The sequence below is a fragment of the Salvelinus sp. IW2-2015 genome, linkage group LG20 (genome assembly GCF_002910315.2).
Source record: "Salvelinus sp. IW2-2015 linkage group LG20, ASM291031v2, whole genome shotgun sequence".
NCBI classification, from domain to species: Eukaryota; Metazoa; Chordata; class Actinopteri; order Salmoniformes; family Salmonidae; genus Salvelinus; species Salvelinus sp. IW2-2015.
In genome coordinates, this window is record NC_036860.1 from 31,587,046 (window position 1) to 31,722,075 (window position 135,030).

At 42.3% G+C, this 135,030-nt stretch overlaps 2 protein-coding genes and 1 long non-coding RNA gene across 5 annotated transcripts; 2 read left to right on the forward strand and 1 right to left on the reverse strand.

Moving 5' to 3' along the window:
- The first annotated feature begins 9,779 nt into the window (after positions 1-9,779).
- On the forward strand, positions 9,780-57,250 carry LOC111980254 (MAP/microtubule affinity-regulating kinase 4-like). 3 transcript variants are annotated; one of them, XM_070449336.1, is made up of 18 exons: positions 9,780-10,398; positions 17,450-17,647; positions 18,394-18,447; positions 31,964-32,012; positions 33,793-33,858; positions 34,441-34,511; positions 36,437-36,493; positions 38,790-39,026; positions 39,559-39,678; positions 40,940-41,039; positions 41,308-41,417; positions 41,735-41,918; positions 42,239-42,465; positions 44,685-44,788; positions 44,988-45,266; positions 46,065-46,151; positions 50,047-50,091; positions 50,751-57,250. In XM_070449336.1, the coding sequence occupies exons 1-18, from the start codon at positions 10,348-10,350 to the stop codon at positions 51,100-51,102; spliced, it is 2,391 nt and encodes a 796-aa protein (XP_070305437.1). In that variant the 5' UTR covers positions 9,780-10,347; the 3' UTR covers positions 51,103-57,250. The 3 variants fall into 3 exon arrangements, with proteins under 3 accessions (XP_070305437.1, XP_023866712.1, XP_023866713.1); XM_024010944.2 differs by having other exon boundaries at positions 46,065-46,147; positions 50,047-50,109; positions 50,751-50,910; XM_024010945.2 differs by having other exon boundaries at positions 46,065-46,147; positions 50,751-50,910.
- A 7,976-nt stretch (positions 57,251-65,226) lies between these two features.
- Positions 65,227-69,860, reverse strand: LOC111980695 (creatine kinase M-type-like). Its single transcript, XM_024011570.2, has 8 exons — positions 69,771-69,860; positions 67,878-68,084; positions 67,321-67,475; positions 67,020-67,152; positions 66,608-66,779; positions 66,356-66,479; positions 66,040-66,229; positions 65,227-65,744 (listed from the first exon to the last, which is right to left on the reverse strand). The coding sequence occupies exons 2-8, from the start codon at positions 68,068-68,070 to the stop codon at positions 65,566-65,568; spliced, it is 1,146 nt and encodes a 381-aa protein (XP_023867338.1). The 5' UTR covers positions 68,071-68,084; positions 69,771-69,860; the 3' UTR covers positions 65,227-65,565.
- A 9,347-nt stretch (positions 69,861-79,207) lies between these two features.
- Positions 79,208-80,414, forward strand: LOC111980277 (uncharacterized). Its single transcript, XR_002879420.2, has 3 exons — positions 79,208-79,748; positions 79,950-80,062; positions 80,267-80,414. It is a non-coding gene; the product is annotated as an uncharacterized lncRNA (long non-coding RNA).
- Positions 80,415-135,030: the final 54,616 nt, after the last annotated feature.

The window sequence follows — 135,030 nt, forward strand, 5'->3', positions numbered from 1 at the left end:
TGATTGCATGCTGCGATAGAGTTGGAGTGTGCTCATCTCCAGTGTTCACCTGCCTCGCATACTTGCCAGAGGTGCTCCCAATTACGTGCTTAGAGCACTAACCTGTTCCAGCGTGGGTGCAGAGCAGGGGACAAACTGCGTAGAACTATGTCCCTCCGTTATTCACCTGTACAATACACTATTCAGTGTGTGCTATCGACCCTCCCACTCGTCTCTCAAACATCCTCTGCAGACCTGAGTGTAGTGAATGAGTTCGCAGCGAGTTTGAAGCTGCTGGATGATGCGTGGATATGGGCCCAGGCCAGCTGCTTCCTGGAAGATGGTGCTCCTCTAGCTCTCTGTTTGGCGCTATGTGTACAGAGTAGGTCAAGGAGTGAGTTGGCACAGCTCCTTCAACATGCAATAAGTCTAGCACGAAAGGCTCTCTGTTACTGGACTAGGCCATCATTGATTACAAGCTGTAGGGTGGCCTTGTGCTACTGCAGGCTGAGCCAGTCTGGAGCTCTACAGGTCTCATTACCTTTCACCATGTTTTGCCCCCACTGTCCCTGAGGACCAGGCCACTACACTTCTGTGTGGATTTTCCCAGTATTCCAAAATGGTTCAAAAAACATGTTCTCTGATGTAGTTCTCCTCGTGTGTTGATCCAGTCATAGTCATTGTACTATTCAGGCACAAATCCTGCCCTTTCACATATGTCCAAACATTGTCACATGAGAGATGTCCAGTAAGGGCTCATCAGGGGCAACATACTGTAGTGACCTAGTTGAGCCATTGTCAAGTCCCTGTCTTGGGAGCAAGACATCCTGGTCCGCACGGGGCTGTTTTCTTTTTTGTAATCCGTGATGACTGTACCCTGCCACCATACCTCTTGTGTCGAGGCTGTTGAAATTGCGACTCGATTTTTGTCTTCTGTTACTGGGACTTAGCCTGTGACTTGCCTTGCGGAGAGAATAGCCTACACTGTTTTATCGGTCCAAATCTTCCGGTTCACCGGCCCTGGTTAAAAGCAGTGGTTCGCGCTTTCAGTTTCACGCGAATGCTTGCCGTCAATCCACGGTTTCTGGTTGGAATGTTTTAATCGTTGCTTGTGGTGGGTACGACATCGTCAATGCACTTCCTAATGAACTCGCTCACCGAATCAGCATATTCGTCAATATTGTTGTTGGACGCAATGCGGAACATATTCCAATCCGCGTGATCGAAGCAGTCTTGAAGCGTGGAATCAGATTGGTCGGACCAGCGTTGAACAGACCTGAGCGCGGGAGCTTGTTGTTTGAGTTTCTGTTTGTAGGCTGGAATCAACAAAATGGAGTCGTGGTCAGCTTTTCCGAAAGGGGGGGGCACAGAGAGCGTAGCAGCAAGGAGGACTTCAGGAGACCAGGGGAGTCTCTCAAGTTGGATTGAATTTGATTTGATTTACCTTGTACAGCATATTACAGCCCATTTGTGTAGGCTATTAGCCAGACAAAACCCACTGAGTTCAACAATAAGTAGTCGCTGAATTTATCTTCAATCCGACTACTTTGTCTTCATTGTTAGGCAACTTGATGTGTAATTTTTCATAAAAGTTTATAAATAGCAGCTAAATAGTAATTAAATACGGTAGGCTGTATAACTATAGATAGTGGGCAACACTGCATAATGAAACAATCCCTAGTAAGCTAGTGTTTTGATGGTGGGGGGAGGGGGGTCCAGAGAAACTGAGTTACGCTAGTGCAAGGGGCAACTGTTGGGAAACTGTTTACATTTGAGTTTACATTTGAGTAATAAACTCAGCAAAAAAAAGAAACGTCCCTTTTTCAAGACCCTGTCTTTCAAAGATAATTCGTAAAAATCCCAAAACTTCACAGATCTTCATTGTAAATGGTTTAAACACTGTTTCCCATGCTTGTTCAACGAACCATAAACAATTAATGAACATGCACCTGTGGAACGGTCGTTAAGACACTAACAGCTTAAACACGGTAGGCAATTAAGGTCACCGTTATGAAAACTTAGGACACTAACGAGGCCTTTCTACTGACTCTGAAAAACACCAAAAGAAAGATGCCTGCTCATCTGCGTGAACATGCCTTAGGCATGCTGCAAGGAGGCATGAGGACTGCAGATGTGGTCAGGGCAATAAATTGCAATGTCCGTACTATGAGACGCCTAAGACAGCGCTACTGGGAGACAGGACGGACAGCTGATCGTCCTCGCAGTGGCAGACCACGTGTAACAACACCTGCACAGGATCAGTACATCCGAACATCACACCTGCGGGACAGGTACAGGATGGCAACAACAACTGCCCGAGTTACACTAGGAATGCACAATCCCTCCATCAGTGCTCAGAGTGTCCACAATAGGCTGAGAGAGGTTGGACAGAGGGCTTGTAGGCTGGACAGAGGGCTTGTAGGCCTGTTGTAAGGCAGGTCCTCACCAGACATCACCGGCAACAACGTCGCCTATGCACACAAACCCACCGTCACTGGACCAGACAGGACTGGCAAAAAGTGCTCTTCACTGACGATTCGTGGTTTTGTCTCACCAGGGGTGATGGTCGGATCCGCGTTTATCGTTGAAGGAATGAGAGTTACACCGAGGCCTATACTCTGGAGCGGGATCAATTTGGAGGTGGACATGACTTTGAGACGTGGCTGTATCTAGGGGAATTTTTATTTAGCTGAGCCTGCTAGCTACATTTCGTTAGCTAACTAGCAATTGCTGTGAAGTCACTGAAATTATTTGAAATAGTGATTGAGGTAGCTATACTTTACTGACTTTATTGTCTCCATGGGGAACTTTTGTTACAGTGTCATGTACACGTTTTAAGTGACATTTTAAATACAAAACAAACTGACAATACAACTTTCATAACAGTTACATAGCAATAAAAAGAGACTAGACTACTGGCCTTACTGGGTTGATAGGAACATTAGCCTGAGCTATTTAGGAGGGATATCAGACCTAGCACAAATGATTGTCTAGTTCTGTTTTTCCTGCCGAGGGGTGCCCTATACCTGCACCCAGAGGGGAGTAGTTTAAAGTCCAGGTACAGGGGGTGGCTTGGGTCTAAAAGGATTTTGTGAGCCTTGAAGAGGGCCCTGACCTTAAAGATCTCATCTAGGCCTGTCTGTTTGACTCCAAGTACTCCAAGTTGAAATACTCTCAATGAAAAAATGGTAAAACAGAGTCAGTGTGCTACAGTCAACATTAAAAGATCCCAGCTTTTTGAGAAAGTACAGTCTCTGTTGATCCTTTTTGTAGATCAGGTCTGTACATTTACTGTACAAATAATTCTGTATTGTGAAAGAAGTCCTCTTTTCACCCCTCCTAAATGTGACCTTTCCTTTAAAGGTGCTTTAGGCGAAGTGTTAGAGTTGTGAACAAATGGAGCTAATAGCTAGACAAAGAGTACAATAAAGACAGTTGTTCTCTAAGGGGCCTCCCCCACTGTGTTTTGTTTTTTATCGTTCACCTCCCTCCAAAAAATGTGTCTGTTTCTGCGGAACAACACATTTATTGGCGCGATCCGATCCCAGGAACGGAAACTACTTTACATGACAAGAAAGAAGTCTGGAACACAAACAATGGTGGCTGTCTTGAAATATGGCAACAGGGTCTCACCTTTGGCTCTGTGTGCTTTTCTCCCCCTGCCTTATTTACGTAAGCAAGGTTGTGCTCCCTGCTCTCTCGAGGCGTTGCAGGAAGCCCAAACCTGAGGTAGAATCAAGGGTAAACACACAGCATTAGACCCCCAGTGTGATCCTTATCGGAGATCCCCGAGCTGAGAGCACCATGCACTCAGCTTGCCACTTCCCCCTCCTGTGGAGACATGCTGACCTATGGAACTCTTTGGCATCCTCACTGAAGTCAGCCAACATGGAACTACTACTTGGTTGTATTCATTAGGGCACACCGCAACAAAATATTTTACAACGGAAAACAAAATTGATTGTTTCTTAGTTTCATGTTTTATTGTCACATGTATACGTCTTTCTTGCAAGCTCTTTCCCAACAATGCAGAAATCAATATCAGTAGTACTGTAAAAAAAAAAGTGAAGTAGAACAAAGACACACGAGAAACAGAAAGAAGAAGAACACAAGAAATGTAAGCTATATGCAGGGTCAGTTCCAGGGTCAGTGCCAATACCATATTTACAATGTGCAGGGATGCTGGAGCGGTAGATATGTACAGTATAGGGGTAAAGTAACTAGGCGTCAGGAGATATATGATAAACAGAGTAGCAGCAATGTATATGACGATTGTATGTGAGTGTGTGTTCTTGTGTGTAGAGTCAGTATGAATGTGTGTGCGTGTTATATGTGTGTGAGCAAATTAAGTGTGTGTGTGTTGAGTGTGTGTGTGTAGGAGTGTCAGTGTGAGAGTGTAGTCCTGTGAGTGTGCATAGAGTCAGTGCAAAAGTAAAAAATAAAATAGAAGGGTCAATGCAGATAGTCTGTGTAGCCATTTTAGTAGCTATTTATCAGTCGTATGGCTTGGGGATAGAAGCTGTTCAGGAGCCTGCTGGTGTAATACTTGTTGCTTGCTGTACGGAAGCAGAGTACAGTCAATGGTGTGGGTGGCTGGAGTCAAACAATTTTCTGGGCCTTTCTTTCACACTGCCTGATATAGAGGTCCTGGATGGCAGGGAGCTGGGCCCAGTGATGTACTGGGCTGTCCACACCACCCTCTGTAGCCATACAAAGCAGTGATGCAGCCAGTGAAGATGCTCTCAATGGTGCAGCTGTAGAACTGTGTGTGTGGACCATTTTAAGTCCTTAGTGATTTGGAAGGAACTTGACAGCTCGACCCACTCCACTGCAGCCCGACGATCAGCTCCTTGGTCTTACTGACGTTGAGGGAGAGGTTGTTTTCCTGACACCATACTGCCAGGTCACTGACTTCCTCCCTGTTCGCTGTCTCATGGTTACTGGCGATCAGGCCTATCACCTCCATGTCGTCAGCAAACTTGATGATGGTGTTGGAGTCATGCGCTGCCACGCAGTCATGGGTGAACAGGGAGTACCGGAGGGGAGGCTTTGAGAATGCGCCCTGGAATAACGTCCGGTCCCGCGGCCTTGAGAGTATTGACCTGATTAAAATCTTTACTCGGGTCGGCCTCGGAGTCCCCTGGGTCGCCAAGGGCCCTCATGCACGGCTCATTGTTATTTTTGTCGAAGCACGCATTGAGTTTGTCTGGTAGAGAGGCATCGTTGGACAGATCATGGCTGGGTATTCCTTTTTAATCTGTAATTGACAGTCAGATATAGTCCCCTCCCCTCCTTGTTTCAGTTTGCTGTCTTCAGTTTGGTGCTTATTGTTACCGCTGGGACTCATTATCAGATTTGATTGTTGTCAAAATATAGGCTACATGTATTGTTGTGGTTTATCGATAAAGCCCACTATTGTGAGTCAACATGATTATTGTTGAACATGCAGTACATCAAGACAGTACCTAATCATAGGATAGGATAGGACACGAATGGATAGGATAAGCAAGGAAAGTATAGGGTGTAGAATAGGATATGAAAGGATAGGATGGGATAAGAAAAGAAAGGAAATGATAGGGTTTAGGATAGTATAGGAAAGGACAGCGTAGAACAGTAAAACATTTTTATTGTCCCTGAGGGGGAAAATTGTCTTGGACTCACAGTAGGCCTACTGCTGTAAACAAACAAATACAGCAGCACAGGTGTCCAGGTTGCTAACAGGCAGAAGAGGTTACATCGTACAACATGAATATTTGGATAATTAACTGTGGAAGGGTGTTTTTACGGAATAACATTCGTTGCTAAATGAGTCCCAAACATGTGAAAGGGACATCATGCAATCCCTGGAGAGATATGGACAATCATGCCTTGGGACAAAAGACAAACATGATTTCTCTGTGATGCCTGTCACCTCTGCGTGAACCCCCTTCCATCTTTCATCATTAGGGAGTTGTGGTTTGACCTTGTTAACATGACATCCGCCCCAGTCCCCACACGGCCCTGCCGCCTCGTCCCTCTGGTACCTCGTCCCAAATGGCACCGGAACAGCCATTTTGGGGGCGCATACTCTGATTCCACACAACCTCAAAGCTCTTCCACAGTTTACAATGAGACCACAAGACCTTGAGACGGGTGCCTACTCTTCTTCTTCCTTTGTCTCCGAAACTGGAAGGTATTCCCCTTTCTGTGTGTTTTCTCCCTCTCTCCCTCGTTCCTTTTTTCCTCTCTGTCTTCCTCCATGTCCCTCTTAACTAAGAATGCTAAGATGTATTGATGAGAATATTTGTTAATCCAGCGAGGGACTGCATGCATTACTGAATGCTTACACCAGTCTGGCTTGTATTGATATTACAAACACAGCTCATTGTCGCTACCCAGAGGCTAGAAGAGGCAGAGTACAGCATTGAAGGCTAGGATGCTAAATAAATTATTAGTTGTTTGCAGTGTGATACACCTAAAATCTATTTTTTAAATCCTTTTTATGACCCTCCAAATGAACAGAATTATGTTTATCTTTTCTTGTCACTTAAAGCCACAAATCCACAGGATTTCCTGCTGATCAATTATGATAGCCTAAATGTAACTGGTGTGAAATGGCTAGCTAGTTACCGGTGCGAGCTAGTAGCGTTTCAATTGGTGACGTCACTCACTCTGACACCTTGAAGTAGTTGTTTCCCTTGCTCTGCAAGTGCCTTTGCTTTTGTGGAGCCATAGGTAATAATGCTTCATGGGAGGCAGATGTCGATGTGTTCAGAGGGTCCCTGGTTCAAGCCCAGGACAGAAGCAACACTGTTACATGTAAATGGATTTTACCCCATTTTTCTCCCCAATTTCATGATACCAATTGGTAGTTACGATCTTGTCTCATCGCTGCAACTCCCCAACGGGCTCGGGAGAGGTGAAGGTCGAGACATGCATCCTCCAAATCATGACCCGCCAATCCGTACTGCTTCTTAACACACTGCTCGCTTAACCCGGAAGCCAGCCGCACCAATGTGACGGAGGAAACATTGTTCGACTTATGCCCGAAGTCAGCTTGAAGGTGCCCGGCCCGCCACAAGGAGTTGCTAGAGGGTGATGAGCCAAGGAAAGCCTCCTGGTCATCCCTCCGCTAATCCCAGATGGTGCTGGGCCAATTGTGCGCCGCCCTATGGGGCTACAAAGCCGGCTGAGTAGTGGCGCCTTAGCACTGCAATGCAGTGCCTCAGACTGCTACACCTCTCGGGAGGCCCACATAGATGGATTTTTTAAAGAATAAACATTGTAAATGTCTCATTAAATCAGTACAAGTTAGGCCTATCTCAGAGTCAGTCAAGAGTAGCCAGGTAGTTCAGTTCTCTCTATCTACAATCAACATTTTCAGACAACATGACACAGATGACAGGTCACACAACAGATAGAGCCATTTACACCACACGCTATAGATCTGACATCACAATATGAAGGTCCACCATGCCCATACAATCTTATTCATTTGGATCTAAAAGGGGAAATGTATCCTAGATCAGCACTCATACTCTAAGAAGCTTTGTGAATACAGGCCCAGATATGATGGGACAGCCAGTCAGAGGGTACTTGGTTCTCTGGCAGTAGAAAGTAAAAGCAACACACTGCTACCATCTGCTGGCAGCTGTGAAGAACTACAGGCTTGGGCACCTGCTGGTTAGAGGAAGGCCCTGTTGGAATATATCCTTCCTTCCATCTTTCGCCCTTCCTTGAAGTAATCACTGATCTGACATAAGTGGCTTATCACCAATCTAACATCAAGATTTCCACTACATTAATTCCACCAATTCACATAAGCTCAAGGGAGAAAGGGAGGAAGGTAGGATGCATGTTATGAGTATTTAAACAAGGCCCATACCTGAATAGGAAAGGATCCCAATCTTCCTATTGGTTGCTCTAGCACCAATATCACCAAACGTATGGGTTAGTATATGCTGACAGACCATGTGCTGATAGACCATGCTGCATTTTGACATGGTTTACTTCCCAAATGGTACCATATTCCCTATAGTTCACTACTTTTGACTAGAGCCTGGCATAGGGTCAGCCGCGGTGCAGCACCGCTGGATGGAGAGCAATTTAGGTTTAAGTGCCTTGCTCAAGGGCACAATGGCATTGGTTTGTACCTGGGATCAGATACCACAACCTGGCCTCAAGGCAATTCGTAGGATTTGGGATGTACATTTGTGTCCCTTCATTTAGTATAATATGTTACCTTACGTTATGAATGGAATAGTGGTGGTAAAATATTATACAAATACTTGTTACCCGATCCATCGTACAATATCATACTTTTGTTTCTGTATTAAGTAAAGATGCAGTCCGGGATTTTAAGCACTTATCAATTCTTGTATGAATTGGAATTAGTAACATATCATAAAAATTGCAAAAAAAATGTGCAGGAGGTAACATACGAAATGGATAACGTGGTACACAATTGTGCACAATTTTCTATGACCCGTTTTGACTCGTGAGCACTACTTTCAAAACTACTGGCTGTAATTATACAAAATCACTGGAGCATCACTTTTTAGTAACCAGACCATTAATGTATTCATAATTTAACATAACATATCATACTAAATGGAGGGATACAAATTTACACAACATATCCTATGTTTGTTTAACGTGGTCAGGCTGGACGTCAGCACCCCTACCGCTATCAGTTCAATTCCCTTTTTTTATTAAATCGCCCGGCCCTTGGCTAGAACCAGCAACCTTCCGGCTGCTGTTGCCACCCTCCTTATTAACATAATACTTGTCCACATACAATATGACATACAGACATATTCCCATCCTGTGTCTTTGGTAGATTTGAGGGAGGGCACTTGAGTGATCACTGCTCATTACAAGACACTAATCAGTAACCTAAGGTATAAACAACTGTAGAGTTACCAAATTACAGTAACTTTCCCAAAACCTTGGTTGGAGGAATTTTGCAACTCTTTGACTGGGAGAGGGTTAACTGTTAGATCCTATCCTACTCTGGGACAGCTGAACATGCCCCACTGCACCCCCACTCAGCCCCCTAAATCACAACAATAAATACTGAATATTTAGCCTACTCAGCCAGTGCATGAGTGCACAAATTAAAATATCAACATTGCTCTTACATAGGCAGCTTGACTCTTATAATCGTGTACTTACACATTGTTCCATAGTCTACTCACAACTGTGTTAGGCTTGATGGTATAACACATAACATATGTTTTCTTTATATGATTTAGATGTGAAAACATTAGAATCTCCTCACTGTTCAATTATACACTGTAAAACTATTGTTTAATATCAGGCTATAGGCTACACATAAGGCTTAGTTCTGATTTGATCTGCAGCTACACAGTTGTAACTAGCCTAGTTCAAGTCTACAATGCTGTCTGTCCAATTAACTGAACCTTTTTGGAATAATTTATTCACATGAATCTTCATATCATAAGAAAATTAACCAGGCTACCGATTTCATTCATTTTGACGTATATTTGTCTTTCTGTAGCCTACAAGAATCGCAATTTGTGTCCCTGCTCTGGAGTGCTGTCTTTGGATGAGAGAAGAGTGTACAAATTGATGGGTGAATTGGAAAGCATGCCGGGGTGCGTTGTTTGTTTATCTATCTAAATACGGATTTAGGCTATAGCTAACCACTACTGTGTATAAGAAATATTGAAAATGCGTCAGTGATTTAAACACAGACTTTCCATCTTCCGTTTTGGGTAGGTTTATTTTACGCTCAACTTTACGCTCGTAGGTGCGTTTGCGGTCGGTGGATGTGTCAGTCAGCGTCTCTGACGCGAGAAGTGGCGCATCGCAGCCATCAGGACTATCGGGTTATGAACAATTCGGTGTTTTTCATGCAAGATACCCTCTGTTTTCCCGCGGATTAATGCAATCGTCGTCGGTTGCATGCTGGAAAGCGATGGGGAATTGATAGATAAAACAGTAGCCTATTGATAAACGGAGAAGCTCCTCCCAAAACCGTATATTTGTTTTATACGCCGAAATGAGGCAGGGGGCGGAAAGTCGCCGCAGAAACATTGGGTTTTGGCCAAACATCACACAGTTTCAGGTCATAATTGACGTTAAGTCGTGGGTTTGCGTTGCTTTTGGTGCAAAATTACCGAATTGAGCGAATTTTGCCAGAGAAATGCCGCTTGCTTGAAGACACCCCAGATATCGGTTGGCTGCTGCTGCCATGACAGGTAGAGGTCTCCTCTCGACCACGGCTTCGCCGGTTGGAGAATAAACAGGTTGATTGGGACGTGGTCGCAGCTGCGGAACTGCCAATGTCGGATGTTATTATTAGTGGAGCCTGATCCTGTAAATATAAGCGCAAACATACAGTAATTCGGGAAAAACTCAGGGAAAATGTCTTCTCGTTCTGCATTACCGTCTGGAAACGACAGGGGCACGGACCATGTAAGTGCAATAATTATCCCCATAATTTGAGTGTCTATGCAGTAATTATACATCCTATGTAGAGTATAGAAATATGGTTCATAACATGGGGCTTTGCAATCACCATATTTTATTGTAATGCATAGGCCTAATTATTATATGGTGTGCAATTTGATTGTTAAAAAGAGGAGCCTGGGTATGAGAGTGGGTGGAAATTTAGCATAGCAGATTATCTCAAAATGGGCCGTATCCTTGAACGTCTAAACAGCAAAAGAGCTGATGGCTGTAGGCAAACAGCCCGGGATGAATCCATCCACATACGGTAACACTCCGTGGATATGCGCAGAAGCTCATACTAAGAACCGTCACCTCTTATTATAGCTGTATAGATAGTGATGTCACTTATTGCCCATGTATTCCCCTTGTGTGGTGAAACCTCGTTATGACTGGCATACTGTCGCACCTACAACCATTCGGAATAATAAAAACGAGAAAAAGTCTTTAAGATAACTGTTTTCGATTATTGCATTCAATGTTGTGCAAAATGCTATCCATTGCTGGGTATAGCGGCGTACTATCCAGAGCTATGGGTGTAACAGCGGAGCGCCATCTGCTAGGCTACAGCTTCCACTGTAGGCCAGTAGCAGTAGGGCCTGCACAAGCAACAATGGATATGTACAGGGTGTGTGTGTGTGTGTGTGTGTGTGTGTGTGTGTGTGTGTGTGTGTGTGTGTGTTCGTGTGTGTGTGTGTACTGTGTGTTGGATGTGTGATGTTGCGTGTTGTTATAAACAAGTACATGTTTTGTATCTCCATCTATCTATGAAGGCCTATCTAATATGCATAGCCTAATATGCACTTTGGGGGTTCGTCTTTAGATATGATTCCATAAATAGTGATTTCTCTGCTGAAATGATGTGTGTTTATTCCCAGGCCCAAATCTTTGTGTGGAGACCATGACCGCATTACAAATGGCACCCTATTCACCATATAGTGCACTACTTTTGACCAGAGCCCAATGGGCTTCTTCACTATATATACTGAACAAAAATATAAATGCAATATGCAACAATTTCAATGATTTTACTAAGTTACAGTTCACATAAGGAAATAAGTCAATTGAAATACATAAATTAGGCCCTAATCTATGGATTTCACATGACTGAGCAGGGGCACAGCCATGGGTGGACCTGGCTCCAAGTGGGTGGGCCTATGCCCTTCCAGGCCCACCCATGGCTGCGCCCCTGCTGAGAATGAGTTTTTCCTCACAAAAGGGCTTTATTACAGACAGAAATACTCCTCATTTTCATCAGTTGTATGGTTGGCTGGTCTCAGACAATCCCTCAGCTGAAGAAGCCGGATGTGGAGGTCCTGGGCTGGCGTGGTTACACGTGATCTGTGTAGTGAGGCCGGTTGGACGTACTGCCAAATTCTCTAAAATGATGCTGGAGGTGGCTTATGGTAGAGAAATTAACATTACATTCTCTGGCAACAGCTCTGGTGGACATTCCTGCAGTCAGCATGCCAATTGCACGCTCACTCAAAATTTGAGACATCTGTGGCATTGTGCTTTGTTACAAAACTGCACATTTTAGAGTGGCCTTTTATTGTCCCCCAGCACAAGGTGCACCTGTGTAATGATCATGCTGTTTAACCAGCTACTTGATATGCCACACCTGCCAGGTGGATGGATTATCTTGGCAAAGGAGAAATGCTCATTTACAGGGATGTAAAAAAAAAATGTGTGTACAACATTTGAGAGAGAGAAGCTTTTTATGCAAATGGGAAACTTATGAGATCTTTTATTTCAGCTCATGAAACATTGGACCAACACTTTACATGTTGCGTTTATATTTTTGTTCAGTATAGTTAACTACTTTTGACCAGATTTTCCCTATTCAAAAGTAGTGCACTTTAAAGGGAATAGTGTGCCAGTTGGGGCACACTCCATATCCCCTCTTCCTCTACTCTCACCAATCACCACCCCTCTGATGTTCCTTCATCTCAGTCCAGTTGGGAATGGTGAGGCAGGGGAATTATACAACCCCCCCACCCCCAAAACATTGTAGAATAATAGTAAAGACATCAAAACTATGAAATAACACATATGGAATCAAGTAATAACCAAAAAAGTGTTAAAACAAATCAAAATAGATTTTATATGTTATATTCTTCAAAGTAGCCACCCTTTGCCTTGATGACAACCAGCAACACCTGGAATGCTTTTCCAACAGTCTGGAAGGAGTTCCCACATATGCTGAGCACTTGTTGGCTGCTTTTCCTTCACTCTGCGGTCCAACTCATCCCAAACCATCGGGTTGAGAGAATGCCAAGAGTGTGCAAAGCTGTCATCAAGGCAAAGTGTGGCTACTTTGAAGAATCTGAAATCTAAAATATAACACTTTTCTTGGTTACTACATGATTTCACATGTGTTATTTCATAGATTTGATCTCTTCACTATTATTCTACAATGTAGAAAATAGTAAAAATAAAGAAAAACCCTTGAATGAGTAGGTGTGTCCAAACTTTTGACTGGTACCGTACATCATAGACATTTTAAATATAACAAAACTGTTTAAAAAAAGTATCTTTATTAACCTCTACAGGATCTGTGGGGTATGGTTGAGCTAACATAGGCTAATGCAATAAGTATGAGGTTCTAAGTAACAACAACATTTCCCAGGACATAGACATATCTGATATTGGCAGAAAGCTTACATTCTTGTTAATCTAACCACATTGTCCAATTTACAGTAGCTATTACTGTGAAAGAATACCATGCTATTGTTTGAGGAGAGTGCACAGTTATGAACTTGAATATGTATTAATAAACCAATTAGGCACATTTTGGCAGTTTTGAACAGAAACGCAATGGTTCATTGGATCAAGTAAAACATTGCACATACATTGCTGCCATCTAGTGGCCAAAATCTAAATTGCTCCTGGGCTAGAATAATACATTATGGCCTTTCTCTTGCATTTCAAATTTGATGGTACAAAAAAAAATACATCTTTGTATTGTCTATTTCCCGATCTAATGTGTTATTCTCCTACATTTATTTCACATTACAACACACTTCAAAGGGTTTCCTTTCAAATGGTATCAAGAATATGAATATCCTTGCTTCAGGTCTTGAGCTACAGGCAGTTAGATTTGTTTATGTCATTTTAGGCGATTTTTTTTTTTATAAGGGGTGGATCCTTAAGGTTTAATTATGAAATTATGAAATATATTAATAGCTTTCCACCCATGAGGCCACTAGAGAGCGATTTGGTGATTTGACTGCAGGGAAGGACGACGGTGGGCCAGGCTAGGGTTGGACTGTGAACTGTGTACCAATAGTAAACCTCATGGTAACACTTACTGTACTTAAAGTATCCCATTATACTTAAAGTATCCCATTATAATGCTTGTCATGAGCATGTATGACCCCTTTATAATGTCTTAGAATCATCTCGTAATGATCCTGACTCAACAACAGCCAGTTTGAGTCAAGTTCACATTCATAGTCATCTCAACATAGCTTAGACTAAAGAGTTTTTAGGCATTAAAGGTGGGAATGTACAAATGTATAAATATACAGTGCATTCTGAGAGTATTCAGACCCCTTGACTTTTTCCACATTTTGTTACGTTACAGCTGTATTCCAAAATTGATTAAATAAAACACATCCTCAGCAATTTACACACAATACCCCATAATGACAAAGTGAAAACAGGTATTTTGACATTTTAGCAAATTTATTAAAAAAACAATAACAGAAATACTTTTACTTAAGTATTCAGACCCTTTGCTATGAGACTTGAAATTAAACTCATGTGCATCCTGTTTCCATTGATCATCCTTGAGATGTTTCTACAACTTGATTGGAATTCTCCTGTGGTAAATTCAATTAATTGGACATGATTTGGAAAGGCACACATCTGTCTGCATAAGGTCCCACAGCTGACAGTGCATGTCAGAGCAAAAACCAAGCCATGTGGTCGAAGGAATTGTCCGTAGAGCACGGAGACAGGATTGTGTCGAGGCAACGATCTGGGGAAGGCTACCAAAACATTTCTGCAGCATTGAAGGTCCCCAAGAACACAGTGGCCTCCATCACTCTTAAATGGAAGAAGTTTGGAAACACCAAGACTCTTTCTAGAGCTGGTCATCGGGCCAAGCTGAGCAATTGGGGGAGAAGAGCCCGATGGTCACTCAGATAGAGCTCTAGAGTTCCTCTGTGGAGATGGGAGAACCTTCCAGAAGGACAACCATCTCTGCAGCACTCCATCAATCAGGCCTTTATGGTAGAGTGGCCAGACGGAAGCCACTCCTCAGTAAAAGGCACATGACAGCCCACTTGGAGTTTGCCAAAAGGCACCTAAAGACTCTCAGATCATGAGAAACAAGATTCTCTGGTCTGATGAAACCAATATTGAACTCTTTGGCCTGTATGCCAAGCGTCACGCCTGGAGGAAACCTGGCACCATCCCTACGTTGAAGCATGGTGATGGCAGAATCATGCTGTGGGGATGTTTTTCAGCGGCAGGGACTGGGAGACTAGTCAGGACCGAGGAAAAGATGAAAGGAACGAAGTACAGAGAGATCCTTGATGAAAACCTGCTCCAGAGCTCTCAGGACCTCAACAACCCCAAGCACACAGCCAAGACAATGCAGGAGTGGCTTCGGGACAAGTCTCTGAATGTTCTTGATTGGCCCAGCCAGAGCCTGATCGAACATCTCTGGAGAGACCTGAAATTAGCTGTGCAGCAACACTCCCCATCCAACCTGACAGAGCTTGAGAGGATCCGCAGAGAAGAATGGGAGAAACTCCCCAAATACAGGTATGGCAAGCTTGTTGCATCATCCCCAAGAAGACTCAAGGCTGTAATCGCTGCCACAGGTGCTTCAACAAAGTACTGAGTAAAGGGTCTGAATACTTATGTAGATGTCATATTTCAGATTTTTTGGATTATAAATTTGCTAAAATGTCCAAAAACCTGTTTTTGCTTTGTCATTATAAGGCTCTAACCTAACAAAATGTGGAAAAGGTCAAGGAGTCTGAATACTTTCCGAAGGCACTGTACATCAGTCCGAAATCACCAAGAAGATTAACTCTAACGTTCCTCATCCTGTGTGCATCCAGTACATAGTCTCCTCCTTATTTGATCTTTCCTTGATTCCTTACTTTCTCTCTCCTCACTTCCTCAAACCGCATTGGAGGAGAAGATCCAAGGTCCCTCCCCTCTGATCTTCTCTTCCAATGTGTTTTGAGAAGGAGGCGAGGAGAGAGGGCATAAGAAATAAAGGAAACGTTGGGAAAGATACTCTGTATGGCCTTTATTTTATTAGTTAGGTAGCAGAGTTGAATTGGCTAGGCAGGGCTGGGCTGGGGAGTGGACCGGGGTAGTGGGATGGGTGGTTTAAAGGTTGGGCGGTGGGTGGGAGGGGAAGCCTAAGAGTGGTGCACTCCCTGTTTTACATTCCGGGGGTTGGTGAGTAAGGGGTTGGGAAAGGATGGCGGGGAAGGCAGACTGAAGGAGGACATGCTGAGGGGATGGAAGTTACGCCTCAGGCCTCGAGACCGGCCAGGGACCACTGTGCCTGCATGTGCTTTCTCCCTCTCTCTCGTTCTCTGTCTCTCTCTCTCTCTTTCTGTGTCGCTCTCTCTCTCTCCCTTCCTGTCTCTCTTTGTTTCTCTCGCTCTCTTTGTTTTTCTCTCAGTCGTTTCTCTGGTATCTCATTCCCTCTGTTTCGGGACCTGCTTCTGTTTGGTCACATGACAAGGAGCTGCATCCTACTAAAACACATTTATCTATGTTCCTGTAAAAAAAACACATCGTTTTTTTATTTTATTTTTTATCTTACGCTTTGCTGCCTACCTAACTGAAAATTAGCCATAACTCAAACTTTGGACTGAATCTTCACAGCACCTAGGTCGAAAGCTATTGGGTTCTGGGATGGAGCACCTACCAGCATGCGATGCATACCAGACCTGGGTTCAAATTCTATTTGAAATTATTTAAAATACTTTAGCTGTGCTTGATTGAGCTTACCTCTTGGAATGGAACCAATAGAAAACTGCAAACCCTACCGAAATGGCACTCCAAGGAGTCTAAAGCAAACGCTCAAACCCTGGTTTTATGAAAACTAGCTCAGTAGTTGTAGGGCTCATGTGACTAGTCACCTCATACAGTTGTACCTTTGTCCCAGTTATCAGAGAGATCAGACAAGATATTCTATGAATCGTAATATTTGTCATGACATATTCATATGTTCATCTGGAAATGAATAATCTCATGAATTTCTATACACTAAGCTATACTAGGGCCATGATCAGTAGGCAAACAGTGTGGAACATTCCACAACATTATGCCCCGTTGAACGCAACCCAGGCATGATGATGTCCAAATCAACTATAATATTCTAAATTTGAATATAATTTCAGTGAAGAACTAGGGTGTACCAGCAGTCCTGGGTGTTGCTTTCAGGGCCTTAACCCCGTGCCTATGAGCAAATAGATCTAGGGAAAACACTGATGTGACATTATCTTAGTTATCTCAGTTCACTCTCAGTAATATCTTGCCATATTAGAGAGCCAGAGCCACCATGCTATAATGGCAGACCAGTCCAGTAGTGTACAGTGGTACCTTAAACACCACCATGCCGAGCTGAGCCAAGCCAAACTGTACTGGCCTGGTTACACATCCACCATAGTTAGTTGCTGGAAGGGGCCATATGAAAATAAAATTCCTTTAATCCGAGCCAGCTCAGTAGTGTGTTTCAGGTCAGCAGTTGGTACAGTAGTGTAAAAGAGCAATTGGTCTCTGAGTTGGTCTTGTATCATTTCACCCCACTAGGCTGAGCCGAGCTGTACTGGGCTGGCCTTGTTATGCATCTACCATAGTTGGTGGAACCGTACTGGAGAAGGCAATGTGAAAAGAAAATATCAGAGCCTGCTAAGTATGGTTCGGGTCGGAACGCTATTTTGAAAAGGGTTTTGAAGTTCCCAGGCTTTGCATGGTAGTGGTAATGGGGGCGCTGGTGGTGACCCCCTCTCCCCTCTCTCCTCTCTCCTCTCCCCCCCAGCATGTGTCACTAGCCGCCAGTCGCTCAGACAAGGGCACCAGCCTGTCCAGCCGCTCACTGGGCGCCCGCTGCAGGAACTCCATCGCCTCCTGCTCTGACGAGACTCCGCACATCGGCAACTACCGCCTGCTTAAGACCATCGGCAAGGGCAACTTCGCCAAGGTCAAGCTGGCCCGCCATATCCTGACGGGCAAGGAGGTGAGGCTGGGGCATGGGGAGGGTGGTGGGTGGGGGGTTGTTGGGTAAGGGATATGATGCAGAGGAAGGGTAGTGGTCTTAGAAAGCAGAAATATGATGCAATAGTGTCCATTTCCATGGTAGTGGGTTATAGTTAGAGCATGGATGGATGCATGGGGCCCAATCCCAAATTGACCACTATATCCAGCATAGCTGGAAGCTTCACCATATTGTTTATACCAAGCAAATTCTCTCAGATCTCCACAGGGGCATAGGGTGTAAAGTCTAGGGGTTGATTTGGGATTGGGCTGTTTTAGTGATTGGGTGGGGGGGGGCTTGGGATATAGGGTAGAGAGGTGAGACTTGGGCAGGGATAGGGGTAGAGTGAGTGGTGGGGGTAGGAAGTGGATGAAGGGGGATCTGTAGTTGTGGTTCTTCTTTATTCAGATGGATCCCCATTATCTTTGGCCTAAGCGACCCCTTGTCTTCCTGGGGTCAATGATTGGAGTATAGATGGGTGCAATGCTAAAATAGAGGGTTGGGAGGAATAGGGATAGGCTTGACTGGAATGGGGAACTAAAGAAGTGGGGCATTGGTTCTGGGGCGTCTGGCCATGGATAGGAAAATAATGAATGTGAATAGGGATATTCATTGTCATACTTGAAGCTTGTTAGAGAAAGCTATGTTTTACTACTGGGTTGTTTTCATCTTCTCATTGTGCTTTTTTTGTAAAATGTTGTAAAAAGTTCTCCTCACGTCTCCTCCAGGTTGCAATAAAAATAATTGACAAAACTCAGTTGAATCCAACCAGCCTACAAAAGGTGAGTCTTGGCAATTTACTCTTTTTTTTTAACAATCTGTGTTTTATCAGTCACAGTGGACATGACCTTAATAAATGCATAATAAACTCCCTCCTTACCCCAACACACTATCACAGATTAATGTGAAATAGACACGAATGACTTATTTGAAATTTGTGACAGGCACACAAAAAAGTCCACCTTTTTAGTGTGTATTACATGATTTTCATCACAACGCATTTTGTATGTATTACATGATTTTCTTTCTTCAAAACACATTCATGTACATTACACAAATTCTATTTTTCTATGTTAGCTAGGCTAGCTAGGTGGCTAACATTAGCTTGGCTAGGGGTTAAGGTTAGGGTTAGAGGTTAAGTTTAGGTTTAGGAGTTAGGGGTTAAGGTTAGATAACATGCTAGCTAAGTAGTTAAAGGGTTAGGTTTAGGAGTTAGGTTAAAGGGTTAAGGTTATGGTTAGGGTTAGGGTTAGGGTAGGGTTAGATAACATGCTAGCTAAGTAGTTAAAGGTTTAGGAGTTAGTTTAAAGGGTTAAGATTATGGTTAGGGTTAGGGGAAGGGTTAGCTAATATACTAAGTGGTTGCAAATTAGCTCAAAAGTAATAATGAGTCGCAAAGTAGCTAATTTGTTCAAATTCTAAAGTTATCCAGATTCAAACACACAACCTTTGCGTTGCTAAATGTTCACGTTATATGCCCACCCATCCTTCCCGACCAACCTCTCTCCTACCAGGACCCCTACAAATCAGCCGGGCTAGACAATCTGGACCCTCTCTTTCTAAAATTATCTGCTGAAATTGTTGCAACCCCTATCACTAGACTGTTCAACCTCTCTTTCGTGTCGTCTGAGATTCCCAAAGATTGGAAAGCTGCTGCGGTCATCCCCCTCTTCAAAGGGGGAGACACTCTAGACCCAAACTGCAACAGACCTATATCTATCCTACCCTGCCTTTCTAAGGTCTTCGAAAGCCAAGTTAACAAACAGATTACCGACCATTTCGAATCCCACCGTACCTTCTCCGCTATGCAATCTGGTGTCAGAGCTGGTCATGGGTGCACCTCAGCCTCGCTCAAGGTCCTAAACGATATCATAACCGCCATCGATAAGAGACATTACTGTGCAGCCGTATTCATTGACCTGGTGTAACAGCATAACTTTAGTCCGTCCCCTCGCCCATACCCGGGCTCGACCAGGGACCCTCTGCACACATCAACAACAGTCACCCACGAAGCGTCGTTACCCATCGCTCCACAAAGGCCGCGGCCCTTGCAGAGCAAGGTGCAACACTACTTCTAGGTTTCAGAGCAAGTGACGTAACTGATTGAAACGCTAGTAGCGCGTACCCGCTAACTAGCTAGCCATTTCACATCCGTTACACCCTTTCAACCTCCTCCTTTTCCGCAGCAACCAGTGATCCGGGTCAACAGCATCAATGTAACAGTATAACTTTAAACCGTCCCCTCGCCCCGACACGGGCGCGAACCAGGGACCCTCTGCACACATCAACAACMGTCWCCCACGAAGCYTCGTTACCCATCGCTCCACAAAGGCCYCGGCCCTTGCAGAGCAAGGTGCAACACTACTTCTAGGTTTCAGAGCAAGTGACGTAACTGATTGAAACGCTAGTAGCGCGTACCCGCTAACTAGCTAGCCATTTCACATCCGTTACACTGGCCAAGGCTTTCGACTCTGTCAATCACCACATTCTTATCGGCAGACTCAACAGCCTTGGTTTCTCAAATGATTGCCTCGCCTGGTTCACCAACTACTTCTCTGATAGAATTCAATGTGTAAAAATCAGAGGGCCTGTTGTCCGGACCTCTGGCAGTCTCTATGGGGGTGCCACAGGGTTCAATTCTCGGGCCGATTCTCTTATCTGTATACATCAATGATGTCGCTCTTGCTGCTGGTGATTCTCTGATTCAACTCTACGCAGACGACACCATTCTGTATACCTCTGGCCCTTCTTTGGACACTGTTAACTAACCTCCAAACGAGCTTCAATGCCATACAACTCTCCTTCCGTGGCCTCCAGCTGCTCTTAAATGCAAGTAAAATTAAATGCATGCTCTTCAACCGATCGCTGCCCGCACCTGCCCGGCCGTCCAGCATCACTATTCTGGACGGTTCTGACTTAGAATATGTGGATAACTACAAATACCTAGGTGTCTGGTTAGACTGTAAAAACTCCTTCCAGACTCACATTAAGCATCTCCAATCCAAAATTAAATCTTGAATCGGCTTCCTACTTCGCAAAAAAAGCATCCATCACTCATGCTGCCAAACATACCCTCGTAAAACTGACCATCCTACCGATCCTCGACTTCGGCGATGTCATTTACAAAATGGCCTCCAACACTCTACTCAACAAATTGGATGCAGTCTATTACAGTGCCATCCGTTTTGTCACCAAAGCCCCATATACTACCCACCACTGCGACCTGTACGCTCTCGTTGGCTGGCCCTCGCTTCATACTCATCGCCAAACCCACTGGCTCCAGGTCATCTACAAGTCTCTGCTAGGTAAAGCCCCGCCTTATCTCAGCTCACTGGTCACCATAGCAGCACCCACRCGTAGCACGCGCTCCAGCAGGTATATCTCACTGGTCACCCCCAAAGCCAATTATTCCTTTGGCCACCTTTCCTTCCAGTTCTATGCTGCCAATGACTGGAACGAGCTGCAAAAATCACTGAAGCTGGAGACTCATATCTCCCTCACTAGCTTTAAGCACCAGCTGTCAGAGCAGCTCACAGATCCCTGCACCTGTACATAACCTATCTGTAAATAGCCCATCCAACTACCTCATCCCCATACTGTATTTATTTATTTATTTATCTTGCTCCTTTGCACCCCAGTATCTCTACTTGCACATTCATATATATATATATATATATATATATATATATATATATATATATATATATATACAGTGGGGAGAAGAAGTATTTGACGCTCACCACCAAGTGGATTGCCCAGGAGAATTGTTGTAAGGGCACAGGCATGGGGACGGTCATGGGGGCATGGCGCCACTGGCAGGAGAGAATGGGTTTCTGGAAAGGGGTTACAAGGGGAGGTACAAGGGTGAATATTGATAAAACATGATAAAGAATATTCAGAACACTAAGACCCTCAAATTCAAATCTGGATCTTGAAGGCAATTCCACTGCTTTTTTTCCCTAATCAGGGACTGGTAGCCCTGCTAACAATTCTGTGGCAAAGTGTGTCAAATATGCAGGGCCAGACTAAGAAATTATATATACAGTGTATATATATATATATATATATATATATATATTCTGCACATCTACCATTCCAGTGTTTAATTGCTATATTGTAATTACTTTGCCACCATGGCCTATTTATTGCCTTACCTCCCTTATCCTACCTCATTTGCACATACTGTATATAGACCTTTTGTACTGTATTATTGCCTGTATGTTTGTTTATTCCATGTGTAACTCTGTGTTGTTGTATGTGTCGAACTGCTTTGCTTTATCTTGGCCAGGTCGCAGTTGCAAATGAGAACTTGTTCTCAACTAGCCTACCTGGTGAAATAAAAAAAATAAAAAAATGCCTGTCATAAATTTCCAATAAGCAATTTGTGTCTATTTCACAATAATCTGTTATACTGAGTTGCCTTACCCAGTGACATTACACAGTGGGAACACCATAAGCCTCACACAAGCAGGCAGGGGGCCCTTTGAGTGAGTTGATTGTGAGTTGATTCAATGACTGAATTACTAAAGTGAAGTACCTGGAAACCTGCAACAGGATCATAGCTTTTGTGGAGCGTGGCTACTATGGTCTCCCGTTTCGAGAAAGAAAGAGAGTGAGAGAGCAGATGCAGGCACAGCGGTCCCTGGCCGGTCTCGAAAGACGTGATACTGTTTGGCAGATGCTGTGGACTGGATGACTGGATAACTGACTGAAAGGAAGGATGACGAGTTGACTGGTTGTAACTGGGTGGCTGGATGACTAGATGGAAGGATGACTGGCTGACTGAATGGGCCGATGACTGGCTGACCAGATGACTGGATGACTAGATGGAAGGATGACTGGCTGACTGGATGGGCCGATGACTGGCTGACCAGATGACTGGATGACTAGATGGAAGGACGAAGGTGGATGAGTTGACTGCATAATTACAGTGAGATCCAAAAGCATTGTGACAGTGTTGTTTTGGCTCTGTAATCCAGCACTTTGGATTTGAAATGATACATACAAATATCATACCCCCCAAAAATGCTAACCTCCCCTGTTATTGTAATGGTGAGAGGTTAGCATGTCTTGGGGGTATGATATTTGTACGTCTCTAACTTTCTTACTCATCATTATTCACGATTCATTCAGGATTATATGTAATCATGGTTGCATCCACACTATTTGTAGAAGTGTTTAGAAACATATTATATTCTTATTTACAATAAAAGGGACTCCAAAATGACTCAATACATTATTTACAATTAGTTTCTATTGGGCACCAAATAAACTGAAACACAACCAAAACAAACAGCAAATGCATCCAACAAATTTGTAAAGTCACAAGCTTAATGTAGTCATTGCGTTGTATGAACATGTGACCAAATACTTAACTTTTTACTATTTGAATACATATATAAGTGAATTTGTCCCAATACTTTTGGTCCCCTAAAATGGGAGGACTATGTACAAAAAGTGCAGTTCATGAAAACACCCTCAAATTAAATCTGACAGTCTGCACTTTAACCTCATGTTCATTGAATAATATGAAATCCAAAGTGCTGGAGTACAGAGCCAAAACAACAAAAAATGTGTCAGTCCCAATACTTTTGGAGTTCACTGTACATGACTGCCCACTTGACAAAATACTATAGTATACTGTTTTTGTGTACTTTGCTGTAGTATTCACTGTAGTATTTACTGTAGTATACTGTAGTACACTCCAGTATTTACAGTTAACTATAGTATAAATGTGGTAAAATAAATATGTAGTGTATACTATAGGAATTACTGTAGTGTTTTTGCAGACTGTAATATACTGTAGTAATTACTCTATTGTTTTTGTGGATTTACTGTAGTATTTATATGGAAGCCCTGAAGCCCAAGGCAAAAAAGAAAAGTAGACTCTTGGAATTAGCTTGTCTGAAATAAATTAGTGTCTCGTTCGACTTAGTATCTCGTTCATTCACTGATTCCATCCATTGATATGATTATTCATCGACAGTTCTTTAATAGGGCTGCTTTTGAATGCCAAAGTATGTAGATCTCACGTTTTAACCAATTTGACTTCAGATTCTGATGTTTATCCATGTTTCACCATGTTTCTTCACATTTCAAAGTTGCTCCAAAAGTCAATATTTGTCGTTTGGATAAACCTGGATAAACATCAGAATCTGAAGTCAAATTGGTAAAACCATGAAATCTTGTTGGCTCACTTACATGCTCTGACATTCAAAAGCACGCCTGCTTTAAATGGCTGCAGCAATGGTCTGACAAGCACAACTGGTTCTGCATAACAGATGAGTGGGTATTGTGTGTAGATCGATGAGGATTTTTATCTATTTAATCAATTTCAGAATAAGGCTGTAATGTAACAACATTTGGAAAAGTAAAGGGGTCTGAATACTTTTTCTGCACATGGTAACATTGACTCATAACCCCCCTCATGCATTAGTCAGAGGTCCGGGCTGCTCTGTAGATGGGCTCAGAGCATGTATATGCTCTCTATCTCTCTCTCTTCCTCCCCCTCTCTCTACCCTCCTGGCTCTGTGGCGGCACACATGAACTCTGCCGCCTGCATGAAGTGAACAGACCGGAAAGAGCCAATCAAGGATGAAATAATTGTTCATAATGGTGCTGTGTGTATGTACAGTATGTGGGGAAGATAGTGTTGGACTGGGAGAACGTCTGTTACGTTCAGCTTCACATCATGATTTTGGTTGACTATGGGAACATCTCATATGTGGGATAATGACATAGACATGAATCAGGATCAGGATCTGAGTTTCTATGAGCTCCTAGTGTCATCATAGTGGGTTTGATTCCTGCTGGGGCAACCCATACTGAAATGTCTGCACGCATGACTGTAAGTCACTTTGGATAAAAATATTTTTCTAAATGGCATACAGTCCTCACCATACTGTATGTATTTAGGCAGTGAAGCAATTTTTTATTATTTTGTCTCTATACTCCAGCATTTTAGATTTGAGATGAAAATACAATTTTGTAGCTCTGAGTCTCTACGTTTTCCAATGTACAAAATTCAAAATTCATGAGACCGAATTAAAGCCAGTCGGTCACAATTTACAGTATGTTACAGTAAAAAGTTTCAGAGTATGTTAATGTTGATAATGCCTACAATTACTGTATTACAAACAGTTTTCCATTATAGTGTATTATAGTTGAATATTTGGCCCCATGTTTGGTCCCATATCCATTGCACACAATGACTGCGTCAAGCCTGTCACTCTGCAAACTCATTGGACGTATTTGAAGTTTGTTTTGGCTGTGTTTTTGGTCATGTCTAAATTGTGAATGGTATCTGGAGTAATTGTATTTCTAAGTGAGGAGAGAAGATGTTACTGAATACTTCTCAATTGATCCTGATGATATCATCATGATAAAGAAACAACATGAATGGATCATGAATAATGATGAGTAAGTTTCAGAGGCTACAACAAAATATGATTTTACATTTACATTTACATTTAAGTCATTTAGCAGACGTCTCACCATTACCAATAACAAGGGAGGTTAGCATTTTTTGGGGGGGGGTATGGTCTTTGTGCCTTTGTAACTTTCTCACCCATCCTTATTCATGATCCATTCACAACTATTCCTAATCATGGCAGCATCCACATGAATGTAGAAGTGTTCCGAAACCTCTTCTATTCTCACTTACAAAAAACTTTACTCCAAAATGACTTGACATTATTCACTATTCAGTTACTATTGGACAAGACATGATCGAAAACCCTGCCAAAACAAACTGCAAATACATCTAAACAGTTTGTAGAGTGGCAAGCAGGACACTAAAGTGTATAGGCTTCGCTGTACCGTTGTTTCCAATTACCTTAGAGAAAAAGCCAGCATAGATTCGTTAGCATTATGGTTGCACCATTACTAGGCTACATCGAAAATGTATGGTTTCTAGCCCAAACAGTTCAAAGCATTAATTATAATGCCCAAGTATATCGGGGGAGGCAGGTAGCCTAGGGGTTAGAGTGTTGGGCCAGTAAGTGAAAGGTTGCTGGATTGAATCCCCGAGCTGACAAAATAAGAATATGTTGTTTTGCCCCTAAAGAAGGCAGTTTACCCACTTTTCCCTGGTATTCCGTCATTGTAAATAAGAATTGGTTCTTAACTGACTTGCCTAGTTAAAAAATATAAGACATGAACAGAATACATCAGTGATTTGTATTTCCTGCAACTTTCTGAAGAGGCAATGTACGGGATTGCCCCTGTCTGTGTGTGTGCGGTATGCACTTATGATATGTCTACCACTTTGCGCAGCCATTAGTGATGCTAATGATAACCGCCTTCTGGTAGATGTAAAGAGGGAAAATTCCAAAACCTGGAAAAAACAAACCAAGAAAATGTATTTTATAGGGCCTTAACTATGTAGAAACCTAATATTCCACAAATTACTCTGTAATTTCAATGTGTCGTGTCTTGGCTATCATTAATGTGATGATGATTGTTTTAACAAATCGATAACTATGTTTAATTATTATGATGATTAAATTACTCATGTAACAATTAACTCATCAACAATCTTGGGGCACCACGGAAAAAGTTTGTTTAATGAGTTACCGATTTCCAAATTAACTCTAAAGATATAAATATCTCTTACAGTTCAGTCATCAATCAATCAGTCATTCATTAATTGTTATCTTCTATCAGTCTAATTCTGAATGTCGCAAAATCGTTGGATATTTGCATGAACCCTAGCATAAATGATGAATCAGCAATATACAAATTGGCTTAATTATTTATTTACTAATTAACTAAATAATTACACAGAATTACATAAACACAAACAGAATAGGTTACACATTGATTACTACATACTGCAATGAAAAGTCCCTAGTGGACTAAACCGATATGACGGCTTGTTACACAAATTGAAAAGGCAGGGGCATGTAATAAAGAGCGGGGGAAAAGACAAAGGACTTCACTATCGTACACACAGCTGAAAACTATGATCATAGAAATGCTAATACTTTGCACATGGACGGCCGCTAATTTGAAAATAATTGCAATGTACAGTGGTTCCTCCTTTAAAAGTTGTGTCATACTGCGGCACACCCTGCGTGCTGCTGCAGCATTCTGTAGCACGTCATTTCATTCTCAGCCATTTCTTCTGTTACTACAAGTTATTGCTAGTTTGACCACCAGAGGGCATATTTGAGAAGCATTTGATAGTACTCCATATTGGCATTACCAGAGAATTTAAAACCTTTTTTGTAATAACATAGTATATGGGATTGATTTTAAGTAATTTGGCTTAATTAATTTGATTAATATTATGGTGTTTCCATTCAGAGAAAAACGAATCCCTAAGGCTGTTGTCGATGTGTACAGAGGGTCCCTGGTTCGAGCCGAGGTAGGGGCGAGGAGAGGGACCCTGTGCACACATCGACAACAGCCACCCTTGAAGTATCATTACCCATCGCTCCACAAAAGCCGCGGCTTTTGCGGAGCAAGGTGAACAACTACTTCAAGGTCTCAGAGCGAGTGACGTCAACGATTGAAACGTTATTAGCGCGCACCCCGATAACTAGCTAGCTATTTCACAGCGGTTACACATAGGCTTCATTAATGCCATTCAGGCTGGAAGTTGATACAACTATGAAAGCTGAGGTTCATAGATAGGTTCTGAACTAATATTCATACGAAACGTTTTAGGGTCCATACACAGATCAGCTACATACTGTAGCTAGCTACACATCAATAGGCATGCAGTTATTTTTATCCTTCACTACACAATAAGCAAGTAAATAATTAGCTATGTTGCAAGGCAAGCTTACACACTTGTACATTCAATTTGCAGTAAATGCTTTAGCTTGCTAGATTCTTTACATCCACTGTTTCACAAGACGACAGCCTGGTTTGCTGGTTTTCTCAGGAGTCCATAAAACATTAAACAACACAAATTACAAATTCATTCTCCCAACATTAGCTAGCTGGCTAATGTTAGCTAGTCAGATAACTTGCTAAATAGCGATTTTCGTAAATTAACTTTATGACAAATGTGCACAAACGTTTGTCTCTACATTAACTAACATATTCCTCTCAATTGTACATTTTGTCAGCCATCTTCGCCCAAGGACGGGTGACTCACGTCAAATATCGTCATTGAAACCACTCAATATGTTTGGTCATATAAAAACCTTGGGACCCAAATGCATAATGAGTGCTCTAACTCCCCCTTGTGGTGGTCTGGAGCAATGAAGCCGTGACGCTGGGTAGCTCTAAGTCCCGCGGTGCAAGCTCACAACTTTTAATGGAGGAACCACTGTATATATTTACAATTGTATGCCTTTGTTGTCTCTCTGTTGATATCGCCGGTCCGTCTAGGGTGTAATTCGACAGAAAGTCTGTGGTTTTGTCTGTTAGAATGTTTCTTCCAGACGTACCAATGGTTGTTGGATAGGGAAATGTTCTTTTAGAATGGATTTTTTCGAAGTACCACCTGGTGGTTCTTGGTCGAGGTTACTAGAATAGATACTTTAGAGGTATCTATAGTGGTGAGAGGAAATTGTTTTTCTCTCTCCTTCGGGTCGAGTTTCCTAGGCTAACCGTATTTAAACAGACTGAATGTTCCTGTGTAGTCTTCTTCACTCGAGAGTTTGAGGTTCTTACCCTTTCCTGGTATTGTAGTCTTTAAACCATTTCTCAGCCATGTAGCCACCGTTTCACGCTGTCTGGTCTATATTTAAATTGCCAACCATTCCAACATGTAGCTACAGTGCCTGGCTCTCTGGTCTAATGTAAATTTTGTCAGAAGTGGGTTTTATGCACTTTGGGAAAAGGGGGCATTCCATGACGCCGACGTAACATCTGTGCTCACGTGGGTGTGTCCAATGACTTGGTTAAGACTTTGTATGAAAAACAATTATCTCATTTAGAAGGCTAACATCACATTACATCTTCTCACAAATAGTTTCATATTTAATCATATCAGCTCCCCAACATTTGGATGTGAATTTGATCACTGGAAATATACACATTCAGAGATACAGTTATGTTCTTATACTGTCCTTCATGGGATCCCAAAACACAACTGATCTGACATAATTGTTCTTCAACCACTCCAACCGTTTGGACAATGATAAATATTGTTTCATTCCCCAATCAGTTGATGTTGAAGTATTGGCGGTAGGACTCCCTTTGTTCTACAGAGGTTCTCTCCCTCAATATTGCATGACAAGGAAGAGAAAGTTTCTGTAAGGTATTTTCAACCGGTCATAAATCTGGTGGGGGAAGAGACAGAGAAGGGGGGGAATCTGGCGCCTATAATCCTCACCCAACAGGGCAAGTCATGACAAATATTTGCTTTTTATAATAGGCAAATGTATTTACAAGGTTACCTAATGTCACGCCCTGGCCTTAGTATTCTTTGTTTTCTTTATTATTTTAGTTAGGTCAGGGTGTGACATGGGGTTAGGTTTGTGTTTTTGTATTGTCTTGGGTGGTTTGGAGTGTCTAGGGGGATTTGTTAGAGTGTATGGGTTTGTGTTGAGTGGATGTGTCTAGATAAGTCTATGGTTTAGTGTATGTGTCTAGTATAGTCTATGGTTGAGTGTAGGTGTTTAGAAAAGTCTATGGCTGCCTGATTTGGTTCTCAATCAGAGACAGCTGGTTATAGTTGTCTCTGATTGGGAGCCATATTTAAGGGAGCCATAGGCTTTAGGTATTTGTGGGAAATTGTCTATGTCGAAGTGTTTTGTGTCAGCACTGATTTTTGTATAGCTTCACGGTCGTTTGTTGTTTTGTTTTTTTCCTTCTTAAAATAAAAAGAAGATGTACTTTCCACGCGCTGCGCTTTGGTCCTCTCTCAGTCCCGTTGACGATCGTGACACCTAATAGTTTCTAGGGCACAACATGTGCTTCAGAAGTAGCTAGAATTCATATAGACCCAATAGGCTATATCTCAATAAATTAAAAAAAATCCTATTTTCTGTTACTACTGACTTTGATGTTGTGCTCGCTTAACCCGGAAGGGCTGGCTTCCGGGTTAAGCGAACAGTGTGTCAAGAAGCAGCACGGCTTGGCAGGGTCGTGTTTCAGAGGACGCATGGTTCTCGACATTCGCCTCTCCCCAATCCATATAGGAGTTGCAGCGATGGGACAAGACTGTAACTACCAATTCGGATAGCATAAAAAAAGAAGATTGAAATTACATTTGTAAAAAAGTTTGGTAACATCAAATATAATGTTACATTACACATCAATATTATTACACAAACTTACTGGATAGTTTCTTGTTTGTTGTTATAGGTGTTATTTGTAATTTCTCCATCACCATTAGCTGAATATTGCAGGAATGTTTTTTTTTTAACAACTCCAACATTTTATTGCGGAAGTATGTTCAGGGAATGTTATTAGAACCATCATGTTATAATGTCACACTATAACTTTATGAGACCATTGTAGGAATAATCCCTGCTTGTTGTTATGGGTGTTTGAATAACATATCCATCAACATTAGCAGAATGTTCCTGTAACCACTTATATTGCTCCCGCATTTTGTTGCGGCATTATGTTTAAAGAACATTACCGGAACATTGTGTTATTATTTTCCCTGTTAACCTAAAGAGAACCTTAAGTGAATGTTCTGTGGTAACATCTGATCAACATTTTAGTGAATATTAGGAGAACATTCCAAGAATATTTCATTAAAAACATGAATTAGAAGTAATAATTGTTAGCGAAAACATTCTTTGAATGGGATTTTATCATCCTAATGATAAAAACTAGAACTTAATGAGAATCTTAGGTAATGTTCTGGGAATGTTCCCGGTTTGCTGTGTAGATACCTTCAAATAAAAAGTGCCGTTATGTACTGCCTCCTCATAATTTGATATCAAATCCAAAATGCTATAATGAGTAAAGTTCCAAAATAAAAAAACATGTAGCCTCACTCTCCATATGGTGAGGAATGTATTATGTTCTACATGTAATCTATGAGTCTTTAAATTATGACTCCTACTATCTTATAACATTTGGACCTATTCCCTTTCGTTTTGATCTGTTGTACATTTTATCTCTTTGAGGACATACAGTATAGGATCATTCAAATTGATGATCTTTCGTCTGGCCACTGTCTAGGTTCTAATTCATGGCTACTATGTCTTTCCCTTGAGTTGCAATGTTCTTGCCTGGATGGCATGTCTTACCAGGATCTGTGATCATATGCAGGCCTATGCCTTCATTCATAAATCCTCCTCAATTCTCTCGCTTATCTTCGATTGGGCGGCTGTGTGAGAGAGCACACTGATTGGGTGGCTGCATGAGACCAAACAATGTGATTGGGCCATTGTCAGAGAAAACACTTGCTATCTATCGGATTGGGCCTAGATTGCCAAAAGAGGGCCAGGATTGGGTAGGGACAGGGGAGAGCGCTCTACAGATGGCCAGTGATGATAGCAGTTTACTTTACATACCCGTGGTCTAGAGAAAATCCTCAATACAGAAAACATGAAAGAGCCCGTATTAGCATAATCTGGCCTGTTATGCATGAAGGAGGAAGGGGTGGAGGGAAAGAGAGAGTTGGGGTGAGGTAAAGAGTCAGAGGAGAGATAGGGGGTGAGAGCGAGTGACACGTTATGTTAGTGTTAATGCCATCTAGAGGTGGTCAGAACTGTGTCAATTGAATTACTTGCGCAAATAAGTCTTGTCTCACAAGATGGGTATACAACTGACCAAATCAAATATATCTGTAAATTCACCCTATATACTGTTTGTTAATAGTATATCAGTGACAGTAGGTCAGATGGGAGATTGTGGTAGCGATTGGGCTGGGGCGTGTTTGGTCAGTGGAATTCTGGGATTTCTTGACAATGACAACGAGACACATCGGCGTATCCCGTGATTCCCTCTGGCACAGCTGGAGAAGCAGGGTCGCTATGGCAACAGTGACGTTGGGCATCGCCAGAGGAAAATGAAGAATGGAGAAGGAGGAAACAGGGAGTGAGAGACATATAGAAAGAGGGGAAGGATTGAGGAAAGAGGATAGAAAAGCTTATCATGCTATCTTCTTTCTGATTCCGACTTGATGACGTGGGGGAGTTGCTGCTGATTTGGAACGATGGTCTTTATGTTAAGGGGCCTTAAAGTTATTGTGAGCCAGATGAGCCAGATGGATGGTTCAAATTTAATCTTCTGCTTTATGACAAAGTGTAGACCTACAGCAAATGTTGAAAAAACAAATTGTACACATTGCTATAACATCTACTATCAGTTCAAGACCCCATATTAATATATTATTTGTATTCTATTCACTTCTAACACACTTCCTTCTGCCTTTGACAGCTCTTTCGAGAGGTTCGGATAATGAAAGGTTTAAATCATCCAAACATAGGTAAGGCCCACATTTAATGATCTGTTATACAGTGCATTCGGAAAGTATTCAGACCCCTTGACTTTTTCCACATTTTGTGATGTTACAGCCTTATTCTAAAATTGATTAAATTAATTTGTAAATCTACACACAATACCCCATAATGACAAAGTGAAAATGGGTTTTGAGACATTTTTGCAAATGTATTAAAAATCACAAACAGAAGTACCTTATTTACATAAGTATTCAGACCTTTTGCTATGAGACTCGAAATGGAGCTCAGGTAGATCCTGTTTCCATTGATCATCCTTGAGATGTTTCTACAACTTGATTGGAGTCCACCTGTGTTAAATGAAATTGATTGGACATGATTTGGAAAGGCACCCACCTGTCTATATAAAGGTCCCCCAGTTGACAGTGCATGTCAGAGAAAAAACCAAGCCATGAGGTCTAAGGAATTGTCCGTAGAGCCCCGAGACAGGATTGTGTCGAGGCACAGATCTGGGGAAGGGTACCAAAACATTTCTGCAGCATTGAAGGTCTGGCCTCCATCATTCTTAAAAGGAACCACCAAGATTCTTCCTAGAGCTGGCCGCCTGGCCAAACTGAGCAATCGGGGGAGAATGGCCTTGATCAAGGGGGTAACCAAGAACCCGATGGTCACTCTGACAGAGCCCCAGAGTTGCTCTGTGGAGATGGGAGAACCTTCCAGAAGGACAACCATCTCTGCAGCACTCCACCAATCAGACCTTTATGGTAGAGTGGCCAGACAGAAGCCACTCCTCAGTTAAAGGCACATGACTTCAGGCTGTAATCACTGCCAAAGGTGCTTCAACAAAGTACTGAGTAAAGGGTCTGAATACTTATGTAAATGTGATATTTCTGTTTTTTATTTTTTATAAATTTGCAAACATTTCTAAAAACCTGTTTTTGCTTTGTCATCATGGGGTATTGTTTGTAGATTGAGTAGGAAAGAAAACAATTTCATCAATTTTAGAATAAGGCTGTAATGTAACAAAATGTGGAAAAAGTCAAGGGGCCTGAATACTTTCCGAATGCACTGTATGTAAGTATGTGTGTGTTTATGCGTGCGTACGTGTGTGCTTGCGTGTGGGTGTGTGTGCATGTGTGTGTGTTTGTTTATGTTGATATGTTGCAGTTCTTGCTCCTGGCACCTGCTACCATACCCCGTTCAAAGGCACTTAAATATTTTGTCTTGCCCATTCACCCTCTGAATGGCACACATGCACAATCCATGTCTTAATTGTCTCAAGGCTTAAAAATCATACTTTAACCTGTCTCCTCCCCTTCATTTACACTGATTGAAGTGGATTTAACAAGTCACAACAATAAGTGATCATAGCTTTCATCTGGATTCAGCTGGTCAGTTCATGTCATGGAAAGAGCAGGTGATCTTAATGTTTGTATACTCAGTGTAATAACATGTGTAGTCTAAATGGCCCATTCCTGTCTCATCTGCCATGTGTAGTCTAAATGGCCCATTCCTGTCTCATCTACCCAGACGGCAGGCTTTTGTCTAAGCCTCTCACTGTGTTTAATAGACTGATACACTACACTACGTGTACATACAGTAGCTAGCTACAGTAGGCCCAGGGTTGGGTTGGCAAGGGGGGTAGGGAACAGGATTTTCTAAAGATGAAAAAAAAGAAATGCCATTAGACTAGACCGGCGTCATGCCCCACTGTATTTAGCAGGCCGAGACAAAGATTTGTGTTTTTGAACGATATGGGATTTGATTAATTTATTATTTTTAATCGGATTTTATTTGTGCCTACTACAGTGCAGCTGTTCGAAGTGATTGAGACGGATAAGACCCTTTATCTAATCATGGAGTATGCCAGTGGAGGTGGGTACATCTGCCTTCCTGTCTGTTTCAATAGACCTAGCTACTGTCTCTCTGTAATGGCTGATTCGCTTGTGTTTGATTAACAGGGGGGAAAAGTATAAATAAACCAATGGAGATGACTCAAAATCACAACCTAATGCTACGGTTGTACATTACGTACTCCTACTGTATGTGTATGTAAACATAACATAATGTTGCATATTTTACCTTTGGTGTTCTATGAAATTATATTATAAATGTGGGGGGGAGTGTGGAAATAGGCTTATAGCTTAGGACTGGGGTTTTAGTGGCCAGGGAAAATATTTCTACCAGCATGAAATGTCATTAGGATAAAATATAGGAGGCAGCAGGCCACAGCCCCACAGTCTCTGTCATGACAACATTACTGTTAGGCCTTTGATATTAGCTACTGGAAACATATTAGTTTAATAACTGTTAATGATGGTTGGAAACACAGAATATTCTAAGAGTACAATATGGAGTAGAATACGAGTATAGTACGAGTATACATTATAATGCATTGAAACACATTTTGTCACATATCTCCTTCATTATCATGTTGACCACTCTTCTTTTTTTCAGGTGAAGTGTTTGACTACCTCGTATCTCATGGGAGAATGAAGGAGATTGAAGCCAGAGCCAAATTTCGGCAGGTATGATGACCACTGTGCCTCACACACCTGTATGCTGTCTATACTGCATATCTGTCTGTCTGTTTGTCTGTCTATCTGTCTTTGTCTAGTTGACTGTCTGGCTGGCCGCTAAACTTTCTATCTGTGTCTATCTGTACATCTCTGTCTTGTCTGTCTGCCTCTGTTTGTCTTTCTGTCTTCCTTTTCCATTCGGCTTGCTAGCTGACTGGCTGCCTGCTAACCTGTCTATCTGTCTGTCTGTGTATGTACAGTTGAAGTCGGAAGTTTACATACACCTTAGCCAAATACATTTAAACTCAGTTTTTCCACATTTCCTAACATTTAATCCTGGTAAAAATTCCCTGTCTTAGGTCAGTTAGGATCACCACCTTATTTTAAGAATGTGAAATGTCAGAATAATAGTAGAGAGAATGATGTATTTCAGCTTTTATTTCGTTCCTCACATTCCCAGTGGGTCAGAAGTACATACACTCAGTTAGTATTTGGTAGCATTGCCTTTAAATTATTTAACTTGGGTCAAACATTTCGGGTAGCCTTCCACAAGCTTCCCGCAATAAGTTGGGTGAATCTTGGCCCATTCCTCCTGACAGAGCTGGTGTAACTGAGTCAGGTTTGTAGGCCTCCTTGCTCACACACACACGCTTTTCAGTTCTGCCCACAAATTTTCTATGGGATTGAGGTCAGGGCTTTGTGATGGCCACTCCAATACCTTGACTTTGTTGTCCTTATGCCATTTTGCCACAACTTTGGAAGTATGCTTGGTGTCATCGTCCATTTGGAAGACTCATTTGCGACCAAGCTTTAACTTCCTGACTGATGTCTTGAGATGTTGCTTCAATATATCCACATAATTTTCCATCCTCATGATGCCATCTATTTTGTGAAGTGCACCAGCCCCTCCTGCAGCAAAGCACCCCCACAACATGATGCTGCCAACCCCCGTGTTTCACGGTGGGATGGGTTCTTTGGCTTGCAAGCCTCCCCTTTTTCCTCCAAACATAACGATGGTCATTATGTCCAAAACAGTTCTATTTTTGTTTTCATCAGACCAGAGGACATTTCTCCAAAAGTACGATCTTTGTCCCATGTGCAGTTGCAAACCGTAGTCTGGCTTTTTTGTGGCGTTTTTGAGCATTTGCTCTTCCTTGCTGAGTGGCCTTCAGGTTATGTCGATATAGGACTCGTTTTACTCTGGATATAGATACTTTTGTACCTGTTCCTCCAGCATCTTCACAAGGTCCTTTGCTGTTGTTCTGGGATTATTTGCACTTTTCGCACCAAAGTACGTTCACCTCTAGGAGACAGAATGCGTCTCCTTCCTGAGCGGTATGACGGCTGCGTGGTCCCAGTGGTGTTATATACTTGCGTACTATTGTTTGTACATATGAACGTGGTACCTTGAGGCATTTGGAAATTGCTCCCAAGGATGAACCAGACTACAATGTTTTTTCTGAGGTCTTGGCTGATTTCTTTAGATTTTCCCATGATGTCAAGCAAAGAGGCACTGAGTTTGAAGGTAGGCCTTGAAATACATCCACAGGTACACCTCCAATTGACTCAAATTATGTCAATTAGCATATCAGAAGCTTCTAAAGCCATGACATAATTTTCTGGAATTTTCCAAGCTGTTTAAAGGCACAGTCAACTTAGTGTATGTGATCTTCTGACCCACTGAAATTGTGATACAGTGAATTTTTCAGTGAAATAATCTGTCTGTAAACAATTGTTGGAAAAATGACTGTGTCATGCACAAAGTAGACTTGCCAAAACTATAGTTTGTTAACAAGAAATTTGTGGAGTGGTTGAAAAACTAGTTTTAATGACTCCAACCTAAGTGTATGTAAACTTCCGACTTCAACTGTATGTCTGTGTGTCAGGTTGTCTGTCTGTCCGTCTGTCTGCTAACCTGTCTCTCTGTCCTCCAGATCGTGTCTGCTGTCCACTACTGCCACATGAAGAACATTGTCCACCGAGACTTGAAGGTAAGAATGCGGACATTTTATAGAGCTTGATTGAATGGCAATTTACATGTACCTTTTAGTCTTTTGTGACCCACCACCTGGAAGCTTGTAAACTCACTTTTGAGACAATGGCCTTTGAATGTTTTGGTATCTAGTGAAGAGCTCCTTTTTGTCTATACCCATTCAGCACCGTTCACACCCTTTAGCCCCACCCATCTCGTTTAGCTCTCGGTGCATTCAGAGCGCACACTTGACTCTCTGGTTGATTATTTGTTTACCTCTGGATAACATGAAAACAGCCTAACCAGCTCCGCTGGCAACAATTTCATTACGCTTTTTTTGCAGACGTTTAATGACACCGGCCTTAAGACATGTAGCTAGCTAGCTAGGTAAACAATGAACCTAGCTAGGTTAACAACGTGTAAGATCACACACGTCACATAACGTTAGCCAACGAGCCAGCCAGCTAACGTTAGCTAGTTAAACAACAATGAACATAGTGCCAAATCATGTCATTACTACCCTGCATGAATATGTTGGCAGCTAACCAACGAGGTTCAATGTTTGCTAGCTAACATTAGGCTCTAACTAGAAAAGCAAACGGCTCTGGGATACAAATAATAACATCAGCTAAGGAGCCAGCCAGCTAACGTTAGCTAGCTAGCTAAAAGTACACTTTAGCTTAAGACATGTAGCTAGTTAGCTAGGTAAACAAGGAACCTAGCTAGTTAAACAATGTGTAAGATCACACACGTCACGTAACATTAGCTAACGAGCCAGCCAGCTAACATTAGCTAGTTAAACAACAATGAACATAGTGCCAAATCATGTCGTTACTACCCTGCATGAATATGCTGGGTGCTAACCAACCAGGTTCAATGTTAGCTAGCTAACATTAGTCTCTAACTAGAAAAGCAAATGGCGCTGGGATACGAATAATAACGTCTGCTAGCTAGAGAGCCAGCCAACTAATGTTAACAGTACACTATAGCTTGAAATGAAACCACTTTCTGTCAAAATTAGAAATGTGTAATATCTGAAAATGTAGCTAGCTAACGCTAGACTATCCTACCTATATACATCATCATACATGATGGACGCGTCTCCCTGTCATGGATACCATGCCACGGTTGCCCTTAGTTTGAAGATGTAATCCAGAGGCAAGGGTTTTCTCCATTTCTTTAGCTATCATACTCTAATTCCACTGATTTCAAAACTTGATCCTCCAGAAAGTGGAGAGCAACACTTATGCAGCTCCACTACACAATATATATTTTTTAAAGCCACGTTAGACAGGATTACCAACACAGACTGATCAGCTCAAATAGACACAAGCCTTCTATATGGCAGACCAATCCAAACTCCTCTATCTCGGCATGTCCAGCCCGCTCATTATCTCAGCCAATCATTACTAGTGGGAAGGTTGCTGACTTTTTCTGTGGCATGGCTTAACCAATAAGGCTCGTAATGTAACAATTTTATTTGTATTTACAGATGGCATACAAGTTTGTTATCAAGGCACATGAAAGTTAACATGTTTCAGAAGGCATTTCTGCCAAAAAACACATTTTGATAAAGATAAACGTTAAAATGGCTCTCCTGTGAAGTCGTGACTTACGACATACGCCTAGTTTCCTGAAACGGGTCACATTTAGCAGACGCTCTTAACCAGAGCTACTTACAGTTAGTGCGTTCATCTTAAAATAACTAGGTGGGACAAACACATATCTAATGGCGAAAGTTAAAACTGCCAAAAATGCACAGTCAAAGAGGAGAATAATTATTGTCAAGGAAATAAAAAAAGGTTTTAATAGAGGCGTACTAAGACAAAATAAATGTGTGTGTGTAAACAATAACACGAGTGCAGCAAATTAAGACATTTATTAAAATGAGGGAAGTGACTGTTAAACAAATAACTATGTAAATGAGGAAAAGCTTTGCGCATTAAGGAAATAGACACCTGGCTCAACTAGAAGTGTGTCTCTATTAAGCGACTGTTGTGTTCAGTGATTTAAGCAAATAAACACCCGGGCTATTAATTGAAGTTTTACAGATATTGTGATTATTGTTGGATATTTACATCCTTAAACATAAACACAGACAGACGGAATGTGAGTCACTTCTTCTCCCAGTGTTTCCGGTGTACTTATCTATAATATATCCTATAGCCTAAAATCCTATATGACATGCTCTCTTTCTCCCCCTCCATCTCCTCCCTCCCTCCATCCCTCTCCTCCATGCCTTCTTACACCCCTCCCTCCTTCTCTTCCTCCCCTCACCCTACCCCCTCCCTATCCTCCCTCCGTCCCTTCTCCAGGCCGAGAATCTCCTGCTGGACGCCAACGCCAACATCAAGATCGCCGACTTCGGCTTCAGCAACGAGTTCACGCTGGGCAACAAGCTGGACACGTTCTGTGGCTCTCCACCCTATGCCGCCCCGGAACTGTTCCAGGGGAAGAAATACGACGGGCCCGAGGTGGATGTCTGGAGCCTGGGGGTCATACTGTACACGTTGGTGTCAGGGTCGCTGCCCTTCGACGGGCAGAACCTCAAGGTGTGTGTTTGTTAGAGGTGGACGTCTGTAGTCTGGGAGACATGCTGTATACGCTGTATATGCGTGTGTGGGGACAGGTGGGGGCAGTGTGTCTGTGTGGCTGGTAATTCGAATGCTTCATAGGTTATAGCGTTGTGCAGAGTGCATTTAGTGCGCAATGGGTGTCTTATTTCTACTGTACTGTATGTCTGTGTTGGTATGTGTCTGGGTTGGCCTGTTGTGTTTGATGTGTGTTTGACAATTTCTGTTTTCATATGTATTTGGTGTGCTTGACAACACATGTTTGGTGTGTGCTTGACGACTTGTTTTTGGTGTGTGCTTGCAATGTGTTTTTGATCTGTGGTTGACAGTGTAGGTTTAGTGTGTGTTCGTCGTGTGCTTAAAAACGTGTGTGTTTGTCACTGCCCACAGGAGCTGCGTGAGCACATCCTGAGGGGAAAGTTGCGTGTGCCTTTCTACATGTCCACCGACTGACACTAACCCTTAACCTCTGACCTTTACCTTAACCTCTCCGCTCCATCGCATCCTATAGGAGCTTCGTGAGCGTGTCCTGAGGGGGAAGTATCGCGTGCCCTTCTACATGTCCACCGACTGCGAGGGGATCTTACGCCGGTTCCTGGTGCTCAACCCTACCAAGCGCTGCACCCTAGATGTGAGGAGGACCAACCCCCCCAACACCAATGCCTGATTCACACTATAGGACCAACCCAAACCGTACTGTTCTAGCTTGGATATTTTCTTTTCACATTGACCTTTGCTACATAGTTTCAGCAATTATAGTGGATTTGTAACCATGCCATCCCAGTACAGCTCGGTTTGGCTTGGTTTGGTTTGTCTCAGTTCGGTAAAAAGGGAATAATAACAGCAGTATATGTCACACACTAATAGCCCAACATGTAATAAAGCACCAAAGCACCAAACCACCATAACAAGAATATCACCTACATCCCCAAAACCACAACACACACAAACACACACACACCACACACACACACACACAACACACACACCACACAACACACACACACCACACACCACCACACACACACACACACACACACACCACACACACACACACACCAAATCAAATACAATTTTCCACACCAAATCAAATCAAATTGGAGTAATCAAGGTGATAGACAGTGAACACATTTAATACCACCTTGCACACTCTTGCCTGCATATAACTGATCTGGGGCTTAATCATTGAGTCCAAACAGTTGCAAAACATTCTGTGTGAAATGTAAAATAATAAGAAAAAAATATGACGAAACCTCTCTCTCTTTGCTTCTCCTTATATTTTGAGGAAATTAATTTGTTCAAAACTGTTCAAGTATTGTCTTCTCTCTCTTTGAGTCAACTACTTACCCCGCTTCATACACTACATTGCTAGCTAGCTGTAGCTTATGCTTTCAGCACTAGATTAATTCTATGATAGGTTGGAGGACGTTCTCCAGAAGTCATCATAATTACTGTGTAAGTCTATGGAAGGGGGTGAGCACCATTGTATTGAAGTCAATTGTACCAGAGGAGGACGGAAAATAGTGTCCTCCAGCTACACAAGGGTGCTAACCTAGAGGGTGTTGTTGAGGCTGCTGTAGACCTTCATTGCAAAACAGTGTGTTTTAATCAGTTATTTTTGGTGACCGTGAATATATTTAGTTAGTTTTATCTAAAAACAATTCTCTATTTTTAGGATTTCTAGGATGTTCCTCCTCTGAGGAGCCTCCACTGACACAACACACACACACTTACCACACCACTTACACACATTTCACACACACACACACACACACACACACACACACACACACACACACACACACACACACATTACACACACACACAATCACACATGCACACACAATTTCCAACTTTACTTTCTAACATTGAATCTTGTTGTGATGCCACAGCAAGTCATGAAGGACAAGTGGATAAACGCAGGGTATGATGAGGATTCCCTGAAGCCCCATATAGAGCCTGTCGAGGACTACAGTGACACTAGTCGCATAGGTGAGCTAGCTATGTTCAGGCCACTGGGTTGCCATCCACCATTTTGTCTCTAAGGGCAATGTGTTACTCTTTCATTTTGGCTCTCATGACATCTTTAGACAGGTCACTTGATGCCGATTTGACATTCTCATGAAACACATTTCAGATATATGTATCTTTAAGTCCTAGTTTAAATCTGTTCCTGAAATTCAGCAGGAACATTAGCTTAAAATTATTTCCAAAATGTCTGCCTTCTTTTTCCTCATCTCCCCTCATTTGTGGTCCTCAGAGGTGATGGTGGGGATGGGCTTCACTCCAGAGGAGATCAAGGACGCTCTGCTCAACCAGAAGTACAATGAGGTCACCGCAACTTATCTACTGCTGGGCCTCAAGAACGAGGTGAGATGTCTGGGCCTGGCCACCAGATGGCAGCACACGATATCAATGATCTATACAGAAATACACAGCAAGCCCTAGTAATCAGTATGTATGCTTGAATTAGGTAAGAATGTGTTATTTTGTAAGGACATACTAAAATGTTTATTTGATTAATAATTCTTTAGGCAAACAATAGAGGTATTTTGATATTTATATAGCCATATTATGTGAATTTGAAGTAAAACAACATACCGGTACACAGAAAGCCACAATGCTCTTGGTGGCTCCATATTCAGTCCATGCAGCAGGCTAAAAGGAGGTGGTTGTCTTGGTAACAGGATGGCAGCGAGTCTCGTTCGGCCAGTACCCTGTCCCTGGCACGGATCCGGCCCAGCCCCATCACCAACGGGACCAACAAACACTCCCCGGCTACTGCAGGCTCCTCTTCCTCCTCTTCCTCGCACAGCAAGACCCAGCGCAGCACCTCCACCTATCACAGGCAGCGGCGGCACAGTGACTTCTGTGAGAGTTCTACTGTACCTTCTACTGTACCCTCTAGTCTACTCTAACCCTAACCCTAACCCTTCTACTGTAGATTTCACCGTACTCTACCTTTCCTCACCTGGTCTCATATCTGCTCCATATACTCAGCTCCTGTCCTGGCCACTGACTAAGTGTGTGTGTGGGTGGGTGGGTGCGTGCGTGCGTGCGTACGCATATGTGTCTTTGTCCGTGCCTGTGTACACACGCATGTATATGTGTGCGTGCCCTGTGTGTGCACGTGTGTGTATATATGTCTCTGTGTCTGTGTGGCAGTGTTAACATGTGTGTTCGCCCCTCAGGCGGGCCCTCCATGCCCGTCATGCACCCCAAGCGGAGCCCCACCAGCACGGGTGACCGGGAGCTGCGGGAGGGGCGCATGCCACCGCGTAAGGCCAGCTGCAGTGTGATGGGCAGTCGCTCGCTGCCCCCCTCCAGCCCCATGGTCAGCAGTGCTAATAATCCCAACAAGTCAGAGATCCCCGACCGCCGCAAGGAGATGACGGCCACCACAGTGAGAAACAGTGAGGTAGGAATGGTGGGMMGGGYYGGGGGGGGGGGGGGGGGTTAATAGGGCTGCATTTGAAATGGAACCCTATTCCCCAGTGGGGGCTGCTGAGGGGAGGACGGCTCATAATAATGTCCGGAACGGCGCAAATTGAATGGCATCAACCATTCCACTCATTCCGCTCCAGTCATTACCACGAGCCCGTCCTCCCCAAGTAAGGTTCCACCAACCTCCTGTGCTATTTCATAAGTAGTGCATTACTATACAGAGAATAGGGTGCCATTTAGGATGCACCCTAGCAAAGATTTATGTTTCAAGCTCTGCGTTTGAAATGGCCCCTTGTTCCCTAAGTCGGTGGTCACCAGCCTTTTCTGAGTCAAGATCACTTTCTGAGTCAAAATGCAAGCCGAGCTCTACCTCTCAGATTTGATTTGAACATGACTTTAAAAAAGCCTCCGCTCTTCCTCCCTCCTGTCAGAAAAGGAAACACATTTTCCCAGCAGATGGTGAAACTCAAGTCGCACTGCATTATTTCTGCCTCGTGCACACATTCATGTTGTTACTACTATGACCAAAGAAAGTGAAATATTCCTTGGTATTGAAAAAGACACAAGCCGCTAATAATAACAAGGCAAGCTTATCGGAACATTTTGCCATACTCATTCATTGCGGCTGTAGTGCTGGTTGTAACGTGAGTGGGAGAAGGGAGAACGCCCATCTTATGGCTTCTAAAAGTTTTGAATGAAGTGTTGACGGTGTTGAATAACAACTTAAACATGAACTTACTCTTAAAAACTAGAGTCTCTCTCTAGTCATGGTTTTAAAATAAATGAAATCTCACAGTATCAACTTTGCTGTGCGCTCGAGGCTGTGCAGACACAGTGATCTGAGATATCTGATTGGCCAGTGGTAAGGTGCTCTTGGTTGGCTCTCTGGGCCTGCCGGGTAGGCGGTGTTCTACTGTCAGACACATGAAATGGTTCAAAATGGGAAGAATTTGCCTTCCCAGTGCTAGGACTGCTGAATCAAGTGCACAGTGTCCACAGTGCAAAACAAATAATAGGAAAGCAAAGCGTGGTTGGTGATCACTGCCCTAAGTAGTGCATTACTATACAGGGAATAGGGTGCCATTTCAGACGCACTCTAGGTTAGAAAATGGTCGCTAGCTATACGACTCCTGTTAGTACACATAGGTTTATACAGTATATAATATTTTCTGGTATATAGGCCGTGTCCAAAATATGCCTCACCTACTATTTACTAAAACTACATTCTGTGTACTAATCTTACTACATCCAATTTAGGACATAATGTTTAGTTAAAATGTATGCAGTAAGCAATATATGTCAACATACAAGGCGCACGCATACTGAGAAGGCGTCGTCTAATGGGTTCAATTGGGTCACCCTGTCTGTATTTTTGTAAAAAGCTGAGGGATGGACCTGGAGAAATGTAACCACTCTCAAATTCATAGACAGAGCTATGGAAGCCAGGACTGACAATCCGTGTGTCACGCCCTGACCTTAGAGATCCTTATTTATTCTCTATGTTTGGTTAGGTCAGGGTGTGACTCGAATCTATGTTTTCTATTTTGTGTTACTGGTGAGTATGGTTCCCAATCAGAGGCAGCTGTCTATCGTTGTCTCTGATTGGGGATCATATATAGGTTGTCATTTTCCGTTTGGGTTTTGTGGGGAGTTATTTTCTGTTTAGCTGTTTTGTTGCCTGACAGAACTGTGCGCTTTCATTTCACTTTGTTATTTTGTTGCGGTGTTCAGTTTATTAAAAATCACGAACGCCTACCACGCTGCACCTTGGTCTCCTTCTTCATCCGACGACACACGTTACACCGTGATATCAAAATTATAGTTTTAACAATGTTTTGAGGCTATAAATTGTTTGTTTAATTTTATATTGTTTACAAACATTGGATAAAAATATGCTTGTATTTTAGGTTCTGATGGGGTACGATGGGGTACGGTGCCAAAAAAACAAACAAATAAAAAATGGATGTAGCAACTAAGGAGACCAACTTTAAAGCATACACCATTTTCTACATTTCACATACTATAAAACCTTATATTTTCACATTCCCAATCAGCCTACTATTTAGAACGCAAGTATGAACATTTGGAAACAGCCATTGAGTACTCCACTTTGGTGGTATGCAGTGACAACTTGCAACTATGGTAATGTCTGATTTGGACATTTGTTCTGATCCCGCCCTCCTACTTTCCCAGAACAATATCCCGGGAAGTGCTATGACCCGCCGGAACACATACGTCTGCACGGACCGCTCCAGTACCGACAGACACTCCCTGCTGCAGAATGGCAAGGAGAACAGGTAAAGAACATGGAAGGACAAGGGAGGGAGAGGAAGAGCGAGAGAGAGAGTCTCGAAAAGATGTCCCCTCATATCCCCTGATGATGATGTTTTTAGTGTTGTTTTTTTATGTCAACCATGTTATTGTGAAGCCAAAGACAAATGTCCACTTTGTGTGGACTGTAACATTTGTCTAATTCTAATTGCTTCTCACCTCCAGCTCCCTGTCCCACCGCCTACCCCCCACCTCCCCCTCCACCCTGAGCATCTCTGGGGCCGGGGCCTCCTCCTCCTCTGGTGAGCGCTGCCGTCTGACACGGGGCTCCACGATTAGGAGCACTTTTCACGGGGGCCAGTTGAGGGACCGGGGCCCGCCTGTCTACTCGGCCCCGCCCACCTCCCCCACGCTGTCCCACCACGACGCCAGTCCACTGCCGCACGCCCGCAGCCGCGCCACTTCCAACCTCTTTACCAAACTCACCTCCAAACTCACACGCAGGTAAGCGGTCAGCTCCGTTACAGTCAGCTCCGTTACAGTCAGCTCCGTTACAGTCACCTCCGTAACAGTGACCTCCTTAACAGTCACCTCTGTAACAGTCACCATAGTAACGCTCATCCACAAAATGAAGGGGATAATCAACTTAGTTAATAGTAGTAGTCACCTCTGTAACGCTCACCGCCAAATGCAGGGGATAATCAACTTAGTGAATAGTAGTAGTCACCTCTGTAACACCTGCCTCAAAACTCACAAGCAGGTAGTCTTGGACCAGTGTCATTGTTTAGAATGGGAAACAGGGGAGGGAGGCCTACTACCTGAAGTTGTTCAAGAGATCACAGATATTCATTCTCCGTTGCAAAACGTTACAGGTCACAGCCCTGGGTCCTGACATTGGAAACGGAGCTAAATACGTTTTTACCTTGGCCTGCTGTGTGCAAAGCTGTCATCAAGGCAAAGGGTGGCTACTTTGAAGAATCTCAAATATAAAATATATTCTGATTTGTTTAACACATTTTTGGTTACTACATGACTCCATATGTGTTATTTCATAGTGTTATGTAGAAAATAGTAAAAATATAGAAAACCCTTGAATGAGTAGGTATGTCTGAACTTTCGACTGGTACTGTATATATAATGTAATGAAGCATGTGCTTCCTCCATGCCAATCAGCTACAGCTGCCCTGTTATCCACCACTCCCTTGGCCATGATTAAATATATTGTCTTTCTCCCCCTCCTCCTCTCCCCTTTATTTTTTCTATTTCTCTCTCTTGCTCTTCCCCTTCCTCTCCTTACATCAGGGTCAATCTTGACCCCTCTAAGCGCCAGGGCTCAAACAAATCAGTCTCGGGTTGTACCCTTCCCCAGGGATCAAAAACAGTTAGTAAGTTCCCATGATACTAGCTTATGTCTGCATGTCTGCCTGCCTAACCTACTGGACGTGTGTGTGTGTGTGTGTGTGTGTGTGTGTGTGTGTGTGTGTGTGTGTGTGTGTGTGTGTGTGTGTGTGTGTGTGTGTGTGTGTGTGTGTGTGTGGTTGTGTGTGCGCCTGGTCTGACTGTGTTCCCTGTTTACTTACTTATCTGTCTGCCTGTCTGTTACATACCTGTCTGTATGCCTGCCTGTCTACCCACTTGTCTTTGTTCTGCAGCTTTCTGCTTTTTGGTTAATTCCTTTGGCATACCCTTGTGCAGGGTTGTCATCTATTGTCTTGGGGGTAACACTTTACTTGAATCCTGCATCATAAGGGCTACATAACACTGTCATTACAATGACGTGTCATAAACAGTTTTGACTTGCTGCAACTGACTTTAAACTGTCACGACACAAACCATGAATTAACTATGGCAGTTTTGCTAGACGATTGGCTAATCTACAGTAAACATAGTCTGTGTCATTTTGACAGTGTAAAGGCATTTGTCATAAACTGACACCTATGACATCTGTTATGGCATTGTTATGAAAATGTTATGTAGCCTTTATTGTACATTGGGCTTCTGTTAAAATAAGTATTTGTTCCAGGGGCACCGTCGTAGTGGATTAGGTCTACATTGTTTTTTATTTTATTTTGAATGACAGTTGATTCCCGGGCATGAGGATTATCTTTGTTGTGTGGTGGAATTAGGGTTGCAAAGGGAGGGTATATTACCAGAAACGTTCAAAGTTTACCAGTAAACTACCAGATTTTTGGGGCGCATTTTATCAGATGACTATCTACTGTAGTGGCGTTTTTGGTACTTCAGATTATCACAGGTGTCTCTAATTACCTCTGGAACTATGTGGCCTTATCACACGTAAACAGTGGTGTAGTGGAGGGTAAATGTAATTAAATGCAGTTTAGCCATTTTTTTTTTGTTCCTATACAGTTTAACCACTGTATTTTTTACATTTTACCACTGCATCACTGCATGTAAAATAGAGAAAATATAATATTATTATTTTTTAATTACAATGACAAAGCTGTAAAAAATCATCCTAAATATAAACCATCAACTTAGTGAATATGAGGGTTTCAGCATGAAATATATGTATATTTTTAAATGTACACACTTTTATTTATTTTACTATGTCAATATGTCTTTATTGTAAATATTTTTGCACCGAAATGATGGCAGTTGTGAAAAAAGTCAATAGTTGTAAGCGTTGCAGAGTTAATTGAAAATAATGCAATTGTTAATTATATGCTTTTTTCATTAATTTGGCTATTTTCTCTTGAACCATATGGTCTATCCACTAGAAACTCATGGACAATATGGACACAGATTAACAACAAAAAATGAATACTATATATGAAAAAAACAAATCCTAATTAGCATAGATTGCCATAGAATACGTTTTAATTACAAAAAGTACAGAAGATTCCGGTAACTTTGGTAAATATCCGGTATCTTTGCAACCCTAGGTGAAATTGATAGTGATGGACAGTTGCTGTCACAGAATGCACCAACATTTACACTGCTGTGGATTCTCCCAGCTCACCTTAAAAGACATGGAATGTAATCACATCAGTACAGTTTACTGTTCTCAATGAACAAACACAATATGAGACGCTTGAGGTTGTTTATTCATTTCTTATATATATACAGCGTTATTATTTGACTCTGTTGTGCAAGTCAGGGCGCTCTGATACGGAGTGATATTAGTGCCAATAAAAAAGTATGTTGCACTAATATCACTCCATACTCTGACCTGTATACATGGATTGCAACTACGTCACCTGATCGCGTCACCACATTGTTGTCAACATTCTCAAGACGCTGTCAGCCATAGTGGCTCCTGAATGTCGAGTGGTGCCCAGTCATTCTGAACAGAGGCTAATGATTGTTTCGTCTTTACAGTATACTGTAGTGGCATGAACATATAATGACATTAATAGTAGGCAAATAATAAGTAGGAAACAACTTTGTCATCACCATGATGTTGTTAAATTTACTTTGGACAGATGACAATGTTGTCCTTAGCTAGCAAAGTTTGTCAAAAATACCTAGCAATGCTAACGTTAGCTGAAATCCGGTGCTCTCCCCTCACGCTTATCTAGCTAGCTAACATTATACTGCATCTAAAGGTAATATGAAGACATCACAATTAGAGGTCGACCGATTATGATTTTTCAACTCCGATACCGATTATTGGAGGACCAAAAAAAGACGATACCGATTAATTGGCTGATTTTTATGAATATATTTGTAATAATGACAATTACAACAATACTGAATGAACAATGAACACTTTTATTTTAACTTAATATAATCAATAAATCAATCAAATAAATTTAGTCTCAAATAAATAATGAAACATGTTCAATTTGGTTTAAATAATGGAAAAACAAAGTGTTGGAGGAGAAAGTCAAAGTGCAATATGTGCCATGTAAAAAAGCTAACGCTTAAGTTCCTTGCTCAGAACATGAGAACATATGAAAGCTGGTGGTGCCTTTTAACATGAGTCTTCAATATTCCCAGGTAAGAAGTTTTAGGTTGTAGTTTTTATAGGACTATTTCTCTCTATACCATTTGTATTTCATATACCTTTGACTATTGGATGTTCTAATAGGTACTTTAGTATTGCCAGCCTAATCTCGGGAGTTGATAGGCTTGAAGTCAAGTCTTGAAGTCAAATTTCCCTAGGTAATATCGCCTGCTAACATGAATTTCTTTTAACTAAATATGCAGGTTTAAAAATATATACTTCTGTGTATTGATTTTAAGAAAGGCATTGATGTTTATGGTTAGGTACATTCGTGCAACGATTGTGCTTTTTTTGCAAATGCGCTTTTGTTAAATCATCCCCCGTTTGGCGAAGTTGGCTGTCTTTGTTAGAAAGAAATGGTCTTCACACAGTTCACAACGAGCCAGGCGGCCCAAACAGCTGCATATACCCTGACTCTGTTGCACAGAGCGCAAGAGAAGTGACACAATTTTCCTAGTTAAAAGATCTCCATGTTAGCAGGCAATATTAACTAAATATGCAGGTTTATAAAATATATACTTGTGTATTGATTTTAAGAAAGGCGTTGATGTTTATGGTTAGGTACACATTGGTGCAACAACAGTGCTTTTTTCGCGAATGCTCTTGTTAAATCACCCGTTTGGCGAAGTAGGCTGTGATTCAATGATAAATGAACAGGCACCGCATCGATTATATGCAACGCAGGACAAGCTAGATAAACTGGTAATATCATCAACCATGTGTAGTTAACTAGTGATTATGTTAAGATTGATTGTTTTGTATAAGATAAGTTTAATGCTAGCTAGCACCTTACCTTGGCTCCTTGCTGCACTCGCATAACAGGTAGTCAAGCCTGCCACAGAGTCTCCTCGTGGAGTGCAATGTAATCGGCCATAATCGGTGTCCAAAAATGCAGATTACCGATTGTTATGAAAACTTGAAATCGGCCCTAATTAATCGGTCGACCTCTAATCACAATGATGACAAAAGGTTTTCCTACTAATTATTTTCCTCCTTTAGAAATGTTAATCAACGGCAGTTGACAATGCATTGAGTAGAATGTTCACTCGGGAGTCAGCCCTCAATATAGAACTTACATAACAATATTGTGACGCAACGCACAACCAATGAATACCTGGAGTTTTTGGTCTCTGTTGTCGTTTGCTTGTCCTCACTCTATGATTTCCTTTCCTTTCTTTTTGAATGGCTTCACAGTATTGTGGATAGATGGTGACTCTCTCTGTGTACTTGGTGGACTTGGAACTGCATCTCCCATAAAACACCTCTCTGATTCCCCATTTAACTGTGTGTGTGTGTGTGTGTGTGTTCTCTACGCAGGGTCACAAATGAACCTGAGGGAATCTGCCGATCTGCGGTCACAAGGTCAGTACATGTCACAAGGTCAGTATATCCGGCAACCCTTTGTCACCTCATCTATAACCCCAACATAACCGTGTTAGGTTGTTGTCATGTTTCAGACAGTAAACTTGCTCACATTAACTGAAAATTCATTCTTAGATTTAAAGGCCCAGTGATGTCAAAAATGTTGATCAGTGTTATTTTCTGATAGTTGCTGGTTGAAAATACAATATACACAGGACCTTCTAATCAACAGGCTTGCATCGTCGGGAGTTTTTGCTTGCAATGGTGACATCACCATTCGGTAAATTGGTAAAGAGACCTATAACAAATAGAGTTCCAAACCTCTCTGCCAATAACAGCTATTGTTCAGGTTCCCCCTCCCCACTCCTAGCAAAATTCTTGATTGAGAAATAGTTTTTTGCTAAAAAGCCATTTTGGGCATTTTTTATGGAAATATATTGCAGTAAGGTACTTAATTGTTACCCAGAAATGATTTGATATTGATATAAAAATGGCTGCATTGGGCCTTTACTAGATTCAACCACCCATTCTCACTTTCTTTTCTCCTTACCCACCCCTTTCCCTCTAACAACTCTTCTCTCCTCCTTTTTCTTTTACTCTCCCACCACTCTGTCCTTTCTCTTTCTTTTTTTCTGTCGCTCTCCCTTTCTGGTCACCAGTCGCCATTTATCTGGGCATCAAAAAGCGGCCGAGCCCTGGGCCATCGGATGTGGCTGGAATCTGAGGGTACCCCAGGGGCGGCGGGACCCAGCGGAGGTGGTGCTGGCTCTGCGGGAGGCGGCACGGGGCTGCGGCTGCCAGGTCCACCACGCCGGCCCCTTCCTGCTCTCCTGCACCCACGGGGCGTCCGGCGGTTGCGTGGCCTTCAAGGCAGAGGTGTGCCACCTCTCCACAGGGGGGGGTGCCTCCAACAATAAGAGTTCCAACGGGGTGCGCTATACACGACTTTGGGGAGCACCGCTCGTTTTCCGGGACATCGCCATGCAAATCTCAAAGGACCTTGAACTCTGAATATAAAGGGGGTTGAGAAGGATGGAAAGAGAAATACAGAGAAAGAGAGACGTGGGGCTGGACTCAAGATAAATACATTTGCCCCTGTCTCTTACGTGGCTATAGCCCTACCCTCCTCCGCACCAGTCTCAACCTAACCACCCGCCCCCATCGCTACACCACCCAGACCCAAATGTACACCCCGTCCCTCTCGCCACTACTACTGAACAGCTTCACCCACTGGAACCTGATCAGACAGGAATCCAGCTTAAAATGTTTTACTGTTAACTCTAGCCATAATGACTATTTATTTTATGATTGGTATCATTGTCTTTTTTAACGATCACCAACTCCGTACCGACAACATCAAAAACATTCTCGAAAACATTTCTCGTGTTTCGCCGTCTTTGATGCGTGTCACAGTACAGATATAGGATCTTGATTTGATCATCCTGTTGCAGGATAACTTTCCTGCAATACAGGAAATGTAAAACCTGTAGTGTATTTGAGGTTTAAAAAGGCTTCTGAAGTTTGTAATTTCCACTTCAAAATTTCAGACTTTATTTTCCCTTACGAAAAATGTATCAACCCATAAAACATTTCCATTAATTATAATCCACATAATAATTCACATTTCCTGTTGCTGCAGGATTATTTTCCTGCTGAAGAAAACTGGCTCAAATTAAGATCCTACATCTGTGTATGTTTTTGCTCTTTCTTCTCCCATTTAAACATTGATACTGATGAAGTGATCATCCAAGGACTTCTGTGGACAATATGCACAAATATGGAGACAGTAAACTCAATGATTTGACAAGCGGCATCAAAGGTTACTCTGTTTTTCTATTTGTGCACAGTATAGGCGGGATTGGATTATTGGGCAATGACAGAGAAGTTGACAAGACACTTTGAACCAGCCAATGGGAACCTTCACATCCATTTCCACTAACCTCATCAACTGAAAAAGGTAGTAGGTGAGGATGTTATCTCGGACTTATCATGAATCTATCTCAGTTAGTCTTACTGCATATGACATAAATAAACTGGACTGATATAGGTTTCACTTTTGTAGTATTGTACAAACCAAACACCATAATAAGCTATTATGTTAATGTGTAATGTCAGGCAGTATACACTTTGGTACATATCATGCTCCATTTTAGATATCAGTGCCAATACGAAAACTGAATCTATGTACAGTGCATTCGGGAAGTATTCACACCCCTTGACTTTTTTCATATTTTGTTACGTTACAGCCTCATTCTAAAATGGATAAAACAAATTTTTTTTTTCATCAATCTACACACAATACCCCATAATGACTAAGCGAAAACAGGTTTCTAGACATTTGTATAAAACAAATAAAACATTCAGACCCTTCGCAATGATACTTAAAATTTAGCTCAGGTACATCCTGTTTCCATTGATCATCCTTGAGATGTTTCGACAACTTGATTGGAGTCCATCTGTGGTAAATTCAATTGATTGGCCATGATTTGGAAAGGCACACAACTGTCTATATAAGGTCCCACAGTTGACAGTGCATGTCAAAGCAAGAACCAAGCCATGAGGTCGAGGGAATTGTCTGTAGAGCTCCGAGACAGGATTATGTCAAGGCACAGATCTGGGGAAGGGTACCAAAAATTGTCTGCAGCATTGAAGGTCCCCAAGAACACAGTGGCCTCCATCATTCTTAAATGGAAGAAGTTTGGAAACACCAAAACTCTTACTAGAGCTGGCCACCCGGCCAAACTGAGCAAGAATCCAATGCTCACTCTGACAGAGCTCCAGAGTTCCTCTTTGGAGATGGGAAAACCTTCCAGAAGGACAACTATCTCTGCAGCACTCCACCAATCAGGCCTTTATGGTAGTGCAGCCCGGCGGAAGCCACTCCTCAGTAAAATGCACATGACAGCCCACTTGGAGTTTGCCAAAAGGCACCTACACTATTTGGCCTGAATGCCAAGCGCCAAGTCTGGAGGAAACCTGGCACCATCCCTATGTTAAAGCATGGTGATTGCAGCATCATGCTGTGGGGATGTTTTTCAGGGGCAGGGACTGGGAAACTAGTCAGGATCGAGGGAAAGATGAACGGAGCAAAGTACAGAGAGATCCTTGATGAAAACCTGCTCCAGAGCTCTCAGGACCTCAGACTGGGGCAAAAGTTCATTTTCCAACAGGACAATGACCCTAACATACTGACCAGACCGGACACGTCGCGTGCGCAAGCTTTGCAAAATAAATGTAGAAATCCATGTTATTTAATTATTGCACCCACACTGCTCGCTTGCGCCAACGATGCAAGTCCTGCCTCTCCCATCTCCTCATTGGTTTATAGAAGCAGGTACCCACATGCCATCTCCTCATTGGTTATACCCACGTGGGTGATTGAATGACGAACTGTTGCCGGTTGTCATGGTAAAACTATGAAAGTTTAGATGACAATTGCCATATAAATTAAACGATGAAAAAGCCTGGAAGGAGGAGAGATGACTAGAAACAATTCGGTTGGCTGTTTTATGTGTGGATTAATTGTCGGAGTAGAGGACCTTGTGCATTTCAGGTAAAATAACAACTCAATGTTCATATCCCAGGACAAATTAGCTAGCAACAGCAAGCTAGCTAAATAAGACAAATTAGCTAGCAAGTGCAAGCTAACTAGCTAAATTGCCATACATGTTTAATGCTTTTCGACCTGTCCCCAAATTAATGTCATTGGTTCAGAGTTTGTTTTGATATTTTAACCTGCATGTCGTGATCGCGTTTGGTGTAGGGGGACAAATAAATTGATGCACAATAGCGCACGATGGCGCACGCACGCACGATGGCCGGTTTGGTTTCCGTGTAAGCACACAGCCAAGACAGCGCAGGAGCAGCTTCGGTACAAGTCTTTGAATGTCCTTGAGTGGCCCCGCCAGAGCTCAGGCTTGAACCCGATCGAACATCTCTGGAGAGACCTGAAAATAGATGTGCATCGACGCTCCCCATCCAACCTGACAGAGTTTGAGAGGATCTGCAGAGAAGAAGTAGGAGAAACTCCCCAAATACAGGTGTGCCAAGCTTGTAGCGTCATACCCAAGAAGAATCTAGGCTGTAGTCGCTGCCAAAAGTGCTTCAACAAAGTACTGAGTAAAGGGTCTGAATACTTATGTAAATGTAATATTTCAGTTTTTTATTTTTAATACAATTGCAAAAATGTTTAAAAACCTGTTTTTCGCTTTGTCATTATGGGGTATTGTGTGTAGATTGATGAGAAATGTTTATTCAATCCATTTTAGAATAAGGCTGTAACGTAACAAAATGTGGAAAAATTCAAGGGGTCTGAAAACTTTCCGAATGCACTGTAGATCAAAACTGTGCTTCGTAGTACTATATATTTTTTCACCTTCAAACCTCTTTAGCTATCTGTGGCTTTGGTTTCCTGCACACACCCTTGGAAAGTAATTCCTTTGCCAAATTCCTGTTCCAGAGAAACTCTTTTATCCCTCTGATTGGCTGGGATCAATGTCTGTGTTGGCACTGGTCATCATCAATAATCATATCAAGCCATTTTTAAGCATTTTATCCCCTACCTCTCATGGTTTGATCTCTCCCTTTTACCTTTCTTGAACAGAGTTGAATTCAAGTCATGAAACGGTTGAACAGTTAGTTGTTCCTCAGCATAAAATAGTTTAACTCAATGTCTAATGACTTAAAGGGTGACTGGGAAAGCAATTTTTCTTTCAATGCAAAAGCAGTTCACTGCAGAACATTGTGCCCTTGAACGCCACATGGCTTTGCCAAAATGCAAAGCTGTCAGGCTTCATAGTGAACAAAATTTGGAACAGACCTGGGTTGAAATAAATGATTGTTTAACATTTCAAATACCCTTAGATACTCTGCCCTAAACGTTGGGCAAAAAGAGAAAGTATTTTAGTAGTATTTTTTTAACAATGTTTGCCCACTGAAATAGGCTACATAGTTCAGAGAAACTCAATATACATATTGAAATAGAGATAATACTTGATCCAGACCTGTTTTGGAATAAGTCATATTTCTTTCAATGTGATGCAATGCAATTTTTGGGGGATTCTATTCCGTGCCCTGCCGATTTATCTTCAGTTATCTCTCAACATTGAAGGTGAACATCAAAATCCGTTTTTTTTCCTGAGGTAACTGCAACCGTCCAATCCCATTCCTACTGTTACACACGCCGGTGCCTCAACTCTGACACCCTTTAGCATTTTGGCATTGGTTATCTTCAGATCAAACTGGTTTTGTCTACTGTTGATGACTGTGGGTTGCTGTGAGGTGTGGGGGGAGTGCATAGACACACAGATGAGTCATTTAGAGAGAGAGCCTTAAAGGCAGTGTGACTGGGATGCTGTGTTTTCTCTCTTGCACCCCTTATGCCGACATATAGTACATGTTCAATGTTGGAAAATAAGCTAAAAAAACGCTTCCTCACATTCCCCCCTGATAAGAATGAATGATGTACTGTGATGTTCATGTAGGCTACAAGATGTCTGCCTGATTATTTACTGGTAATGCTCTCGATCTCAGTTGTGGCTTTTTGCTCATGGTGACATAACCAGTCAGAACAACGTGGTCATTTAACTGTTGATCTCTTTCTTTTATTTCAATCTTCACCACAAGCGTTTTTGCTGTCCCTATGTCCGTTTGTTTTTGCAATCCTCCTCTCGTTTTGTTTTTCGAAAACACTCCCAACTGTCATCCACTTCACAGACACGTCGTTAAATCATATCTTCAGAACCTCCTCAGTGCCGTTTGGTCTGCTACTCTGCCCCATGACAGGATCCCCTATAGAGGAGAGCAATACTAATCTACAACATTACACAGCCCTCAACAGTACAGACAGATAGATTCACGGACCTGAGGAGGGTCAGTTCTATGTCCTATAACATTGTGGTGTATATTAGCATTAGGTAATATAGACCTTGATGCACTTTGCTTTGACTTGAATCAGCTCCTTCCAGTGGAATCTCGGGCAAAGCCCACAACGAGCCACTGGAGGGCGCCAATGTCTTAAATGTGAACACTTCAATTTGTGGATATTTGCACAGGTACTTTATTTATTTTTTAGAATAATATCGTAATAAAAAATCAGCATTTATATCAGCCAGTTTATGGCTGTATAGAAAATATATGAGTATATATATAGTATATATCTTAGAGCTCAAGGTTTATTTATAGCTAGAGCAAGGGAAGTACTTCTAGTTTAAAGCAGTTTCTGTCAATGACAATGTGGAACAATACCAACCTGCAATCCTGCATGACTTCAAAGTTTGGGTTTTTGGGAGAGGGGGGGTTGAAATTATTCATATCCATTATTCATAAAAATGCAGTCAGTGTTTGGACATATATATGGACACAGAGAAATGGTACCAAGTACAAATGGCAGGTTTTTGGTCAATTGCAATGATTTCAGTCAATCTTCTATTACTTACAGGGAAATTGGTTCAATTTGGACAATTTTACTTCCTGAATTCTGCAAATGTAACTTAAAAGGATTATCCACTGGATATTCAGAAATGTACTTCACAAGTCTCAGATTTTCTCTACCCGTATAACAAAATGTAAAATGTGTCTAATGTGTTGTTGCAAATTCTGAAATGTTTAATTGATGTTTCAATTCACCCTATCCCTGATAAACACAAATGTCAGGCAGATCTGATAGGAAAACCTTGGGTGCGTTCAAGCAATAGTAACGTCTGTTTAAGTCTTTACAGAATTAAAGTAAAGCATCTGGTTGATGAACATGTAAAGGGGAAGGAAAGAAATTATGGGCTGACATTGTTTCCAGGTGGAATATAATACAAACCTATGAAATGCAGAAAGATAGTTCAATGTGTGCTGGTATGCCTATAAGAGACTGTCAGTGGTATAGATGGTTGTTGGACACAGTATTATGACCCCAGGGGCTCAGTATTTAAGTAATGTACATTGTCATGCTGGAACTGTTTATTTTTGGAAATGATGTAATATGCAATAGAGGCCAATGAAACGGATGAAGAGACACATTTTGACCTGGACGCCTAATTCTGTACACCCCTTGACCCCTTCAGAAACAAACAATGTGAGATTGTGTTACCCAAAAGCCTTGTTGCTTTTGGTCTAGAGAGAAAGTGAGAAACATGGAGCTGACGAGAAATTAAATTCACAGATGTTGCCATTGTTTCTTTTTTTTTTTTTTGTTTAATGGATTTCTATGTTTGCTGCATGATTGATCATCAGTTGATTCTTGCTGTTGCTCTTACTACTGATAATAACTTCATTTGACAGTTAGGCTTTTGGAAAACATCTTTACCTACCACCCAGCAAACACACAACCACCACACAAAGCTATATAAATGTTTACTCCAGGTTGTGAGCTTCAACGTGCCCTTGCTACTTCGTAACAACACTTTGAATACCCTGTAGAGTGCTACACTGTCTTAACAACAGCACTTTTAACTATTAGTATATTCTACACCCTACAGTGTTAAAAGGTACATTCTATTAGAGGCAAAATATTTACACAGAGCTGGTTTTGTATAACATTTCACGTTTACACCCTATACTGTTCAAATGTAGTCACTATTAGAGTTTACATTTACTCTGATGCAGTTTAGCTGTAACACTTGACGCCAGTGAAGAGTAAATACAACAATAGGCAGTGTTAGCCAGTGTTAATTTTCAACTATTCCCAGAGTAACATAAACTTGGTAAACTGTTAGAAAGCTAACCCTTTTGAAATTGTAATATTGATATATTAGGGCTCCCAAGTGTTGCAGCGGTCTAACTTGCTGCATCTCAGTGCAAGAGGTGTCACTACAGTCCCTGGTTTGAATCCAAGCTGTATATCATCCGGCCATGATTGGGAGTCCCATAGGGCGGCACATAATCGTCCGGGTTTGGCTGGGGTAGGCCGTCATTGTAAATAAGAATTTGTTCTTAGCCATCTTGCCCTGTTAAATAAAATGTATATATATTAGTGTAGTGTGAGACAATACAACAAGAGTGTTAACTCTACATTGAGTGCATGACCAAGAAAGACGTCAACATCTGTATTTGTTCATGGAGATAGGTTTATTGGACCACAGTTTCAATGATAACTTTTACTGATACATTTATACAACCCATGTGATGCCACATCTGTCAGACAAGCCCGACTACAGTGGATGCTGATCCCAGGACATTACCGACTGAATAGGAGAAAAGTGAGAAAAAATGGCAGAAGGAAGAAAAGGAAATGGGTCTGTGTTCTGGGTACCAGATTCCTATAAAGTCGGGCCAGTCACGGGCCATAACAGCACCCAACAGCAGGGGAGAGACGGGCTTGTCAAACAAGAAGTGGTCATTGATCAGCTGGTCCTGCTTGGCATCTGTCATGCCCTTCAGGGGGTAGTGCTTTCCCTTGAACACACCATCCAGGGTGTTTAGAGCTGGAGACACAGAAAAACCCATTAAATATTATGTTCTACCCTCCTCCCACTCTTAACAGCTAGAAGCTGTTCACTAAGAATTCTGGACCTGTATCCACAAAGCGTCTCAGAGTAGGAGTGCTGATATAGGTTCAGGTCCCCACCTATCCATAATCATATTATTTCTGGAGGAAAAAATGTAGCTGAGATCAGCACTTTGTTAGTACGAGCCTTATCTATATTTCCAATAAACTCCCTTTTGTTCACCTTACTACCTAGCTTCATGCACAATCCTGTGATTGCATATGTGGCTATTGGTAGATGGGAGGTTCACCCTTGACGGACAGTCTCTCCATTGCTCTGCGCTCACCACGGGTGTTGTGGAGGGGCAGGGCGTATCCCTTGATGCTGCGGCTGGTACGCACACGGCTGGACAGGACGTAGTTGGGGTCCAGGTCATCACCTCCCTACACAGAAACAAGGTCACAACTGAGTTTTAGACCTGAACATTTGAAGTGGCTCAAACAAGTTTGTGATTCCCAACCTCCTATGTCCTGAAGAGATTATTCACAATTTTTCCACACTACTTTTGCTCAGCAGTACTCCTCCTATAGTGAATGAAACCCATAAAACATGTCAGAAGAACGTCTCTACCTTCAGGTTCTCGAAGTTCAGGTCGGTCTTGTGCTTGTCTGTGGGCTTGTATCCACTATGACGGTCTGAGATGATGGGGTCCAACAGATCCTTGAAGACCTCGTAGGACTCCTCATCACCAGCCACGCAGCCAACGGTCATGATGAAGGGGTGACCTGAGGACAGAGAGAGGAGAGGAGGGTAAGAAGGCAGCACATCTACAGAGTAGGCTTACTGACTTTAATATACCACTCTGTGGTGTAAAACTATGCAAGACTTCAAGAAAGTGTGTGATATGTAAAATGCAAGTTACACATACAGTATTACAAGATTCCCCAACTCGTGGGCCGTCAGCTGACTTTGGCCCGCTTGTGATTTTATTTGCCCCCCCATGTTTTCTGAGCAAAAAATAATAATATATTTTTGTATTTTATTTAATTGTTGGACATAAAAGACTGTAAAAACACCAGCAAATCAGCTCCAAGTTATATACATTTTGGAAATTTGTTCCCAAGTATTCCCACACATAATAGAGACACGTGAGTGTATACAAATATAAGCAAGGTTTGAAATGGTTATGTTTTAGTCAAATATTTATATATGTTTGGGCTTCTTGCGGTCAATATGCAGTCTACAAATTATTTGTAATTACGTTCCGGCCCCGTAACCATCTGCTCAAGAAAAAAAATGGCTCTCGGCTGATTCCAGTTGATGATCCCTGTAATATTATATTAGCTAACATGGATATGGGAGAAGATATCTATTGTATGAAACTAAAAGCCCACAAACATTGCTGCAGCTTGTGCATATGTTAAACCTGCAAATACCTTTGCGAGCTTCCCATTTTCTGCTCAGAAACTCACGAGCAATGACTCCCGCTAAAACTGATAGTTGACCTGACAGTTGACCGTTTCTCCTCAGTTTGAGTTTGGTTTTCACCATGAACAGACAGTGTACCAATTTCACCTCTATTACAATGTCACATTATTGAAACTCTTCAACTGGGTTCTTGTGTCCATCCCACTCAATGACTGGAGTGCAGTCTTGGTTATAGGCTACATCATCTCCCAGGCAGCACCAACTCCTACTACTTCATCCAGGGTTGCAAAGGGAGGGTATTACTGGAAAGAATTTTGGTAATGTTCACATTTGTTTTCCATTTTATTTCATCAGATGATATCTAGTGGCCTTTTTGGGTACTTCAGATTATCACATGTGTCTGTAATTAAATCTGGACCTCTGTGTGGCCTTATCACATGTACACAGTGGTGTAGTGGAGGGTAAATGTAAGTAAATGCAGTTTGGCCATTTTTTTTGTTCCTATACATTTTAACCACTGTATTTTTAACCCCGACCGGCAATCAGAGTTTACCCAACAATTTTTTTTACCACTACGTCACTGCATGTAAAATGTACTAAGATTATTATAATTTTTTTAATTAGAATGACAAAGCTGTAAAAAATCTACCTAAATATAAACCGTCAACTTAGTGAATAGCATCGGTGTTTAATATGAGGGTTTAAGCATTAAATATATATATTTTTTAAATGTACACACTTTTATTTATTTTACTATGTCAATATGTCTTTATTGTAAATGTTTTTTTTTGCAACCATAGTCTAGGCTATATTATATATTATGGTATTGGTATCTCTTAAGCGATGGCATTATGATTGGTTGATGCCTAAGCTTTAGCTCAGCAGGCTACAATGGTTGTGCAGACTATTGTAGGGATATCTGCTCAGTTCTACTTTTGAGAGTTGTGTGTTTGAGGTGGTTATTGTCTCTCCTCAGGGGGTGTATAGGAGATGTGTGGCACTCACCAGGGTTGTCAACACCTGTCTGGATGACGTCATCCTGTGTGAAGCCGGAGGAGGTTTTCTTGCCCCTCAGCTTGGCGTACATGTCCTTGGTCAGCACCTTGGCCATGTGGTTGTTGTGCTTGGTGAGGTCAGGGTACTCCTCCTCAACTTTAAAGTTGAGTTTGAAGTTGTTGTGGGTGTCACCGAAAGGCATGCTTGCGTTTCTAACACTGTAGGGGAAAAAATAACAAAACCACTTTGATCTTTAGATCTTTATTGTCCATAATTTGCACAGAAAAACAGCATAGTATAGACACATTAGGAACCCCTGAATGACTTTGAAACCACCAAATATAATAGTAACCTATCAAGAATGTTCCCAGACAGTTGAGGAGATTCAATAGAACAGCCGCAAAGACTAAACGGTATCCTAGTAACAAACGTCAGTCAATATCCATGTGCACTGTGTCAAGTTTCTGTTCAGAATAGTTAAGGGGGAGCACTTATGCATTGGATATTTTTAACACCCTCACCCCCAACCTCATAACCTCTTCAACATTCCACCCACCATATATAATCCTCTCTTCAGCCCCCTTACCACTATCTTACACTCAACCCCTCTCTTGAACACCCCTACCCTTTATTCCCTTTGTCCACTTACACACACTGAACAAAAAGATAAACACAACATGTAAAGTGTTGGTCCCATGTTTCATGAGCTGAAATAAAAGATCCCAGAAATGTTCCATTCGCACAGAAAGCTTATTTCTCTTAAATTGTGTGCACAAATTTGTCTACATCCCTGTTAGTTAGCATTTCTCCTTTGCCAAGATAATTAATCCACCTGACAGGTGTGACATATCAAGAAGTTGATTAAACAGCATGATCATTACACAGCTGCATCTTGTGCTAGGGGACAATAAAAGGCCACTCTAAAATGTGCAGTCTTGTCACACAACACAATGCCACAGATGTCTCAAATTTGGATGGAGAGTGCAATTGGCATGCTGACTGCAGGAATGTCCACCAGAGCTGTTGCCAGAGAATTGAATGTTAATTTCTCTACTATAAGCTGCCTCTTACAGTGGGGCAAAAAAGTATTTAGTCAGCCACCAATTGTGCAAGTTCTCCCACTTAAGAAGATGAGAGAGGCCTGTAATTTTCATCATAGGTACACTTCAACTATGACAGACAAAATGAGAAAAGAAAAAAAATCCAGAAAATCACATTGTAGGATTTTTAATGAATTTATTTGCAAATTATGGTGGAAAATACGTATTTGGTCACCTACAAACAAGCAAGATTTCTGGCTCTCACAGACCTGTAACTTCTTCTTTAAGAGGCTTCTCTGTCCTCCACTCGTTACCTGTATTAATGGCACCTGTTTTTTGACTAGACCATTCCAAAACTTTAAATGTGTTGCTTTTTAGCCATTTTCATGTAGTCTTGACTGTGTGTTTTGGATCATTGTCTTGCAGCATGACCAAGCTGCGCTTTAGCTTCAGCTCACAAACGGATGGCCTGACATTCTCCTGTAGAATTTTCTGATACAGAAGTTTTGGCAAGTTGTGGCAGGACTTGAAACGAACAGTTCATGCTTGAAAACCTACAAATGTCATTGAGTTGTAGCAGTTCTGCATGGAAAAGTGGGCCAAAACTCCGAAACAGCGGCGTGAGAGACTGATCAACAACTACAGGAAGTGTTTGGTTGGAGTCTTTACAGCTAAAAGTGGCACAACCAGTTATTGAGTGTAAGTGGGCAATTACTTTTTCACACAGGCAAATTGGGTGTTGCGTAACTTTGTTAATTAAATACATAACATAACTATCCATTTTGTTTTGTAAACTCAGGTTCCCTTTATCTAATATTAGGTTTTGGTTGAAGATCTGATAAAATTCACTATCAAAAAATATGCAAAAATAGAGAATCAGAAAGCGGCAAATACTTTTTCAGTGTGTGTCATTTTAATAGCGTAATGCAAACCAACGTTTTCATAAATACAACCTAATGTAGAAACATTCTGTTAACTTCACCAAATAATAATAATAATAATGAATGGTATTTAAAAGAAACAAAAAGATAAACACAACATGCAACAATTTTTAAGATTTTACTCATTTACAGTTCATATAAGGAAATCAGTCAATTTAAATTAATTAATTAGGCCCTAATCTATGGATTTCACATTACTGGGAATACATACGTATATGTATCAGTTGGTTACAGATACCTTCAAAAAAAAAAAGGTAGGGGCATGGATCAGAAAACCAGTCAGTATCTGGTGTGACCATTTGCCTCAAGCAGCGTGACACATCTCCTTCATATAGAGTTGATCAGGCTGTTGATTGTGACCTGTGTGGAATGTTGTCCCACTCTTCTTCAATGGGTGTGTAAAGTTGCTGGATATTGGCAGGAACTGGAACACACTGTCCTACACGTCGATCCAGAGCATCCCAATCATGCTCAATGGGTGAAATGTCTGGTGTTTATTCAGGCCATGGAAGAACTGGGACATTTTCAGCTTCCAGGAATTGTGTACAGATCCTTGTGATATGGGGCCATGCATTATCATGCTGAAACATGAGGTGATGGCGGAGGATGAATGACACGACAATGGGCATCAGGATCTCGTCATGGTATCTCTGTGCATTGAAATTGCAATTGTGTTCGTTGTCCGTAGCTGATGCCTGCCTATACCATAACCCCACTGACACCTCTGTTCACAACGTTGACTTCAGCAAACCACTCACACCACACCATACATGCTGTCTGTCATCTGATCGATACAGTTGAAACCGGGATTCTTCAGTGAAGAGCTCACTTCTCCAGTGTGCCAGTGGCCATCGAAGGTGAGCTCTTGCCAACTGAAGTCGGTTACGACGCCGAACTGCAGTCAGGTCAAGACTGTTTAAGAGGTTGACAAGCACGCAGATGAGCGTCCCTGAGACATTTTCTGACAGTTTGTGCAGAAATTCTTCAGTTGTGCAAATTCAGCTGTCCGGGTGGCTGGTCTCAGATGATCCCACATGTGAAGAAGCCGTGTGTGGAGGTCCTTGGCTGGTGAGGTTACACGTGGGCGGCGGTTGTGAGGCCGTTTGGACGTACTGCCAAATTCTCTAAAATGACATTGGAGGCAACTTATGGTAGAGAAATTAACATTAAATTCTCTGGCAACAGCTCTGATGGACATTCCATGGTAATTGCATGCTCCCTCAACTTAAGACATCTGTGGCAATGTGTTGTGTAACAAAACTGCACATTTTAGAGTGGCCTATTATTTTCCCCAGCACAAGGTCCACCTGTGTAATGACCATGCTGTTTAATCAGCTTCTTGATTTGCCACACCTGTCAGGTGGATGGATTATCTTGGCGAAGGAGAAATGGTCACTAACAGGAATGTAAACAAATGTCTGCCTATGGAACATTTCTGGGATATTTTATTTCAGCTCATGAAACATGGGACCAACATTTTACATGTTGCGTTTATATTTTTGTTCAGTATATTTAGCGCTTTTCAAGGTCTCAAAGTTGCTGATAAGGACCCAAAGTCGCTTTAACTACTGATGTTCTTATAAACACGCTTCCAATACTTCTGCTGAAGGCCCTGACATGCTGTGTGACCTTTCATGAATTTGCAGGAAAGTTGTCAAAAACACATTGCATAAACATAAAAAACAAACATTCTTTGAACTTTAAAACTACCTCCCTAATGTTCATGGAAATATACATTTTCCAGGGAAATGTAAAAATATGAATGGATACCCATTGTTTCCGGTTTATGTTGTTAAGTGATGAATATTTAACGTTTGTTGCTGTTGCTCTTACTGTTGATAATTACTCATGTTCATGCTTTATTGTAGGACAGTTAGGCTTGTTAATAGCATATTTGCCTACTATCCAGCTAATACACAACCACCACACAATTTTGTTTCAATGTTGATTCCAATTTGTGGGCCTCAACCTGCATTGTTACTTTGTAACAACACTTTGAAAACCCTGCCAGTGCCTGTGTGTTAAAAGGTAGTCACTATTAGAGTTAAGACATTTCTGAGGGATTACACATTTTATGTTACACCAGAGTAGAGGGAATCCAACAAAAACCAGTGTTGGCCACTGTTAACTTAATTTGCAACTATTTACAGGATATCTGTGAAATTGGAAACACTTTTGAAAGTGTACAATTAACTCTGTGTACTGTGGGACCATATAAAACACTTTTTTATTGTTAAATTGAACAATATTAGACTTGTTTTAACATTTACAGTGACTTATCACGAGTGTATGACCAAGAAAGACCAAGCTATGTTGACATCTGTTTTGGTTCATGGGGCCAGGTTTATTGAATCACAATTTATATGATAACTTTTTAGAACCAAAGTTCAAATTAAGGTGACGCCACATCTGTCAGGCAAGCCAACTGTAGTGGAGACTGATCCCAGGATGTTACTGACTGAACAGGAGAGAAGTGGAAAAAAACGTCTGAAGGAGAAAAAAAAGGAGAAAAAGGCTGAAGAAAAAGATGTGAGCAGCAGTCAAGAGTCTCTAGAGCGACCATCAGTTTCCTCTGCGCGGTAGTTGGTTGGCTCGATTTCACGTGACTTGACAATAGAAAAACAAAAGATGAATAGCGACGTCAACAACTCTTTACTTCTGAGCGGGGATCATGCCGTCGATTGCCTCTCCCTTCTCCAGCTTCTTCTCCATCTCCACCATGAGCTTGACACCATCGACCACCATCTGGACCTGATCCACCTCGGAGGAGCCCAGACGGTCAGCGTTGGAGATGTCGAAAACTCCACCCACGGAGGCGGTGTCCACGCCACCTGGAGAGAGCAAGGAAAATGGGGAGAGAGGCGAGTGTAAGTGTTTGTCTCAGACAATCTCTGCATCATTACTGATACTATAAATTATCCAGATGTCAACAAAATACAGACTCAATGAATAGATGTCTTAACAGCTGTTGGACATGGCTATTTCATAATAGCTTTCGCTCATGCTAATCTCTGCTCCTTTTACATGTTTTGTTGTAAAAGGGAAGACAGTTGTGATCTGTGACGAATTAGAGTTGAATATATCAGCAGCTGTTCTGGATGTGTTTTTTGTTGTGTGTGTGGGTACCTGTGCCACGCTTCTGCAGACGCAGCCTGCCCAGGATCTCCTCGAACTTGGCATGTGTGCTCAGCTTGGGCAGCTTGACGTGCACTCCACCACGCAGGCCGGTTCCCAGGTTGGATGGGCAGGTCAGCACATAGCCGAGATGCTCGTTCCACATGAAGCCATGGTTGTGCTTTTTGAAAGTCTCCTCAATCTGTCAAGTAAGAGAAACAACCCAATATCAACATTGTTGTCTTTGTCTCTCTGCGGTTTCATGTATTGCCATTGCTTTAGGGGTGTTTTTGTGCCATATCAAAATGGTTTGAGTACAAGAACGTACCCTTTTCAGACCAACGCAGAAGCGTCTGAAGACCTCCTTCATGTTGCCACCCTTCTCCATGGAGATGACACGCAGGTGATCCTCCTCGTTCACCCAGACCAAGAAGCTTTTGGCATCGTTGTGCCTTCAGAAAGGAGGGACGGGGTTTCACATGACGCATCACCATGATACATTGTGGGATGTTCTGCACAATACACCATCTGGTTCCACAAACAGTATTGTTTTGGTGTGGGCCTGTGCTCGGGTACTCACCAGATTCCTCTTGCGTCGGGCCAGTCACGGGCCATACCAGCGCCCAGCAGCAGGGGGGAGACGGGCTTATCAAACAAGAAGTGGTCGGCGATCAGCTGCTCCTGCTCGGCATCGGTCATCTTATTCAGGGGGTAGTACTTTCCCTTGAACTCACCGTCCAGGGTGTCCAGGGCTGGAGAGACAGAAAACCCCTCAGTTTCCCCTCACTCTTAACATGGTATCTCCCTGTATGGAGTTATTTGACACCATGCACAAGTCATTGCAACTAAGGATTCACTTTTGATCTCCATTTCCAATTCATTAAGAATTCGGATCTCAATTTCCGATAAATCCCCTTTTGTTAGTTTTACTGCCTAGCTTCATGAACAATCCTGTGGATGCATATGTAGCTATTGTTAGCTGGGTGGCTCACCCTCGACAGACAGTCTCTCCACTGCTCTGCGCTCGCCACGGCTGTTGTGGGGGGGCAGGGTGTATCCCTTGATGCTGCGGCCGGTACGCACACGGCTGGACAGGACGTAGTTGGGGTCCAGGTCATCACCTCCCTACACAGAAACAAGGTCACAACTGAGTTTTAGACCTGAACATTTCAACAAGTCTGTGATTCCCAACCTCCTACGTGCTGCAGAGATACCTTTGCCATCTTTCCATTCTACACCTAATCAAGAATGAAACCAAGAAAACATGTCCAACAAATGTATACAAAGCCCTACCTTCAGGTTCTCGAAGTTCAGGTCGGTCTTGTGCTTGTCTGTGGGCTTGTATCCACTATGACGGTCTGAGATGATGGGGTCCAACAGATCCTTGAAGACCTCGTAGGACTCCTCATCACCAGCCACGCAGCCAACGGTCATGATGAAGGGGTGACCTGAAGACAGAGAGAGAAGTGGCTGTAAGAAGCCAGCAGGTCTACAGAGTACAAACATTAATATATCACTCTGTGGTGTATGCTGCATATTGAATACATGTGAAATGTATGCTGCATATTGAATAAGGTAACCTGCAAATCTAGTATAATATATGGTTGTAGTATTAGTATGTCTTGACTGTAAATGGGATATAAGCATCTGCTAAATGGCATGTATTATTTGTATAGGTTTTAATTGCAATGGTATTATGATCGATTGATTCTTAGAGTGCTAACTTGGTTGTGCAGACTGTTGTAGGGTTTTGATACCTGCTCAGCTTTACCTTTGACAGGGGTGTATTGTGTGTTTGCGGCGGTTAGTGACTATCCTCCGGGGGTGTATGGGAAATGTATGTCACTCACCAGGGTTGTCAACACCTGTCTGGATGACGTCATCCAGGGTGAAGCCGGAGGGGGTCTGCTTGTCCCTCAGCTTGGCGTACATGTCCTTGGTCAGCACCTTGGCCATGTGGTTGTTGTGCTTGGCGAGGTCAGGGTACTCCTCCTCAACTTTAAAGTTGAGTTTGAAGTTGTTGTGGGTGTTACCGAAAGGCATGATTGTGTTTAACACTGCAGGGGAGAAAGAAAATAGGAAATCTTTAGATCTTTAATGTCTATTTGCACAGAAAACAACGCACAAAACCTAATATTAACCTATCTGAAACGAAGTTCCCTGACACTGACAGTGGAGTAGAGTCTATAAGGAGTGCTCTGTCTCAGGCCCAGCGAAACTTTAAAAGACGTTTAACGTAAAAGACGGCCAACGTTTAAAAGATTACTGGGGAATACTCAGTAAAATGGCTGCAAAAACTCTTATTGGTGTGTACCCCATATCCTAGTTACAAACGTCAGTCAATGTCCCCGTCCACTGTGTCATGATTCTGTTCGGGAATAGATAAGAGGGAGAAGAACGTTTGTTGGATATATTTAACACCCTCACCCCCAACCTCTAACATTCCACCTTTCTCCCTTATGTATGGAACATATTTCCACACCGTCCACTCACGCAAAGAGCCCCCCCCCCCCCTCACAATATAGCCCCATACCCTACAGTGCGATCACTCAACACGTTGGGTCCTATCCATCAGAGAGACCAACAGGCTGTCATGCAATTACCCTTTCCAGACCCTCTTGTTTTTTACAGTTCTTAACACAAGGGTCAATTGATTTTAAAGACCAACTCATTAATTGAATTGTATTCACTATACTTGATAGGTCATTTACCAATTCACAAATTGTATTTTTTTCTTAATTTTTTAAAAACTTTTACTCCTTTTTCTCCCAAATTTCGTGATATCCAATTGGTAGTTACAGTCTTGTCACATCGCTGCAACTCCCATACGGACTCAGGAGAGGTGAAGGTCGAGAGCCATGCGTCGCCCGAAACACAACCCTGCCAAGCCACACTGCTTCTTGAAACACTGGTCGCTTAACCCAGAAGCCAGCCGCACCAATGTGTCAGAGGAAACATAGTACAACTGGCAACCGAAGACAGCTTGCAGGCGCCCGGCACGTCACAAAGAGTCGTTAGAGCGCGATGGGACAAGGACATCCCGGCCAGCCAAACCCTCCCCTAACCCGGACGACGCTGGGACATCTGGACGTAACTATTGACACAGTTGTTGCATCACATGCCCATGTCCAAAGGCAATGAAAAGGATGTGACTGTTACAGTAACTGTCCGAAAGCAACTGCTAGACATTGAAGCAATTTTTTTTTTACACCTGTTCCACAGATGTTTAGACGCCTCATACTGTATCGGATTGTGAGACACTTACTTATTTATCTCAGTATCCACACTAGAGAACCATTTGCTGAAACAAACCTTATAAAACTTTGCAACAGTTCACAACTTAATTTCTTCAAAACAAATCGGTCTTTGTCAAACGAGCCAAGAGAATCAGACTCCTACTAAAATATGCTGTCAAATATTCTACTGATCTGAAACCTTTCCAGAATGCTCCATATGTACATTTACATTATTGCTTTTGCATCGTTAAGCCTATTCATTTTTTAAAGTATGATGACAATTAAAAGACAAAAGAAAGACAAAAGAAAAGTAGCTACATGTGCAGGAGAGGTAAAGCACCTCCCTCCAAAAATGATTTAGCTAACTCTAAAATGACATGTTGTAAACCTATTCTCCCCCCAAAAGTGTTTTGCTCAGAAGCCTTTCCAAGTCCAACTAATCCAAACCGCCAACCTGGCCTCATCACAAAGCTTTAGCTATTCATACAAAGCGCAACATTGAGTTACCTGCACACCAGACAAGAAAAAAAGTAACAGTCCTTGGGATCAGATCCTGTTCACCAGAGCCAAAATATAGAGGTCACCCAACTCTGAAGGTCCTTGCCCTCTGCTTATATACCGGGCAGACACGCAGCCATTGGCTGCCCATCTTACTGCATGCCGGACTCTCATTGGCCCAAGCCGGTCTCTGATACACAGTTTACTTTACGGAAGGACTGGATTTACATCTTAGTCATCCAAGACGAGGCTGCAGCTGCACACTCACCCTCTGAACCCCTCCCACCCCTCTCCCTGTCCCCCTGCCACAATGTCTGTGGAGGGGATCTGGTGTTTTTTGGATTCCATCCAAGATTTTTGCAGTCGGCTCCCGACTCCTGCTAGCAGAGTAATTGGAATTGACTCTCTTTTGACTCCAACTCCAAAACTAAAATAATCAAGGCTAATCAATACGTCAGCTTAGCTGCTTTTTTTTAAACATTAATTTAAAACACAATAAAAAGGACAGCTGGTAGCTGCTCTTTAATCCAGGAACATGCTATTGTATCGCAGATATATGTATCTAACACTATCCTAGAAGAATTGATTCTAGCGACAATCGATTCTTTCTTTAATAAAATGGGAGTAGACTCGTGGAGTCAATAGCCAAGGAGATGAGGAATCGCTTCTTTTGGAGTAGATGTTCCACGGGGACATTAGGATGGTGGAAGGGTTATTTGAATGGGGTGGACTGGGAGTAGTAAGTTACACTCTCCAAAAAAAGCTGAGCAACGCTTTTGCCAGCCATGCCAAGAATAGCAGGGGTCCTTCCTTGTTAGGAGTAGCCTAAGGGTTTAAAAAAGCTGGTATTCTTTTCCCTTATCAGAAAAAAAATTGGTAAGTGCGAGTGTTAGTTCACGAAAGGTTACCCCATAAACACTACTCAATTTAGCCTTGTGTAGGTTCTAATGTGTTTTGTATATTACATGTGAATTAGTAATGCATGTTATTTACATGTCAAGGGAATTATGTGCATTTGGTTCTCCTTAATTCCACCTTAGGTCAATGCAGGCCTCTTGTGTTACTGTGTGTGTGTGTGTGTGTGTGTGTGTGTGTGTGTGTGTGTGTGCGCGCATGTGTCTGCGGGTGTGTGTGTGTGTGTGACTAGCCTTTCCTATCCGCATGCAAAGACACTTTGAACAGCATATCTAGTTTGCTCATTGTTATGTTTTCCTCCAGACAGAGTATTTGCATAAAGGACATTTTGGCAGTGTTGGAAGCAAATCATGAGGACGGGGACATGTGTTTGTTGGGGGACGGAGGCAGGCCCATCGCTGATGATCCAGGTTTGACAGACGCCTCCGTGATTGATGAAGTTAGTCATTTCTTCACCACCGCAGGCCAGGAAAAAAAATTAGGACCACAGAATATGCCGCTACATTAGAACAACAACAGAGCAATGAAAAAGAAAGCAAAGGGACAATGAAAACTTTCAAACAAAGTCTACTCTGACCCAGTCTTGTTCTGGGTTTCTTTATGGCCACTGTATGACTAGAGGTGCTGTCAAAGAAAGATTGGAAGATCCATATCCTGACAGACATGTCTATCAGGGAAGTCTTAACAGTGATGTGTTAGAAGAGACTTTCCCGTATTCATGTGAGGAAATACCATTCGAATACCAAGGAGGACGTGTTTTAGGCGGCATTTCAGTTCACGACGAGACAAGCATCAAGGGATAAGAATTCAAGTGAATACACATTTGAGGCATGAAAATAGATTGGTGTAAAATATCAAATGCTAAATCCATCATGTTGGAAGCAGACCTGCGTTCAATTAGTATTTGTTTTCTTTCCTGCAAAGAGTGTTTGATTGTGCCTATCTGGAGGGCCAGATGGGCAGGTTTTTCACTTTTGGGGCTGTTCATGGGTTGCACCTCCGTCACTCGGTCGCTTCATGCCATTATTATGAATGTTCTAAAGATGCCTCAGCCGTAGTGTTCCTCTGGATGTTGTATTTCCTAGTTGTTGACGTTATAAATATGAGTTTATAGTACAGTAAAATGTACAGTAAAATGCCTTTTTTGTAAGCTCTTTACCAACAATACAGTAATCAATTTCAGTAGTACTATACAAAAAAGTAAAGTAGAACAAAAACACAAGAAATAGAAATAAGAAGAACATGAGAAGGTAAGGAAGCTATAGAAACTATATACAGGGTCAGGTCCAGGGTCAGTGCCAATACCATATTTACAATGTGCAGGGATACTGCTATTTCAGCTACCGTTAAGGCGGCACTAGTGTCAAAACGCCCGTTAGTTTGCAATTTCTTCATGTAAAAACTGGCGCACTGGCATTTTCCTGCCCTAACGCCAGGTTCGGCAATTGACCTGTCTTATCCAAAGTGCTAATTTCAGGCAGCACTGATAGGGATATTTAAGAAATCTGGTTTTAGCGGTAACACAGTTGGTTATGGCATTAATATTGACGGCGGAAACGTAGTCTATTCAGCCGTGACGCACACTACCAATGGAACAAGAGTTGCCTAATGTGCTTAAGTGGTCTGTATACTTCGTATTTAGAACATAAAAAACTAATGTTTTTTCCCGTTTTGTTTTATTTGATTAAAAACCAAGCACTCCTTTCGTCTCAATTAAGGCTTTTTTTGTCCTGCCTAATGCAATCGTGAAGTATTAAAATATCAAGTTTGAGAGGAGTAAAACAGTGAGCTGACATTCCCTTTTTAGCTATGCATTGTAAGCAGGCCCACATTATTTTAGCCATGCAGGTCCCATTTTGGATGTGCATAAAACCCTCCAWWYMRRMSSMTTTTTTAATAGTATTAAAAATGGAGAGACATTACGGTGCCAAGAAGTTTGACATACTGTAGCCTATTTCAAAGAAGTTGTTGTTTCATTTTGTTTAGAATTTGATTACAATTATTCTTTCCCTTTTTAGGCCTTATCAATAATGATTTTAGTATTGCTTATGACAATGTTTTGCGTGTCCATGCTCAGCCATAATGCAATTTACAGTAGGCCAAGCCCCTATATTAGTGTGAATGCTATTTGACAATGCAATTACTTCGAACAACATGGACTGCAAATGGGTTCAAGTTAACCTATTTAGCAAAGATGCAAAGATGTTTTATTTCGTTGCCATTTAATAAACTATAACGGACTAACATTGGAATTGGATTTGATTCCAAGACAATARAMAAAAGACCGTAAATACARAACCTGAAGCAACCACATATTTCGACATGGAGCACATTCTGATTGGCCAGTGAGGGGCACACTCACAGCCCTTTCACGCCAACGCCAGCAAGTGCGCTGGTAATTGTGATAGTGAAAAAACACAAGAAATAGACATAAGAAGAACACGAGAAGGTAAGGAAGCTATAGAAACTATATACAGGGTCAGGTCCAGGGTCAGTTCCAATACCATATTTACAATGTCCAGGGATACTGGAGTGGTAGGGGCTCGTGTCAAAACGCACGTTAGTTTGCAATTTGTAAAAACTGTAAAAACTGGCGCACTGGCATTTTCCTGCCCTAATGCCAGGTTTGGCAATTGACCTGTCTTATATCAGCTCGCTTGCGCTCAGGTGGGCGGGGTGGAAATATTTGAGGTGTGTCCTTTATAAAACATGTTCCAAAGTGCTACTTTCAAGACAGCATTTTCTTTGTCTGCCCAACGCAATCGCAAAGTATTCAAGACTGTCGATAAAGGCTCCTGAGACCACTTGGAAATAAATCTTAATCACCAAAGCTTTATTGAAATATCAAGTTTGAGAGGAGTAAAATAGTGAGCATACATTCCCTTTTCATCTACAGTGCATTCGTAAAGTTCAGACCCCTTGACTATTTCCAATTTATTTTGTTACATTTTGTTACGTTATTCTAAAATTGATATACTGAAATATCACATTTACATAAGAATTGAGACCCCTTACTCAGTACTTTGTTGAAGGACCTTTGGCAGCGATTATAGCCCTGAGCTTGGCAAACTGTATTTGGGGAGTTTCTCCCATTCTTCTCTGCAAATCCTCTCAAGCACAGGTTTGATGGGGAGCGTTGCTGCACAGCAATGTTAAGGTCTCTCCAGAGATGGTCGATTGGGTTCAAGTCTGGGCTTGTCTCCAAGTCTCTGCCAATGATAAACATCACCACAACATGATACTGTCACCACCATGCTTCACTGTAGGGATGGTGCGAGGTTTCCTCCAGACGTGACACTTGGCATTCAGGCCAAGATTTCACTCTTGGTTTCATCAGACAAGAGAATTTTGTTTCTCATAGTCTGAGAGTCTTTTAGGCGCCTTTTGGCAAACTTCAAGCGGGCTGTCACGTCCCTTTTACTGAGGAGTGGCTTCCGTCTGGCCACGCTACCATAAAGGCCTGATTGATGGAGTGCTGCAGAGATGGTTGTCCTTCTGGAAGGTTCTCCCATCCCCACAGAGGAACTCTGGAGCTCTGTCAGAGTGACCACCGGGTTCTTGGTCACCTCCCCGATTGCTCAGTTTGGCCTGGAGACCAGCTCTAGGAAGAGTCTTGGTGGTTCCAAACTTCTTCCATTTAAGAATGATGGAGGCCACTGTGTTCTTGGGGACCTTCAATGCTGCAGACAATTTCTGGGGTCCCTTCCCCAAATATGTGCCTCGACACAATCCTGTCTTGGAGCTCTACGGACAATTCCATCGACCTCATGGCTTGGTTTTTGCTCTGATATGCACTGTCAACTATGAGACCTTATATTGACACGTGTGTGCCTTTCCAAGCCATGTTCTATCAATTGAATTTACCACAGGTGGACTCCAATCAAGTTGTAGAAACATCTCAAGGATGATCAATGGAAACAGGATGCACCTGAGCTCAATTTTGAATTTATAGTAAAGGGTCTGTATCCCGACTCAGGATAAGACCCAGATGCAGACACAGAAGGCGAATAGTTTGATTATAACACAAGGGGCAGGCTAAGTGCAGGGCGAGGGCAGGCAGAGGTTCGTAAACCGGGTCAGAGTCAGGCAGGTACAGTACGGCAGGCAGGCAGAAAGGTCATAACCGGAAAGACTAGAAACAAAAACTATAGAACAGAAAAAAACGGGAAACATGCTGGTACAACCTGAAAATACAAGACGAACTGGCAACAGACAAATAGAAAACGCAGGTATAAATACACAGTGGATAATGGGGAAAGAATTGGAGACACCTGGTGGGGGATGAAGACAAGCACAAGACAGGTGAAACAGATCAGGGTGTGACAGGATCAGGGTGTGACAGTACCCCCCCCTATAGGGTCACCACCTGGTGTCCTACCCGGGCACATACCTGGTTGACCAGGGTGCCGGCGGTGGAACTCAGCGATGAGGGCTGGGTCCAGGATGTTCCTAGCGGGGACCCAGCACCTCTCTTCTCGGGCCATAACCCTCCCAGGCAACCAGGTACTGGAATCCCCTGCCCCGAGGTCGAACACTCAGGAGGCGCAGACATTTTTGATACCTTTCCCCAGACCTGTGCCTCAACACAATCCTGTATCGGAGCTCTACGGACAATTCCTTAGACCTCATGGCTTGGTTTTTTCTGACATGCACTGTCATCTGTGGGAGCTTATATACACAGGTGTGTGCCTTTCCAAATCCTGTCCAATCAATTGAATTTACCACAGGTGGACTCCAATCAAGTTGTAGAAACATCTCGAGGATGATCAATGGAAACAGGATACACCGGAGCTCAATTTCGAGTCTCATAGCAAAGGGTTCAAATACTTATGTAAATAAGGTATTTCTTTTTTTTATTTATTATTAATTTGCAAAAAAATCTAAAAACCTATTTTCCCTTTGTCATTATGGAGTATTGTGTGTACACTTGTATGGAACATTTGAATTTAATACATTTTAGAATAAGGCTGTAACGTAACAAAATGTGGAGTCTGAATACTTTTCGGATGCACTGTATGCGTTGTAGGCAGGCCCACATTATTTTAACCATGCGGGTCCCATTTTGGAGGTGCATACAACCCTCCATATTCTGCACTGTTTTAATATTATATGCCCACAGAGAGAAATTATGGTGCCTATAAGCATGACATAGCCTATTTAAACAAGTTGTTGTTTTGTTTAGAATTTGATTCGAATTATTCTTTCTTTTTTAGGGCCTGATCAATAAGGAATTTAATCTCGCTTGACATAATTGACATAATTTTGCGTGTTCATGTTCAGCCATAATTCAATTTACAGTAGGTCTAGCCCCTATCCCAGTTTGTAACGGAGACACAAGGAATCAGGAATCAGGTGCAGTCGGTGAGTTTAATATGAACGAACATGGAGTAAATGTCTAAACATGAAAACAGGAAACTACTACCAAATGGGTGATACAACGGAGTGATAGATGAAGGGTGAGTAATTAGTGAGTGATGAAGTCCGGGGGGGCTTCATGATTTGGCGCAGGTGTGCTTAATGATGGTTGCCAGGTGTGCATAATGATGGGTTGCCAGAACCGGTGGTTAGTAGACCGGCGACAGTGTGAAAGCTATTGAAGCCATGCAATTACTTAGAACAAAAAGTTAACCTATTTAGTAAAGATGGGACAGGTCTACATTTTTTATTTTAAATATTTTTATTTATTTCACATTTATTTAAACAGGTAGGCTAGTTAAGAACAAGTTCTCATTTACAACTGCGACCTGGCCAAGATAAAGCAAAGCAGTTCGACACATACAACAACACAGAGTTACACATGGAATAAACAAACATACAGTCAATAATACAGTAGAAAAAAAAGTATATATGAGGTAAGATAAGAGAGGTAAGGCAATAAATAGGCCATGGTGGCGAAGTAATTACAATACAGCAATTAAACACTGGAGTGATAGACGTGCAAAAGATGAATGTGCAAGTAGAGATACTGGGGTGCAAAGGAGGAAGATAAATAAATAAATACAGTATGGGGATGTGGGAGTTGGATGGGCTATTTACAGATGGCAATATACAGGTGCAGTGATCTGTGAGCTGCTCTGACAGCTGTTGCTTAAAGCTAGTGAGGGAGATATGAGTCTCCAGCTTCAGTGATTTTTGCAGTTCGTTCCAGTCATTGGCAGCAGAGAACTGGAAGGAAAGTCGGCCTAATGGAGGAATTGGGTTTTGTGGGTGACCATTGAGATATACCTGCTGGAGTGCGTGCTATGGGTGGGTGCTGTTATGGTGACCAATGAGCTGAGATAAGGTGGGGCTTTACCTAGCAAAGACTTGTAGATGACCTGGAGCCAGTGGGTTTAGCAACGAGTATGAAGCGAGGGCCAACCAACGAGAGTGTACAGGTCGCAGTGGTGGGTAGTATATGGGGCTTTGGTGACAAAACAGATGGCACTGTGATAGACTGCATCCAGTTTGTTGAGTAGAGGTTTGGAGGCTATTTTGTAAATGACATCGCCGAAATCGAGGATCGGTAGGATGGTCAGTTTTACAAGGGTATGTTTGGCAGCATGAGTGAAGGATGCTTTGTTGCGATTTAATTTTGGATTGGAGATGCTTAATGTGAGTCTGGAAGGAGAGTTTACAGTCTAACCAGACACCTAGGTATTTGTAGTTGTCCACATATTCTAAGTCTGAACCATCCAGAGTAGTGATGCTGGAGGGGCGGGCAGGTGCGGGCAGCGATCGGATGAAGAGCATGCATTTAGTTTTACTTGCATTTAAGAGCAGTTGGAGGCCACGGAAGGAGAGTTGTATGGCATTGAAAATCGTCTGGAGGTTAGTTAACACAGTGTCCAAAGAAGGGCCAGAAGTATACAGAATGGTGTCGTCTGCGTAGAGGTGGATCAGAGAATCACCAGCAGCAAGAGCGACTTCATTGATGTATACAGAGAAGAGAGTCGGCCCGAGAATTGAAGCCTGTGGCACCCCCATAGAGACTGCCGGAGGTCCGGACAACAGGCCCTCCGATTTGACACACTGAACTCTATCAGAGAAGTAGTTGGTGAACCCATTATCCCCAAGTTGCCCTTGCATACATGTTGTTATTTTGTAGCCATTTAGCAAAATATAACGGACTATCGTTGGAGTTGGAGTTGATTCCAAGGCAATACATAAAATACCGTAAATACACCACCTGAAGCAACCACATATTTCGCCATGGAGCACATTCTGATTGGCCAGTGAGGGGCCAAGCCTCGACGCACTCACAGCCCTTTGGTGCCAATGCCAGCAAGTGCGCTGATAATTGTGATAGTGAAAAATAGGAACAATATTTCTGACACACCTCTGAACCACCTGCGCTTAGATTTACCATTGCATTACATTTGTTAAAATAGAGTCCTAGATACTGGATGTATAGGGGTATGGCATTAGAGTATATGATAATCAGAGTAGCAGCAGCGTATATGTCACGCCCTGACCTTAGATATCTCTGTTTTTCTTTATATTTTGGTTAGCTCAGGGTGTGACTAGGGTGGGTACTCTCGTTTTTGTATGTCTAGGGTTTTTGTATGTCATCTAGGGTTTTCGTATGTCATCTAGGGTTTTTGTATGTTTATGTTGGCCTGATATGGTTCCCAATCAGAGACAGCTGTTTATCGTTGTCTCTGATTGGAGATCATATTTAGGTAGCCATTTCCTTGTTTGTGTTGTGGGATCTTGTCTATGTGTAGTTGTCTGTCAGCACTATAGTGTATAGCTTCACGTTTCGTTTGTTATTTTGTTTAGTTTGTTCGGTGTTCATTCTTTTAATAAAGAGAATGTACGCATACCACGCTGCACCTTGGTCTCCTTCATATGACGATCGTGACAGTATATGATGATTGTATGTGAGTGTGTGTGTAGAGTCAGTATGAATGTGTGTGCATGTTATGTGTGTGTGAGCAAATTAAGTGTATGTGTGTGTCAGTGGGAGTGTGTAGAGTTCTGTGAGTGTTTTTTGAGTCCAAAAATACAATTAAAGGGTCAATGCATATAGTCCGTGTTGCCATTTTGTTAGCTATTTATCAGTCTTATGGCTTGGAAATAGAAGCTGTACAGGAGCCTGTTGATGTCAGACCTGTTGCTCTGGTACCACATTTCGTGCAGAAGCAGAGAGAACAGTCTATGGATTAGTTGGCTGGAGTCTTTAACAATTTTCTGGTCCTTCCTTTCACACTGCCTGACATAGAGGTCTGGATGGCATGGATCTCGGCCCCAGTGATGTACTGGGCTGTCCGCACCACCCTCTATAGTGCCATGTGCCCGAGGGCGGTATAGTTGACATACCAAGCAGTGATGCTGCCAGTCAAGATGCTCTTACCCAGTCCTCTGGGTCGGCGGGGGCCCTCATGCACAGCTCAGTGTTGTTTTTGTTGAAGTGTGCATAAATGATTGCGTTCTACAGTTTTCTAGTCAGAACAATTCTTCAACCAATTTAGCTAGATGAGCTAGCTAACGTGGCTAATAATATAGTTGCTAATCTTGACAATACTGTCTTTGTTTCAAAGGTGAAAGGTCAGTGATTAAACGTAACATCTTGAAATGTCCGACAGCACCATTGGCAGCATCATTGTCATCCTCCTGTCGGAACATACTGCTTGGTCTATTTGCAGCAGGGTTACAGGGCCTGGACAAAGAAAGAGGAGACCAGCACTGAGGCAGAGAAAGTCCAATGTGGGTGAAGTGCCTTGGGGAGACAGGCATCCCAACCCTGCCAGTCTGTGGTGTGATCTGGCCAATTGGCAATGGCAACAGCCTGCAGCCCAACCTGCACACACTATGTCTACCCTCACCCCAGTCCCAACCTCAAACACTGAACCCCTACCCACTATGAGGGGACATGGAGGGGTGGAATGTGAGCTGGTCACGGTGTCCTTGCCTTGAATCAAAACCCTGTCTCTTGTTACACAGCTGTCTCCTGCATTTTCACCTTCAACAGGGGGCTGACCAAATGAGTCTCATTCCCAGCTCCTGCCACCAACCCCCTTGCCGGCCTCCCCATGCCCATTCCCCAACATCCCAAGACAATCGTCACTCATCAGCACTCTTAAAGGTTGAGTAAGTAAGAATTATGTCCAGAAATGTACTGAAATTTCTATTTTATGTAACTAGTTTATGATTAGTGAATGACATAATGTTGTTATTTTGTTAGATACTTCTCCTTATTAGCTGAAGTCGTATTTTTTCAAAGCCATTTTAGCTGTCGCTCTAGCTGTTAATTCAGAACAGATTCACAAATCATGGGAATTTGTCACGCAGTGCAGAAGTTGATTCCCTCTGAGGCACATGTTGCTAGGCAACCCCCCTGCACTTGCCAGGACAACCCCCCTGCACTTGCCAGGACAACCTTGCTCCCCCTGTGGCTAAACCCAGTGAGTGAAACTGTCACGCCCTGATCTGTTTCACCTGTCCTTGTGCTTGTCTCCACACCCCTCCAGGTGTCGCCCATCTTCCCCATTATCCCCTGTGTATTTATACCTGTGTTCTCTGTTTGTCTGTTGCCAGCTCATTTTGTTTCGTCAAGCCTACCAGCATTTTCCCTCAGCTCCTGTCTCTTGTTTCTTCCTGCTTTCTAGTTTTCCCGGTTTGGACCTTTCTGCCCACCCTGACCATGAGCCTGCCTGCCGTAGTGTACCTGTCCCCCACGACTGGATTAGCGACCCCTGCCTGCCTTGACCTGTCGTTTGCCTGCTCCTTTTGCTGTAATAAACATTGTTAATTCGACACAGTCTGCATTTTGGTCTTACCTGAAACGTGACAGAAACATGCAAACGTTTGTACAATGAAACTAAATAAATTCTGCACTCTGATCCACAAAACTTATTTGCTAGATTAATGGTAGTGTTGTTAGACAAAGAAAGGAAAGTGAAATTCAAAGTGTGATGTAGTTTTATTGGAATTTGCAGCTGTTAATGGTAAGTAAAGAGTCTGCTACCTTCTGACATGACTTACTGCATCTTTAAATGTCGCTCTGATTAAAGCTGACCATCCAGATTTTTGCAATGGATACACCTTCTAAATTAAAGATGTTGTTGCATTATGAAATTGGAATGAGTCTACTGGGCTGGCATGGGCAGACAACACTGTTAACTTACAACTTGATAGTGATAACCTCAGCAGTGCAGTAATAGGCCTGTGTGTTTTGAGTGTGTTTCTTCCCCATAATCATTAGTCAAGCTGTAGGTTGAGGCAAGTAGCAGTGTCTGAGAATGTCTCTTGGTCTCCTGGTATTGCAGCCGCAAACATTTCACACACTACAGCTGCCCAGATCTGAGCTGGAACAGCTATGCAATGGAGGGCCGTTATACTGTACGATGCATGTGAACCAACAGACCTTCACACTACAGAAGCTACGAAAGCACTGTGACTACACAGGATATGGAAACCCCTCAGCTCAGGCCGCAAATATTCTCACATCATAGTCCGATCACCTCAATACATAGACTGCAGATACTTTGGTAACACTTTAGTTGGCACCCAGTGTCATAACACAAGTAGGGTTGATCCGAGCGTTATGACCACAAAACGGCATTCAAGCAACCAATCTAACTGGCTAACATTGGCTAACAATCCCAACAAAAAAAAATTGTCACTGAGCAAATTTCAGGTCTGCTGAGTGCAAACTTGAACAGTGTGCAACTTCCAGCTCGCATTTACAGTGAACACTAAAGCTGTAATCGCTTTAAGTTAGTTTTAACAGTGGTCAAGTAGACTACTGCTATTTGATCATAATGTAGGCCTAACAGAGTGGCCTACCATCAAAAACAATAGAAAAAATGCATCTCATAACATTTTAACATGGAAATTGCTGCTATATCATTCAGCCTACAGTAGCAGCCAATGTGTGGTGTTCAATGTAGGCTTACATTCCATGAGACTTGAAAAAACATGCAGAGATTGACATTAACCTGTTAATCGACTCATCCTTCAGACAAGGAGGTGACTGAAAATGTTGTTCAAATCAAATCAAATTTTATTGGTCACATACACATGGTTAGCAGATGTTATTGCGAGTGTAGCGAAAATGCTTGTGCTTCTAGTTCCGACAGTGCAGCAATATCTAACATATAATCTAACAATTCCACATAAACTACCCAATACACACAAATCTAAGTAAAGGAATGGAATAAGAATATATACATATAAATATATGGATGAGCAATGACAGAGCGGCATAGGCAAGATGCAATAGATGGTATAAAAAACAGTAGCTACAGTTGAAGTCGGAAGTTTACATACACTTATGTTGGAGTCATTAAAACTTGTTTTTCAACCACTCCACAAATTTCTTGTTAACAAACTATAGTTTTGGCAAGTCGGTTAGGACATCTACTTTGTGCATGACACAAGTAATTTTTACAACAATTGTTTACAGACAGATTATTTCACTTATAATTCACTGTATCACAATTCCAGTGGATCAGAAGTTCACATACACTAAGTTGACTGTGCCTTTAAACAGCTTGGGAAATTCCAGAAAATTATGTCATGGCTTTAAAAGCTTCTGATAGGCTAATTGACATAATTTTTGTAAATTGGAGGTGTACCTGTGGATGTATTGCATGGCCTACCTTCAAACTCAGTGACTCTTTGCTTGACATCATGGGAAAATCTAAAGAAATCAGCCAAGACCTCAGAAAAACATTGTAGACCTCCACAAGTCTGGTTCATCCTTGGGAGCAATTTCTAAACGCCTGAAGGAACCACGTTCATCTGTACAAACAATTGTACGCAAGTATATACACCATGGGACCACGCAGCCGTCATACTGCTCAGGAAGGAGACGCGTTCTGTCTCCTAGAGATGAACGTACTTTGGTGCGACAAGTGCAAATCAATCCCAGAACAACAGCAAATGCTACCAAATGCTACCAAATACTAATTGAGTGTATGATAACTTCTGACCCACTGGGAATGTGATGAAAGAAATAAAAGCTGAAATAAATCATTCACTCTACTATTATTCTGACATTTCACATTCTTAAAATAAAGTGGTGATTCTGACTGATCTAAAACAAGAAATATTTACTAGGATTAAATGTCAGGAATTGTGAAAAACTGAGTTTAAATGTATTTGGTTAAGGTGTATGTAAACTTCCGACATCAACTGTACATGAGATGAGTAAAGCAAGATATGTAAACATTATTAAAGTGGCATTAATAAAGTGACTAGTGATCCGTTTATTAAAGTGGCAGATGATTACAAGTCTGTATGTAGGCAGCAGCACTTGTACTGACCTCGCCTTCTGGATGGTAGCAGGGTGAACAGGCAGTGGCTCGGGTGGTTGTTGTCCTTGATTATCTTTTTTGCCTTCCTGTGACATTGGGTGCTGTAGGGGTCCTGGAGGGCAGGTAGTTTGCCCCTGATGATGTGTTGTGCAGACCGCACCACCCTCTCGAGAGCCTTGCGGTTGTGGGATGCTCTCAATTGTGCATCTGTAAAAGTTTGTGAGGGTTTTAGGTGACAAGCCAAATTTCTTCAGCCTCCTGTTGTGTTGTTTGATGCAAGAAACCACGTGACAAAATAATGCATTATTCCCTTACCATTATTACAGAGAATCAGAGAAATCATGCTAACCTCTGCCTATTGGCTACTAGCTTATTCAAGCCTGTCTCAAAATACAACACTGCCCGTTCAAGACATAAAAAGCTCTTTACTTGACTCGCTTTTAAAAGATGTCTAGAAATGCACACGTTTTTTTTGTTTTTTTGTGCCCTTGTAAGGAAGCAATCACTCCCCCATTGCTGACTAAAAATGATCTATAACTGGGCTAATAACTCACTAACTAGCAAAGGATATGAACAAATGTACAAATGTGCACACATCGCTACATGTAGTTCTCACTTTGATCTCAAAACAATCACATCTACACACAACCTCTCATGCTGTAAAAACAGTCCAGTTCAAAGTGAATGGCACAGATCCATATATGGCAATAGTCTATTTGCATATAAGCCTACTCCACCCCTCCCCCGTTTCCTCCCGTCCCCCCTCCCCGACTATAGTGCTTGTGGAGGGGATCTAGTGTTTTTCGGATTCGATCCAATATCTTTGCAGTCGACTCCCGACTCCTGCTTGATGAGTATTTGGAATTGACTCTCTTTCGACTCCGACTCCAAAACTAAAATGCTCAAGACTAATCAATACTTCAGCTTAGCTGCTTTATTTAACTTCATTTTTACCTTTTCACACGTACCAACAAACGGTTGTGATTATTCTACAGTGTCCCCTGTAGCGTACGATCAAACCGGTGTGATTAGAACGCTTGATTAGAAACTATTTGAAGTCCAGTTTCGATGTGATGCACAATCAGCATTTGAGCTGGCAACACTGTTTTTTCAAGAAACATTTTGCACAACACAGTCCTTACAAAGTATGTTCAGAATGTTATTTACATGTCAAGTGAATGATATGAATTTTTCTTCTTTTATTTACATTTACATTTTAGTCAATTTAGCAGACGCTCTTATCCAGAGCGACTTACAGTAGAGTGCATACATTTTATTACATTTTACATACTGAGACAAGGATATCCCTACCGGCCAAGAGCAGACCTCTTATCCAGAGCGACTTACAGTAGAGTGAATACATTTTATTACATTTTTTTTTTTTACATACTGAGACAAGGATATCCCTACCGGCCAAACCCCTCCTACCGGCCAAACCCTCCCAACCCGGACGACGCTATGCCAATTGTGCGTACCCCACGGATCTCCCGGTTGCGGCCGGCTGCGACAGAGCCTGGGCGCGAACCCAGCCCCGCCTGGCGCGAACCCAGAGACTCTGGTGCGAAGCAGTGCCCTAGACCACTGTGCCACCCCGGGAGCATTATTGGCAACCTTACATCAATCCAGGCCTCTCGTGTGTGTGTGTGTGTGTGTGTGTGTGTTGTGTGTGTGTGTGTGTGTGTGTGTGTGTGTGTGTGTGTGTGTGTGTGTGTGTGTGTGTGTGTGTGTGTGTGTGTGTGTGTGATGTGTGTAGTGTGTGTGTGTGTGTGTGTGTGTGTTGTGTGTGTGTGTGTGTGTGTGTGTTGTGTGTGTGTGTGTGTTGTGTGTGTGTGTGTGTGTGTGTGTGTGTGTGTGTGTGTGTGTGTGTGTGTGTGTGTGTGTGTGTGTGTGTGTGGCTAGCCTTTCCTATCCGCATGCAAAGACACTTTGAACAGCATATCTAGTCTGATCATCGTTAGGTTTTCATCCAGACAGAGTATTTGCATAAAGAACATTTTGGCAGTGTTGGAAGCAAATCATGGGTGCGGGGACATGTGTCTGTTGGGGGACGGAGGCAGGCCCTTCGCTGATGATCCTAAATGCTAAATCCATCATGTTGGAAACAGACCTGCGTTCAATTAGTATTTTGTTTTCTTTCCAGCAAAGAGTGTTTGATTGTGCCTATCTGGAGGGCCAGATGCGCAGGTTTTTCACTTTTGGGGCTGTTCATGGGTTGCACCTCCGTCACTCGGTCGCTTCATGCCATTATTATGAATGTTCTAAAGATGCCTCAGCCATAGTTTTGCCGGACAATTAGTGGTACCCAGTCATTCTAAACGGTGGCTGATAATTGTTTAATCTAAATTAAACTATAGTGGTGTGGAAAAACGTTGATATTGCTACATAACTGCTATCATTATGATATTGTCAAATATACTTTAGAGAGATGTTCATGTTGCCATTAGCTTGCAAAGTTTGTCAAAAATTGCTAGAATGCTAACGTTAGCTAGCTAAAATCTGGTGCTGTCCCCTCAATCTTAGCTACTGTAGCTAGCAAAACTTATAGTGCATCTAAAGTCAATCACAATGATGACAAAAGGTTTTCCTGCAAATTATTTGGCTCCTTTTGAAATGGCATCATGTTTCCAAGCCACTATGATGAACTTTGGACGAACTCTTTATCAGCACCAACTGAAAATGATTTAAGTAAAACGCTCAGTCGGGGAGCAGTGCTCAAGAGAATCATCATAACAATATTGTGATGCAACGTAAAACCCTGCCGTTAAGGCGGCACTAGTGTCAAAACGCACGTTAGTTTGCAATTTCTTCATGTAAAAACTGGCGCACTGGCATTTTCCTGCCCTAACGCCAGGTTCGGCAATTGACCTGTCTTATCCGAAGTGCTAATTTCAGGCAGCACTGATAGGGATATTTAAGAAAGCTGGTTTTAGCGGTAACGCAGTTGGTTATGGCATTAATATTGACGGCGGAAACGTAATCTATTCAGCCGTTACGCACACTACCAATGGAACAAGAGTTGCCTAATGTGCTTATGTGGTCTGTATACTTCGTATTTAGAAACATAAAAAACTAATGTTTTTTCCCGTTTTGTTTTATTTGTATAAAAACCAAGCACAGCCTCCTCTCGTCTCAATTAATTCTTTTTTTGTCCTGCCTAATGCAATCGTAAAGTATTAAAATATCAAGTTTGAGAGGAGTAAAACAGTGAGCTGACATTCCCTTTTTAGCTATGCATTGTAAGCAGGCCCACATTATTTTAGCCATGCAGGTCCCATTTTGGATGTGCATAAAACCCTCCAWWYMRRMSSMTTTTTTAATAGTATTAAAAATGGAGAGACATTACGGTGCCAAGAAGTTTGACATACTGTAGCCTATTTCAAAGAAGTTGTTGTTTCATTTTGTTTAGAATTTGATTACAATTATTCTTTCACTTTTTAGGCCTTATCAATAATGATTTTAGTATTGCTTATTGACAATGTTTTGCGTGTCCATGCTCACCCATAATGCAATTTACAGTAGGCCAAGCCCTTATATTAGTGTGAATGCTATTTGACAATGCAATTACTTAGAACAACATGGACTGCAAATGGGTTCAAGTTAACCTATTTAGCAAAGATGCAAAGATGTTTTATTTCGTTGCCATTTAATAAACTATAACGGACTAACATTGGAATTGGATTTGATTCCAAGACAATATAGAAAAGACCGTAAATACATAACCTGAAGCAACCACATATTTCGACATGGAGCACATTCTGATTGGCCAGTGAGGGGCACACTCACAGCCCTTTCACGCCAACGCCAGCAAGTGCGCTGATAATTGTGATAGTGAAAATATTACAAATAATTCTGACACACCCCATAACCTATAGCGCCTCCGCCGGTGCATAGATTTACCATTGCGTTAGGTTTGTTAAAACTTTTTAGGGATAGGGGGCAGCATTTTCACTTTTGGATGAATTGCGTGCCCAAACCGAACTGCCTCCTACTCTGTCCCAGATGCTAATATATGCATATTATTAGTATTATTGGATAGAAAACACTCTGAAGTTTCTAAAACTGTTTGAATGATGTCTGTGAGTATAACAGAACTCATATGGCAGACAAAAACCTGAGAAGAAATCCAAACAGGAAGTGAGAAATCGATTTTCAAAACAGTGCCTGTTGAAATCCCTGTTAGTTATGGATGTGCATGCACTTCCTAGGACTTCCACAAGATGTCACCCTCTTTAGATACTGGTTTTAGCATTCTACTATAAAGGAGGGGCTCATAGGAGCTCTTTTACTGAGTGGTATGGCAGAGAGCCTCGGGCTCATTATGCGCGGTCACGACTCTCTCGTTCCAATGCTTTTCTTCAGACAATAAAATTATCCGGTTGGAACCTTATTGATGATTAATGTTAAAAACATCCTAAATATGGATTGCATACATCATTTGACTTGTTTCTACGACCTGTAACGGAACTTTTTGAGTTTTTGTCTGGAGGAAGTTATCGTGCCTCATGAAGATGGATTACTGGGCTGAACATGCTAACAACAAGTGGCTAAATGATGGGCTTTATGGAACTTTATGGAACAAATCAGTCATTTATTGTCGAACTGGGATTCCTGGGAGTGCCTTCTGATGAATATCATCAAAGGTAAGTGAATATTTATAGTGTTTTTTGTAGCTTCTGTTGACGCCAAAATGGCGGCTATTTCTTTGGCTATTTTGGGTTCTGAGCGCCGTTCTCAGATTATTATTTTTCCGTAAAGTTTTTTTGAAATCTGACACAGCGGTTGCATAGAGGATACGTTTATCTTTAATTCTGTGAATAACACTTGCATCTTTCATCAATGTTTATTATGAGTATTTCTGCAAAATCACTGGATGTTTTGGAATCAAAACATTACTGCACGTAACGCGCCAATGTAAATTGAGATTTTTTTTATATAAATATGCACATTATCGAACAAAACATACATGTATTGTGTAACATGATGTCCTATGAGTGTCATCTCATGAAGATCATCAAAGGTTAGTGATTAATTTTATCTATATTTCTGCTTTTTGTCACTCCTATCGTTGGCTGAAAAAATGGCTGTGTGTGTTTGTGACTTGGCTCTGACCTAACATAATCATATGTTGTGCTTTCGCTGTAAATCATTTTTGAAATCGCACACACCCTGGGTAGATTAACAAGAGGTTTATCTTTCATTTGCTGTATTGGACTTGTTAATGTGTGAAAGTTACATATTTCTACATTTCTAAATTTCAGCGGAATGTTGTCGGTGTTCCGCTAGCGGAACCCCTGCCCTAGCCCCTTTGCCTACCCTCAATCTAGTCCCAACTTCTACTTCTACACCCTAGTCCCAACTTCTACTAATTCTACCCCGACCCGCTACTCAAACCCCTCCCTCCACTACCACCGTGAGCAGATATGGAGGGGTGTGGGCTGGTCACGATGCTCTTGCCCTGAATCAAAACCCTTTCTCTTGTTACACAGCTGACTCCTGCATGTTCACCTTCAACAGCGGAGGACCAAATTGGGCTCTTTCCCAGTTCCCGCCAACCACCCCCCTGCTGGCCTCCCCATGCCCATTCCTACACATTCCTAAACAGTCGTCACTCATCAGCACTCTTAAAGACTGAGTAAGTAAGAATTTTGTCCACAAAACGTCTATTATATGTACCGAAATGTCTATTATATGTAAATAGTTTATGATTAGTGAATAACATAATGTTGTTATTTTGTTAGATACTTCTCCTTATTAGCTGAAATCTTATTTTTTCAAAGCCATTTTAGCTGTCGCTCCAGCTGTTAATTCCGAACAGATTCACCAATCATGGGATTTTGTTGTGCAATGCAGAAGTTGACTCCCTCTGAGGCACGGGTTGCTAGGCAACCCCTGAACTTGCCAGGGCAACCCCCCTGAACTTGCCAGGGCAACCTTGCTCCCTCTGTGGCTAAACCCAGTGAGCAAAACATGCAAACGTTTGTTCTATGAAACTAAATAAATACTGCACTCTGACCCACAAAACGTATTTGCTAGGCTCATAGTAGTGTTGTTAGACAAAGCAAGGAAAGTGAAATTCAAAACATGATGTAGGTTCATTGGAATTTGCAGCTGTTGATGGTAAGTAAAGAATCTGCTACCTTCTGACATGACTTACTGCATCTTTAAATGTCGCTCTGATTAAAGCTGACCATCCAGATTTTTGCAATGGATACACTTTCTAAATTAAAGATGTTGTTGCATTACGAAATTGGAATGAGTCTACTGGGCTGGCATGGGCAGACAACACTATTAACTTACAACTTGATAGCAATAACCTCAGCAGTGCAGTAATGGGCCTGTGTGTTTTGAGTGTGTTTCTTCCCCATAACCATTAGTCGAGCTGTAGGTTGAGGCAAGTAGCAGTGTCTCTCGGTCTCCTGATATTGCAGCTGCAAACATTTCACACACTACAGCTGCCCAGATCTGAGCTGGAACAGCTATGCAATGGAGGGCCGTTATACTGTACGATGCATGTGAACCAACAGACCTTCACACTACAGAAGCTACGAAAGCACTGTGACTACACAGGATATGGAAACCCTCTCACATCATAGTCCGACCACCTCAATACATAGACTGCAGATACTTTGGCAACACTTTAGTTGACACCCAGTGTCATAACACGTTATGGTCATAACCATGTCATAATATGTCATAACAGCTGACATAACTTGTCATAACCTGTCATAATATGGTCATAAAGGGTGTGTTCCTAAATTCAATATGGAGTGCCAGACTGCGCTCAGAGTGCGCTCTGGCGTTCGTAATTTCATAGTGCGCTCTGGGCATTCTTAATTTTACAGAGCGTTGTCAGATTGTCTGTTTGTACATTTTGAGCGTTTTGCTGTCGGAATGTTCAGAGCGCACATTGGACACTTTCGCCGAGGATCCGAGCGTTCTGACCACACAACGGCAGTCAAGCACCCAAACTGACTGGCTAACGTTGGCTAACGGTCCCTCTCATTTGAGCACAAACTTGAATGTTGTCAAAATTCTGTTCAACTTCCGGCCCTCGTTTACTTTTAACACTGAGGCTGTTAGTTTTAATAGTGGTATTCTACTGCTATTTGATTATGATGTAGGCCTACCAGAGTGGCCTGCTATCAAAAACAATGGAGAAAATGCATTGCATAACATTTTAACATGGAAATAGCTGTTCTATCATTCAGCCTACAGTAGCATGCAATGTGTGGTGTTCAATGTAGTTCTACATTCCATGAGTAAAAAAATGCAGGGCTTGACATTAACCTGTTTATCCACTCGTCCTTCAGACAAGGAGGGACTGAAAATGTTGTTGTGTTGTTTGATGCAAGAAACCACTTTACAAAATAAAATGCATCATTCCCATACCATTATTACAGAGAATCAGACAAATTATGCTAACCTCTGCCTGTTGGCTACTCATCTTATACAAGCCTGTCTCAAAATACAACACTGCCCCTTTAAGACAAAAAAAAAGCTCTTTATCTGACTCGCTTTTAAAAGATGTCTAGAAATGCAAACGTTTTCTGCTTTTGTAGGAAGCGATCACTTTCTCATTGTTGACTAAAAATAATCTATAATTGGGCTAATAACTCTCTAACTAGCAAAGGGTATGAATAAATGTACAAATGTGCACACGTCACTACATGTTGCTCTCGCTTTGAGCTCTAAACGTTCGCATCTACTCACAACTGTTCATGCTGTAAAAACAGTCCAGTTCAAAGAGAATAGCACAGACCCATATATGGCAATGGTCTATTTGCATATAGGCCTATTGCAGCTCTGATTGGTTATGACGCACTGGTCTGTGTAGAGTACAGGCCTGAGTCGTGCCTGTCAATGCAATATAATTATACTCCGATGCGTTCTGCCTACAACAAAATCTCTTTTCATAGTTAGTTTTGCATACTAAGTCTTTCATAGTTCGTTTTGTTTTGGTATGTTTCATTGAAAGTGGTTAATATTGTGTTTATTCGATCACAATTCTCACAGTAAAGGGAAAGGTTGATGGTGTTAACTAACGGGGAAAACTCTAGAACATTTTGTGAAGTTGCTTCTCTGCGCAGGATGATATTTCTTCTGTGTGGCAAACCATCCTGTGTCACTTTACTTAGACTAAGAAAATACACTTTATACCCCTGTCAAGAAGCATTATGACCATCCCGTGTCATTACTTGGACTAAGGAAATACACTTTATGACACTATCAAGAAGCATTGCGACCATCATAATCATACAAGTCAGAAAGGCCAATCACGTACATGCCCCTTATATCTGTCATCAGTCAAAAAGAGGGTGTCTTGTCCTACTCCTGAAGTCTGCTCCTGCATTCATCTCTGTCACCAGCAACAGAGCATTGGGGTAGGTGCATGTCTGACATCAATGTGTGCGCAATTACAATTATAATTTAATGTGATCAATTAAAAATATTTATATACACAACATAAACATCCTGTTGACATGTAGGCTATGGTGTAATGGAATGTTTGGCCTGATTTGGCCTGAGGTTTGGCCTGAGGTTTTGACACTCTTATTTAGGTGTCATAGTCAGCCATGAAATAACTACTGTGGTAGGTTTTGTGGGTTTTGACACTCTCATGTAGGTGACATAAAATAACGCAATATATGTCACAACAGGTCTAAATATGTGTCATGACTGTGTTATGAGCATATTATAACAGTTTATGACAAGTTATGTCAGCTGTTATGACATATCATTCCATGGTTATGACCGTGTCATAATGTGTTCGGACGCTGGGTGTCAAGTAAAGTGTTACTGATACTTTTTATACTGTCTTGTTGTCTAGGTCAATGTTTTTCAATGCAGAGAGCTGGTTAGTCTTATTTGGGTTATGTAGGCATGACGAGTTCATACAGACTGAGGAAACATGAAGAACAATTATTCAGGCATACAGCGTCCTTTCAAGCACAGACACCTTCCTAGTGCAAGGCAAACGGACCAAGGGATGTGAATAGCCAAATTTGGTTAGAAATGTTATTTCATGTAATGTTGTAGATACAGTATCAATCAATCAATCAATTAAATGTATTTACATCAGCTGATGTCACAAAGTGCTGTACAGAAACCCAGCCTAAAACCCCAAATAGCAAGTAATGCAGGTGTAGAAGCACGGTGGCTAGGAAAAACTCCCTAGAAAGGCCGGAACCTACGAAGAAACCTAGAGAGGAACCAGGCTATGAGGGGTGGCAAGTCCTCTTCTGGCTGGGCCGGGTGGAGATTATAACAGAACATGGCCAAGATGTTCAAATGTTCATAGATGACCAGCAAGGTCAGATAATAATAATCACAGTGGTTGTAGAGGGTGCAACAGGTCAACACCTCAGGAGTAGATGTCAGTTGGCTTTTCATAGCCAATCATTCAGAGTATCTCTACCGCTCCTCCTGTCTCTAGAGAGTTTAAAACAGCAGGTCTGGGACAAGGTAGCACGTCCGGTGAACAGGTCAGGGTTCCATAGGCAGAACAGTTGAAACTGGAGCAGCAGCACGACCAGTTGGACTGGGGGCAGCAAGGAGTCATCAGGCCAGATAGTCCTGAGGCATGGTCCTAGGTCCTCACTCCTAGGTCCTCAGAGAGAAAAAGTGAGAGAGAGAGAGAGAGAGAGAGAGAAAAATAGAGAAAAAGAGAGGGAGAGAATTAGAGAAACCATACTTAAATTCACACAAGACACTGGATAAGACAGGAGAAATACTCCAGGTATAACAGACTGACCCTAGCCCCCCGACACAAAGTATTGCAGCATAAATACTGGAGGCTGAGACAGGAGGGGTCGGGAGACACTGTGGCCCCGTCCGATGATACCCCCGGACAAGGCCAAACAGGCAGGATATAACCCCACCCACTTTGCGAAAACACAGTCCCCACACCACTAGAGGGATATCTTTAACCACCAACTTACTATCCTGAGACAAGGCCGAGTATAGTCCACAAAGATCTCCCCCACGGCACGAACCCAAGGGGGGTGCCAACCCAGACAGGAAGGTCACGTCAGTGACTCAACCCACTCAAGTGACATACCCCTCCTAGGGACGGCATGGAAGAGGACCAGTAAGCCAGTGACTCAGCCCCCGCAATAGGGTTTGAGGCAAAGAATCCCAGTGGAGAGAGGGGAACCGGCCAAGCAGAGACAGAAAGGGCGGTTTGTTGCTCCAGTGCCTTTCCGTTCACCTTCACACTCCTGGGCCAGGCTACACTCAATCATAGGACCTACTGAAGAGATGAGTCTTCAATAAAGACTTAAAGGTCGAGACAGAGTCTGCATCTCTCATATGGATAGGCAGTCCATTCCATAAAAATGGAGCTCTGTAGGAGAAAGCCCTGCCTCCAGCTGTTTGCTTAGAAATTCTAGGGACAGTAAGGAGGCCTGCGTCTTGTGACCGTAGCGTACGTGTAGGTATGTATGGCAGGACCAAATCGGAAACATAGGTAGGAGCAAGCCCATGTAATGCTTTGTAGGTTAGCAGTAAAACCTTGAAATCAGGACTAACCTTAACAGGAAGCCAGTGTAGAGAGGCTAGCACTGGAGTAATATGATCATTTTTGGGGGTTCTAGTTAAGATTCTAGCAGCCGTGTTTAGCACTAACTGAAGTTTAGTGCTTCATCCGGGAAACTAGAGTATTGCAGTAGTCTAATATAGAAGTGACAAAAGCATGGGTAAATCTTTTTGCATCATTTTTTGACAGAAAGTTTCTGATTTTTGCAATGTTACATAGATGGAAAAATGCTGTCCTTGAAACAGTCTTGATATGTTCGTCAAAAATAGATCAGGGTCCAGAGTAACGCCAAGGTCCTTCACAGTTTTATTTGAGACGACTGTACAACCATCAATATTAATTGTCAGATTCAACAGAAGATCTCTTTGTTTCTTGGGACCTAGAACAAGCATCTCTGTTTTGTCCGACTTTAAAAGTAGAACATTTTCCGCCATCCACTTCCTTATGTCTGAAACACAGGCTTACAAGGAGGACCATTTTGGGGCTTCACCGTGTTTCATCGAAATGTACAGCTCTGTGTCGTCCACATAGCAGTGAAAGTTAACATTATGTTTCCGATGACATCACCAAGAGGTAAACTATATCGTGAAAACAATAGTGGTCCTAAAACGGAGCCTTGAGGAACACCGAAATTTACAGTTGATTTGTCAGAGGACAAACCATCTACAGAGACAAACTGATATCTTTCCGACAGATAAGATCTAAATCAGGCCAGAACTTGTCCGTGTAGACCAATTTTGGTTTCCAATCTCTCCAAAAGAGTGTGGTGATCGATGGTATCAAAAGCAGCACTTAGGTCTAGGAGCACGAGGACAGATGCAGAGCCATCCCTACAGTGAAGCACGGTGGTGGCAGCACCATGCGTTGGGATGTTTTTCAGGGAGACTAGTCAGGATCAAGGGAAAGATGAACGGAGCAAAGTACAGAGAGATCCTTGATGAAAACCTGTTCCAGAGCGATCAGGACCTCAGACTGGGGCAAAGGTTCAGCTTCCAGCAAGACATCGACCCTAAGCACACAGCCAAGACAACACAGGAGTGGACAACACAGGAGTGGCTATGGGACAAGTCTATGAATGTCCTTGAGTGGCCCAACCACAGGCCGAACTTGAACCCGATCAAACATCTCTGGACATCCCTGAAAATAGCTGAGCAACGACGCTCCCCAACCAACCTGACAGAGCTTGAGAGGATCTTCAGAGAAGAATGGGAGAAACTTCGCAAATACAGATGTGCCAAGCTTGTAGCATATACCCAAGAAGACTCGAGGCTGTAATCGCTGCCGAAGGTGCTTCAACAAAGTACTGAGTAAAGGGTCTGAATACTTATGTAAATATGATATTTCAGTATTTTATTGTTTATAAATTTGCAAACATTTCTAAAAACCTGTTTCTGCTTTGTCATTATCGGGTATTGTGTGTAGATTGTTGAGGATTTAAAAAAAAATCTATTTAGAATAAGGCTGTATTGTAACATTATGTGAAAAAGGTCAAGGGGTCTGAATACTTTCCGAATGCACTGTATATCAGGAACAGTAGTGGCCCAAGTATGGACATGAGTTCCATTAATGTCACAGACCATAATATTCCCTGTTAGGAAAGACCTGAACCATGTTACTGTCATCTATGTACATGTAACGTATATGCTGGGAGTAGGAAAGCAAGTGCAGGTGGTGAGTTTAATAAAAATAAAACGGAATGTAGAACAATATAACAAACATGAGTAGCGCATAGACATAAAACACATAGTCAATACTGCCTGGGGCATGGAACTAAGGGAGTGACCGATATAGGGGAGGTAATCAGTGAAGTGATGGAGTCCAGGTGTACCTAATGATGAATGATGAATGCCAGGACCGGTGGTTAGTAAACAGGCAATGTCGACTGCTGGAGGGGAGGAACGGGAGTTAATGTGACCTATACGTCACCTTGTTGGCCCTCCGGAGAAACTTGAACAGCCCCACAAACCAGGGGCTCAGCTTCTTACAGGGCAGGCAGAGTGAGAGGTGACGTATAGGTTACAGCTCCCACTCCAATGAATGCCAGATGCTCGTAATGATGAATGCCAGGACCGTTTTTTAGTAAACCAGCGACGTCGAACGCCGAAGGAGAGGAACGGGAGTAGATGTGACAGTACACTCAAAACAATTTTTTTAAATGTACCTTTATTTAACTAGGCAAGTCAGTTAAGAACAAATTCTTATTTTCAATGACGGCCTAGGAACAGTGGGTTGTGCCTTGTTCAGGAGCAGAACCACAAATCTTTACCTTGTCAGCTCAGGGATTCGATCTTGCAACCTTTCGGTTACTAGTCCAACGCTCTAACCACTAGGATACCAGCCTCCCCAAATGTACTATATGATTAAATCCACATTGTTATGTTTGATCAAACGTTTTGACCCAGAAGTCTACTAAAGGGTGAAAATAAAACATATCACAGAAGCTCTGACGAAGGCCGAGAGGCTTGGAATCCGTACAACTTGACCCTTTCGACGAGGTAGCCATGTCAACTTTACAACCCATGTCAGAACAGCATGGTGCCAAGCTGCAGCTGCCAAAAATACTTCTAGCCTTTTGAAACCTGATTCTGAACACTACATAGGCATACAGTCGTGGCCAAAAGTGTTGAGAATGACACAAATATACATTTTCACAAAGTCTGCTGCCTCAGTTTGTATTATGGCAATTTGCATATACAGTACTCCAGAATGTTATGAAGAGTGATCAGAAGAATTTAAATGAATTGCAAAGTCCCTCTTTGCCATGCAAATGAACTGAATCCCCAAAAAACATTTCCACTGCATTTCAGTCCTGCCACAAAAGGAGAAGCTGACATCATGTCAGTGATTCGCTCGTTAACACAGGTGTGAGTGTTGACTGTACATAACAGAAGGTGTTTCAACTTTTGCCTCGGTGCTTAAGGTGGGAGACAAAGGAGCAGGGTTGTGGAGGGGGTTACTCATCCAACAAAGAGGGCTCCATTAGGATTCCCCATAACATTTCCAAGACCATAATCCTACCCTGATCCTTACTCTTGTGGAATTACTTACATTTCTCAAGCAATAATTTAACTAGGACTTTCAGGGAACGGTCTGTGGGAAGGGGAAAACTGATAAATAGCTGTTATTGGCAGAGTTTTTGAAATCTCTTATTATTGATCTTTTAGCAAATTTACCACCTGGCATCACTGCCTGTTATGGCAACTGCTCGGCATCCGACCATAAATCGCTACATAGGGTAGTGTGTACGGCCCAGTACATCACTGGGGCAAAGCTTCCTGCCATCCAGGACCTATATACAGTTGAAGTCGGAAGTTTACATACACTTAGGTTGAAGTCATTAAAACTAGTTTTTCAACCACGCCACAAATTTCTTGTTAACAATCTATAGTTTTGGCAAGTCAGTTAGGACATCTACTTTGTGCATGACACAAGTAATTTCCCCAAAAATTGTTTACAGACAGATTACTTCAATTATATGTCACTGTGTCACAATTCCAGTGGGTCAGAAGTTAACATACACTAAGTTGACTGTGCCTTTAAACAGCTTGGAAAATTCCAGAAAATGATGTCATGGCTTTAGAAGCTTCTGTGAGGGTAATTGACATCATTTGAGTCAATTGGAGGTGTACCTGTGGATGTATTTCAAGGCCTACCTTCAAACCCAGTGCCTCTTTGCTTGACAGCATGGGAAAATCAAAAGAAATCAGCCAAAACCTGAAAAAAAATGGTTCATCCTTGGGAGCAATTTCCAAATGCCTGAAGGTACCACGTTCATCTGTACAAACAATAGTTCGTAAGTATAAACACCATGAGACCACGCAGCCGTCATACCGCTCAGGAAGGAGATGCGTTTTGTCTCCTAGAGATGAACGTACTTTGGTGGAAAAAGTGCAAATCAATCCCAGAACAACAGCAAAGGACCTTGTGAAGATGCTGGAGGAAACAGGTACAAAAGTATCTATAACCACAGTAAAGCGAGTCTTATATCGACATAACCTGAAAGGCCGCTCAGCAAGGAAGAAGCCACTGCTCCAAAACCGCCATAAAAAAGCCAGAATACGGTTTGCAACTGCACATGGGGACAAAGATCATACTCTTTGGAAAAATGTCCTCTGGTCTGATTAAACAAAAATAGAGCTGTTTGGCCATAATGACCATCGTTATGTTTGGAGGAAAAGGGGGAGGCTTGCAAGCCGAAGAACAACATCCCAACCGTGAAGCACTGGGGTGGCAGCATCATGTTGTGGGGGTGCTTTGCTGCAGGAGGGACTGGTGCACTTCACAAAATAGATGGCATCTTGAGGCAAGAAAATTATGTGGATATATTGAAGCAACATCTCAAGACATCAGTCAGGAAGTTAAAATTTGGTCGCAAATGGGTCTTCCAAGTGGACAATGACACCAAGCATACTTCCAAAGTTGTGGCAAAATGGCTTAAGGACAACAAAGTCAAGGTATTTGAGTGGCCATCACAAAGCCCTGACCTCAATCCTATAGAAAATTTGTGGGCAGAACTGAAAAAGCGTGTGCGAGCAAGGAGGCCTACAAACCTGACTTAGTTACACCAGCTCTGTCAGGAGGAATGGGCTGAAATTCACCTAACTTATTGTGGGAAGCTTGTGGAAGGCTACCCGAAACGTTTGACCGAAGTTAAACAATTTAAACTCAATGCTACCAAATACTAATTGAGTGTATGTAAACTTCTGACCCACTGGGAATGTGATGAAAGAAATAAAAGCTGAAATAAATCATTATCTTTACTATTATTCTGAAATTTCACATTCTTAAAATAAAGTGGTGATCCTAACTGACCTAAAACAGGGAATTTGTACTAGGATTAAATGTCAGGAATTGTGAAAACTGAGTTTAAATGTATTTGGCTATGGTGTATGTAAACTTCCCACTTCAACTGTATATATATATATATATATATTATATATATAAACAGGAAAAACACATTTTTGACTGGGCCTTTGAGAAAAAAATAAGATCTGTCTTCACCTCATCCTTAACATCATATCAAGTTGTTTCAGCTTTTTTTTAAGTGTCACGCCCTGACCTTAGAGATCCTTTTTGTGTCTCTATTTGGTTTGGTCAGGGTGTGATTTGGGGTGGGTATTCTATGTTCTTTAGTTCTATTATTTGTATTTCTATGTGTTGGCCGGGTAGGGTTCTCAATCAGGGACAGCTGTCTATCGTTGTCTCTGATTGAGAACCAGCTTAGGTAACCCTTTTTCCCACCTGTCTTTGTGGGAGGGTAACTTTGTTTGTGGGACATAGCCCTTTAGCTTCACGGTTGTTTTGGATTGTTTCTTGTTTTTGTCAGCGTCATAATAATAAAGGAATATGTATGCTCACCACGCTGCGCTTTGGTCTACGTCTGTTGACGGCCGTGACAAAAAGCCGCAATAAATACAATCTTTATGATCACAATTTTCTTCACCACCATGTTAACTGCTGTATGAGATTTTGGGGAATGTATGTATAAAATCCCACAAAACCTGCCCACCTGTATTTTGAAAACAGACCAAGAAACCGACTACTAAGACATCTAGTGAACGCAGTTTGTGTTTATTGAACTTTCTATTTAAAGATCAGTGCTATTATATGGTTGACAGTGAGGAGGGAGAGGAGTGCTTGTTTGCATGGTGGTGGGTATCGCTGGTTGGTCAACCCCCATTGAAACCAGAGCCTGCCCAGTCACGTGTACTGTGTGGTCAGGTGGAGGCTATATTTATCACACGGGTTGCGTGTCCACCATTAAACCCAAACACTTCCCCCCCACCTACCTAAACTGTCTCGTCTGTTTTCTACCCCTAATATCTAGTCCAGGCTAACCAGTCCCAGAAAGCCTATGTTCAGCAAAAATGTTATTCAATTGACCACAGTATACTGTATCATGTAGGTGCTACTCGGCATAAAAATGCATGCTACAAAGCCACCATTCCAGAATGTGTTGAACATGAATGTACAGCACAGAAGGCTGCTGAGGGGAGAAAGGCTCATAATAATGGCTAGAACAGTGCTTATGGAATGGCATCGAACACATGGAAATCATGTGTTTGATGTATTTGATACCATTCCACAATTACGCTCCAGCCATTGCCACAAGCCTGTCCTACCCAATTAAGGTGCCACCAACATCCTGTGATGTACAGGACGTACTCTTGGAGGGTCGGCTGTAGCTTTTTGGGTGCCCTAAGCAAGAGTTGGTTGACCATTGATGTGTGGACAGTATATGACCAGGGATGCGGGGACAGTATGTGACCAGGGATGTGTGGACAGTATGTGACCATGGATGACACGTACTGTACTTTTGTATCTTATACCACTGGGTTGGCACATTTCCAGTTCCTGTGGCAGATTATTTTCCTATCCTGTCTGAGCACCAGAAAGCCTGCATCTGTAAGTAACCCGACAAAAGACCCTGGCACCAGGGATGCAGAGGTGTGATGAATTACCTCACCTGACACTTGTCTAGGCTTTAGCTCAATGGGCTAACACAGCCTTGTGGTGCTCAGGAGGCCCGGGTTTGAAACCTTGGTCGAAACCCTGGTTGATCACACTAACCTTCAGCTTAAATAAGTGATTAAACTCAGAGGAGATCCCCCTTCCATGCAGGCTGTAGAGCTAATGTCTAAGTCACCACTGTCCGCTGACTAAAACTGTTAACCCAAATGTCTCTCTACTTGAGTGATATAACTCCTGACCCCTCATGGCTCTATTGGGAGCTGGGGGTCACCCCTAACACACGTCCTGCCTATACGGTACAACCACATTCCCAACACTAAGCACAGGCTAAGCCAGTACATAGGCCTTCACCCAGAGCAGTGGAAAACACCCTTCTGTTGAGGCCTGCCTAACAAAACATGTTGCTAAATACTGTACACAGACATGAACACACAAAATACACATACACACAATTGTTTGTGTCATTGCAAAATATGTCATTGCTTTGTTAGTGCTCATCCCAATATCCCAATGATATTTTAAAAATGTGGAATGCACAAATCATTGAATTTATAAATTGAACTTGTATTTCATGATTTGAAACTGAATTGAATCAATATTGCATTTCACTTCAATTTAATTGACTATTCAAATGTAATATTTTAATATATTCAGTTTCAATATGCTAGAGAGTATTTTTCTCTGCTCTGCTGAGGAGTAATAAAGGCCTAGTTCACTATTTCTGTGGATTTAAAGAAATAATAATATTATAATTTTGTCTTATAATTGTTTATTTATCAAGAGGTGCTGCAGCACCCTCAACACTCCTACTTCCCAAGGCTATGTAGATATTGCATTAATTGTCTGTGTATCACGTTTACAAACCATCATTTCAAATTTACCAAAGTTTCATTTATTCAACTTCTCAGATGCATTCAGATTCAGTTTTCAAATTCAGTTCTCTAAATTCAGATTCAAAACCAGAGACAACATCCTGGTACTTTGCCAGCAAGGAATGGTAGAAGAGAGCAGTTAGAATCAAACACTCTCTTAAACAGGTTTCTGGTGCTTTCTGAAGCCAATGTGGCATGTTGAATTTATTTGAATTTGGCTCTAGCATTTGAACAGTTTAGGCTATAAGCTTCTATGACCCCATTCCTGAAAGCTAGGACTCTCTGTTTCCTTATATGATGGGCACAGGATGCACAGGACACGTTAGAAGGGAGTGAGAGTGACAAACAAAATGCAATTTGGCTCCATAAGAATATAGTTGAATAGCCCTGTGCAGGGCCGGACTACTCAGGGGTCACGTGCCCTGCTTGTCAGTTTCATAGAGGGTTGAAATGTGTATTGTGAAATACAGTCTTGGTACTTGGTAACGTACAATATATATACATATGTATGTGGACACCCCTTCAAATTACTGGATTCAGCTATTTTAGCCCTACTTGTTGCTGACAGGTGTATAAAATCAAGCAAACAGTCATGCAATCCCCGTTGACAAACATTGGCAGTAGAATGGCCTTACTGAAGAGCTCAGTGACGTTCAACGAGCCACGACATTTCCAACAAGTCAGTTCGTCAAATTTCTGGCCTACAAAAGCTGCTCCGGTCAAATGTAAGTGCTGTTATTGTGAAGTGGAAACATCTAGGAGCAACAACGGCTCAGCCACGAAGTGATAGGCCACACAAGCTCACAGAACAGGACCGCAGATTGCTGATGCGCGCTACGCATAAAAATTGTCTGCCCTCGGCTGCAACACTCACTGCTGAGTTCCAAACTGCCTCAGGAAGCAACGTCAGCACAATAACTGTTCGTCGGGAGCTTCATGAAATGGTTTTCCATGGCCAAGCACCCACCCACAAGCCTAAGATCACCATGTGCAATGGTAAGCGTCAGCTGGAGTGGTGTAAAGCTCGCCGCTATTGGACTCTGAAGCAGTGGAAACGCGTTCTCTGGAGTGATGAATCACGCTTTACTATCAGGCACCAACGAATACGGGTTAGGCGGATGCCAGGTGAACGCTACCTGCCCGAATGCCAGTGGTGTAAAGCACTTAAGTAAAAATACTTTAAAGTACTACTAAAGTCGTTTTTTTGGGTATCTGTACTTTATTTTACTATTTATATTTTTGCCAACTTTTACTTTTACTTCACTACATTCTCAAAGAAAATAATGTAGTTTTTACTCCATACATTTTCCCTGACACCCAAAAGTACTTGTTACCCTTATCAAGAGAACATCCCTGGTCATCTCTACTGCCTCTGATCTGGCAGACTCACTAAACACAAATGCTTCATTTATAAATTATGTCTGAGGGTTGGAGTGTGCCCCTGGCTATCCGTCAATAAACAAAGAAAAGAAAATAGTGTCGTCTGGTTTGCTTAATATAAGGAATTTGAAATGATTTATACTTTTACTTTTGATACTTAAGTATATTTAAAACCAAATACTTTTGGACTTTTACTCAAGTAGTATTTTACTGGGTGACTTTCACTTTTACTTGAGTCAATTTCTATTAAGGTATCTTTACTTTTACTCAAGTATGACAATTTAATACTTTTTCCACCACTGCCGAATGCATAGTACCAACTGTAGGAGGAGGAATAGCGGTCTGGGGCTGTTTTTCATGGTTCATCAGTACTCAACCTCACTAATGCTCTTGTCGCTGAATGGAAGGAAGTCCCCGCAGCAATGTTCCAACATCTAGTGGAAATCCTTCTGAGAAGAGTGGAGGCTGTTATAGCAGTAAAGGGGGGACCAACTCCATATTAACGCCCATGACTTTGGAATGCAATGTTCGACGAGCAGGTGCCCACATACTTTTAGTCATGTAGTGTATTTAAAGTGTCTTGGCGTACTGAGAGAATTCGGGTACATTTCACTGCGTCATTACTTAGTCTGATTCCAGGCCCTGTCCTGCCCCCTGTCCTGTTCCCCTCTCTCTGCCAGATTTTGCCTTATAGGGTGTGGGTGTCTCTCTATGCCACTAGCAGCTGAACCATAAATTATATTTTATAAAACCTCAGCCACAGTTGCACACACACGCGCGCACACGCGCACACACACACACACTCTTGACCATGACCAACATCCATGTCATCGGTGCCCAGGGAGCAGTTTTTGTTGGGGGTTAACTGCCTTGCTCAAGGGCAGAATAGCAGATTTTTCCACCTTGCCGGCTCAGGGATTCAAACCAGCGAACTTTCTGATTCAAACACGAGACTACAAGACTGTTTAGCTAGTACAGGCTGGGATATTCATCTGATAGAACACTTAGTTAGAATCTATCTAATCGAAGCACATATATTCCAAAGAAATCACAGTAAGAGTTAATAAATTGTTTGACCTTGTGGATTTTAAAGTGACCAAAATCCTGAGTGGAGCTACAGCACACATTTCTCCACTCCAGATTTTGGCCCATTGAAATAAGTAGCTTCAGACACCATTAAAACCCACTAGGTGGAGCCATTTCCACAGTAAGCACTGTCAACAAGCCCCTCAAAGTAACCAGCTGACATTGTCAAGTATTTTAAGAGTGAATGCATGTCTTTTACTCTATTTGACATATTGGCAATGTCAACTAAATCAATAAACAATCAAATAAATAAAAGAAAATCAAATCATGAATGCCTCATGACATTTTGTAGGAATAGAGAGAACTGTATTAAAGATAAGCTAATGCAATTAAAATGTACTGGACATAAATACGACCATTTCTTACATTAATGAATATCTTATTCATATATCACTTCTAAACTGACAAATAAACATCAATATACCTTTTACAAATTCATGAGCACATTTTATACATTTGTTTCAAGCAATAGAGCATAAAATATGCTTTGAATGCTGGTCTGCTGGGAAAATCTGCAGTTTTGGGCAAATTCTCATATTGCTTTGCTCAATGTCACATACAAGGCTTTTGTTTAGCTGTGTAGTGCTCGCGCCTCATGAAGATGGATTACTGGGCTGAACACGCTAACAACAAGTGGCTATTTGGACATAAATGATGGACTTTATGGAACTTTATGGAACAAATCAGTTATTTATTGTCGAACTGGGATTCCTGGGAGTGCATTCTGATGAAGATCATCAAAGGTAAGTGAATATTTATAATGTTATTTCTAACTTCTGTTGACTCCAACATGGCGGATATTTCTTTGGCTGGATTGGGCTCTGAGCTCTGTACTCAGATTATGCTTTTTCCGTAAAGTTTTTTTGAAATCTGACACAGCGGTTGCAGAAGAAGAAGTCTATCTTTAATTCTGTGAATAACACTTGTATCTTTCATCGATGTTTATTATGAGTATTTCTGTGAAATGATGTGGCTATCTGCAAAATCACCGGATGTTTTGGAATCAAAACATTACTGCACGTAACGCGCCAATGTAAACTGAGATTTTTTGGATATAAATATGCACATTATCGAACAAAACATACATGTATTGTGTAACATGATATCCTATGAGTGTCATCTAATGAAGATCATCAAAGGTTAGTGATTAATTTTATCTATATTTCTGCTTTTTGTGACTCCTATCTTTGGCTGGAAAAATGTCTGTGTGTTTTTGTGACTTGGCTCTGACCTAACATAATCATATGTTGTGCTTTCGCTGTAAAGCCTTTTTGAAATCGGCCACGATGGGTAGATTAACTTCTTTCAGCTAGGGGGCAGAATTTTTATGTTTGGAAAAATAACGTTCCCAAGGTAAACGGACTATTTCTCAGGTCCAGATGCTAGAATATGCATATAATTTTGTTTAGAGAAACACTCTAAAGTTTCCAAAACTGTCAAAATATTGTCTGTGAGTATAACATAACTGATTTTGCAGGCGAAAACCTGAGGAAATCCAACCAGGAAGTGCCTTTTATTTGGAAAAAGCCCTGGAAAAAGCCCTGTGCCTGCCCCTCCTCCATTTAAAGGGGTATCAACCAGATTACCAATGGTTTCCTCAGGCTGTGACCAGGCTTTAGACATAGTTTCAAGCTTTTATTTTGAAAAATGAGGGAGATTTTTCAAAACGCGTCACGTGTCCTTTGATTAGTTCCTGCGCGTGAGAGATGTAGCTCAACATTTTTTTTCTCTGTAGTATTGAATAGGTTACCGTCCGGTTGAAATATTATCGATTATGTATGTTAAAAACAACCTGAGGATTGATTATAAAAAACGTTTGACATGTTTCTACGAACATTACGGATACTTTTTGGAATTTTCGTCTGCCTTTCAGGACCGGAACGAACCTGTGGTTTTCTGAACATAACGCGCAAACCAAATGGCGGTTTTTGTTTATAAAACTAATGTTTATCGAACAAAAAGAACATTTATTGTGTAACTGGGAGTCTCGTGAGTGCAAATATCAGAAGATTATCAAAGGTAAGCGATTCATTTTATTGCTTTTCTGACTTTCGTGACCAGACAAACAGAAAACACAGGGGTCAATGAGGGGAGATGGGAGACACCTGGTGGGGGGTGGAGACAAGCACAAAGACAGGTGAAACAGATCAGGGTGTGACACTATGATGGCATTGTAAGAAATGTAATAATGTGTCCCTGAACAAAGGGGGGGTCAAAATCAAAAGTAAGTGTCAATATCTGGTGTGGCCACCAGCTGCATTAAGTACTGCAGTGCGTCTCCTCCTCATGGACTGCACCAGACTTGCCAGTCCTTGCTGTGAGACGTTACCCCACTCTTCCACCAAGGCACCTGCAAATTCCCAGACATTTCTGGGGGGAAAGGCCCTAGCCCTCACCCTCCAATCCAACAGGTCCCAGATGTGCTCAATGGGATTGAGATCCGGGCTCTTCTCTGGCCATGGCAGAACACTGACATTCCTGTCTTGCAGGAAATCACGCACAGAACGAGCAGTATGGCTGGTGGCATTGTCATGCTGGATGGTCATGTCAGGATGAGCCTGCAGGAAGGGTACCACAAGAGGGAGGAGGATGTCTTCCCTGTAAGGTACAGGGTTGAGATTTCCTGCAATGACAACAAGCTCAGTCTGATGATGATGTGACACACCACCCCAGACCATGACGGACTCTCCACGTACAAATCGATGCCGCTCCAGGGTACAGGCCTTGGTGTAACCCTCATTCCTTCGACGATAAATGCGAATCCGACCATCACCCCTGGTGAGACAAAACCGCGACTTGTCAGTGAAGAGCACTTTTTGCCAGTCCTGTCTGGTCCAGCGACGGTGGGTTTGTGCCCATAGGCGACATTGTTGCCGGTGATATCTGGTAAGGACCTGCCTTACAACAGGCCTACAAGCCCTCAGTCCAGCCTCTCTCAGCCTATTGCGGACAGTCTGAGCACTGATGGAGGGATTGTGTGTTCCTGATGTAACTCAGGCAGTTGTTGTTGCCATCCTGTACCTGTCCCGCAGGTGTGATGTTCGGATGTACTGGTGTTGTTACACGTGGTCTGCCACTGCGAGGACAATCAGCTGTCCATCCTGTCTCCCTGTAGCACTGTCTTAGGCGTCTCTCAGTACGGACATTGCAATTTATTGCCCTGGCCACATCTGCAGTCCTCATGCCTCCTTGCAGCATGCCTAAGGCACGTTCACGCAGATGAGCAGGGACCCTGGGCATCTTTCTTTTGGTGTTTTTCCGAGTCAGTAGAGTCAGTAGAAAGGTCTCTTTAGTTTTCATAACTGTGACCTTAATTGCCTACCGCCTGTAAGCTGTTAGTGTCTTAACAACCGTTCCACAGGTGCATGTTCATTAATTGTTTATGGTTCATTGAACAAGCATGGGAAAAAGGGTTTAAACCCTTCACAATGAAGATCTGTGAAGTTATTTGGATTTTTCTGAATTATCTTTGAAAGACAGGGTCCTGAAAAAGGGATGTTTCTTTTTTTGCTGAGTTTATTTTCTTTCATTCACTGCTTTTCTCGCATTGACTTACTGAGGTTGCCTATTTTTATTCACAAACTGTAGGTATATTCTTTGAGATTTTCTCATTTTGTCTCTCTTTATATTGACTCTTCATGGGGTTATTTTCAAACAAGAAAGTGCTGCGCGGCACGTGAGGCATTTTAACCAATCAGGTTGCCGGAAAGGGCCTTTAAATGCCAGTAACCAATCGGATGTCAGGAAATTACTCATCTTTCAGCACAAAGCACTACGTCTACAAAAGATATAGCCATGTATGGACTAGCTAACTATATGCTCCGGAAAACAAGCTTTTGAATGATATATGATTCAACATGGAGATTTAAGAAAATAGCGGTTGAAGTTCTACATGAAACATGCTAACAATAACAAAATGTATGCTAGGTGTAAATCAAATCAAATCAAATTGTATTTGTCACATGCTCCGAATACAACAGGTGTAGTAGACCTTACCTTGAAATGCTTACTTACAAGCCCCTAATCAACATTCAACATTGCAGTTCAAGAAAGAGTTTTTTAAAAATGGCTAAATAAACTAAAGTAAAAATAGTAAAATTAAAATAAAAAGTAACACAATAAAAATAGCAATAACAAGAGACGTACTCCCCGTTCTCTCCCAAATCTCTAGTCAGGTCGGCACCAAGCTCAGACAGTCTGTGTTTAAAATACCATAAAGACATATTGTCTTACCCTAATTCTGTCTAGGACTACACATTTATTGATTATGATTTTATACATTCTAATCAATTCCATACAATTATATGTTTCAGGGCGGAATATTCTAATCGTTCAATTAACAGATAATTCTCACCCATCACAAATACATCTGTAATAATGTATATAAATGATTGATTTGTATAATTTATCCCAAATCCGTCAACTACATCACCGCCTGGTATGGCAACTGCTGTGCATCTGATCGTAAGGCGCTACGGAGGGTAGTGCGTACGGCCCAGTACATCACTGTGGCCAAGCTTCTTAACATCCAGGACCTATATACTAGACGGTGTCAGAGGAAGGCCCCAAAAATTGTCAAAGATTCCAGTCACCAAAGTCATGGACTGTTCTCTCTGCTACCACACGGTGTCACGACTTCCGCCGAAGTTGGTCCCTCTACTTGTTCGGGCGGCGTTCGGCGGTCGACGTCACCGGCTTTCTAGTCGCCACCGATCCATGTTTCATTTTCGTTTGGTTTTTTCTTCATTATACACACCTGATTTCTATTCCATTAATTATGTTCCTTATTTAACCCTCTGGCTTCCCTCTCTGTTTTGTGTGTTATTGTTTGTCATGTGGGTTCTCGTTGTTCGTGCTTTTGTTGATTGTATACGTTCCTTGTTGGAATCTTACCTTTTATTGAGTAAATCTTGGATTATTACTCAGAACTGTGTCCTGCGCCTGACTCTGCATTTATTCAATTTTACCAACAGCCTCACACATGGCAAGCGGTAGTGGAGCGCCAAGTCTAGGACCAAAAGGCTCCTTAACAGCTTCTACCCCCAAGCCATAAGACTGCTGAACAATTAATAAAATGGCCACCCAGACTATTTAAATTGACTTGCTCCCCCTTCCTTTGTTTTTACACTGCTGCTACTCGCTGTTTGTTATCTATGCATAGTCACTTTACCCCTACCTACATGTGCAAAATAACTTGACTAACCTGTACCCCGCACATTGACCTTGTTATTCGTCTCAAGGACAAGGTCACTAATCTCTGTCGGCTGGGTGAGACAGTGTGTGTGTAGCAGGACATTGTGTGCATCTGTTTGTGTGTATGTGTGTGCGTATGGTTGTGTGAATGTGTGGGCGTGAGAAGTTAGTATAAAATGAATTGTTTTGTATTCTTGACTTTAGAACGTTCCCGGGAATAAACCTTTTTGACTATTTTAGCTGGGCCTCCGTCTGTTTCATTCGACCAGGATCTTACAAATTCTGGTTTGCAGACTGAGTAATATAATTAAATTGGGTTATGTACCTGGAGAACATAATTCTCTTATCAATTTGTACATTTTATGAAAGTATAGAAGTTATAGTTGCAAAAAATCCCCAAATCTGAAAATTGACAGATGGCAAAATCTGAACATTTTTGCTTGTGGTGCCTGGCCTTAAGAAAGGTCAAGCGCGGTGTGATGACATGGGAGTGGATAAGTGGGTCTCTAGGGTATCCTGACTCCTGAGGATTCTTTGATGGAGCAGGTAGAGAAAGCCCAAGCTACTGAGGATGGTGAACATGCATGTGATGATTCCTCCCCTCCAGGTCTTCCACTGTCCATCCCCTACCTAACACACACAGAACATCAGGTGTGAATGAATTGCAGATCTTTATTAGGACTCTCTATGGAGGAGGACATCAAGCAACCTATGTTGTAATTACATCTGAATAATATGTTTTTGCGTCAATGAATGTGAAAGATGTCTTCAATGATCACACATCTGATCACACATGGGAGAGAAATGATGGAAATTTCTTCTACATTTTTTATGGGTCAATTTTGATAGGTAGTGCAAGTGTATTGCCTAATGTGAAAACAGTACTGTAGAATATTACATTCAAATGGCACTTTTGCAACATGTATCTTCATTTTTGGATTAACTGGTTTTTAAATCAACTATACTGAACAAAAATATAAACGCAAAACATGCAACAATTTGAAAGATTTTACTGACTTACAGTTCACATAAAGAAATCAATCAATTGAAATAAATAAATTAGGCCCTAATCTACAGATTTCACATGACTGGGAATACAGATATACATCTGTTGGTCACAGATATAGTACCTTTAAAAAAAGGTAGGGTTTGCAGTTCGATACATCTCTTTCGTATAGAGTTGGCTGTTAATTGTGGCCTGTGGAATGTTGTCCCACTCCTCTTCAGTGGCTGTGAGAAGTTGCTGGATATTGGCGGGAACTGGAACACGCTGTTGTACATGTCGATCCATAGCATCCCAAACATGCTCAATGGGGGACATGTCTGGTGAGTATGCAGGCCATGGAAGAATGGGACATTTTCAGTTTCCTGGAATTGTGTACAGATCCTTGCGGCATGGGGCCGTGCATTATCACGCTGAAACATGATGGCGGCGGATGAATGGCGGCGGATGAATGGCACGACAATGGACCTCAGGATCTCATGACGGTATCTCTGTGCATTAAAATTGCCATCGATAAAATGTAATTGTGTTCGTTGTCCGTAGCCAGTGGTGAAATATTTACCCAATTGTCATACTTGAGTAAAAGTAAAGATAATAGAAAATTACTCAAGTAAAAGTGAAAGTCACCCAGTAAAATTCTACTTTAGTAAACGTCTAAAAGTATTTGGTTTTAAATATACTTAAGCATCAAAAGTGAATGTAATTGCTAAAATATACTTAAGTATCAAAAGTAAAAGTATAAATAATTTCAAATTCCTAATATTACGCAAACCAGATTGTTTGTCTCCACCCCCCTCCAGGTGTCGCCCATCTTCCCCATTATCCCCAGTGTATTTATACCTGTGTTTTCTGTTTGTCTGTTGCCAGTTTCATCAAGCCTACCAGCGTATTTTCCGTGCTCCTGTCTTTCTCCAGTTCATGTTTCCTCTACCTAACGGGTGGTATCAGCAATCGCTATGAATACTGGAATTTTGTGGTTCACTACGAGCAGACGAATATACAGGGTGATGAAACTTCCTGACTCTACCAGTGTTTTAGCTAGTGGTTTGGATAATTGTGATATTTATGATAAATGTTGTTAACATAGTAATGACTATGTGCTGCGGCAGAGACAGGGTGAAATTCCCCTTTAACAAAAGGCACATCACAGTAGGTGGACCAGGTATCCTCAAGACATGGCACAAGTGGGGAGGTGGGCCTTTCCTCTTTTGTTCTCTATTTCTTCTTTATTGTTTCTGCAAGCAAGGGGGAGGCCGATGACATCACAAGGCACCATCAGACCAACTCCTTGATTGGCCTACTCCATAAAGTTTGCAGTTGTGTCTATTTTCTTGTTTTTCTATATTTTTTCTTTATATTACTATTTAGCTTTTTAAGTGAGTGTACATGACTGTATTTATACATGGGATATTGTTTTTCAACAGAAAAAGTTCAAAAATAGCTGGATTGCTTCTTTAAGTAGAATGGCTCAATTTGTGGAAACGCTGTGATCAGTCATCGTCTTTAATGTTGTGATTCACAGACACATGATGACCACGATTTGAATGCTGCGACTGAGACGGAATGAAGTCAAGTGACACACACTAAGACTCTGAGTATGACTGGACATGCGAGGGTCGGATATTTGTGACATCAACCAAAAAGGGGTGTAGAAGCACATCAGCACCCCATTTTATGTTAATTCTATGGCCAACCATCTCTCTAGCTACCCCTTATTCCACACTATGCCTTTTATGCCGCATGGTCCCTCAACTTCCGACACTTTGGAATTCTCCATCTTATTTTTATAAACCCACCCTACATTAACCCATTTTGATGCTTCCTTCAATAGTTCTTCTGCTGATTTGAAAAATGTCTAGACTCAGTTCCACGCTTAAGTGTTGTGGTGTACTGTATTTGCTACCATTTTGTCACCTGTGTAATGCTGTCCTATTTATTCTGGGGTTCAGATTGAATGCAGTGGTAAAGGTGCTTCTCACAACTGACAGCAGCAACATGGACCTGTTAAATTGACAAGGGTGCTGATATACAGTGCCTTCAGAAAGTATTCACACCCCTTGACTTTTTCCACATTTAGGTGTGTTACATAATGTCAAAGTGGAATTATGTTTTTACATTTTTTTTTTTACTAATTACTAATTACAAAATTTACAAAATTTTACTAAGTTGAGTCAATAAGTATTCAACCCCTTTGTTATGGCAAGCCTAAAGGAGTAAAAAGTTGATTAATAAGTTGCATGGACTCAGACTGTGTGCAATAATGGTGTTTAACATGATTTTTGAATGACTACCTGATCTCTGTACGCCACACATACAGATAATTGTAAGGTCCCTCAGTCGAGCAGGGAATTTCAAACACAGATTCAACCAAAAAGACCAGGGAGGTTTTCCAATGTCTCAAACAAGGGCACCTATTGACAGATGAGTAAAAAAAACAGGCATTAAATATCCCTTTGAGCATGGTGAAGTTATTAATTACACTTTGTATCAATAAACCCAGTCACTGCAAAGACACAGGCGTCCGTCCTAACTCAGTTGCCAGAGCAGAAGGAAACCGCTCAGGGATTTCACCATTAGGCCAATGGTGACTTTAAACCAGTTACCGAGTTTAATGGCTGTGATAGGAGAACTGAGGATGAATCAACAACATCAACAACAAATACTAACTTAATTGACAGAGTGAAAATAAGAAATCAGAACACAAATATTCCAAAACATGCATTATAGGTTGCAAGATCGAATCCCTGAGCTGACAAGGTAAAAATCGGTCATTCTGCACCTGAACAAGGCAGTTAACCTAGGCCATCATTGAAAATAATAATTTGTTCTTAAATGGCTTACCTAATTAAATAAAGGTTAAAAATTTAAAAAAAATTGCAACAAGGCACTAAAGTAATCTGCAAAAGATGTGGCAAAGTAATTATCTTTTTGTTCTAAATACAAAGTGTTATGTTTGGGGCAAATCCAATCCAACACATTACTAAGTACCACTCTCAATATTTTCAAGCATAGTAGTGGCTGCATCATGTTAAGGGTAGGCTTGTAATTGTTAAGTACTTTCAGGATATGGAGTGGAGCTAAGCACAGGCAAAATCCTTGAGGAAAACCTGGTTCAGTCTGCTTTCCACCAGGCACTGGGTGGTGAATTCACCTTTCAGCAAGACAATAACATAAAACACAAGGCCAAATATACACTGGAGTTGCTTGCCAAAAAGAAAGAATCTTTCTGAGTGGCTGAGTTACAGTTTTGACTTAAATCTACTTGAAAATCTATGGCAAGACCTTGAAAATGGTTGTGTAGCAATGATCAACAACCAATTTGACAGAGCATGAAGACTTTTGAAAATAATAATGGGCAAAGGTTGTACAATACAGGTGTGGAACTTTCTTAGAGACTTACCCAGAAACACTCAAATCAAATAACCTTTTTTTCACATGCGCCTTTTTTTCACATAATATGTATTTACTGTGGGTAGGGGTAAAGTGACTATGCATAGATAATAAACAGAGTAGCAGCAGTGTATGTGAAGAGTGTGAAGGAGTGTGTGTGTGTGTGTGTGTGTGTGTTGTGTGTGTGTGTGTGTTGTGTGTGTGTGTGTTGTGTGTGGGCATCCATATGCATGTGTGTGTGTGTGTGTTTTATGTGTGTATCCGTGTGGGAGTACAGTGCATTCGAAAGTATTCACACACCTTCACTTTTTCCACATTTTGTTACGTTACAGCCTTATTCTAAAATTGATTAATAAAAATTTTCCTCATCAATCTACACAAAAAAACAGAAATAGCTTATAATGTGAATGTGTGTGTGGCGTCCATATGCATGCATGTGTGTGTGTGTGTGTGTGTGTGTGTGTGTGTGTGTGTGTGTGTGTGTGTGTGTGTGTGTGTGTGTGTGTGTGTGTGTGTGTGTGTGTGTGTGTGTGTGTGTGTGTGTGTGTGGGTGTGTGTATTTTATGTGTGTATCCGTGTGGGAGTATAGTGCATTCGGAAGTATTCACACACCTTCACTTTTTCCACATTTTGTTACGATACAGCCTTATTCTAAAATTGATTAAATAAAACATTTTCCTCATCAATCTACACACAAAACAGTATTCAGACCCCTTGCTATGAGACTCACAATTGTCTCAGGTGCATCCTCTTTCCATTGATCATCCTTGAGATGCTTCTACAACTTGATTGGAGTACACCTGTTGTAATTTCAATTAATTGGACATGATTTGGAAAGGCACACACATGTCTATATAAGGTCCCGTAGTTGACAGTGCATGTCAGAGCAAACACCAAGCCATGAGGTTGAAGGAATTGTAAGTAGAGCCCTGAGACAGGATTGTGTCGAGGAACAGATCTGGGGAAGGGAGCTGGTTGCCCGGCCAAACTGAGCAATCGGGGAGAAGGGCCTTGGTCAGGTAGGTGACCAAGAACCCCATGGTAACTTTGACAGAGCTCCGTGGAGATGGGAGAACCATTCAGAAGGACAACCATCTCTGCAGCACTCTACCAATCAGGCCTTTATGATAGAGTGGCCAGACAGAATCCACTCCTCAGTAAAAGGTACATGACAGCCCGCTTGGAGTTTGCCCAAAAAAAACCTGAAGATTAATAAGACCATGAGAAACAAGATTATCTGGTCTGATGAAACCAAGATTAAACTATTTGGCCTGAATGCCAAGCGTCACATCTGGAGGATGTGCAAAGCTGTCATCAAGGCAAAGGGTGTCTACTTTGAAGAATCTCAAATATAAAATATATTTAGATTTGTTTAAAAAAAATTGGGTTACTACATGATTCCATATGTGTTATTTCATAGTTTCGATGTCTTCACTATAATTCTACAATGTAGAAAATAGTAAAATAAATAAAAACCCTTGAATGATTAGGTGTGTCCAAATTTTGACTGGTACTGTATATTTATATTCTGGACTATATATTTTTCTTATTTCCATTATTTTACGTTTAGCTCTGTGTATATTGTTGTGAATTGTTAGATATTACTGTACTGCTGGAACTAGGAACATTTCGCTACACCCGCAATAAAATATGGTATTACGAGTATGCAACCTATAAAATTTGATTTGAGAGGAATCCACACAGCTTTCAAAGTCTTTGTGGGACCAGATATTTTGGGGCAGTGCATGGTTTGTAGGGTGAAGTGGTAGGACGGGAATAAGAGTGGGATGCTATGTGGCATTTAAAGTATCTTACTATCTTACTCAGCCCTACATTCTTAATTTTTTATAAACTTTTTGTGGCGTACAGCAGGTCAGCCACCAGGGGGAGACTCGTCGTGGCCTGGTGACAGACGGAGTGTATATCACATCACGAGGCGATGGCTCCATCTGCTGGTCGTGCCAGGTCTCGACGGGCTCTCCGGCCAGGACTAATTCGGGCTGATTGGGAGTTGGTGAGTAATCAAGGGCTGATTGCTCACCAGCTGTACAAGTCCCATAAAGCTGCCAGAAGGGCAGCACACAGGAGAGAGAGTGGGGGAAGAAAGGACTCCCGTATAGACGGTTGCAGAGGTGATAGGAGTGAGTTCAGTTTTTTGATCCCCACTGGATACAGCAAGACCCGGAGCCAAGAAGACGGTCTCCCGGAGAGGGTCTCATGGGGGAGACCTATTCTTTTCTTTTTAACTATTACTTTAATAAATACCTTTAAAACTGAGCTAATCCTACTCTGTCCATGTATGATCTGTGTAAACGTTTTGACCCAACCCCCTGGTCTGCCACATTTTATTTAACCAGGGAAAAACACATTGAGACCTGGGTCTCATTTGCAAATGTGCCCTGGGAACAATACAGAAAATAAAATTATACCGAATTAAAACAATATAAAAATCCCTAGCTTTTCTCCTGAAGATACCCAGAGACAACAATGCCCAAATTAAACATTACTTGGAGATTATTCGACATGACAGGGGCCTGGTAGGAAAAGGCAGATTTGGCCAACTCTGTGGATACACGTAGAGTATCCAACATTAAGGATAGGGTCTATTTTTCTCAATTTCCACCTGACTGACGTGCCCAAAGTAAACTGCCTGTTGCTCAGGCCCTGAAGCCAGGATATGCATATAATTGGTATCATTGGAAAAAAAACAATCTGAAGTTTGTAGACTAGTCACAATAGATGTGGTAGGAGAAAATCCAAAAATCCGCTAGCGGGACGCCTAGCCAACCCTGAGATCTAGTGTTCTAATCTGAGTTTATATATTTCAACAATGATGTATTGAAGTGACCTACTTGCCTCCCGAGTGGCGCAGCGGTCTAAGGCACTGCATCACAGTGCTAGCTGCGTTACTACAGATCCTGGTTCGATACTGGTCTGTATCGCAGCCGGCCACGACCAGGAGACCCATGAGGCGATGCATAATTGGCCCAGCGTCGTCCAGGTTAGGGGAGGGTTTGGCCGGCTGGGATGTCCTTGTCCCATCGCGCTCTAGTGACACCTGTGGCAGGCCGGGCGCATGCACTCTGACACGGTCACCAGGTGTTTCCAACGACACATTGGTGCGGCTAGCTTCCGGGTTAAGCGTGCATTGTGTCAAGAAGCAGTGCGGCTTGGTGGGGTTGTGTTTCAGAGGACGCACGGCTCTCGACCTTTGCAGCGATGGGACAAGACTGTAACTACCAATTGGGGAGAAAAAGGGGGGGGTAAAAAAATACAAATAAAAAATGATGTTCAGTAAATTGGTAGTTTATTGAGTAAGGCTTTATTAACAAAAACAGAATAATGAAGTGACCTAGTTGTTTTTATTGAGATCTAACCAACTTTATGATAAAGAATGCAGAAAAACTACAACTAGAGCACAGGAAACACGGGAACTCGCTAGTAGGACTTGACGGGACAAGACGAAATGGCAACAGACAAACAGAAAATGCAAGTATAAATACACAGGGGATAATGGGGGAGATGGGAAACACCTGGTGGGGAGTGGAGACAAGCACAAAGACAGGTGAAACGGATCAGGGTGTGACAGTACCCCCCCTCCCTCACTAGGAACGCCACCTGGCGCCCTACCTGGGCACATACCTGGTTGACCAGGGTACCAGTGGCAGAACTCAGCGATGAGGGCTGGGTCCAGGATGTTCCTAGCGGGGACCCAGCACCTCTCCTCTGGGCCATAACCCTCCCAGTCAACCAGGTACAAGAATCCCCTGCCTCGAGGTCGAACACTCAGGAGGCGCATCACGGTATATGCCAGATGGCCGTCAATGAGACCGGGGAGAGGGGTGGGCGTGGAAATAGGAGATAAAGGGCTGTGAGACAAGGGTTTAATTCTAGATACATGAAAAGTGGGATGTATACGGAGGGTGGAGGGCAACAGAAGATAAACAGCAGAGGGGCTAAGGATTTTAGAGATGGGGAAAGGGTCGATGAAATGGGGGGAAAGTTTACGAGACTCCACCCGGAGGGGGTGGTTCCGGGTGGACAGCCATACCTTCTGCCCGAGTCGATAGATGGGGAGCAGGGGTCTGGTGGCAGTCCGCCTGTCGCCGATACCTGGATGTGGTCTTGAGAAGAGCGGACTGGGCTCTCTTCCAGGTATGGCGACAAAGGCGGACAAACATCTGGGCTGAGGGTATGCTGACCTCAGGGAAGGGTATGCTGCTCAGGGAAGAGTGGGGCTGATATCCCATTGAACACTCGAAAGGCGAGAGACCCGTGGCCAAGCATGGAAGGCTGTTGCGGGCGTATTCCACCCACATAAGTTGCTGGCTCCAGGTAGTGGGGTTGGTAGAGACGATGAAACGAAGAGCTGTCTCCAGGTCCTGATTGGCTTGCTCCTGACTGGCCGTTAGACTGTAGGTGAAAACCGGAGGACAGGCTGGCCGCCAACCCAATGAGGGTGCAGAACTCCTTCAAGAACGGGAACTGAGGACCGCGATCAGAGACCATGTCCAACGGAAGTCCATGGATCCAGAAGATGTGCTACACCATGAGCTGGGCCGTCTCCTTGGCTAAGGGGAATTGGGAAGGGGAATGAAATGGGCGGCTTTGGATAATCTATCCACTACCGTAAGGATAGTTGTATTCTAGTGATCAGTCCACACTTTGAATGGATGTTCTGCCCCCTCTAACTAGTTCCTCCACTCCTCCAATGCCATCTTGACCACGAGCACTTCTCAATTTCCCACATCATAGTTCCTCTCAGCAGGGTTTAGAGAATGGGAAAGTGCAGGGATGCAACTTTTGGTCCTGGGCAGAACGCTGGGATAGTACGGCCCTCACTCCAAAGTCCGAGGCGTCGACCTCCAACACAAACTGACGGGACGTGTCCAGATGGACTAAAATGGGAGCTGTGGTGAACCGATGCTTGAGGTCCGAGAACGCCCGGTCAGCTGCTGGAAACCACGTGAATGGAACATTGGTAGAGGTGAGTGCTGAGAGGGGGGAAGCCAGGGTGTCGTAATCCAATTGGCAGTCGTAATCCAAATCAGAGTCTGGCAGGTACAGGACGGTGGGCAGGATCAGGACAGGCAGAAAGGTCAAAACTGGGAATACTAAGAAAAACAAAAACTAGAGCACCTGAAACACGGGAACACGCTGGTAGGACTTGACGGGACGAGACGAAATGGCAACATACAAACAGAAAATGCAGTTATAAATACACAGGGGATAAGGGGGAGATGGGAGACACCTAGTGGGGGGTGGAGACAAGCACAAAGACATGTGAAACAGATCAGGGTGTGACAGCAGTGTTGTGTCAAAACTGTCAGATTTTATAAAACGAAGTGCGCTATGATAAATTGTGTCCAAGGGCTTAAAAACACTGGTAGCTGCATTCATGTATATGATATTGGCAAAATCTATAACAGGAATGAATGTAGACTGAATGATCTGTTTTCTACTATTTAATGAAATGCAAGCCCTATTCCTATAGAAGAAGCCCAACTCGTCAACATGCTTTTTAAAACATAGCTTTTTGTCAATCCAGATGCCCAGATATTTATAGGCGGGGACAAGATCAATGCGGGCACCATCTAACGTACTTATGCACAAATCACATTACATTATTACATGATTTGGAAAATAACATGTACTTGGTTTTACCAGCATTTAGTACCAACTTCAGGTCAACCAAGGCTTTCTACAAGGTATTAAAAACAGATTGAAGAGTCAGAGCCTGAGCTGCCGTAGGGGCAGTAGTGTATACAACAGAGTCATCTGCGTACAGAGGAAAGTTACAGTTTTGTACAGATAGACCAATGCTGCCTCTTAAGGATCCGCCCTTTTTTTAAATGTTCACCTAAAATTACATACCCAAATCTAACTACCTGTAGCTCAGGACCTTAAGCAAGGAATGCATATTCTTGATACCATTTGAAAGGAAACACTTTGAAGTTTGTGGAAATGTGAAATTAATGTAGGAAAATATAACACATTAGATCTGATAAAAGATAATACAAAGAAAAAAGCATCTTTGAAATGCAAGAGAAAGGCCATTATGAATAATGCTAGCCCAGGGGCAATTTAGAATTTGGCCACTAGATGGCAGCAGTGTATGTGTATTTTAGACTGATCCAATGAACTACTACATATCTATTCAAAATGTTGCATCAAGACTGCCCAAATGGTTTATTGGCCGGACTACCTAACTGGTTTATTAATTCATTTTCAAGTTCATAATTGTGCACTCTCCTCAAACAATAGCATGGTATTCTTTCATTGTAATAGCTACTGTAAATTGGACAGTGCAGTTAGATTAACAACAATTTAAGCTTTCTGCCCATATCAGATATGTCTATGTCCTGGGATTTTTTTGTTTCTTACAAACTCATGCTAATCACATTAGCCTACGTTAGCTCAACCGTCCCGAGGACGGGACACCGATCATGTAGAGGTTTTAATATACAGTTGAAGTCTGAAGTTTACATACACTTAGGTTGGAGTCATTACAACTCGTTTTTCAACCACTCCACAAATCTCTTGTTAACAAACTATAGTTTTGGCAAGTTGGTTATGCTTGACATCATGGAAAATCAAAAGAAATCAGCCAAGACCTCAGAAAAGAAATTGTAGACCTCCACAAGTCTGGTTCATCCTTGGGAGCAATTTACAAATGCCTGAAGGTCCCACGTTCATCTGTACAAACAATAGTATGCAAGTATAAACACCATAGGACCACACATCCGTCAAACCGCTCAGGTAGGAGACGCGTTCTGTCTCCTAGAGATGAACGTACTTTGGTGCGAAAAGTGCAAATCAATCCCAGAACAACAGCAAAGGACCTTGTGAAGATGCTGGAGGAAACAGGTACAAAAGTATCTATATCCACAGTAAAACGAGTTCTATATCGACATAACCTGAAAGGCCGCTCAGCAAGTAAGACGCCACTGCTCCAAAACCGACATAAAAAAGCCAGACTATGGTTTGCAACTGCACAAGGGAACAAAGATCCTACTTTTTGGAGAAATGTCCTCTGGTCTGATTAAACAAAAATAGAACTGTTGGCCATAATGATCATCGTTGTGTTTGGAAGCCGAAAAACAACATCCCAGCCGTGAAGCATGAGGGTGGCAGCATCATGTTGTGTGGGTGCTTTGCTGCATGAGGGACTGGTTCACTGCACAAAATAGATGGCATCATGAGGCAGGAAAATTATGTGGATATATTGAAGCAACATCTCAAGACATCAGTCAGGAAGTTAAAGCTTGGTCGCAAATGGGTCTTCCAAATGGACAATGACCCCAAGCATACTTCCAAAGTTGTGGCAAAATAGCTTAAGGACAACAAAGTCAAGGTATTGGAGTGGCCATCACAAAGCCCTGACCTCAATCCCATGGAAAATTTGTGGGCAGAACTGAAAAAGCATGTGCGATCAAGAAGACCTACAAACCTGACTCAGTTACACCAGCTATGTCAGGAGGAATGGGCCAAAATTCACCCAACTTATTGTGGGAAGCTTGTGGAAGGCTACCCAAAATGTTTGACCCAAGTTAAACAATTTAAAGGCAATGCTACCAAATACTGTGTATGTATACTTCTGACCCACTGGGAATGTGATGAAAGAAATAAAAGCTGAAATAAATCATTCTGACATTTCCCATTCTTAAAATAAAGTGGTGATCCTAACTGATCTAAGACAGGGAATTTTTACTTGGATTAAATGTCAGGAATTGTGAAAAACTGGCTTTAAATGTATTTGGCTAAGGTGTATGTAATCTTCTGACTTCAACTGTAAATAGTGAAAAGATCTGGACCAAGAATCGAACCCTGTGGGACACCTTTTGATATATCTAGAAATCCTAATTTAACACCATCAGTAAGTACACACTGTGTTCTGTCTTTTAAATAATTTTCAAACGAGCTACATGCAGCCCGATCTAAGCCAATCGTAGAGGGTTTCTGAGTAAGTAAGGTGTGATCCACACCTAGGACAGGTCAATTAAGAGGGCAGCATAGTGTTTATTTGTATCTAAACAATTTATGACATCCTTTAAAACCATAGAGGTAGCAGAGATGGTGCTATGACCTGGTCTGAAACCTGACTGTTTTACATTCAGAAAAGATGTAGCCGTTAAAAGGGATCTAAGCTGAGTATTAATCAATGATTCCAGAATTTTTGCTAGGCATTAGAGTTTGGAAATGGGACGATAATTATTTAGATCACTGATCACCACTTTTATGTAAAGGAAGCTCTAGGGATAGTACTCAATATAATTGTCAAGTAAAAAATATGTGTTAATGCTTCCGCAATCAATGGAGCAGAAAGCTGTATAAAGAAGGGATCAAGTATATTAGCCCGAGTACATTTTTTTTACATCAATCATAAGTAGTTGTTCCAATACATCAGAAGCAGACGGTTGCTCCAGAGAGTACAAGGATTCATTGGGGGTTGTCTGGTCCTCCTTCAAGACGACCAGCGGCTGGGAGAGGGACGAGCAATTTACTGACTGACCCGGGTCTATTAAACTTGATTTCTTTTTTTTATGGCGGACATAAAATGTTGATTAAAAGCATGACCTATCAAAACATTTTCAATAATGATGTCAGAGTTCAGTATAACTTGCTTGGGTAGGGAAGGAGAGGAATTTCCACGCTTTAGTGCCTTAACAGAGTCAGCGATAGAATTTAGGAAGTAGCTTGATTTAGCCTTTTTTACTAAGGACTTGCATTTATTTCTCAGTTGTCTGAAAAGCTGCTAGTCCACAACAGCATCAGTTAGTCTAGCTTTGGCCCAGGCATGATTTCTTGTTGTAAAGATATCTGAAAGTTCTGTAGAAAACCAGGGATTTGATCTGTTTTTTAGTCTATAGCGTTTAAAAGGAGCATGTTTATCTGCCAGTGATATAAAAATAGATGAGAAATGCTCATGAGCTAATTCAGGGTCAGGTATACACTTGATGGAGGAAAGTTCCGAAAGTACAATTCATGCATAAACACTTGGAGAGAAAAGTTTAAAAAATGTATCCTAATAATACGGAGATCAGAATTATGCTGTCTCTAAATCTAATAATGATGATCTATCTAGATTTCTCACATTTAACCTAGTGGTTTTTGTGATTAGCTGGGTTAGATTAAGATCAAGACAAGTTTAAAGTCACCTTAGACCACCAGTTCAGAAGATAGAAAATGTTTTAAATGCTAAGCTATGAAACTCACAACGCTGCGAGAAAAAAACGTAATGCTGGGGTGTGGGTCTCTTCCTCCTCCTAGATCCAATCACACTCCATGTAGGCCCGCCAGGAGTAGAGCTGAAAGCATCTGACTTTTGGCTAGGTTTAGAAGGCCGTGAGGTGGGGAAATGCTCAAGATCCATAAAAGTTCCATTACAGTCGTCTTTTTGAAAAGAGGCATCAACAAATGCGGTTAAATGTGAAGCGTCCTTATTCAAAATTAGACGCTCATCCAGATGTTTAATTTCTTCAACTTTTACTATTTATTTTTCACCTTTATTTAACCAGGTTGGCAAGTTGAGAACAAGTTCTCATTTACAATTGCGACCTGGCCAAGATAAAGCAAAGCAGTTCGACACATACAACAACACAGAGTTACACATGGAGTAAAACAAACATACAGTCAATAATACAGTAGAAAAAATAACTATATACAATGTGAGCAAATGAGGTGAGATAAGGGAGGTAAAGGACAAAAAAAGGCCATGGTGGCGAAGTAAATACAATATAGCAAGTAAAACACTAAAATGGTAGATTTGCAATGGAAGAATGTGCAAAGTAAAGATAGAAATAATGGGGTGCAAAGGAGCAAAATAAATAAATAAATAAATACAGTAGGGGTGCAGGTGCAGTAATCTGTGAGCTGCTCTGACAGCTGGGGCTTAAAGCTAGTGAGGGAGATAAGTGTTTCCAGTTTCAGAGATTTTTGTAGTTCATTCCAGTCATTGGCAGCAGAGAACTGGAAGGAGAGGCGGCCAAAGGAAGAATTGGTTTTGGGGGTGACCATTGAGATATACCTGCTGGAGTGAGTGCTACAGGTGGGTGCTGCTATGGTGACCAGCGATTTGAGATAAGGGGGGACTTTACCTAGCAGGGTCTTGTAGATGACCTGGATGGAGCCAGTGGGTTTGGCGACGAGTATGAAGCGAGGGCCAGCCAACGAGAGCGTACAGGTCGCAGTGGTGGGTAGTATATGGGGCTTTGGTGACAAAACGGATGGCACTGTGATAGACTGTATCCAATTTATTGAGTAGGGTATTGGAGGCTATTTTGTAAATGACATCGCCGAAGTCGAGGATCGGTAGGATGGTCAGTTTTACAAGGGTATGTTTGGCAGCATGAGTGAAGGATGCTTTGTTGCGAAATAGGAAGCCAATTCCAGAGTTAACTTTGGATTGGAGATGTTTGATGTGAGTCTGGAAGGAGAGTTTACAGTCTAACCAGACACCTAGGTATTTGTAGGTGAGGAAGGCATTTAAAAAAAATAACCAGGCATCCTCTACTGACGGGATGAGATCAATATCCTTCCAGGATACCCCGGCCAGGTCGATTAGAAAGGCCTGCTCGCTGAAGTGTTTCAGGGAGCGTTTGACAGTGATGAGTGGAGGTTGTTTGACCGCTGACCCATTACGGATGCAGGCAATGAGGCAGTGATTGCTGAGATCTTGGTTGAAAACAGCAGAGGTGTATTTAGAGGGCAAGTTGGTTAGGAAGATATCTATGAGGTTGCCCGTGTTTACGGCTTTGGGGTGGTACCTGGTAGGTTAATTGATCATTTGTGTGAGATTGAGGGCATCAAGCTTAGATTGTAGGATGGCTGGGGWGTTAAYCATGTRCCAGRTTAGGTCYCCTAGCAGCACGAGCTCTGAAGATAGATGGGGGGCAATCAGTTCACATATGGTGTCCAGAGCACAGCTGGGGGCAGAGGGTGGTCTATAGCAGGCAGCAACGGTGAGAGACTTGTTTTCTTTAGACAGAGTGGATTTTAAAAGTAGAAGTTCAAATTGCTTGGGTACAGACCTGATAATAGGACAGAATTCTGCAGGCTATCTTTGCAGTAGATTGCAACCGCCCCCTTTGGCCGTTCTATCTTGTCTGAAAATGTTTAGTGTAGGAATGGAGATTTCAGAATTTGGTGGTCTTCCTAAGCCAGGATTCAGACACGGCTAAAATCCGGGTTGGCAATGTGTGCTAAAGCAGTGAATAAAAACAAACTTAAGGAGGCTTCTAATGTTAACATGCATGAAACCGAGGCAATTACGGTTATAGAAGTCATCAAATGAGAGCGCCTGGGAAATAGGAGTGGAGCTAGCACTGCAGGCCTGGATTCACCTCTACATCACCAGAGGAACAGAGAGGATAGGATAAGGTACGGCTAAAGCTATGAGAATTGGTCATCTAGAATGTCCGGAATAGAGAAAAAGAGGTTCTCGGGGGCAATAAATTAGCTTCAAGGTATAATGTACAGACAAAGGTATGGTAGATGTGAATACAGTGGAGGTAAACCTAGGTATGAGTATTGATGAGAGAGAGATATGTCTCTAGAAACATCATTGTAACCAGGTGATGTCATCGCATGTGTGGGTGGTGGAACTGAAAGGTTGGATAAGGTACACTGCTCAAAAAAATTAAGGGAACACTTAAACAACACAATGTAACTCCAAGTCAATCACACTTCTGTGAAATCAAACTGTCCACTTAGGAAGCAACACTGATTGACAATAAATTTCACATGCTGTTGTGCAAATAGAATAGACAACAGGTGGAAATTATAGGCAATTAGCAAACACCCCCAATAAAGAGTGGTTGCAGGTGGTGACCACAGACCACTTCTCAGTTCCTATGCTTCCTGGCTGATGTTTTGGTCACTTTTGAATGCTGGCGGTGCTTTCACTCTAGTGGGAGCAGAGACGAGCTTACAACCCACACAAGTGGCTCAGTAGTGCAGCTCATCCAGGATGGCACATCAATGCGAGCTGTGCAAGAAAGGTTTGCTGTGTCTGTCAGCGTAGTGTCCAGAGCATGGAGGCGCTACCAGGAGAACAGGCCAGTACATCAGGAGACGTGGAGGAGGCCGTAGGAGGGCAACAACCCAGCAGCAGGACCGCTACCTACGCCTTTGTGCAAGGAGCAGGAGGAGGGGCACTGCCAGAGCCCTGCAAAATGACCTCCAGCAGCCACAAATGGGCATGTGTCTGCTCAAACGGTCAGAAACAGACTCCATGAGGGGTATGAGGCCGACGTCCACAGGTGGGGGTTTTGCTTACAGCCCAACACGTGCAGGACGTTTGGCATTTGCCAGAGAACACCAAGATTGGCAAATTCGCCACTTGCGACCTGTGCTCTTCACAGATGAAAGCAGATTCCACACTGAGCACATGTGACAGACGTGACAGAGTCTCTGGAGACGCCGTGGAGAACGTTCTGCTGCCTGCAACATCCTCCAGCATGACCGGTTTGGAGGTGGCGAGTCATGGTGTGGGTGCATTTCTTTGGGGGCCGCACAGCCCTCCATTGCTTGCCAGAGGTAGCCTGACTGCCATTAGGTACCGAGATGAGATCCCTCAGACCCCTTGTGAGACCATATGCTGGTGCGGGTGGCCGTGGGTTCCTCTAATGCAAGACAATGCTTGACCTCATGTGGCTGGAGTGTGTCAGCAGTTCCTGCAAGAGGAAGGCATTATGCTATGGACTGGCTCTGCCCGTTCCCCAGACCCTTGATCCAATTGAGCCACAATCGGACACTCAATGCTCGCCCATCCACCAACGCCACGTTGCACCACAGACTGTCCAGGAGTTGGCGGATGCTTGAGTCCAGGTCTGGGAGGAGATCCCTCAGGAGACCATCCGCCACCTCATCAGGAGCATGCCCAGGCGTTGTAGGGAGGTCATATGGGCACGTGGAGGCCACACACACTACTGAGCCTCATTTTGACTTGTTTTAAGGACATTACATCAAAGTTGGATCAGCCTGTAGTGTGGTTTTCCACTTTAATTTTGAGTGTGACTCCAAATCCAGACCTCCATGGGTTGATACATTTGATTTCCATTGATCATTTTTGTGTGATTTTGTTGTCAGCACATTCACTGGGATGACTGTGAACATGTCACTTAAAATGTATTTAATGGCCTTATAGTCGACGATAGAGTCAAAGGAGTTTTCACTGCTTAATGTAGAAGCGGGAGAACACCCTTTATTCAATTCAGCTATTTTGCGTGCTAGCCAAATAGGCTGCTAAAAGGCTACTAAAGGGATCCAGGGACAAATCTAGCGGTCCCAGCACTGTGGCTATCTGCATCGCTGGATCCAAAATAAATCATGAAAACTGGATATAAAATACTTAATATAACATAATCAGATAATTAAAAGTATTCACCGTTTGTCAGAGAACCACCACGGCAGCATGGACAGGTAACAAACAGCATGGACCTGCTGTCACGCCCTGACCTTAGAGAGCCTTTTTATTTCTCTACTTGGTTAGGTCGGGGTGTGATTTGGGTGGGCAATCCAGTTTTTCTATTTCTTTGTTGGCCGGGTATGGTTCCCAATCAGAGGCAGCTGTCTATCGTTGTCTCTGATTGGGGATCATACTTAGGCAGCCTTTTTTCCACCTTTAGTTTGTGGGATCTTGATTTTGTTAGTTACTGTATAGCCTGCAGAACTTTACGTTCGTTTTGTATTTTGTTGGGTTTTGGTGTTCATTTTAAATAAAAGTAAGATGTTCGCCTACCATGCTGCACCTTGGTCTCATTCTCTAAACGAACGTGACAGAAGATCCCACCACAAACGGACCAAGCAGCGTTGCCAGGAGGAGCAGACATCCTGGACATGGGAGGATATCTTGGATGGTAAGGGATCCTGGACATGGGAGGAGATCCAGGCCGGAAGGGATCGCCTTCCATGGGAGCAGACGGAGGCAGCGAGGGAGGAACAACGACGACACCGGGGTTCGCGACCACGAAGGAAGCCCTAGAGGCCCCCCCATATTTCTTGGGGGGGCACACGGTGTGGTTGGCGGAGCCAGGTTTCAGACCAGAGCCAACTCCCCGCACTCGCTTTAAGGAGCGTGTGACCTTTCAGGCACCATGTTATGCGGTGATACGCACTGTGTCTCCAGTGCGCATTCACAGCCCGGTGCGCTCGGTGCCAGTTCCCCGCACTTGCCGTGCGAAAGTGAACATACAGCCAGGACGGGTTGTGCCGGCTCAGCGCTCCTGGTCTCCAGTACGCCTCCTTGGTCCAGGATATCCTGTGCCGGCTCTACGCACTGTGTTACCAGTGCGCCTTCACAGCCCAGTGCGTCCTGTGCCAGCGCCCCGCACTTGCCGGGCTAAAGTGAGCATCCAGCTAGGACGCGTTGTGACAGCTCTACGCTCCAGACCTCCAGTACGCCTCCACGGTCCAGTATATTCTGTGCCAGCTCCATGCACCTGGCCTCTAGTGCGTGTCTCCAGCCTGGTACGTCCTGTGCCTGCTCTACGCACGAAGCCTCCAGTGGGCATCCATGGCACGAAGCCTCCAGTGATGATCCATGGCCCGAAGCATCCAGTGATGAGCCATGGCCCGAAGCCTCCAGTGATGATCCATGGCCCGGAGCCTCCAGTGATGATCCATGGCCCGGAGCCTCCAGTGATGATCCACGGTCCGGAGCATCTGGCGACGATTCACGGTCCAGAGCATCCGGCGACGATCCACGGTCCAGAGCATCCGGCGACGATCCACGGTCCAGTTCCACGGAAGCGGAGGGATCAGCGAGTAGAGCGGCGTCTACGTCCCGAACCGGATCCGCCACCGAGGCTAGATCCGGTCCCAACCGGACCCTCCCCCATGTAGTCAGGTTTTGCAGCCGGAGTCCGCACCTTTGGGGGGGGGGGGTCCTGTCACGCCCTGACCTTAGAGAGCCTTTTTATTTCTCTATTGATTTTGTTAGTTGCTGTATAGCCTGCAGAACTTTACGTTCGTTTTGTATTTTGTTGGGTTTTGGTGTTCATTTTAAATAAAAGTAAGATGTTCGCCTACCACGCTGCACCTTGGTCTCATTCTCTAAACGAACGTGATACCTGCATCCCATGTTTTTTGCACATCAGTGCAAAATAACCATGTCTGTCCCTATTTCACTGCATTCTCAACCTGCAGAAAAGAGAATAGAATGTAACTTATCTCCCAAAAGCATGGGAGGACAATAACTCCCAAAATAGACTGCAATGATGATGTATATTTCATACATAGTGTTAAAAAATATTGAGATTATCAAATGTCAACAACAACACATACAGTTTACTGCTATTTTATAGATGACATGGTGCAGGTGTTGTGCTAATTCCATAACAAGTCCAAGAAATACTAATTGAAACCATAACACAACTCACACTTCAGGCTCATATCTAAAAGTCCTACGACTGTCTCGTCTAGTGTGCTGATCTTCCATAATATTGCTGCTGCATGGCTATATGATCTTCCTAGTCCTGTGATGGATGAACACCCTGTAATTTGTACTTCCTATAACTCAGTAACAACGACCCAAGGATGATGGTACGGATTCTTGACACTGGCTAGGCTCAACATATGCTTTTAAATAGATGTAGTCCCCTTCCGACTTCATTAACACACACCCGACCATGCTACTGTGCAGGTACTGATAAGCCTCGGAGCCTTTCAGGTGGTTCATGGCTTGCCCATCGCTAGCAATGGATTCAATGAAATAACATAAAAATGCTACCGTAGGTAATTCGGGGCCACTTTTTCACATTATCCTCCCATCCTTCGATGGTATAGGGGTGAGGGAGAGTAATGTCGCCTCGTTTTAAAGTTGTTTTAGTATGCTCCCAACTTTCGCGACTGCTGATCGTGTAATGTTAAACTTGCTAGCCACCGGTTGTTTACACTTTGCCGGAAGTTGGTCCCATAATGCGAGCAAAGAATCATGGGATTTAGGAATATTGTGGATATGCTGTTTTACCGTTTGTGTTATTTGTGCTGGTCTAATTCCTGCAATGGAAAATCAGAAGAATCTGTGTGCTCATGGATAGTTCATATGGTGCTCTTCGATGTCCCAGGTTTATGGGAATGATGAACAAATAATTTAATATTTTCTTATAGTCAGACATTTATATGTTATGTATAAAAGGCATGCAGTGCCTTCGGGAAAGTATTCAGACACCTTGACTTTTTTCACATTTTGTTACGTTACAGCCTTATTCTAAAATGGATTTGTCACGCCTGCTCCCGCTCTCCCTTTCTGGCGCTCAAGGGCGCCAGGCTGCCTTTAATTACGCACACCTGTCACCATCATAACGTGCATCAGTGTTCATTGGACTCACCTGGACTCATTCACGTTTTGATTGCCTTCCCTATATCTGTCTGTTTCCTCTGTTTCATCCCCGTGTCAGCATTATTGTCATTTCCGTTTTCCGTGTCCAGATGCTGCCCATATTCTGTTCCTGTCTGTGATTATTAAATGTTCACTCTCTGTACCTGCTTCTCGTCTCCAGCGTCGATCCTTACAGGATTAAATAAATAAATATTCTCAGCAATCTACACACAATACTCCATAATGGCAAAGCGAAAACAGGTTTTTAGAAGTGCTTGCAAATGTATATATTTTTTTACACAGAAATACCTTATTTACATAAGTATTCAGACCCTTTGCTATTAGACTCGCAATTGAGCTCAGGTGCATCTTGTTTTCCATTGATCATCCTTGAGATGTTTCTACAATTTGATTGGAGTTCACCTGTGGTAAATTCAATTGATTAGACATGATTTGGAAAGCCACACACCTGTCTATGTCTCACAGTTGACAGTGCATGCCAGAGCAAAACGAAGACTAGAGGTCGAAGGAATTGTCCTTAGAGCGCCGAGATAGGATTGTGTCGAGGCACAGATCTGTGGAAAAGCACCAAAAAATGTCTGCAGCATTGAAGGTTCCCAAGAACACAGTGGCCTCCATAATTCTTAAATGTAAGAAGTTTGGAACCACCAAGACTCTTCCTAGAACTGGCAGCTCGGCCAAACTGAGCAATTGGGGGAGAAGGGCCTTGGTGAGGGAGGTGACCAAGAACCCGATGGTCACTCTGACAGAGCTCTAGAGTTCCTTTGTGGAGATGGGAGAACCTTCCAGAAGGACAACCATCTCTGCAGCACTCCACCAATCAGGCCTTTATGGTAGAGTGGTCAGACGGAAGCAACTCCTCAGTAAAAGTTACATGACAGCCCGCTTGGAGTTTGCCAAAAGGCACCCAAAGACATTCAGACCATGATTAACAAGATTCTCTGATCTGATGAAACTGCTCCAGAACACTCAGGATCTCAGACTGGGGAGAACGTTCACCTTCCAACAGGACAACCACCCTAAGCACACAGCCAAGACAACGCAGGAGTGGCTTCCGGACAATTCTCTGAATGTTCTTGATTGGCCCAAGCAAAGCCCGAACTTGAACCCGATCTTTGGAGAGACCTGAAAATATCTGTGCAGCAACGCTCTGTAGAGAAGAACTGTAGAAACTCCCCAAATACAGGTGTGCCAAGCTTGTAGTGTCATACCCAAGAAGACTCAATGCTGTAATCGCTGCAAAATGTACTTCAACATAGTACTGAGTAAACGGGTCTGAATACTTAAGTAAATGTGATATTTCCGTTTTGTTTTTTAAATAAATTAACAAAAATGTCTTAACTTTTTTTGCTTTGTCATTTTGGGGTATTGTGTGTAGATTGATGAGGGGGAAAAACTATTTAATCAATGTTAGAATAAGGCTGTAACGTAAAAATTTGTAAAAAGTCAAGGGGTCTGAATACCATCCAAAGGCACTGTATGTATGCATTTTTTACTATTTAGATGTAATTAAAACAATGCAACTGTTGGAGCTCATGTGATTGATATGTGACTAGGTGCATTCTTGTCAAATAATCTTTATGATTATGGATACATTCTGCAATAAATTAATCTGGCTTGGAATCTGCAACAGAAGATGTCAAAAGGTTTTCAGGTAAATGCTTGATTACACCATGAACTGAAATAGAATTCACCTTGTTCATATAGTTGGCAGACATGAAATATTAGACCTCCACTGGCTGAAGGAGAAGAGGATCTGGCAAAATAAGGGTATGTTGCCAATATCATCTATGTCAGATTTTCCTAACTCCAGTCCTCGAGTACCCCCAACAGTACACATTAAAATTTTAGCCCTGGAAAAGCACAACTAATTCAACTTGTTAACTAATCATCAATCCCTTGATGAATTAAATCAGATGTGCTTCTCCAGTGCTACAACAAAAATGTGTGCTGTTTGGGGTACTCGAGAACTGGAGTTGGGGAAACGCTGAACTAGGTAGCTAGCTTATTTGCAGAAAACTAGCCTATTCAAACAGTAGCACATTATAAATATCTGACTGCTACTAGGATAGTATTCACAAGACCAAATTCCTAAACAAGCCAACAAATATTAGTTACAGTAAATTAAATATGGTAATGAACAGTAATGAAAATGTTCAATATATCGTTTTGGACCAAGATAGCTAGTAGCTAGCTAGCTGACAGCCAATGTGTTGCCTAGATGAAGTGCAGGAGCTTGCATGGATTTGTAGTCTTGCATGATATTTACAGTACTTTGATGATAATTTGCATTTTTTAATCCGAGAGTAAATAAAACTGAATTGATTGATAAATGTCACCTTGACCGAGAGAGATTTTCACAGTTATCAAAATGTCATGCCATGGTAAGCCTACACGAAACACAGACCTTTTTTAAGTGGTTTTAAAATCCGCTATGAGAAAAATGTATGTTGAAAAACTATTGGAACCATTTCCGTGTTACTTTGACTGCTAGATTTGATGGGTATTATGACAACAACACTGGGGTACCCTATTGTAAGATGTTTCATTCATCCACCTGTTTATTTTAACCATAGAGATAGTTAGAGGACACAACATGTACCTGTCACATTAGGGAGAGGCTATACGGACATTCCTGGTGCCCTAATAGATGAGAATGTCGTGCAGCTCGAGTTGAGACGGAGGGTTTCGGTTCTGTCAGTTGTCCCGATGAGCCCTTCCCAGCTAGCTAGTTTATGCGCTGGTTCATGCTTGTGGCTAAAAACTCCAGCAATAATTTGAAACTTGTCTGTCGAAGTTGAAACTTGGGAGAGTGTTCAGAAGCATTCAGTTTTTATTGGAGTAAAAAAAAGTACATTTTTGGTGAAAATCACTACAATGTAGGTGCTTTAGCTGTCACCCTGGCTGTCAAGCGGGAGTGAAGGACACATGCCCCATGTTGTGTTGCTAGCTTGCAGCGCAAACTCACACCATTGAGCAATAAACTGTATCACAGTGACATCCAGATGGTTACGACCAATGTTACAAGTTATTTCTCGTGTAGGCTGCCATACTACTCAAAATAAAATGAAGTGGGATGGAAGAAATTGGCCACGTTAACTACCACCTGCGACATGTGATACAGCTGCGTTCGGAAGCCACTGCTGCAAGCACCTCAACTGCTGCAAGCACCTCGATACAACACCGTTGCACATTCATAACATCAACTAATTGCTTGTCATGGTGACATCCAGATGGAGACCAATACTACAAGTTTTTTCTCCCTCGCCCATCGAAATAGACTTCACTTTCTTTTACAAGTTTTAACTAGCGCCATATTCTGTTGTTGCCAGCATAACTGATTGACTGAACCAAATCCATTCCTCTCCACTCGACTCTCAGCTGCATGACATGCGTCATCAATTTGGGCACCAGTGTCCGTATAGCCTCTCCTGTCGCATTATGGCATCTGTGAGAGCATGGGCAGCGCCATTGATGCCATATCAATTTTGAAGTAGTTAATTTTCTTCTACTACTTCTTTGGTAAACAAACTGAAAGGGTGCATACTGCCACCTGGAGTGTGTTGTTTGAACAGGTATAAAGTCAAGGTTGATGATTTACTGCCATCTGCAGTTATGGAATGTTTGTGCACAAGTATAATTCATTGGCTGATCCCTCCTGATGACCTGGATGGTATTATGTTATCCATTAGATGCAGTAAAGAAGTCAGTGGAACGACCAAAATAATGGTAATACCATGGAAACGCGTGGGGAAAGATCCAGAATATCCTCATTGCCAGCTAAATTTGCCTACATTTAGGCTATTGTTTTTATGTGTATTTCACAATATGTTGAGGTAAAAATCGGAGTATATTGCTTGTATGGATGTCAACCACAATATACGTTCATGTCATCATCACCAATGAACTGCATTAAAGTTAAAATGACTTTGACTACCAACACCGATTTCTGTAAGCTCTCTATTCTACCAGCTCATAATAACACAAGTTAGCATTTAGCAGTCACTTCTTCTAAACCTGAAAAGCATATGTGGGAACTCCTTCAAAACTGTTGGAAAAGCATTCCAGGTGAAGCTGGTTGAGAGAATGCCAAAAGTGTGCAAAGCTGTCATCAAGGCAAAGGGTGGCTATTTGAAGAATCTCAAATATGAAATATATTTTGATTTGTTTAACACTTTTTTGGTTACTACATGATTCCATATGTGTTATTTCATCGTTTTGATGTCTTCACTATTATTCTACAATGTAGAAAATAGTAAAATAAAGAAAAACCCTTGAATGAGTAGGTGTTCTAAAACTTTTGAACCCAAAATATAAGCTTGTTTTACTCCAATGTTTGTAAACATTGTAAAAGTTAACAAACGCTGTATAGCCTCATAACATTTTTAAAACAAAAATGTTTACATAATGGATGGTCAGTCCTTGCATCCATAGCTCTGTCTATTAATCTGAGAGTGATAATATTTCTCCTGGCCCATCCCTCAGCTTTTTACCAAAACATACGCGGGGCGACCGTTTAGTTATTGTTTCATTTGTGGATTTGCCCTTTAAACAGCTGCGTATTATCAAGATATCAAAGTCTCACCAACAAAAAGGTAAGCAATAGGCCTATAGCAAATGCAGCATATGGCATTCATTTTTCACATGTAAATAGCACGCTTCAGTAGCGCTCAAAGCATGCCATTCCATGAGTGCAGCATTTTTTTCCCAACTCAAATCAATGAGCCCAATCAGTCCTCCATGACAACAAAATCATAAACAACAGAGTAAGACTGGCTAATAAGTCCTTAGTTTTGGGTTCATGCTCAGGTAAAACAATTTGGGTAATCTATACTTCCATATTTCCAAGTCCTATTCTTGAAGATCAAGGGGTATAACATGTATTGGAATGACTGGAATTCTGACAGACTTTGGTTTTCAATGTAAAGATATAATTTAATTGTATTATTATATGTAGTAGAATGTGATGGATTAGAAGAAGCCTACATTACCAACCCATAAAGTAAAATTGAACATCCATATATGGTCAGCTATGTAAACTTTAACATTGATTTATCCTGCAATAGATGTGGTTCAATTGGTAACATAAGTAATCCAAAAGTAATGTAATGTAATCAGATTACATTACTGAGTTTGGGTAATCCAAAAGTTACGTTACTGATTACAATTTTGGACATGTGACTAGTAACTGTAACGGATTACATTTAGAAAGTAACCTACCCAAACATGTTGATGTGTACACGCAACTGAGGTCTCTTTTGAAACTTCTAGTAAGTCGGGGGAAGTTAATAGTACAAAAAGTGAGAATGACTGGGTTACAGTGGCAAAGAAAAAGGGAAACGAGATGTAAAGCTGTGGTGGAAAATAGGAAACCACTAGACTCGTTCTTAGTCGGAGTGAGGGTTTTGGAACAATGCTACTTGGGAAATCCGTTTAACGTCTCGAGGAAAATCTGGAATGTGTGGAGGCTGGAAGGTGAGAGTCACAATAATTGGTCTTATTTAGATTTGTTGTGTGTCTGCAGAGCAGAAGAAGCATGTTTCAAGACTATTTAACTAGGCAAGTCAGTTAAGAACAAATTCTTATTCACAATGACAGCCTACTGTCAAACCCGGACAACCCTGGGCCAAATTGTGACCCACCCTATGGGACTCCCAATCACGGCCCGGTTGTGATACAGCCTGGATTCGAACCAGGGTGTCTGTAGTGACGCCTCAAGCACTGAGATGCAGTGCCTTAAACCGCTGAGACACTCGGGAGGCACCTGTGCCTGTGTAGGATGTATTTTGGAGTGGACTGTGATTGAATAAGTGTGATGGGTTTTGTAAGTTGACCTATTTA

Bases quoted from the DNA above. Each gene is read 5' to 3' on its own strand.
- LOC111980254 (XM_070449336.1), top strand. From the start codon at position 10,348: ATGTCTTCTCGTTCTGCATTACCGTCTGGAAACGACAGGGGCACGGAC. The intron at 18,448-31,963 runs GTGAGTCTTGGC...TGCCTTTGACAG, and splicing joins ATCCAACCAGCCTACAAAAG to CTCTTTCGAGAGGTTCGGAT. The intron at 41,040-41,307 runs GTGAGCTAGCTA...TGTGGTCCTCAG, and splicing joins CAGTGACACTAGTCGCATAG to AGGTGATGGTGGGGATGGGC.
- LOC111980695 (XM_024011570.2), bottom strand. From the start codon at position 68,070: ATGCCTTTCGGTAACACCCACAACAACTTCAAACTCAACTTTAAAGTT. The intron at 66,480-66,607 runs GTGAGTACCCGA...TCCTTTCTGAAG, and splicing joins CCCGACGCAAGAGGAATCTG to GCACAACGATGCCAAAAGCT. The intron at 65,745-66,039 runs GTACCCACACAC...TGCTCTCTCCAG, and splicing joins TCTGCAGAAGCGTGGCACAG to GTGGCGTGGACACCGCCTCC.